This window comes from Rhineura floridana, chromosome 3 (genome assembly GCF_030035675.1).
Source record: "Rhineura floridana isolate rRhiFlo1 chromosome 3, rRhiFlo1.hap2, whole genome shotgun sequence".
NCBI lineage: Eukaryota > Metazoa > Chordata > Lepidosauria > Squamata > Rhineuridae > Rhineura > Rhineura floridana.
The window spans coordinates 208,909,585-209,025,887 of NC_084482.1; the positions used below are offsets into that span (position 1 = coordinate 208,909,585).

Below are 116,303 nucleotides of genomic sequence, written 5' to 3' on the forward strand. Positions count from 1 at the left end.
GGGTCCCACTCCTGTCAACAATCTGGCTGCAGCATTCTGCACTAGCTGAAGTTTCTGCGTCAAGTGCAAGGGAAGCCCCACATAGAGTGCATTGCAGTAATCTAGTCCTGAACTACTATGGCCAAGCTGTCCTGGTCCAGGAATGGGAGTAGTCTCACCAGGTGCAGCTAATACAAGTTATTTCTCGCTACTGAGAGTGCCTGGGCCTCCAGTGACAGAACTGGATCCAGGAACACCCCCAGACTGTGTACCTGCTCCTTCAGGTGGACTGCAGCCCCATCCATGGCAGGCAATGGACCAATTTCTCAGACATGGGAACCACTCACCAACAGTGCCTCCGTCTTGCCAGCATTCAAGCTCAGCTTATTTACCTTCATCCATCCCACCATTGCATCCTGACAGCGGTCCAAGGCTCATACAGCCTCTCCTGATTTAGATATTGTAGAGAAGTAGAGCTGAGTGCCATCAGCATAATGATGACACCTTGCCCCCAAACCCCTAATGACCATTCCCAGCAGCTTCATATAGATATTAAATAGCGTTGGGGATAAAAAGGTAACCTGCAGCACCATATAGTAGGCCGAAAAGCAATCACCCAATGCTACTCTCTGGACTCTGTCCCGTAGGTAAGACTTGAACCACCATAACATAGTGCCCTCATTTCCCATTCTCCTGGTCCAAGATGGCACCATGGCAAATGGTATCAAAAGCCACCGAGAGATTAAGAAGCAGGAGCAAGGTGGCACTCCCCTTCTCCCACCACCACATCCTGGAGGCCATGAGGTCCTGTGTCTCTGCATTGATGTTGAAGTCACCTAGAAGTATCATCCTGGGATTCTCCAACAGCAAACCAGAGACCAGCCAGCTTGGCCAGAAATGCCACTGGGCAATAGGGTGGTCAGTAGACCAGTAGCATGCCAAGACTGTCTCTCTGTCCCAACATCAGGTTCAGACCCTCTAAGCCCATCCCAAGATCAAGGGTGAAGGAGATGGTGTGTCTATGGACAACATTAACACCCCCTCAACCCCCTAGCCTGGTGTTGTCTCGAGTACCCCAGATGGTCACCAGCTGAGTCAGGTCAGGCCCACCCAGCTCACCTATCTAAGTCTCAATAACAGATGCCAAGTCAGCCTCTGAGCATGGTCTTATTGTGGACTGACCTGGCATTCAATAACAGCATCACCAGACCAGAGGACTCAGTGGATAAGCTACCAGTAACGTCTGGAAGAGTGAGAGGGCTGAGGCGGGGGACAAGGACCAAACAACTAGGTCTCCACCCCAGATGGTGGTCAGCTCCTCCACTCCGACTACACCTTCCCCAACCCACTGCCACTGAGATTATCATTATCACTGAGAGATTTATAAACCACTTCTCAACCAAAAGCTACAAAAGCAGTGTACAGTACCAAAAAAAATATTACAAACTCAGCAAACTAAAGGCAATAAAACCATTTCTGCAACTGTACAATTTTTATTCCATGAAATGACACGGCCACACTTCATGGAAAGACTTTTGAACAAAAAAAGCCAAAGTCTCAGCTGCCGAAATATCTGAGAACTGGCTAGTTGGCCATATTGTTCTTCTTGTTTACACATTTATAAACTGTTTCACAACCAAAAGTGATGAGAGATTATATATAATTATATATATATAATAAAACAATAACAAATTCAGCAAACTAAAGGCAATAAAACTGTTCCATTATTATTCCATCAAATGACTAAGTCACAGGCCCTAGTCTGATTCCAGAGGGCTGGAGGTGCAACACTAAACACGTATTGTAAGGAGAAGAGTGAGAAGGGGCCCAGGAGTGCATTTCAGTAACACATTTCTTGCAGCTACATCTCTACGTTTGGCTTTGTTTCTTTTTTTATTCTGTTTCACTGGCTTCTCACTTGATGTTCTCATGGGTAGATCCTTAAGCCGCTCAATTATTTATTGTTTTGTATTATTATATAATTATTGGTGTCCTTTGCTCTGGCCTTGTAAGTATAAATAAATAAATAATGCACTTCTTATTTTATCAGCTGGGGGGGGGAGGTTTTTCCCCACCGGAATAGCTCAATTTCAGGAAAAGCTTTATTTGCCATAAATCCTGCCCCAGTAGAGTGTTTCATTAAAATGTATGTGGAAAATGATTTTAATTTTGTTATGTTGTTTGTTAGGATATTGAAAGAAATAGACGCCCACATCACCCTGGGAGAAATTCCTTGAAGTAGCCCTTGTAGGGAATCCTGTAGCATCAGGGAAGATGTGTGACAAAGTTCATGTAGTAAAGGTCAATGTTTAACTTACTTGAGTAGTGTATCTATGTAAAGGAATGGCGCCTATACTCCCAGCAACGCCCTAACCTGAAGAAGAAAAACAAGACCATATAAGGAAAATAGAAACTGAACAGGGGTCTACCATGAGGGGAGAACGAAACCACACGTAAGGGATTTCCTGTAAATGGGCTGATTTCGGGGAAATGGGCATGTGCTTATGCTATACTTTCTATACGTAACCTTCCTGTAAATAAAAAGGCTGGCTGCGTCCAGCTAAGGCAGAATCAGTTTGGCTGCTTCTCCACTTGCAAGTGTACTAATAAACTTTGGCATAGTTTTACTTACTTGTTTCGTCATCTCCAGGTTTATTGGGACCTTGTGATCTGGGAGCGAGCCTTAGCCTTTCAATATTCAAATATTGAGGCGTTATTGTTAATATGTATGACAACCATTTTTTAAAAGTAGCAACCCACAATTAAAGTCTGTTTGTGTCACTAATTTATAATGAATATTTGATAAAATTTTATGTAATCCACTGAGAGTTCATAGCAAAATTAAAAACAATTTATGGGGGAGAAGGAAACTGAGCAGATGGGGGCAGATGTATAATTAAATAACCATATTGCTAATAAACAAAAGGCCAGAAACACAAAATAATACCGAGAAAGATGGAGAGATCCAGGAGTTTTAGCCAGGCTCTCTCTCTCCTTCCCCCAGAAATCCCCCCTGGAGGAATAATGACTGCTCTGTTCCAAACACAGGGAGTGATTGGTAGTGGGGAGAAAGAGAAGTGTTCCAAGATAGCAAAGCTGGGGCCTTCTGCAAGCAAGACGGATGCCCTGCCACTGAGCTACACCCTCTGTCTTCAGGGAATCTTTTCCCATGACACTGTTCCATGACAATGCTTCTATCGAAGAAGTCCAGCATCTCACAAAGAATTAATTCGCACGGGGCACTAACCAAGCGTGCCAGGCCTCAGCATCACTCTGCATGATTGGAGAGCTTGCTGAACAATCCTCTGTGGCCATCACATCAGTGCTGGGAGAAAGCAATTGTCATCAGGGCACTTTGGTACCTGGTGGAAGGAGGCACAGTGAGTTCTCACTTAGATCTCACTCAACAACAGCTGAATCTGCTCTGAAGTGGTGACGGGGAATTTTGAGGTTAGCTGGACCAGGGGTCCTTGAGGAAATTGAAGACACAAGCTTGCAGCAAAGTTAGGCCTTTATTGGTTACGTGCGCACGGTCAGTCTCTCTTGAGTGATGGAGAGCTGCAACATGGCACTGTTTGCCTGCGGTTTTTATACATTCCAGGTCAAGGACTTTAGCATTTCCCCAATCAGGGGGCTACACATCAGCATTACATAGGCATTGCATGAGCATTACAGTGTCTACATTATGTTCTGGTCAATTTGGCAATGTTCAGCACTTCACAGACCAGTACATTTTCACTATGAGCTAAGCATTTTAGTTAACACAATCCTTTCTACATCTTGGAGAGTACAGGGATGTTCAGTGTTTGTTCAGTGTTATCTTATAGAGTTCAAGCTGTACCATACATACCAGCATACTCAGGGAAGTCAGCTCTAAAGAGAAAAGGATTCTGGCTGGCTACTAAACTATTAAAATATTATAAACCTTTATAGCTTTACAAAAGAATATATTTATTGTTTACATATATACAATTCCCCATTAGTAGGGGAGTTTAACACAACCCAGACTTTGCTGTTATACCCTTCTCATTCCATCTTATGATTTCCTTATAGCTTATCAGCTCCTAGCTCATATCTATTAATAAAATTGGCTAAATAACATTTCACATCCTAAAAAGGGTCATACCCTATTAATCTATCTCTGTTCCAAAAAAGTAAACCAAATGGCTAACTGGTTAAATGATAACTCTGTCCCCAGAGTCATCATGACTTCCTTTTTTCTTGTGTCTTTACCCCACCATAGGGGCTGGCGCATATTGTGTGACCACAAAATGTTCTAGCAGTCACTTCTTACATCTGGGCAGAGCCACCAAGGTTAGCACACTGGTGTACCAAGGTGTAAACTGGGCTCCACAATGCTGGAGAGGCCGCTCAGGGGCAATCATGTCAAGGGCCTGATGTGCCTTGCTGTTCCACAGCGTGAGAAGGGCTTCAACAGGGTTACCTGCTCTATCTACTGGGAGCTTCCCCAGGGCATTCAGGAATCCAGTGGATTCCATTAGTCTCCAAGAGCAGACCATCTTAATCTGTCCACCAACCCTGCAGGGGAGGATTGGAGCCCCACGGTCATCGTGGAGGACATGAAGTCCTGAGCCGGAACACTAGAGGCAGCCTCAGCGTGGACATTGAAATCACCCCGGACTATTGTTCTGGGCTCCTGTGTGGGAAGACATCTCAATGGAATGAGGAGGTTTGGGATGATGTGCTCAATTCCCCTGTCCCATCTCACGCCCCTGCACTCCAGCCAGGTGGGCCTCTTGCGTCCTTTCACACCCTGCCTATGCGGTATACAACAGTACAGAAGCCTGGGAGGCTTTGTTTATGTAACACAGATGAGGTAAGGAGAGGGTTTTAATTGGCCAATATAGACAGTGGATGCCAATACGGTTGCTAAGGGCTGGGAACCTGGCCTTCAAGGCAGGCGCAATGCATCATGCTGCTCCAAAGCTCAAGGACACTGACCAACAGGACTGAGAAACAAAGACAGAAGCGTGAGACCCAAATTGGAAACATCCCAAAAGGTATAGCTAATTAATATACAGTGTATATGCAAGCTTCATCAGCAGGTTGTCCCACTGCATACTCAGTCACCATCAGTACGGCCATGAGTTCAGCAAAAATATTGGAGACGTAAAAATACATACACCCCATATGATAGTTTATTGTCAAAGCCAGCTGGCCATTGCAGAACATTTCTTTAAAAAAATAACTAGTTTCCTGCGAAATAAAAGCAGTGACACTTAAGTAAGCCCTGCCTAACTGCTTAAAAAAAGGATGGGAGGGGGAAAGATTTACAACACAATCTTTTTCTATGTTCACTCAAAAGTCCCACAGGTTTTCAGCACAATCCTGTCTACTCAAAAGTAAGTCCTACTGAATTCAATGGGGTTAACTCCCAGGTATGTGGAATTAGCATTGCAGCTTTACTCCTAGGATATTCCTTTCCCAGCTCTAGACAATGTGACCTGCTTTTTAGGATTGGTGGCGGCAGCTCACCATACCCTTTCATTTCTTTGGTATCGGGCTGACCCATCCCTTCCCTTTGGCAAAACAGCTCCTTCAATACAACTGCAGAGAGAACCTCTGCCAGCTCAGAGAAGCTGCAGGGTGGATGGTACACCAGCAGCAACCCTAGTTTACTGTCTTGTTGGCCTGACATCAGGTGCAGGCCCTCACAGCCAGCTCCAAGACAGAGTGATTTCCTGGTGACAGAGATGGACATTCTGTAGACCACAGCAACTCCTTCGCCCCGTCCCTGCAGCCTGTGCTGGTGTTGCACCGAGTATCCAGGTAGACAAACCTGGGTCAGATCAACTCCTGCCAGCTCACCCAACCAGGTCTCAGTAACGCACACCAAATTGGCACTTCATCCATGATTAAATCATGGATGAGTCTGGTCTTCCTGTGTATCGAGCTGGCATTAAACAACAGCACACACAGGCCAGTGGACACAGCAGATGAGCAATGAGAAAGCCGTCCATGAGCGGAGTGGGAGCAAGGAACAAAGGGTAGACAGCCTTGCCCTCGTCTTCTATGGTAGCTCACCACCTCCCCATGACTATATCTCCCTCTATCCATGATTACCGAAATTGGGATGGCATCACCCATCTTTCTCCTTACTAAGACTCCACCTAAACAGCTGGTATGGACACACCAGAGCCCACCAAAAAAGCCTATCTGAACCAGTTATCCCAGTAGGCCTCTGAGAGAACTGGAAACAGACAGATCCACTCAATATCTTTCACACAGGGCACATCTACTCCCCCCCCCATCTCACACCCAGAGAGGGCCAGACTTCTGCCAGTTGCAGACTCTCACGCTTAAGGCATCTGGTGATTTTCTCCTATCATTCAGTTCACTGCACAGCCTATCACCCTGGGCAGGAACTACACGTGCAACATATGCCGTCCCAACTACCAATCTCCTCTAGATTGATGTAAAAAGATAAATAAAAGGAGGTAGAGCCCTTGCCATCAGAACTCCCTAAGGGGCTCCCCAAGGGCAGCTGGGCTTTTATGCCCTCTGACCCAGCCAGGAGCTGATGCAAGAGGCCTTCTACACTTGTTTTCAGCCACCCTCTTTCATCAGTCCAAACCACTTTAAACTTTTGTATGGTACAGCTACGTAGGCATTCACTCTAAATATGAAGCTACCTATCCAAGCAGTGATTCAAAGGAGGCAGTTAAATGTAGAGTCCTATGGACAGAAGCACAGAGATGAAGCACAGAGATGAAGTGAAAAGGTTGGAAAAAATAAAATTTTGAAATAGAAACCTCATCTGCGAAGAAGTGAAAATCAAGACTAATGTACATAAACTCTAGCAAAACAAAGTCCATTAATTTGTTTATGAGCGACAGCTCCAGCCCCAAAAGACCGACTTAGAGAAGAACGGCCACAAACATCTTCAAAACTGAAGAAGGGATTAATTCAAAGCAGGAAATCCCTCCTTCTCTGAAATGGAAGGGGAAAAAAGAGAAGCTGGGCTGCAAAGGCCCCAGAACAACCAAACATCTTGTAGAAATACCTGGAGTTGAACCAAAAATAAATTTCAGGGTAAAGGTAATAAGAACTTATTCTGAGAAGCAAGAAAGAACATCACAAGAACTACTATTTCAGAATTGGGGCCCAGGTTTGATCCCTCCCATCAGGGCCGGCTCCAAGCATGCAGGGGCCCTTGGGCATCAGCTTGCCCACGGCCCCCCTCGCCCCCCCTTACCTGTCTGGGTATTAGCATTGCCCTTAATGAAGGTCTGTTTTAGCATTGCCCTTAATGAAGATGGCGGCCGTGGCTTCCCTAAGGGGAATGAAGCTTCCGCCGCCATCTTTGTTGATGGCACACATGCGTGCTACTCGCACACATCTCTGCCATCAACTAAGATGGCGGCAGCGGCTTCAGTAACTTAAGGGAAGCTGCGGCCGCCATCTTCATTAAGGGCAATACTAAAAAGCCGTCTGACAGGTAAGTGGGGGGTCAGGGGGGGCACGGATCGCGGGGGGGGGCAGAGGGCCCCTCAGGGGCTCCTGTAACTCCGGGGCCCTCAGGCCAGTGCCCAACCTGGCCGCCCTTTAGAACCAGCCCTGCCTCCCGTCCCTTTCCCTGTGTCAGTTGTTTTCTTAGTGGACACCTATGGGGAGGGACTCCCTGACTTTAATTGATTTAATGTAAGCCGCCCTGGGAGCCTTTTGGCTGAACAGCGGGGTATAAATGCTATAAAAAATAAACAAGTAACAGTAGTGAGTTATAACACTGCATGGATACTTTTTGGATCCCCATAGAAATCCCAGCTTCATTCAGAATTGGCCTTTTCTTTCACCGCACTTTTTCTTAACAAAGGTTAAATTCTGTATTGGTAAATGACAGGTCATGGGACAAACAGCTGTAGAAAAAGGTTTTCATAATTTTAGGGGCCACCATGCAAGCAATTATAAGGTTTGACCTCTATTGAGTTCTTTGATGTATAGTAAGATGGCATTGCTGACTGAAGCTCTTTCCACACTCCAAGCATTTATAAAGTTTGTCCCCTCTATGAATTCTTCAATGTGAAGTTGGCAAAGCTGACTGAAGATCTTTTCACACTCCAAGCATTTCAAAGGTTTGTCCCATGTGAATTCTTTGGTGTGAAATAAGGTGTTGACTACGATTAAAGCCTTTTCCACACTCCATACATTTATAAGGTTTGTCTCCAGTATGAATTCTTTGATGCACAGTAAGGGAGGTCCTGTGACTGAAGTTCTTTCCACAATCTAAACATTTATAAGGTTTGACCCCTGTATGAATTATTTGATGCGCAGTAAGATTGCCACTCTGACTGAAGCTCTTTCCACACTCCAAGCACTTATAAGGTTTGTATTTTGTATGAGTTAGTTTATGACAACTAAGCTGGAAATGCTTCCTGAAGCTCCTTCCACACTCCAAGCATTTAAAAGGTTTGTCCCCTGTGTGAATTCTTTGGTGTGAAGTAAGGTGGTCACTACGACTAAAGCCTTTTCCACACTCCAAACATTTAAATGGTTTCTCCCCTGTATGAGTTCTTTGATGTGCAGTAAGGTTGCTACTCCAACTGAAGCTCTTACCACACTCCAAGCATTTATAAGGTTTCTCCCTTGTATGAGTTCGTTGATGCCAGGTAAGGTGGTGATGTAGAGTAAACTTCTTTCCACACTCCAAGCATTCATAAGGTTTCTCCCCTGTATGAGTTCTTCGATGCGAAGTAAGGTGGTCAAGCCGACTGAAGCTCCTTCCACACTCCAAGCATTTATGAGGTTTCTCCCCTGTATGAGTTCTTTGATGTTTAGTAAGGGCGCCACTTTGCCTGAAGCTCTTTCCACACTCCAAGCATTTATAAGGTTTCTCCCCTGTATGAGTTCTTTGATGCGAAGTAAGGGCGCCACTTTGCCTGAAGCTCTTTCCACACTCCAAGCATTTATAAGGTTTCTCCCCTGTATGAGTTCTTTGATGCAAAGTAAGGGCGGTATTGCAACTGAAGTTCTTCCCACACTCCATGCATTGATATGGATTGTCCCCTGTATGAATTCTTTGATGTGAAGTAAGGTGCTGACTCTGACTGAAGCTCTTTCCACACTCCAAGCATGTAAAAGGTCTGTCCTCTGTATGAGTTCTTTGAGGCAAAGTACAATGGGAATGATGACTGAAGCTCTTTCCATACTTCAGGCATTTACGTTGTTTGTCTTCGGTGTGCACTCTCTTATATACAGTAAGGTTTAACCTGTTGCTGAAATGTTCTCTGTGGTCTGAGAATGTATATGATTTCTCCCCTGTGGGACTCTTCGGATGTCTTGTCAGTTTACACTCAGGAGACCTCCTCGTTTCCTTTAGGTGAGTAGTTTCCCTTTGAATTTTATATTCACCACCCTCAGAAGCTCTGGATTCATCCCCTTGTTTCTGCATTTCTCTCCCCTCTTGTCTCTTTGCTCCATCTTGCCTCCCCAATTTTTGTTCCTCCTTCTGCTCCTCAGCTCTTTCCGGTGAGTAAGAGGAGAGGCAGCCTGACCGAGGTGTATTATCAACGAGACCTGCTTTAATCACAGAAGATGGAAGACTAGTTAGATGGGAAGGTTCTTAGCAGTCATTTCCAAACTGTGTGCCACAAGGAAATTAACGAATTAGCTGATTCTCCATTTTATTTTTTAAGACACATGGTGCCTTTTAGGATGAATCATCCTGCCAAGATGTATTAGACATAGTTTCAGTCATTTCAGTCTATCATTTTATTATATACAGTGCTTAGAGAGCTTTGTGACTAAGTGGTCTATCTATCACCCTGAATATAAAACATTAAATAAAATCACAAGAGCACACAGGAAACCCCTCCAGCCTTCTGCTCCCATATCAGTTCATTTGGAGAATGGCAAATCTGAGGTGTTTGCTCTTGAAAGGTGTCAATGGGATGATAAGATGCCAAACACCTAAGAGTACCCAAATCCTGTCAGGTCTGCATTTCTCTGACAGTGGGCTGGATCTCACCAGGGGATCTTAATGCCTCAGATCTATAGCTGGTCCAGTGCCTCCTCGCTTGTTTGACAAGCCCGAGTAACTCCTTGCACTCCGAGTAAAAGAGGCCTGGATAAAGAAAAGTTCAGGGATGGGGACAAAGGGAGGAAGGACTCCCTCCTTTGAGCAGAAAAGGCCCAAAGAGGTGTTGAAGGAAATTAGGTGAGATAAAAGGTTCATGTTTACTATAAATCACCAAGAAAAACTAGGCATGGAAAGGAAAGGGAGAGGAGAGAAAAGCTTATATTATGTGTATGTTTCTGTATATGTATGGATTGATTTGTCAATAAGCAACAATGACGACGGTGACTTCAATAAATAACTCAACAAATTAGGAATAGGAAGGAAGGGGAGAAGAGAGGAACCTTGTTATAGGAGCAAGAAGTGAATGTAAAAGGACCAGGGAGGAGAGATGAAGGAATCTGGCTGCGATAGGGGTGGAGGATAAGCTACCAATGGACTGTGTAAAGAGAACGGGAGATGAAATTACAGAAGATGGGTAAAAATACATTGAGAAGCATGTGGGGGTGGGAAGGGGAAAAGGTAAATGAAAAAGCCTCCCCTTATAGCTGCTGGACCAGCAAATGACTGAGTCATTAAGTCTCCAGACAAAAGTCTGTACTTAACATGGCAATCCTGAGCTATGGAACTTCTTGTCACAAGGTAAATCCTGTTGTAAACCATAAAGCAATTTGCAACAATGGACTGGCATCAGTAGAAAATAGTAACTGCCGTCTGATTATGCCATACTTTGCTTCCCTCTGTCACCATTCTGTGACTGCCACTGCACCAGCATCACCATTTGGAGACTGGTGGGCTTCAGTTATTTTCAGGTGTTTCAAGTGAGCACTGGGGTAGCGGGTTTGAGAACCCCTGCACAAGGTGGGGAGTACTTCAGGTTCAATAATCTATATTTGTGCCAATTTAGTCAGAATTCCCAGAGACAGAGGGATTCATCACATGTCTGAGCATCAATCTGCTGATCTCTCCATTTGGATGATGGCTATGTTACCACCAGTATCCGAGGTGGCATGGGGATCACAAGTGCAAAGAGTGCTGTTGCACTCATGTCCTGTTTGTGGACTTCCCAGAGGCATCTGGTTGGCCATTGGGAGAGGACAATCCTTGACTAGATGGGCCTTTGGCCTGATCCAGCAGGCTCTTCTTACACTCATGTCCAGGGTAAGTCCATCAACTCCATTCAAATGATCTAAAGGGGATCCTTACCTAGAGAGGTGACCATCTCATGAACCTCCACCATCACCTCCTCGTAAAGAGCTCTCTGGCCTGGATCCAGCAGGACCCATTCCTCCTCGGTGAAATATATGGCCACCTCCTTGAAGGTCACCGGCCCCTGGAAGATGAAAACAAACACATTCCTTATACATTCTCACAGACAAGGTGTGGCAATCATGTATTCTCCACTCATAATCTGAAGTGGGAACTTTTCAGAAAACACCAGGTTGAGACAGTGTTGACGTGAGGGGAAAGCGCCTTAGAAACTGAAATGTGAACTTGCTGATCTTCAAGCAAATATGTGTATTTTGTCCCTGAGATTGCCTTCCATATCTGATGACTATTAAATGGCCAATATAAAATGATGTTTTATAAAGGGGATCTAAGAAGCATCCAGGAAATTAAGAGGATGTTTAGCTTAATATCCCTTTTGAGAAAACTAGTGGATAATATTATAAAAGACAGAGTTTGCACTTCTTTGCACAGCTTGGGTATTATATAGATGAATACAATCATGTATGGTGCAGAGAAACTGGACAAAGACATATTTTTCTCGCTCTCTGATGCTATAGTCGAGGTCTTCCAATAAAGCTACATGTTGGCAGCTTTTAGACAAAGTGAAGCACTTCTTCACATAGTACAAATTTAAACTCTGGAATTGGCCTTAAAAGAGGATTAGACCAATTACTGGAGGATAAGGCCATCAACTGCTACTAATCTGGGCGCATGCGCACGATCGTTGGCAGTGGCGTCACTAGGGTTGGTGTCACCCGGTGCGGTAACTCATGGTGTCACCCCCATGGACCTCCTCCCGTACCAGACCATACAGAATCCTTAGTAATGTTTTTTGTACTAATGTTACTCATAAATCGTAATTCCCGTATATCACTGAATGTAATGGCAATAATAGTGACATAAAAAACTAGCAAAATTAAAATTACACCTTTAAATTACAATATCATACGCACAGCCTAAATGTATTTACATTTATACATAGTTTCATGTGGTTAAAGTGAAAATTCGGTAAGAAAACAATAGAATTCAAAGTAAAAACGTTTAAGAACTACATCAAAATTATGTTCATTTTAACACAAACACAATTCTTTGTTATGTTTACTCAGAAGTCCCATTAATTTACAGCACAATCCTAACCATGTCTACTCAAAAGTAAGTCCTAATGAATTCAATGAGGTTTACTCCAGGTACATGGGATCAGCATTCCTTTACTCCCAGAAAAGCAAGTATTGGATTAAAGCTTTCATATTGGAAAGGTTTTCAAAGCACTGCCCTCCAACAGCCCAGGGTCTGACTGCATGCTACACAGAAGAGAAAAAAACTTTAACCCATATTCGTATTATGTGGCCCTGGGAAGATCTATTGCCTTGTTAAGCTGAGTTGGGACTCTGAAAAATGCTTGTCAAAGTTGACTTTGAAAACTGGGCAGCACTTGACAGTGAAGAACTTGGAGGTCTGTGTCTCTGTGTGGTCACTTCTGCTCCTTGTTTTTGAAGTATCCTGACAAAAGTGGTGACTTCCTCTTCAGTGCACAGTTAAACTATGGAATTTGCCCACAGATGTAGTGATGGCCATTAACTTTGGTGGCTTTAAAAGAGGATTGGACAAATTCATGTAGGATAAGGCTGTCAACAGCTACTAGTCCTGATGACTGTTTACTACTTCCAGTATCAGGGGCAATATGCCTCTGAACACCAGTTGCTGGGAATCACAAGTAGGGGGAGAGGGCTACTGTACCCAGGTCCTGCTTGTGGGCTTCCACTAGGGTTGCCAGGTCCATGGCCTGAGACTGATCCTGTATCTTTAGGACAGCCTTTCCCACTAGTGGGCCACCAGATGTTGTTGGACCACAACTCCCATCAGCCTCAGCCAGCATTGCCAATGGTCAGGAAAGATGGGAATTGCAGTCGAACAACATCTGGTGGCCCACTAGTTGGGAAAGGCTGCTTTAGGAGAAGAGAAGGTCAGCCAAGTGCAGGTGTTCTTGCAACTCTGTAATGGGAAAAACCACAAGGCGGTCTCCCTCCCCCCTGCACAACTTTTAAAGATACAGAAGACCTCTTGGTTGCCCCAAGAGGTCTTCTGTATCTTTAAAAGTTGTGCAGGGGGGAGGGAGACCGCCTTGTGGTTTTTCCCATTACAGAGTTGCAAGAACACCTGCACTTGGCTAACCTTCTCCTAAAGATACAGGATCAGTCTCAGGCCATGGACCTGGCAACCTTAGCTTCCACAGGCATCTGGTTGGCCGCTATGAGAACAAGATGCTGAATTAGATGGGCCTTTGCCCTGATCCAGCAGGGCTCTTCATATGTTTTTTTGTTGTCCAACCAGCAAGCAAGAAGCAATCATCAGTTTTTCTGGGGGTCAGAGCACCTCAGACAGCCTCAGTCATGAACTTCTTAAGATGTACTGATGTCTGGAGCTAAGCTTGGTGTTCATTTGTTTTTTCATGTTCTTTCCTGCTGTGCTGTCCCATAATGGCCCACTTGCAGCTCTCAGAAGTGCAGCCCTGCAAAGAGGCTATTAAGTTGCAGAAGGCCAAGGCAGTGCCTAGCAACCATCTGCTGTACCCTGCGAGTACTTACCTGTTTTTATCGGCCTACCTGCTTCTCAGTCTGTTTTCAGGCAGAATTGTTTCCACCTGCAGCTCTCAGAGGTGTGGCCTAGCAAGAGGATATGTAGCTGCAGAAGCCCAAGGCAGTGGCTAACGGACAGTGCCTGTTTGGTGCCAATGAGGGACCATGCTTATACAAAGCTGGCAGGTTCTACCTCAGCTGGGGTGAAAGGCTTCTGCTGGTGTAGGTATATCCTAGTTCCCTCAGCCTGGCATAAATACAAGTTGGATTGCACCTTAATTTGTCTGAATGTATGTCCATTTAAAACTGCCTTGAATATTGAGGATAAAGATGAAAAAGAGGACAGACCTCCTGTACCTTTAATTAATATCATTTGTAGACCACTTCCCATCCAGGATCCCAAAGTGGCATACAGAATAAACTCCAACATTAACATGTTAAAAACATATAAAATCAAACAAGTACTGAATTATATATAACATTAAAATATCAACAGCAAAGAACAAACAAATGCCAGGGATATGCACAGTATCTAAAATGGGCCAGTGACCTAGCTGGGGAAAGCCTGAGCAATCCAGTGTGTTTTTCACACTTTTTCAGAAGCACTCTGCTGTGGATGCCTCCCCTATAGGAGTGGGGGAAAGAGCATTCCAAAGCATGAGTGCCACTACAGAGAAGGCTTGTTTCTATGTCATCAACAAGCAACACATCATAAAGTGGGATGACCCTAACAAGGCCTCTTCGATGACCTTTATGTCCTAGAAGGTCTGTATAAGGTGCTCTTTTAGGTATCCAAGTCCCGAGTTCTTTAGGGCTTCATACATCAGCAACAAAACTTTTAAAATGGTTCAATAGCTAATAGGCAGCCAGTGCAGTGCTTTCAGCACAGGCGTAACATGTGCACGACTGGATTGGAACAAACACCTTTTCCATGCCCTCAAGCCTCAAAAACTGAAACAGATCCCATAAAACTAGGTAAGACTCCATTGGACATCCATTGGATACTGTATCAATAGTATCAATTCAAGTTGGCATAGGTTTTATCTTCAAAGTGTTTTAAAATTTGTCACAGCATGACTCAAGTCTGCAAGCATTCAATTTGCTGGGGTATATGAGAATAATCACCGCACCACTCGGAAAAGCAATGCTGGATGGCTACTCAAGGCTGTGATGGAAGCAGCAAAATGAGCTTCTCTGCAGCCTTCACTGCCATGCAGTAGGTGCAATTATGCGCTCTAGCACATGTCCAGTTGGCTTCACTTTGAATCTTACACCACTTGCACTTTAGTTTTCATTGTCCTGGTATATCGCAGAAAACCAGGAAGCAATCTGGGGTCTACAGTGCAGGACAGGACAATTGGGAGCAATCATGTCAAGCGCCCACCCCCATCCGCATTCCATAGTGACACAAAGACCTCAACAGGATCACTACCGGCTTTGGTTTTGGATTCCATAAGTCTCCAAGGGCAGACCATCTTAATAGGTCCTCCAATTCTACTGAAGGTGACTAGTACTATAGGTCCAAGCTTTACCAGAGAGTGGTCTGACAGTAACAATGGGGTGAGTTAAGCCCCCCTCAATGTCCAGATTGCCCTGTTCACACACTGAGGCAAAGACCAAAACAAAGGTATGCCCTTCCTTACACTTTGGCCCAGACAGACAGCCCCATGGTTGCAGGCCATGAAATTCCAATGCAGCTTCAGTGTGGATACTGAAGTCCCTCAAAACAAATGTAATGGGGTTCTCAAGCTTGAGACCATCTCTGCCTGCTCAGATAGGGTGGGCAGTACACCAACAGCATCCCCAGTCTGTCTCATTGCCCCCGTGTCATGTACAGGCCCTCACAGCCAACAGCAAACCTCCCCACCTGTGTCTCTCTTACAGACCTGCCTCTAACAATGGCCCAATATAGAGGGCTGCTGGAAACAGCTGATTCACTTGTAGTCCCCTCCAACAGAAGCCCTCTGACCAGTTCAGTAAGTCTACTCAAGAGGAAGAAGATGCCACAAAGAGGTAGCAAGCAAATAACAAGCACAGTCTCTCAGTTCAGGTGGCTAGTCTTACTTCTTTCCCTCCTGCTGCTCTGGCTTGAAGCTACACCTGCTGAAATTTATTCTTTTACACAACTTTTAAAGGTGACATAACCCTGCCCTTTATTTTGGATCTGGCCACTCTAGTGACAAAATGAAATGTAAAAATCAAACAGATTTATAACTGGTTTTCAAAGCACTGCCCTCTCCAAAGCCCAGGGTCCAACAGCGGTCCACACACCCCACACCTGCTTAGTGACGCCCCTGTTCTTGCTGCCAATAATAACTTGGATATAAAGTGTTTTGATTTTAAAGTTTTATATTCACCTGTAAATAAAGATAATAAGAATAGTTCTGGTTTTAATTGTACTGTTTCTTTTGTGATTTTATTGAGTTCATCTTGAATTGAAATCCAAAATTTGTTGATTTTTGAACAAGTCCACCAAACAGGGGTGTCACTAAGCAGGTGCGGGGGGTGCGGACCGCACCCGGGTGACACCGAGAGGGGGTGACACCCAGAGCCGCCCCTACCTTAATCTCCGGACTCTCAGCTTCAATTAAAAAAAAAACCTAAGTTTCTAGGTCATCTGGTTCCCGAGATATACACCAAAACGTCAGCCCCCCGCGACTGTTTAATCTGTTTTTTAACAGATCTGTATAGCAGCTTTTCGCCAGAGCTTGGAAAAGTTACTTTTTAAAACTACAGCTCCCATCAGCCCCAGCCAGCATGGCCACTGGATTGGGCCGATGGGAGTTATAGTTCAAAAAATAACTTTTCCAGGCTCTGGCCTCTAATCCCACCCTTTCAGGATTCTAGCCAATAAGGGGAGCCAGGCATGTGATTTGTTGACCCAGGCAGTGCTTAGGCTTCATTACAACGTCAAAATGATGGTTTTGAGGTCTTCAGTTTGAGTAAGTAAGAATATGAGTTAAAAAATTTTTTCTCTTCTGTGTAGCATGCAGTCAGACCCTGGGCTGTTGGAGGGCAGTGCTTTGAAAACCTTTCCAATATGAAAGCTTTAATCCAACACTTGCTTTTCTGGGAGTAAAGGAATGCTGATCCCATGTACCTGGAGTAAACCTCATTACATTCATTAGGACTTACTTTTGAGTAGACATGGTTAGGATTGTGCTGTAAATTAATGGGACTTCTGAGTAAACATAACAAAGAATTGTGTTTGTGTTAAAATGAACATAACTTTGATGTAGATCTTAAACGTTTTTACTTTGAATTCTATTGTTTTCTTACCGAATTTTCACTTTAACCACATGAAACTATGTATAAATGTAAATACATCTAGGCTGTGAGTATGATATTGTAATTTAAAGGTGTAATTTTAATTTTGCTAGTTTTTTATGTCACTATTATTGCCATTACATTCAGTGATATACGGGAATTACGATTTATGAGTAACATTAGTACAAAAAACATTACTAAGGATTCTGTATGGTCTGGTACGGGAGGAGGTCCATGGGGGTGACACCATGAGTTACTGCACTGGGTGACACCAACCCTAGTGACACCACTGAGCAAAAATAACGATATTACAATCTTGGAAGCACTTAGATGAGCTGAACATAAAGAACCGGTATAACAAAATTTGGACAATAGCAATCTCGGACAAAATTACTTTACATCTTCGATTTTTAAGAGGTGCTGCAAAACCAGAAACATTCATGTCAATTTGGTGGAGATTCATAGATCATACTTCACAACAAGATCTACACAAGCAACTTTCCTCAGCAGCAAAAGGCATATGGTTTTCATGAATATATAACTGCGTCCTTATAGTTTCACATCTCTAAAACATGATTATATCACAATATATGAAAGCCTTCGAATACTCATTTGTATATTAACACTCACCTATGTATTATTACACCTCAACATATTTGCAATATTAACACCATAAGCACTGGCTCTAGGGAGGGGGGAGGGATTTAGGGTTACTTTTATATTGTTATATTGTCTATGTTACATTTTTTGTATAATAATAACAAAAGACTAATAAAAAGAATTTAAAGAAATCAACTGCTACTAACCATGAGGGACAAGTACTACCTCCACTGTCAGAGGCAGTAAACTACTGAGTACCAATTACTGGGAATCACTGGAAGAGTGCTGTTGCACTCAGGTTCTTCCCAGAAGACTCAGGTTGGCCACTATGTCTGGGCTGGACTAGATGGGTCTTGGGCCTGATCCAGCAGGGCTCTTCTTAGGTAGTGTTCAGTTCAAAGGTTCATGGGAAAAACCAGTGGAATTGACATCCTCCCACAGAAGGAGCCCCAGAAGCACAAGGATAAGAGACAAGGCCCCCTGCAACTAGTTCCTTTGGAACAAGGACGGACCCACTCTGGCTGTCCCCAACTTGTCTCCCCGATGATCTTTCCCCTACCTGAGCTGGCTCCATGGTGGCTGTTTCCTCTCCACGGTAAAGGGGGGAAGATCCAAAATGTCACTCTGATGTTATTTTGCAGCCTGTGAAGAGAGAAAATGTCACCCAATTATTACCTAATTAGTACCTAGCCCTATTTAGCCAATCCCCTCATGTCAAAATTGAACACACAGGCGAAAGGGTGGTGACCCAACAGGGCTTGAGAGGCTAAAATATTTCGGAGAGGTTTATTTTAAATCCTTCGGGAGAACATCAGTGAAAGCATTTCAGCTTCCAAAAGATATAAGCATAATCATATCAGAGAGAAATCAACAGAACGTTGCACATGAATGAATCTTGGTGAAGGGATAAATCAGGAAAAGTATATGTAAACAATGATTATATAGAAACACAGAATAGAATATGAATATGGAACTTAATATTTAAACTCAATTAGGAAGAAGATTCTGCACGATTAAAATTAAAGAAAACTTAACTGAACCAACTACATGCTGATTCGATGGACAAGAAGAGCATCCCTCCTGCATCCTCCTTTCCCTTCCGGAATCAGCAAACCTCCTTTCTCTCCTTCATTGTCCTTTACTTGGTAGCCTGTATCTCCCCACCCCACTCGGGGGGAAAAATCCTCAGTTTCTCGTGGCCTTTCCATCTCACTCCTCAGTTGTATACTCAAAATCGTCCTTCTTTAATTTTTTTTAAAGGATTCACGTCCCCATCTGACTGCCACTTCTCCTCCCTTCAAAATGGAACTTTTGTTTCTGACCCTGCTCCTGCGCTTTTAACACCCACCTGGCACATTGGAAGAGAGAATGGGATATTGTTCTCAACCATTTAGATCAGTTTCAGGCAAAGCTTTGCTTGCTCAGTGTTTTGTCTGCCAGGCTACTTTCAAAAGCAGGAGGGCAGGGCCACCTGTTTGCTTTATTAAATCAAGTGGCGACCTTAATTCTGGGGGAGTTGGAAACTGAGGAGGGCTGGCAGGAGGGGATTTCAAGAATAACCTCAGTATTAAAACATCCAGGCTGAACAAGAGAGGGAAACAAGGAACATGAAGGAGCTGCGTTATACCGAGTCAGACCACTGATGCGTCCAGCTCAGGCCTCTCTTCTTAGATGTATTCTAACTAGTCCACGTGCAGATATCAAAAGCTCAGATATATTCAAATTGCAAGCTAAATACAGCACTTTGAAATAAGCAGGGTCGATTGCTGTTTACATACATCATTTTATTCCGCCCCAGAAATGCAGATGTTCCCGAGGGACCGAGATCTGGCCCCACACACAGCAACCTCAGGGGAGAAGGCAGAGGGGACCCAGCAGCAGGGCAGAGCTGGGATCCATGGGGCATGATTGCATACCCAAACGCTGGCAGTCTGCTGGAGGGAACTCTTAAGGGGGGGGGTTCTTCCAACATCCCCCTCCTCCCTACCCATCACCCCAAGTGTGCAACTTGATCTTGAGGCTCCCTCCATGCAGCCCCTCTGACGCCTCTGCAAACAAAAAGAGACTCACCCACTCACTCTCTTAAGTTCTTCTGAGTTGGCGGGACAAGAAAGGGAAGTCCTCTTTTGCAACCTTCCCTTGTGCTCTTACAAAGGCTGCAAGAGGCAGAAAAATCTTTAAGTGGTTCACCAAGACCATAAGGAAGTTTCGCAGGGTCCATGGGAAGAAAAACGTTTGGGAGTCGCTGATGTGATGGGAGGCATAGAGAGGCGACCATTTGACATGGGGGGATTTATGATTTCTGAGTAAGCATGCACAGGATGCATGTGGGGCGGAGGAAGAGAGGATGGACAACCCCAACTGAGCTCTTCCCTACCTTGAGTCACAGGACGCTGCCTTATGCCAAGTCAGACCATTGGACCATCTAGTTCAGTAATGTCTACACCAACTGGCAGCAGCTCTCCAAGATTTCAGACTTTCCCAGCCTGACCTGGAGAAGCTGGGAATCATACCTGGGACCTTCTGCATGCCAGGCAGGTGCTCTTCCACTGATCTCTCTTCCCTTCCCCAAGCAGTGAGCTCCCATTCAAAATGGCCACTGCTGAAGTGTGTGTGGGGGGGGGCTGGTGGAAGGTGCTGAGTGGCCTTGTTGTCAAAGAAGCGGCAGAGAAAGGTAGGGCCCTGGCCTTGTTGGGGACAGGTGCTGGGGGGAAGGGACAATATTGGCACCGGGCTCAGAGCCCCCCATAGTCTGAGGCCCGCCCTGGCCCAATCCCCCTCATAACGTCAGAGGAGCCTGGATGGTGGGTGTGGCCACCAAGGGCCCGTCCAGATGCTCCATTTGGTGGCCAAGGAGGGGCTCCACTCCTCAAAAAGGACCTGAGGGCCAGAGCCGCCCCCTCCCCGCCTGAGATTCCCAGCAACTGCTTTCTAAAGGCAGTGACTGCTTCGGACGGTTTAGGGAGGCACAGAGCCATCGTGGCTAGCAGCCACTGACAGCCCGATCCTCCAGGAATGCGGATAACCCTCTTTGAGAGCCATCCAAACTGACAGGCATCCCAAAGTGCAGCGCCTGCTCCCACCCAGCCACACACACCCACACACCCCATGCAAGGCGGCTTACTCTGCACCAGGACCGCCCTCTCCCTCTCCGGCTCTGCCATCTGGCGGGTGCAGGAAAGCCGCGCAATGGAGGCAACGGAGTTTGGGCTCTGCCTTGCCCGAGACTGGAGTGGATTGCACGGAGAAGCCCGGAGGCTCTTCGAAAGGGGCCGCCGGGGGGTTATGCCCTCCCCCTCTACGCACCTTTCCTCCTTGGCTCCTTCCAGCTCCTTCGGGAGGAAACTGAGCGGGCCGATGCCTCGTTTTTCAGACAGCGGAATAGGGAAGTGCAATGACCATATAGACTCAGAGAAGGGGGGGAGCCATGTCGCAGGCACTTCCGGTTGTCATGCGACGGCGGTCGTGCGCTGACAAGAGCACTGTGCCAATAAAAGGAATAGGGAAAAGGCTAGGGCCGCTTTCATGGCTGCCATACCTCTTTGGTCCCTATTTGCTACTGGGGTCCTTCGTACTGATATTATGGGTTGGGAACCTGAAGTGTCTCGCTGGGGTGGGTGGAGAGAGTGGTAGGGGCCGTCGGGGCAGAGGGAATGGACGGAGAGATGGCTAAGGGGCGCTTCGCAGAGGGTGCAGGCGGGGCTGAGGAGTGAAGCGAGCAGAGGCGGCAGCCCTAGTTAAAAATGGAATAAAAATCCTATATGTGTTTTTTAAAAAGCCTCTTAGGGAAGACTCCTGTTTTGCCACCTAGATTTCTGTGTGCAGGGAGATTTTCTGTTGACTTGTATGGAGGAACATTCCACTCTGGTAAAGCTCCGTTTGTAGTCTGAAGTGATTCAGGCCAGAAACAGATTTCCCACCCAAGGCCAGGTCTGTAGGGGGGAGGAGAAAGGGAATAGTAGTGATCCCCCCCCCGAGTTATGCTTCCTACCTCCCAAGCTTTGGGGGTGAAATTGTCTTTCTTTTTATTTGTGACATGACAGACAATGACAACCTCCATTTAAAGAACGATAACTTATTTTAAGGACAGAAGCACATTAACAATGGGAGCCTCTTAAAAATGCAGTGAATAAGGAAGGGCGAGTGCACAACAAATGCCTCATCTAGAGGATCCCTCAAATGTCACCTCACTCCAGACGTTCCCTGAGTGAGGGTGGATTTTTCATTATCACGATCACCCTATAATTACTTGTGACCCTAAAAAAAATAGACTGTATAGTAACATGACCTTTGAAGAGTTAAATATTAGAACTTTGTGTGATCAGCTAGAGTTAGACTCCACCCCTTGGACTTTCCTCTGCTTTTCAGTTTCAGGTGTGGAGTCTACTCAGCCAGCAATAAAGAATCATGTTTGTTTGCCTGCAGTAAGAAGTAAGAATTTGTTTATTCTGCAGTTACAGTGAGTACATCAGGATTGAGTGCTTATTGCTAAAGGTGAAATAAAGAGATAAAGTGATCTGAAAAAATATCTACCCTATGTTATTCTTTTTCTAATTTATTTAATAAAATTTATATAACACTTGAATTAAAAACCTCTAAGTGCTTCACCCCCCTCTAGGATGCACACCTTAATGTGGTGAGGGGGTTTGAGAGTGTTTAAGAATGCCATCAGGGGTCTAGACCAAGAGGCTAGATTCCTAGCAGGGCCACCCAAGGCGGAATGATCCAAGCTGAGACACCAGACTAAGATGCATCCAAACTCAGAGGAAGGCAATGGTAAACCACCTCTGAATTCCTCTTACCACAAAAACCCTATGAACAGAGTATTCAAAATGCAACACGAGATAGTGCTGGAAGATGAGACCCCCAGGTCAGAAGGCACTCACCTAGATACTGGGGAAGAACAAAGGATAAGTATGAGTAGCGCTGTGACTAATGACGCAGCTGGGTCAAAGCTGAAAGGAAGCCCAGAGGCTGATGCGCACAGATGCGAAAGGAGAGTCCGGAGTTGTACGATGCACACAATAGGAACATGGAATGTGAGAAGCATGAACCAGGGAAAGTTAGAAATTGTCAAGCAAGAAATGGAATGTATCAACATTATAATACTTTGTGTGAGTGAATTAAAATGGACTGGAATAGGACATTTTCTATCAGGCAGCTACAAAATATTTTACACAGGAAATGAGAAATTAAGAAGAAACTTTAATAGTGATATGTAGCAAAAACAATTAAGAGCTATAATGCAAGGTCTGAGCGAGTTATATCAATGAGATTTAACGGGAAACCTATTAACATAACCATCATCCAAGTCTATGCTCCAACGGCAAATGCAGAAGAGGAGGAATTAGAGAGATTTTACGCAGAAGTACAGGAAGAAATTGATCACACACCAAAACCAGATGTGCTGATAATCATGTAGAAGTGAAACGCAAAAGTAGGGAACAGAGAAGAACTAGGAATTGTGGGGAAATGGGGCTTAGGAGATAGAAATTAAGCAGGAAAAAGACTTATTGAATTCCGAGAACACAATTTGTTTCTCGCAAATGCATATTTTGAGGAACTGAAAAGACGACTGTACACGCAGACATCACCAAATAGTGAATATAGGAATCAAACTGATTATATAATTGGTAGCAGAAGATGGAGAAGTTCCATACTTTCTGCGAAAACAAGAACAGGAGCAGACTGTGGTACAGATCATGAACTGGTCATATTGAAAATCAGAGTAAAGCTAAAGAAGAACAACAGAGCAATCCTAATGCCAAAATACCATTTAACTAACATTCCAGAAGAATAGAAAGATTAAATAAGGAACAGATTCGAGGCTTTAAACTTAGTTGACGGAGAACCAGAAGAACTATGGAGTGAAGTCAGAGACATTATCAGGGAAGAATGCAAAAAGACCTCTAGTTAAAAAGAGAAAAAGACCTCAATGGATGACTGAAGAAATTCTTAAAATGGTTAAAGAGAGAAGGAAAGCAAAAGGAGTGGGCTGCTATAAACTCACTGTGACAGCCAACCCAATTTCAGTGAGTAATAACTGACAGAGAGAAAACACGTGGTTTGGTCTACCTTCACAGACAGCAGCTTGGGAACAACAGTTGCAGTCACACTTCCGAGTATGTGATTCTCTTTTACCACTGTTGGGCAAGAAATAAACCATCATTGCAACCAGCAAGGTGCAGCATCAGTGGGTTTAGGGGGTTGAGCTGAGCACATGGAACCATTGTTGTTGCTTCTATGGATGTAAGGGAGTAAAGTCAGGGATAAATGAAATGCAAATAGAAAAAGAAAAAAAACTCAGTGAAGACTCCCCCCCCCCCAATTATGGAATGATATCTCTGATGAGGTGCGCTTGGTGCCAACACTGTTGGCTGATCAGGGAGGAGTTGCTCTTTCCCAGCTTTGTCCACCCGGGTATTTGGTTCAGCACTGTGGTAGATCTGAGGGCCGGGGAGGGGGGGTCGCCGTGGTCTATAGGAGTTCTTTTCCTCTCACCAAGCACCCTGTCCAGACGGCAACTGGTCTGGAATGTCTCCACCTTGTATTGGGCCAGGGAGACAGACTAGGAATACTGTTGGTGTACCGTCCACCTTGCTGCCCAACAGCTTCCTTAGCTGAGCTGACAGAGATAGTCTCGGAGGTGCTGTTGAGATCCCCTAGACTTTTGGTACTGGGGGATTTCAACGTCCATGCCGAGGCTGTCTTATCTGGCCAGCTCAGGACTTCATTGCCTCCATGACAACAATGGGGCTGTCTCAATTTTCTACTGGCCCAACGCATGTGTCGGGACATACTCTTGATTTGATCTTCGCCACTGGACATGGAGATGGTGATCTGGTGGTGGGGTGTTTTTCATCTACCCCATTGTCATGGACAGATCACCGCTTGTTGAGATTTAGACTCACAGCGGCTCTTTCCCTCTGCAAAGGTGGAGGATCTATTAAGTTGATCCGCTCCCGGAGCCGGATGGATCCCGTAGGTTTTCAGAGGGCTCTGGGAGATTTTCTGGCTGATAGGACCGGTGCTCCTGTTGAGGCCCTAGTCGCACTGTGGAATACGGAAATGACCCGGGCTATTGACATGATCGCTCCCGCGCCCCCCCTCCGGTGTAGAGCTCATACCGCTCCGTGGTGTACTCCGGAGCTGAGAGCGATGAAACAAGAGAGGAGGAGGCTGGAGTGCAGATGGAGGAAAACTCCCAGTGGATACAACTATGCTTTGGTAAGTGCCACCAATAAGTTGTATACAAAAGCGGTAAGGACAGCAAAGAAGCTCTATTTTGCTGCCTCTATTAGATCATCTTTATGCCGCCCAGCGGAGCTTTTTAAAGTCGTGCGAGGACTCTTACACTCTGGCCCCCACGATACTATGGAAACATCTGAGACCCGCTGCAACGAAATTGCTGGACACTTTCAAGATAAGATCGCATGTATCCGCAGGGACCTTGACTCTGATGTTGTGACAGATGAATCCATTGAAGTGTCCGGAGCACGGCCTTGTCCTTCTTTATTGGATGAGTTTCAGTTGGTGCAGCTCGAGGAAGTGGACAAGGTGCTTGGAATGGTTCGGGATCGGTCTTGTCCCCCATGCTTTTCAACATCTACATGCAGCCGCTGGGTGCGGTCATCAGGAGTTTTGGAGTGCGTTGCCATCAGTACGCTGATGACACGCAGCTCTATTTCTCCTTTTCATCTTCCTCAGGTGAGTCTGTTGATGTGCTGAACCGTTGCCTGACCGCAATAATGGACTGGATGAGAGCTAATAAACTGAGACTCAATCCAGACAAGACTGAGACATTGTTGGTGAACGCCTTCCCTGCTCAGATGGTGGATGCTTACCCTGTTCTGGATGGGGTTACACTCCCCCTGAAAGAACAGGTACGTAGTTTGGGGGTTCTTCTCAACTCTTCCTTGTCTCTCGAGGCCCAAGTGGCCTCGGTGGCACGGAATGCGTTTTACCATCTTCGTCTGGTAGCCCAACTACGCCCCTATCTGGACAGGGACGACCTCGCCTCCGTTGTCCACGCTCTGGTAACTTCAAGATTGGATTACTGTAATGCGCTCTACGTAGGGCTGCCCTTGAAGACAGTTCGGAAGCTTCAGCTGGTGCAGAACGCAGCTGCCAGATTGACGAGGACCAGTCGGTCTTCGCATATAACACCTGTCCTGGCGCGTCTGCACTGGCCTCCTATTTGCTTCCGGGCAAGATTCAAGGTGCTGGTTTTGACCTATAAAGCCTTACACGGCGTGGGACCTCAATACCTTGTGGAACGCCTCTCTCGCTATGAACCTACCCGTTCACTTCATTCAGAATCTAAGGCCCTCCTCCGGGTACCAACCCATCGGGAAGCCCGGAGGGTGGTTATGAGATCTAGGGCCTTTTCTGTGGTGGCCCCTGAGTTGTGGAACAGCCTCCCCGAAGAGGTACGCCTGGCGCCTACACTTCCATCTTTTCGGCGCCAGGTAAAGACCTTTTTATGCTCCCAGGCATTTTAATCTTCTTAACTTTTTTAATCTTTTAATCTGTATTTTAATTTTTGTAGTATTTATTTTGTTTTTGCTGTGCTTTTCGTTGTTTGTTTGTATATGTTTTTGTATTTTTATTATGATATATTGTATTTTATTTTGTTTGTTCACCGCCCTGAGAGCTATTTCGCTAAGGGCGGTATATAAATTGAAATAATAAATAAAAATAAATAAATTATCTTTTCGGCGCCAGGTTAAGACTTTCCTCTTCTCCCAGGCATTTTGTTTTGTTGTTACGTTCCTCCAAGTCGACTAGGACTTATGGTGACCCTATGAATCAGCGACCTCCAAGAGCATCTGTCATGAACCCTGTTCAGATCCTGTAAGTTCAGGTCTGTGGCTTCCTTTATGGAATCAATCCATCTCTTGTTTGGCCTTCCTCTTTTTCAACTCCCTTCTGTTTTTCCCAGTATTGTTATCTTTTCTAATGAATCACGTCTTCTCATTATGTGTCCAAAGTATGATAACCTCGGTTTCATCATTTTAGCTTCTAGTGATAGTTCTTGTTTAATCTATTCTAACAGCCAATTATTCCTCATTGTCAACTTTAAAGTTATTAAACTTTGTCATTACTTTAGTCTTTTTGACGTTCAGCTGTAGTCCTGCTTTTGTGCTTTCCTCTTTAACTTTCATCAGCATTCGTTTCAAATCATTACTGGTTTCTACTAGTAGTATGGTATTGTCTGCATATCTTAAATTATTGATATTTCCCCCTCCAATTTTCACACCTCCTTCATTTAGGTCCAATCCTGCTTTCTGCATGATATGTTCTGCATATAGACTAAACAAATAGGGTGATAGAATACACCCCTGTTTCACACCCTTTCCGATGGGGAACCAATCGGTTTCTCCATATTCTGTCCCTACAGTAGCCTCTTGTGCAAAGTATAGGTTGCATATCAGGACAATCAGATGCTGTGGCACCCCCCATTTCTTTTAACACATTCCATAGTTTTTCATGATCTACACAGTCAAAGGCTTTGCTGTAATCTATAAAGCATAGGGTGATTTTCTTCATACTCAAAGAGCGATTATCAACAGTTTCTTCTCAAACTGGGGGAGGTAACAAGCAAGGTATAGCAGGGCTCGGTCCTGGGCCCAGTGCTCTTCAACATTTTTATTAATGACTTGGATGAGGAGGTGGAGGGAATGCTTATCAAATTTGTAGATGATACAAAATTGGGAGGAATAGCTAATACCCTTGAGGACAGAAACAAAATTCAAAATGAACTTGATGGCTGGAATATTGGGCTGAAAACAACAGAATGAAATTTAACAGGAATAAGGGCAAAGTTCTACGCCTAGGAAAAAGAAACCAAATGCACAGTTATAAGATGGGGGGTAACTGGCTCAGCAATAGTACATGTGAAAAGGGTCTTGGAATTGTTGATCACAAGCTGAATATAAGCCAAAAGTGCAATGTGGCTGCAAAAAAGGCAAATGCTATTTTAGGCTGCATTAACAGAAGTATAGTTTCCAAATCATGAGTGCTGCATCCAGTTCTGGACACCGCACTTCAAGAAGGATGCAGACAAATTGGAACTGGTTCAGATGAGGGCAACGAGGATGTTCAGGGGAGTGGAAACAAAGCTCTATGAGGAGAGACTGAACGAACTGGACATGTTTAGCCTTGTGAAGAAAATGAGGGGAGATATGATAGCACTCTTCAAGTATTTGAAAGCCTGTCACCCATAGGAGGGATAGGATCTCTATTCAATCGTCCCAGAGTGCAGAGCGTGGATAATGGGCTCAAATTACCAGAAACCAGATTGCAGCTGAACATCAGGAAAAACTTCCTGCTTTCTCTTACATAGGCTTCTAAAGCTTCCCTACTAACAGCTGAGTTTCCCCACAGTTGTTCCTCCTTTCTCTTGTCTCCCGGCCCTTCTTCCTCAGCCAGTTCAGTTGACCGGGGGATCTGATTCTGAATCCACATGGGGCTGAAGCCAAGGGGGCAGTGAGGCAGTCCCTGGTGGTCCTTCACAAACACCAAACTTTAAAAAGGATCGGGGGGGACCTGGAAAAAATAACAAACCATTTAGAACACTGATTCCCAACCTGGGGTTCGCGGCCCATAAGGGGGTCGCAAAACAATCAAAAGGGGGTTGTGAAGAAGACAGATTTTTTTTTTAAAAAAGGAACCTCAAATAATGGTAAGCCACAGATGGACTGTTGCCTCTACCCCTTCCAATGCATGGGATGAGTTCACCCTTCCCGCCTAAATCCACAAAGGGGGCGGCTGGAGCTCCGCTGTTGCTGTGTCTTTTTCTGGCCTGGCCAGCCCAGCCCAGCTACTTGATCACCTTTCCCTCCTCCCTTCTATATGTTCTGCATATAGATTAAACAAATAGGGTGTTTTTCCCCGTCTCACACTCTTTCCGATGGGAAACCAATTGGTTTCTCCATATTAGGTCCTTAACTTTGTTTTTAACTATTTTTTATTGATAATTTTTCTTGTAAACCGGTTAGAGGTTTTCTTTCAACCAAGCGGTATACTAATCTTGTTAAAATAAAATAGGGAGGGACGCTGCATCTTATCAGCGGTTCGGAGCCACGATGGCTACGTTCCCCCCCTGTGGAAGGGACTATCCCTCTGAGGGCCCGTTGCTGGGCATCACAAGGGGGCGGGTGATGTTGCACTTGGGTCCTTCCTCTCGGGGCATCTGCCACAGGAGGCTGGCCTAGGGGGGCCTTTCGCCTGATCCAGCAGGGCTCTGCTTATGTTCCTAACCCAAATTCCAAAGCTACTCCCCCCGATGGCTACTGGGATCCGCTTGGCCACCGGGAGAATGTTCCTGCATTCAGCTGCAATTAGAAAACCAGCCTAGCTCTCCAGCAGGGCCTTCCCATGCCTCCTCCTCTCTCCTGTTTATCTGCTCCATCGCCTGCAGCTCTTGCACGTATTCCATCACTGCAGGGACAGTCAGAGTGGTAGTAGGAGTGTGGAAGGTGCAAGGGTGGTAGTCGTAATTGGCAAAAATTAGGTAGAGGCATGCGCTGAATTGTTGTAGGCAAACTCTGCGAGGGGTAACAAAGACATCCAGTTGTCTTCCTGGCTTTTTTTTTTTCATCTTCCGGTTTGGCGGCCGCCATGGCAAGATGTGATTCCGCTCTTCTCCTTTCTTTCTTATCTGTCCACTAATTGCATGGCCACTGACCTATGCTTTTATGCAACACGTAACAGTCTTTGGCCGTTTCAACTCTGCTATCTCTGCTAAGGAGATAAGAAGCTGCTGTTCTGCTGCTCTGCCAGTTCTGTATTTGCCTGGAACTTCTACTTCTTTGGGCTACACTCCTTTGTGATATTTCTCCTCCCCTGAACTCTGTATCTGCCTGGAACTTCTACTTGTTTGGGCTACACTCCTTGGTGACATTTCTCCTCCCCTGAACTCTGTCTCTGCCTGGGGTCTGGAAACACGTTTATCAGGCAGCCTTGAAAGTGACCTCTGACTCTCAGCGTTACGTTCTCATTACTCAGAGGCCGGAGGTGCACAGCACCAATGATATACACAAGGCAGAAATGCAGAGAGTTGGATATATCCCCGGGGGCAGAGCGGCTGCCAAATGGTCAACAACCTAAAATCACTCCATATTTCCCCCCTAAGCCTGGAAGCTCTGACACGGCCCTTTTACCTCCAGATGCTCAGAAGGCTCCAAACTACAATGAATACTCACGTGAATGGTCCTTGGATTTGTAACTACCCATGCAAATAGCAAGGGAGATTTCTCACTCCAAAAGCTTGGCTGAGGAACTGTTTGATGCTGGCTATACCTGCTCTCTCAGCCTCCTTGATGGCAGTATTCCTAATGAACTGCTCACTTTAGACTCACTGCATGAGTCGCAGGAGCCCTCAGACCCCCCATTGTCCAACCACTCCAAGCATGAGCAGTTCCCCTATTCGGACCCCTTGAACCTTAAGCCCCCTTCGCTGAGCAGTGGAGAACCTGTGATGGAAGAACTGTGCCTGATAAAAGCATACCTTGCCGAAACAAACAACCTACTAACCACCTTGGTCCAGGCTATGGGTTCGATCCTTGAAAATAAATCTAGTAACACAGGCTCGTCTCCTAGCTCACCTAATAACTCTTGCCGCCCAAAGACGGTTTCGAGGAGGAAATCTAAGAGACCTTCTCCTCATGAACGCCCATTACTAGGGGCCAAAAAGTCAAAGAACATCAAAAATGCAAAATCAGCTGGAGATAGGAAAATGAACTTTAAACCGTTATTTAGATTATTGGACTCCCCATCAACCCCTCCTCCAGCCACCCAGCCTCATGCTGTTGTCAGGCGTAAGAAAGCCGCATTGTGCAAAGATCTTCAAGAGGACGTCGGCAAGTCTGGCCCCCAGGTCCTGAGAACATTGTCTATCCCCGCAGAGAAAGATCCAGACACATATCATTCTCCCATAAAGCTGCCCCCCAAGTTTGAGGGGTTTAAGTCGGGCCTTTTTCAATATGACAGGAACTTTCATCTATCTCCTGAACAAAGCAATGCTGCCCCGCGGATAAACCTTTCTCTCCTCCCGACACGCTGGGAAACCTCTGCTCCTTGATCTACAGCAGCAAGTATCTCCGAATCCACTTGTTGGAATCTAAAATTAGAACCTGAAAAGCTCGCGATCACATGCTATCTGAGGCCCTCAGGCAGATGGCCCTCTTTCCCGAACATTCCGTTTCTGGACTCCTGCTTTAGTCGGACTCTCTCTGCAATGCATCGCATGAGCTATACTAAGCAAATGGTGAATTTGTCATCGAATACATCCCGCTGGTGACTGATTGTCTCCTTCCATTCCGTGAACATTGCCTCCCAGATTTATAACGCGAAGGAGAAGTTGAAGAATTCTGGCATATGGGTTCAATGTTATTTCATCAATGTTTCTGCCCCTTCGCCACTTCTCAATTCAGCCTCCTCCATCAATCACAGATCTAATACTGTTTCACGGATGGAAAGGAAGAAGAACCGGGCGGATCCAGAGGATCGGACTCCAGTTGAACTTTCACTTGTTACTGATGCATCTGCTTCAACTAACCTTGCAGAGAGCCGGACAGCCAGAAACCGTGATGTCAGTCCTCCTCTTAGTAACTTTGAAAACCAGTATAATGAGGAAGAGAAAATGATTATCAACTCCTTCGACACGCTATCCCCCCAGGACCAGATTGATGTCCTGCTTAGTCTTGATCAGCTTAAGGTCCATCTGTTAAATATTTTCAAACAGGGGAGTGCACAGATGGTCTGTAGTACAGAAGAGGCTGATCCAGTCTCAAAGTCTCCACTGGACAGTGGCAGCCTCGTCCTTGGAGAGAGCGTTGAACAGACTGGGAAATGCTCCCTCACCCCTTCTAACAGGGTAAACACCGTAAGGTCTGTAGAGGCTATCTCGACCGGGAAGGCTCTACCTCGCTCTGATATCCAAGATAATCTGATTAACCCTTCTTTTCCCAGCTGTTCATCTGCTGCGCTTTCACCTCCAGTCCACTCCTTCATCAATGTTCCCATCTGACTTTCCCCTGGCCCCTTCCCTGAATCACCCACGAATTTGCCTTTTACTCATCCTCCCCCATCTGGGGCCAGTCATGTTGACTTTAGGGATCAAATGACCTTTTTATCATGGAACATTGCTGGGTGGGCTGTAAAGCAGAAATCCCCAGATCTGGTCTCCTATCTCTCCAATCCTTTTACAGGAAACCTGGTTTACGAACTCAATTTATCTCAATGGTTTTTTAACCATTGATTTACCAGCTGTACCCCCCTTGAGTAAGGGCAGACCTAAGGCTGGACTGGCCATTCTTCTTTCAGCCTCCCTGTCTGTTAAATCAACAAAACTTCCATCATGCGGTTCACTGGCTCTGGCTGTTTTACTGGAATTTAGTGCTGTGTTTCTCCTATTGATTAATGTTTATATCCCTCCTTTTTCGGTTAGGGCGGATATTAAACAAGCATGGGAAGCTTTGGAGAGCTATATTCTAGACTTAGAATCCCTTTACCCCCGAGTCCCCCTGATTATTATGGGGGATTTTAATGCTAGGACTGGCCCTAATAACTCCGCTCTCTTTTCTTCCAATCTTTGGGACGCTACAGACCTTAACAATTTCATTTTCACTTACGAAAGATCATCTAAAGATCAGAAGGTGAATTTTGGAGGGATCTGCCTGGCCCTTTTGGCGGGCTGCTATAATCTGACGATTCTGAATGGCTGCCATCTGATTGATAACCGAGCGGAATATACCTATCTTTCGGGTCGGGGCAGCAGTGTGGTAGATTATGTTCTGACTTCTCCCCAATTACTTAGGTGGATTTCTAATTTTACAGTGGGAAACAGATTGGATAGTGACCATCTCCCTCTAACCTTTACACTTTCAGTGTTTGAGAGTGGTCACTTGATGCCAACAAACATCTACCCATATAACTCGCTCTCCCCCCGATACAAGAAAATTAAATGGTCATCGGACATCTCGGATAAGATAGCCTCCTTTTTAGCTTCCCCATCGGGTCAAGCCCTTAAAGGACGCATCCTAGATGTCCAAACCTGCTTTGAGGGCTATTCCACTCTGACTCTTGCTTTGGAGTCTTTCCTCAAACCTAATCCTCCCCACCATAAGACCCGTACGCTTCACCATCATGCCCGCTGGTTTGATAATACCTGCGTGAAAGCGAAGAGAAATCTGAGAAGGATTTACCGCAATTATAGGACCAATAATCTCAACCAACTACCGCCGGAATATTATTCCGCAAAATGCTCCTATAAACTTCTCTTAGCCTCCAAAAAAAGGCAGGCCATACAAGAAGGTTGGAAGGCGCTAATTAACGCATCCAAACTAAATGATTCCAAAATGTTCTGGGCTCTTGTCACTGATGTCCTGTCGTCCGCAAACCCCATTGCCTGTAATATCCCTTCCCATGTTTGGGAACATCATTTTTCGGCCCTCTTCAAGGAATCTCCTTCCCTTTCTTCAGTTTGGCCAGATATAATCAATTCTGTGGATCTTCCAACATGGCCGCCAGTCTCTCAAAGCGAGATTATATTCCTCATCAAACGTTTGAAGGCCGGCAAAGCCCCCGGCCCAGATGCTATCCCCCCTGACTTGCTAAGATCCCAGCAGGACTGGTGGGCCCCTCTATTAGCTAACCTTTTTACCATGATTGATAACTCTGGATGTATTCCTGCCTCTTGGCTTGATGCCATAGTGATCCCTATTTACAAAAAGGGGGCTCGAGATGATCCCCAAAATTTTAGACCTATTAGCTTGCTCTCTACAGTTGGGAAATTATACGCAGGTCATCTTAATGATAGACTATCCACTTGGATTGAGGAGGAAAATATTTTGGGCCCGGAGCAGGCAGGCTTTAGAAAATATAGATCCACACTTGACCATTGCTTCCTGCTAAACCACCTGGCAGAAAAATACTCTGGCTCTCTTGGAAATGACCTGTACGTGGCCTTTATCGATCTGAAATCTGCTTTCGATTCCATCCCCAGAGACAGACTCTGGACAAAGCTTTTTCACTCTAGCATTAACAAAAGGCTTCTTTTCCTCATCTACCAACTCTACCAACCCTCTACCTTTAGGGTCAGATGTGGCATAGATGGCTCTTTAAGCAATCCTATTTCTGTTGCCAGGGGAGTGAGACAAGGGTGTATATCAGCTCCCACCCTATTTAATCTCTATCTTAATGATTTGAGTCAAATCTGTCACTCCCCTGTCTTCCATCCTCCCAAAATAGCTGATCATGCCTGCCCTCTTTTGCTGTACGCCGATCATACGGTCCTACTGTCTCTATCGAGAATAGGCCTGAAGAGATTATTCCATGCATACATAGCTTATTGTGCAGATAACATGCTATGCATTAATTTCACTAAGACCAAAATACTAGCCTTCTCTTCTCGCTCTCCCACGTCCGATTGGGTAATTAGTGGCCATCGGATCTCCCAAGTTAAACAATATAAGTATTTGGGGATCATATTACACTCCTCTCTATCATGGTCATTCCATATCCGTACAGCTGTGGCTTCCGCTAAGACCATGTCTAAGGCTCTCTTCCATTTTTTTTTTCCAAAGGCGGGCAATACATTCCTGCTGCCACCAGAGTCTTTCTTGCCAAAATTGCTGCACAACTTCTCTATGGTGCCCCAATTTGGATAAAGGACTTTGGCCCCAAAACTGAAGCTGTTCTCTCCAGCTTTCTTCGCCTAATTTTTTGAGTCCCCCGTTGTGTCACAAATGCAGTACTACGGCTGGAAGCTGGTCTTCCATCCTTAGACTGCCTTTCTTGGACTCGAACTTTATGTTTTTGGTTCAAGGTGGCTCAAAAGCAACCCCCTCCTTTGGCTATCTCAATGCCATTCAGAAAGACTGTTTCGTCAGTTCATGGGCTAAAGCCATTCAGCATAAATTATCCTCTCTCGGTCTTTCTTCGGACTTCTTAGCCTTATTTGACTACTGTTCAGCCAAAAGGATCATTGTTAATCGCATAAAGGACATTGACCTCCAACGAGATGTAGCAAATGCCGCCAAAATATGTTTTCCACTTCACTTAGGCCTAAAGTTTCATTCCCCCTTCCCAGCTCACTACTTGGAGTTCTTAGATTTCCCATCCTATAGATTGGTTTTTACTAGGGCCAGATTTAATTGCCTTGCATCTGCCCTTCTTGACGGCCGCTATCGCGGGGTACCCTACGATAACCGATTCTGCTCCTGCCGTCAGAAGGACATTGAATCTGTTTCATGTTTTTTTTTATTTGCCCATTTTATTCTAATGAACGTACCAGGTTCTTAAACCCTATGGTTGAGAAACTGCCGGGAAGTTCAACAGCCGAGAAGCTGAAACTTCTCCTTTCAGGCACAGACAAGCTTTTAACTATTGGGGTGGCCAAATTCCTCCACGCAGCCCAACTTATACGTAAAAACCAAGCCCCATAAGTTCAGGTTGGCGCCCCCATTTTTATTTTTATTCTTATTTTTATTTCTGTATCTTGATTGACATTGTTTATTTTAATTTTGTATTGTATACCGGGTCTGTGACTGTACAATAATAAATGAATGAATGAATGAGTCTTCCTGATAACTGACGAAGAAGCAAAGGTACTGTTCCAGGGTTGCATTAACCTTCTCTATCTGTCCATCCATCTGAGGATGGTGTGCAGGAGACAGTTTTACCTCAGTCTGTATCAGCTGCAACAGTCTGCCAAAAATGGGCAGTGAACTGGGGAGGGGGCGGCCCAAGACCAGACTATTTGAGATACCATGCGCCTGGAAAATCTGTTTGATGAACGGTTGAGCAGACTCTTTTGCAGATATTAACCCGGCACACGGGATGAGATGGGGTTTTACTGAAGGCATCAGCTACCGCCAGAGTGATAGTATTTCCTTGGGAGGAGGCTAAACCCATGATAAAGTCCAGTGTCACCATTCTACAAGGCCCTTCGCGTGTGGATAGAGGATCCCACAGCCGAGCTGGTCGCCCAGGAGCATGCTTGCCCTCATGCACATTGGACAAGATTGTACATATTTTACATTGTCATGCTTTACTCTGGGCCTGCCCAAATTCTTGTGGGACCACCTGAAGTCTTAAACACCCCAAAGTGCCCCGCAGTTGAAGTGTAGCACTACCGCAGGACCTTGGCCCAAAACTCTCCAGGGAGCACATACAATGCCTCGTAGTGATAGAGCAACCCCCCCTTTGGGAGAAGCCCAGAGCTTGGTCCTGGGAGGGCTCTTGTAGATCCCACACTCATTCTTGAACAAACGGATCTTGTTCCTGAGTGGTGCGCAGCTCTTTGGTCCAGGGGTCTAGGCAGGCACCCGCCATAATCTTGTCTAAGGGGAAGATGTGACGTAGAGGTGGGTCTGGCTGAGGTTCATTGTACTCTGGCACCAGTTCCAGTTCTAGGCCCTATCATTTGGACTGGCCTCAGCCCCATGGGTATTCACCAAGATGTTGATTGCTCCCTTGGCCTTCCTCAGGACCAAGGGGGTTATGGTATACCTGTATTTGGAGGATCGGATTATATGGGCTCAGACCTTTGACAGCTGTCTCTGTTTCACAGAACTGACCATCAGTGCCCTACAGGAGCATGGGTTGACAGACAACTTCAGGGTTGTGCCACTTGAGAGTGGTCCTTCACACAGGAGAGAGCAAAGTGACTATCTGTGGAACATCAGGTCACAGTGAGGAATTTGTCAGGGAAGCTCGCATCTCAACACAAGTCTTGTCTCCAACAACAGGCCAGCGTCCTCAGCTTGATGATATCCTGCATAGACTCAGTCCCTTGGGCCAGACTCCACTCCAGACCTCTCCTGAGGTTTTAGTTTGAAATCACAAACAAAATCGACCTGGAGATCCCAGTTACCTCAGAGTAAGAGAGACTCTCACTTGGTGGAGAGACCCAAGGAACCTGAATGGGGGGGGCTGTATAGGGCCCCAGTCAGATCAGCATCACAATGAATGCCAGCCTCAGTGGCTTGGGGGCCATAGAGCCAACTCCCACCTCTAAACAGGGACAGTGGTCCCCAGAGGAGAAGTCCATCAACTACTTTGAGCTCAGAGCCATCCAACTGGCACTTCTGGCATTTGCACCCTCCATCCAGTTGTCATATCCTGATTCAGACCAACAATTCCACTACCAAATCATTAATCAATCGTCAGAGAAGCACTCATTTGGACTCACTCCTAGGAGAGGCCCTTGCACTGTTCAAGTGGGTGGAAGTCCACCTACTGTCCATCAAAGCAGAACATATGAAGTGGCCCTGAACTGTCAGGCAGACTGGCTGAGCATAGAGAGCTGATGACTGGCCATGCAGACAGGAGCTGATGGGAGTTGGGAGACCAACAACATCTGAAGCCAACATGGATTTATGAAGAACAAATCCTGCCAAACTAATCTTATCTCATTTTTTGATCAGGTAACCTCCCTTGTAGACTATGGGAATGCTGTGGGCATAATATATCTCAACTTCAGCAAAGCTTTTAACAAAGTGTCCCATGATATTCTGATTAGCAAGCTAGCTAAATGTGGGCTGGATGGAATAACAATCTCGTACTCAAAGAGTGCTTATCAATGGTTCCTTCTCAAACTGGGTGGAAGTAACAAGTGCGGTACCACAGGGCTCGGTCGTGGGCTCAGTGCTCTTCAACGTTTTTATTAACAACTTGGATGAGGAGGTACAGAGCACGCTTATCAAATTTTTGGATGATACCAACCTGGGGGGCACAACTAAAGACAGAAACAAAATTCAGAGAGACCTTGATAGGCTGGAGCATTGGGCTGAAAACAACAGAATGAAATTCAACAGGGATAAATGCAAAGTTCTACACTTAGGAAAAAGAAACCAAATGCACAGTTATAAGATGGGGGATACTTGGCTCAGTAATATGACATGTGAGAAGGATCTTGGAATTGTTGTTGATCACAAGCTGAATATGAGCCTACATTGTGATGTGGCTGCAAAAAAGGCAAGTGCTATTTTAGGTTGCATTAACAGAACCTATGTCCTCACTGTGGGAGGCTGTGTGGATCCAGAATTGGCCTCCACAGTCACTTACGGACCCACTGTTAAAGACCTTACCCTGAAAGACAATCTTACTCAGCCATGAGTGATAGCCAATGAATGAATGAGTTTCCAAATCGCGTGAAATATTAGTTGCCCTCTATTCAGCACTGGTTAGGCCTCATCTTGAGTACTGTGTCCAGTTCTGTTCTCTGCACTTCAAGAAGGATGCAGACAAACTGGAAAAGGTTCAGAGAAGGGCAACAAGGATGATCAGGGGACTGGAAACAAAGCCCTATGAGGAGAGACTGAAAGAACTGGGCACGTTTAGCCTGGAGAAGCTTGAGAGGAGATATGATAGCACTCTTCAAGTACATGAAAGGTTGTCACACAGTGGACAGCCGGGATCTCTTCTCAATCGTCCCAGAGCGCAGGACACAGAATAATGGGCTTAAGTTGCAGAAAGCCAGATTTCAACTGGACATCAGGAAAAATTTCCTGTTAGAGCCATATGACAATGGAACCAATTACCTAGAGAGGTAGTGGGCTCTCCAATATAGGCCCCTTCCAACTCTACTATTCTATGAAGGGACACAAGTTCCAAATTAGGTGGGGAAGAAAGCCATAAAGCTGTGGCACTTACATTGACTAGGCCAGCCTTTCCCAACTAGTGGGCCACCAGATGTTGTTGGACCACAACTCCCATCAGCCTCAGCCAGCATTGCCAATGGTCAGGAAAGATAGGAATTGTGGTCCAACAACATCTGGTGGCCCACTAGTTGGGAAAGGCTGGACTAGGCCCTGCTCCTCACTTCCCAGCTCTGACAGTTGCAGGATCACCTTCCATGTTTTTGTGTGGAGACAGGTTATCCCAACAGCTCCTATCCTCTGGGAGTCCTTTCATCAGTGAAGAGGGGCAATCTGAAAGGCTATACTCATTTGATTTAGAAAGATTTATTTTAAATACATTAGCAGAATCCCAGCAAATGCATTTCAATCTATAAAAGAGAGGAGCATGGCAATATCAAAGAGAAAACCACAGCAAATGATTGAATCCTGGTGAAGGGAGAAATAAGAATGAGTATATGCACATAATTATTAGCGGAAAACCAAAAGCAGAAGTGGTCCCTGAACTGTCAGACAGACTGGCTGAGCAGAGAGAGCTTGGATCTGGGAGGATTAAGGTGACAAAACTCAGTTTTCCAGGAGATAACCACTTTGACGCCCTGATAGTGGACCTGTTTGCCTCTTTCTCAAATTGCAAACTTCCCTGCTTCAGAGCGAGATATGAGAGGGGGAAGACCAAGCTAGTGGACTCGCTGATTTTGGACTGGCCGAAGGGCCTGCTCTATGCCTTTCCACCCATTCCACTTCTTCTGAGAGTGCTCAGGAAGATCAGGGGACAGAGGGCAGAGATCACCCAAGTGGCTCCAAAATGGCCCAGGCACCCTTGGTTTGCAGACCTGGTATCCCTCTCAGCAGACGACTCCCTGTCCCTTCCACCTTGTGCAGACCTCCTTCACCAGGGGCCCATTCTGCACCCAAACCCAGATTTCCTGAACCTAGTTGCCTGAAGGTTGAGCGGAGCCTCCTGACCAGCCAGGGCTGCTCAGATGGGATGGTAGATACCTTACTGGCCTCCAGGAGGTAGTCTTACCAACAGAACTGTGTGGCACGCATTCCTAATATAGTGCCAGCGCATCCAGAGGAACCCAGAGAATGCAGGAGCCACAGTAATGCTAGACTTTCTCCAGGAGGGTCAAGGGTTGGGCTTGAGACCCAATATAGTTACCTCTCCTCAAGGGGCACCCTCACATCCAAAGGTTTCTCAGAGCTGTCTCCTAAACTAATCCTCCCCCAGCTCACAGGGTTCCTACCTGGGACCTGAATTTAATTCTGAGGGCGCTGGCCTATTCTTTTTCCACCAGTTGTTGCTGAAGGAATGTTTACAGTAATTTTGGAAAAATGTTTTTGCAGACAACTGCTCAGAGCTTGGAAAAGTTACTTTTTTTGAACTACAACTCCCATCAACCCAGTCCAGTGGCCATGCTGGCTGGGGCTGATGGGAGCTGTAGTTCAAAAAAGTAACTTTTCCAAGCTCTGCGAACTGCTCCTATGCAAAACAGCTGCATGAAAAATAAAATTTGCGCTTTCCAGGTACAGGAAGCAGGAAAGGAAAAGGGAAGGAAGTAGCAGCTTTTCGTGTGAGTGACCTCATAACTTAGCTTTAAAATTTTGAATGCTCTTTTGTGCCAATCTGGTACATCAAAAAGTGCATGGAGGGTGGGAAAAGTACAAACTGAGGGCAGGGGACAACAACACACAACACAAATTCATCTCATAAAGCACAACTCACTTGTGTGAATGGAAAACATTGAGACAGATTTAGGAGACATAAAATTGAAAGCACTCGTATGTGGATGAAGGAACACAAACACACATGCAGAAACAGTGACCCACCTACACATTAACACCCCAGTGAGGATATCAAAAAGTGAATGGAGGGTAGGAGAAGTACAAATTGAGGTCAGGGGACAGTCTGGAACATTTATGCACCTTCAAAAACTCTCAAGGTTTCTGTTTTTGACTAGGTTCTCAGGTTTATTATGTATGTTTTTAAACAGCAAAAAAAGCAGAAAGCAGTTAAAACATAATCAGCCCAGACTCGATGACAAACAGAAACAAATACCAAGATGTTTCCTTTCCCAAAACATTAAAAGAGCAATGAAATATCCAGAATACTTTCTTTACATGTTGGAAACCAAAAATGTTTCCACGTGTTAATTAAGCATGTACATATCCATCAATTCTAACAGGGATTGGGATCCTCTGGCCCTCCAGATGTTGCAGGAATATCCCTGCCATAATCCCTGATGACTGGCCATGCAGACGGGGCTGATGGGAGTGGAGAGACCAACAACATCTGAAGGGACACAAGTTCCAAACTGAGATGGGGAAGAAAGTCTTAAAGCTGTGGCACTGACACCGACTAGGCCCTGCTCCTATCTTCTCCGCTCTGGCAGCAGCAGGATCACATGCCGTGATTTTGTCTGGAGACAGGCTATCCCAACAGCTCCTTCCTCTGGGAGTCTTTTCATCAGTGCAGAGGGGCGATCTGAAAGGCTACACTCCCTTTGTTTTGAAAGATTTACTTTAAATACATCAGCAGAATCCCAACAAATGCATTTCAGTCTTTGAAAGAGAGGAGCATGGTAATATCAAAGAAAAGCCACTGCACATTACTGAATCCTGGAGAAGGGAGAAATAAGGATCACTAGATGCAAATAACTATTAATGGACAACCAAAGATAGAATATGGCTAAGTAAACTGTACTAAGAACATTGTGCAGTGTAATTATTACAAAAATAATAATGGCATGCAAAGCTAGCAATAATTTTAACTATTATGCAACTCTACATTCCTTTACCCCCTTCCACTAGTCCAAAAGAGTTAAAGCTTTGCTATGTTACAACTATATAGACATTTATCCTAAATATTAAGACAAAAGAAAGAATATGATAGCTACCTACTCAAACAGGGATTCTAAGGAACCAAATGAACGTAGGGTCCTACGGATAGGATTCAGAAGAACAGGGATGAACAGAAAAGGTTGGGAAAGGAAAATTGTTAAATCAAAACCTCACCTTGGAATAAGCAAAAATAATACAACAGGAAACTGATATATATAAACACCAGAAAAGCAAGATCGGTTGAGCTGTTTATGAGCCAAACCTCCAGCCCCAAAGGACTGAATTAGAGGAGAATGGCTACAAACACCCACAAAACTAAAGGGATGGGTTCAAAGCAAGAAATCCTCTCTGCTCTGAAAGAGAAGGTAAAAAAGCAAACTAGGCCGCAAAGGCCCCAGACCGGCCACAAACACCCTCAAAACTGTGGAACAGTCCTGTTCAATGCAAGAAATCCCCTCTCTTCTGAAAGAGAAGGAAAAAGCCAAGATGGGTTACAAAGGCCCTGAACAAGCAAAAATCTAGCAGAAAAACCAGGAGTCAAGCAAAAATAAAATTAAAGAAAAGAGTAGTTAAGAACCTTTTCATCAGAAAGTAGGGAGAACATTGTCAAAGACTTGTCCTCCAGGGGTCCCTTGTCCTTAGTTGTCCAAGGGAGGTGTCTTTGCTTCTGAGAACAGTCCCACCCCTCTGGGCCGCTGCTTCCCAGGCAAACTCTCCCTCTTTCAGGAGTAATTACTTCCGTAGTAATTGCCACCACCCTTCATCCCGGTTCCTTTCTCTGAGGGAAGGGACCTCAGAGTCCAATGTGAATTCCAAGGGATTAACCCTCATTAACTAACAGTAACAGTAGCATTCAGCAGTCAAGAAGACATTTCTTCCAACAGCTAGAGTCATTGCTGAAGTAGCAACACATTGGAATCAGTCTGATTTTTCATCAAACTGCAGGTCCAAATTCCACTGTTAATGCACCCAAAATAGAAATAGAACATAACCTCCAATTTGAAACACAAAAGGGTGTCTTCACCATCATATGACACTGACCAATAAAAAGGCTTTGAAATTAATAAAGATAAATTTGACACCGATTTCTGGGATGAATAATGAGGGAAATAAAATTTTCTAGTGTAGATTCTCTGTAGAAACGTTAATAACACAGGAAAGAAGCAAAGTAAGAAGAACCCCAGCAAACATACAAAAATATAATTCTCTGTCTTTGGAGATTGTAAGTGTTGCCACCACTCACCATAAGAACACCAAATTCTTCCAAGCTACACAGGAAGTGGATTGGACTGTGAAAGACCAACCCAAATGGTGTTTGCATTTTGACCAATTTGTAGAGCAGTACAATATGTCAGAGAGGATATCAGGTCTCCTGCTCCCCTGGTGCATTCACTATAGCTGCCCAATTTCCCTGCTTTTTAAAGTTTGATAGAATAGCTGTGGGCTATAGGTATGTTCTTAAACCGCAAGGTTTTTTGCCTAATAGTGAATTTCCCTGCTTTTTAATCCGGGAGGTAAGAAATGGGATCCTGTCCAAGTTTGCTGAGAATGGATGGATCATTTGCATGCTTATTGAGTTCAATGGGATTTACTCCCCTGCAATCATGCTTAGGATAGGTGAAACTGACCACAGAGGATAGGGAGGGGACGAGGAGGGAGGGGAGGAAATGCAGAGGGGAGGACTGGGAGAGGAGGAGGTAGGATGGAGAGGGGAGGAGAAGGACAGGTTTGATCATTTGCATGTTTATTAAATTCAGTGCGATTTACTCCCGTGCAATCATGCTTAGGATAGGTAAAACTGACCGGGGGAGGGAGGGAGGGAGGGCTGGAGTGGGCAGGGGAGGAGGAAGGGAGAGGAGAGGGGAAAAGCAGGTCTAATCATTTGCATGCTTATTTTCAATGGGATTTACTCCTATGCAATCTTGGTTAGGATAGAAAACACTGACCATGGGGGAGGAGGAGTGGGAGTGGGAAGGAGCGTATTGGAGGGGGGCAAAGGAAGATGGAGGGGAGAGCAGGTTTGATCATTTGCATGCTTATAGAGTTCAATGGTATTTACTTCCATGCAATCATGTTTAAGATAGGTAAAACTGACCATGGGGAGGAGGAAGGGGAGGAGGGGGAAGGGGAAAGAGGGGATTGGAAGAGGATGGGGAGTGAGGGGCAAAGGAAGGGGGAGGGAAGGGGCAAGAGGAGGGGATAGGAGGAAAGAGAAGGGAGGGTGGGTTTGATCATTTGCATATTTTTTGAGTTCAGTGGGATTTATTTCTATGCAATCATGTTTGAAAATGAAAATGGACTGCCTTCAAGTCAATCCCCACCTATTGTGACCCTTTGAGTAGGGTTTTCATGGTAAACGGTATTCAGAGGTGATTTCATCATTGTCTGAGGCTGAGAGGCAGTGACTGGCCCAAGGTCACCCAGTGAGCTTCATGGCTGTGTGGGGATTCAAACCCTGGTCTCCCAGGTCGTAGTCCAACACTGACCCAGGGAAGGGGCAGGGAGTGGGAGGGGAGGAGATTGGGTGGGTGGGCACTGGGCAGAAGGGAAGCCCCTTTCCTTTCCAAAAGGAAAACATTGTAAACAGAATCACTCTTTTTCAGGCTTTCCCCCACCTTTTTATTCTACAGCAGACACATGTAGCCTCCCACCCAAATTTAAACCAAAGCTTTCCCTGGCCACATCCACACCAGGCCTTTATTTCACTTTGGACAGTCATGGCTTCTCTCAAAGAATCCTGGGAAGTGTAGTTAGTGAAGGGTGCTGAGAGTTGCTTAGGAGACGCCCTGTTCCCCTCACAGACCTTCAATCGGAGTGGCTGAATGTTAAACCATTCTCTCAGGGGAATAGGAGTCTCTTAGCACCCTTCACAAACTACACTTCCCAGGATTCTTTGAGGTAAGCCATGACTGTCTCACATGAAATCAAAGTCTGGTGTGGGTGCGGCCCTCTGTTTAGGCAAGCCCAGCAGCTGTGAGGCTTTTAGAACTGACAGTTGCTTCTTACTGACCATGCTCCGCGCTATCATTGGATCCCAGCCAAAATTTATTTAATTAATTAAAAATCAGCCAGGCATTTTTAAAACTTTTAAACTGCAGCAGATGAAGGTCAGAGTATGGGGCAACGTCAGTATTAGGATTACAGGTACTCTGTGAACATGGGTGATTTTTAATGAATTTCAACAGATTATGAGAACTCGCAGAAAAAAGTACAAAAGGGCTCTGAGTTTTTTTTTCTCTCTTTTTAGATTTTGAACTCTTGATTCTCTCTGACTGTTTTGTGTATCGCCATGAAAATTGACAGGGTTGTTAAGCAAGCGTTTCTGAGTTCAGGACTATAAGTTATGTAAGGTTTTGTTTTGAAATGAGCTTATGGGAAGCATCAGAATGGCATGAGGAGGGATTTTCAATTTAACATTGTGGAATGTGAAAAATCCCTGCTGGCTATAGTATACAGCCACTCTCATGGCTGTATAATTTAGAATCCTTAGTTCCAATCCAACACACACCGTTCATGAAATGATAGTATATTTAAAGGTAAACAGCATAGTATGTACAAAGAGAACAATGATTTGATTCCTTAAAGCTATCACTCCCAGATGGGTTACACAGGTACATTGGCATGACAAAAGGGGAGAGGTTCAATACAGACAAAGAGGTAAAATGAAGAACTTACTAGCTAGGTCCTATACTTACATAGATCAGCCTGGCTTTCTCTGTCATATCTCCGGCAAGTCGAATAGATGGAAAAAAATGGGAACTGGAAGTTTATCCTTCCTTTTTTATGGGGTTTAATGGTCAACAAGGAGGGGGGAAAGCAAACAGTCATATCCCGCCCCTGCAGGGGTCTACTCCTTTGAAGCCTTTGAAGATAAGGGAGCTAGTCAGCCTCCCCCAGGGGTTCTGATCCACACACACCTTCCTGACTTCTAATCCCAGGAAGCTGATAAGGGATAACAGCTAGGGATCAGTTACATCCCCCTGCCCAGGTTGCAAATTGCCTGTCTGACACTGAGCTTCGATCTCCCCCGGTAGGGAGTCCTAGGTAATAATGGGCTCCCAGAATCCTCTCTGGTGGCCTTGACCAGTTAGCTGTTCTTGACAAACATCACAAGTCGTACTATATAAGAATTGGTACCTGAGTTTGCTTTTTCCCTCTTCCCTCCCTATCCCTTCTCCCTTGTATGCCATAATTCTCTTCAGACTGTAACCCTGCGTGCAGGCACTCTCACACTTTAAATGATTGTATGTAGGCTACTTTGGGAGCTCTTTTGGCTGAACTTCAGGGCACAAATACTATCAATCAATAAATATAGTGAGTTCTAGTGTAGCTGAGGATTTTTTTGATCACAAAACAAACCCCAACTTTTCTGCATTCCATTCTCTCCTTTTCTCACGCCTCAGTTTTTATTATTAAAGATTCAGTCCTTTATTGGTAAATGAGAAGTCACGGGACAAACACCTGCAGAAACAGTTTCCCATCGTTTTAGAGGCTGACATGATCCTAATCCTTATCAGGGTACAGGGAGACTCACAAAGTTCACCCGACAGTTAGTCACATGGAGTAACAAATCTTCAAAATTAGTTTGGCTAAAGCTTGGTCAGCATCTCTGCTTCTCACACTCTAGAAAGCAAAACATTTCTGCCTGCAAGCCAGACATTCAGGTCTACATCTGTCTAAAGCAAGAATTTCTTGACGAAACTTTTTCTTCCATTCAACTCCGTAGCTCCTTTATTCCACTTCACCTTCACCATGCTTACGACTCTGCTCCCAAAACTGAGCTCATTAACAATCTTCACTGAAACTTTCCTAACAGTTCAAACATTTCCAACAATTCCTTCCACTGGTATGTGCTACATGCACCTATTACATAGCAGAGTTGTACTGAGAAGTGAATGGTAAATGTTTCTAACAAGTCTGAGCGTAACTATTATATGTCTCATACTGAATTTTCATGAGTATCTAACGTAGTGTCTATGACAGAAGCTCTTTCCGTTCTCTCAGCTTTTTATGATTTCTCTATATTAAGGATCCTTTTATGTGAATGAAGAATGGCAAGCTGATTAAAGCTGTTTCCTCCTGTGAATTCTTTGATGTAAAGTAAGGGTACTACTCCAACAAAGATATTTAAACACTCCAAAAATTTATAAGGCTTATCTGACGAATAAGTTCTGTGACGCCAAGTAAGGGTTCTACTGTGGATGAAGCTTTTTCCACATTCCAGACATTTGTAAGATTTCTCCCCTGTATGCATCCTTTGATGCACATATAGCCTAGAACTATGCTAAAAGCTCCTTCCACATTCCAAGTTTTTGTAAGGCTGGTCCCCTGTATGAGTACTTTGATGTAATGTAAGATGGCAATGCTGAGTGAACTTCTTTCCACACTCTAAACATTAGCAGATTTTGTCACCTGTATGAATTCTTTGATGTCTAGTAAGGTTGCTAGTCCCACTGAAGCTCTTTCCACACTCCAAGCATTTATAAGGTTTAACCCCTGTATGGGTTCTTCTATGTCTGGTAAGGTTGCTTCTCTCACTGAAGGTCTTTCCACACTCCAAGCATTTATAAGGTTTGTCCCCTGTATGAGTTCTTTGATGTTTAGTAAGGGTGCAACTCTGACTGAAGCTCTTTCCACACTCCAAGCATTTATAAGGTTTAACCCCTGTATGAGTTCTTCGATGTCTAGCAAGGTTGCTACTCTCACTGAAGGTCTTTCCACACTCTAAGCATTTATATGGTTTGACCCCTATATGAGTTCTTTGATGTTCAGTAAGGGTGCAACTCTGACTGAAGCTCTTTCCACACTCCAAGCATTTATAAGGTTTAACCCCTGTATGAGCTCTTCCATGTCTAGTAAGGTTGCTACTCTCACTGAAGCTCTTTCCACACTCCAAGCATTTATAAGGTTTGTCCCCTGTATGTGTTCTTTGATGTTTAGTAAGGGTGCCATTCTCACTGAAGCTCTTTCCACACTTCAAGCATTTAAAAGGTTTAACCCCTGTATGAGTACTTTGATGTGAAGTAAGGGAGCTATTGTGACCGAAGCTCTTCCCACATTCCAAGCATTTATATGGCTTCTCCCCTGTATGAGTCCTTTGATGAGAAGTAAGGGAGCTACTGTGACTGAAGGCCTTCCCACACTCCAAGCATCGATAAGGTTTGTCCCCCGTATGAGTTCTTCGATGGGAAGTAAGGGAGCTACTGCAATTGAAGCTCTTCCCACATTCCAAGCATTTATAAGGTTTGTCTCCTGTATGAGTTCTTTGATGCGAAATAAGGGAGCTACTGTGACTGAAGCTCTTCCCACATTCCAAGCATTTGTTGACCGTATGAGTTTTTTGATGTTTACTAAGGGTGCTACTTTGGCTGAAGCTCTCCCCACACTCCAAGCATTTATAAGGTTTAATCCCCATATGACTTCTTCGATGTCTACTAAGGTTGCTGCTCTCCGTGAAGGTCTTTCCACACTCCAAGCATTTATACGGTTTGACCCCTATATGAGTTCTCCGATGTTTAGTAAGGGTGAAACTCTGACTGAAGCTCTTTCCACACTCCAAGCATTCATAAGGTTTAAGCCCTGTATGAGTTTTTTGATGCCTAGTAAGGGTGCAACTATGACTGAAGCTCTTTCCACACTCCAAGCATTTATAAGGTTTAACTCCTGTATGAGTTCTTTTATGAGAAGTAAGGTGGCAATGCTGGCTGAAGCTCTTTCCACACTCCAAGCATTTATAAGGTTTGTCCCCTGTATGAGTTCTTCGATGCAATCTCAAAGAGGTACTCCAACTGAAGCTCTTTCCACACTCCAAGCATTCATAAGGTTTGTCCCCTGTATGCATTCTTTGATGTAATCTCAAAGAGATACTGTGACTGAAGCTCTTTCCACATTCCAAGCATTTATAAAGTTGTTCCCCTGTATGAGTTCTTTGATGTTTAGTAAGGGTGCAACTCTGATTGAAACTCTTTCCACACTCCAAGCATTTATAAGGTTTGTCTCCTGTATGAGTTCTCTGATGTGAAGTAAGGGAGCTACTGTGACTGAAGCTCTTCCCACATTCCAAGCATTTATAAAGGTTGTCCCCTGTATGAGTTCTTTGATGTTTAGTAAGGGTGCAACGCTGACTGAAACTCTTTCCACACTCCAAGCATTTATAAGGTTTGTCCCCTGTATGAGTTCTTCTATGTCTAGTAAGGTTGCTACTCTCACTGAAGCTCTTTCCACATTCCAAGCATTTATAAGGTTTAATCCCTGTATGAGTTCTTTGATGTTTAGTAAGGGTGCAACTCTGACTGAAGCTCTTTCCACACTCCAAACATTTATAAGGTTTGTCCCCCGTATGAGTTCTTTGATGTTTCGTAAGGTGGCTATTCTCATTGAAGCTCTTTCCACACTCCAAACATTTATAAGGTTTGTCCCCCGTATGAGTTCTTTGATGTTTTGTAAGGTGGCTGCTCTCATTGAAGCTCTTTCCACACTCCAAGCATTTATAGGGTTTAACCCCTGTATGAGTTCTTCCATGTCTAGTAAGGTTGCTACTCTCACTGAAGCTCTTTCCACACTCCAAGCATTTGTAAGGTTTGTCCCCTGTATGAGTACTTTGATGTGAAGTAAGGGAGCTATTGTGACTGAAGCTCTTTCCACACTTCAAGCATTTAAAAGGTTTAACCCCTGTATGAGTACTTTGATGTGAAGTAAGGGAGCTATTGTGACTGAAGCTCTTCCCACATTCCAAGCATTTATATGGCTTCTCCCCTGTATGAGTCCTTTGATGAGACGTAAGGGAGCTACTGTGACTGAAGGTCTTTCCACACTCCAAGCATTGATAAGGTTTCTCCCCCGTATGAGTTCTTCGATGCGAAGTAAGGGAGCTACTGCAATTGAAGCTCTTCCCACATTCCAAGCATTGATAAGGTTTGTCTCCTGTATGCGTTCTTTGATGTGAAGTAAGGGAGCTACTGCAACTGAAGCTCTTCCCACATTCCAAGCATTTATAAAGTTTCTTGACTGTATGAGTTTTTTGACGTTTACTAAGGGTGCAACTTTGGCTGAAGCTCTCTCCACACTCCAAGCATTTATAAGGTTTAAACTCCATATGACTTTTTCGATGTCTACTAAGGTTGCTACTCTCAGTGAAGCTCTTTCCACACTCCAGGCATTTATATGGTTTGTCCCTTGAATGAGTTATTTGATGCAATCTTAAAGAGGTAGCGAGACTGAAGCTATCATCACACTCCAAGCTTTTATAAGGTTTGAGCCCAGTAGGAGTTCTTTGATGCAATTTAAAGGAGCTACTCCGAATGAAGCTGTGCTGAGAAATAAGATGGCAATGCTGACCGAAAAAATGGTGATGGATGAAGCAAGTTCTTTGATGTTTAGTAAGGGTGCTACCCTTATGGATGCTCTTTCCATACTCCAGGAATTTATAAGGTTTGCATGACATCTTTGATGCAAAATAAGGTGGTGATGATGACTGAAACTCTTTGAACATGCCAGGTATTCATATGCTTTCTCTCCTGTGTGAACTCTCTTACATACGGTACAATTTGACCTGTTGCCGACTGAAGATTTTACTGCATTCAGGAGACATTCTCATTTCCTTTAGGTGATAAGCTTTCTGGTGAATTTTTTATTCACCCCCTGAGACACTGGATTCAACCTCCAACTTTGGTGTTTTCTTCCCTCTTGTCTCTCTGCTCCATCTTGACTCCTCAATTTCTGTTTCTTTTCCTGCTCCTCAACTTTGGCAGATGATACTTCTGATGGTCCACCCTCAGCTGTCAATACCCAGGCATCTACAGATGGAATAGAAAGGGATAGCTGGTAAAGCTCTGTGGAGAAATTCTGTGTATATATCTGTCTATTTATGATTTGTACTTTGAAAAATTATTTCTCAGACCTCAACGTTCGAGGCCCTGTACTCTTACTATGTGACAGATCTGTTTTAGCAGTAATTGCTTGGTGTCAGGTTCTGAAAAGAGGGAGAGGTATAGCTTTTTAGATTTATAGGTGGTGCCTGGATGAGGTAAATTCACTTTGATCAATCTGGGAAACAACAGGCTGTGATTGGCTAGAGGTTCTAGAGAGTGAAGAATGGGTAGCTGTCAGTAGGGAAAGGCAGTTGACAAGGGAGGTATGAGGCAGAGGCCAGAGAGGTAAGAATGGAGAGCAGAGGCCTGAATATTAAGCTATTTGTTCACAATGTGTTAACAATAGTTGGCTGATGAAGAGAAGACAAAGGGATCCAGTGGCTGCATTAGGCTGACAGGTTGCTCTGTGTAGCGATCTTACCAGAGGAAGGCTACACACATGGATTTTTAACATGAGCCAAACTGTCCAAGAAGGTAGAGGATCAAGTAGAGGAGATTTGATGTCGAAGGAAGATTGACACTGGTAGCTGGACCAGCTTGTGGGTGAATTTGGCTGGGGTGGAGATTTAGGGAATTTGGCTTTGTGGTAAAGCCACTTAGAAATAGGGGGCAGCAACAGTATCTCCTCTGTCTTTAGAAACTGACATCAAGCCCATTTAAAACCCCAAGGTTTTATGCACATAAAATCCCTTTAGAAACAACCTTCATTTACACTATTTGCAGTGCTGGTGTCCATCTCATACCTAAGCCTATTCTACTGAGCTACCAGGGGGCTTTATAGGCATTCTATCAGAATGTTTCCAGCAGAAGAGGGTCACACTGGAACTCCCAGTTACTGTGGGAGGAAGTTCCATAGACCCTGAAATAAATTAAAGAAGCACCAATACCTTATCTAGTACATATACAAAGTGAAGCTGAGTATTTCTGTGGTGGGATCAGATTCCTACAGTGCCAACAAAGAATAAAACAGAATTTGTTGTTGAAGAGAAGACCAGTACTTTTAAAATAAAAATGAGGACAATTTGTTTTGTATAAATGCACCTTTGAAATAGTGAGAAGAGACAGCCTGAGTGCATGTGTATGTATATGCATGTATGTATGTATGTGTATATATAGATAGATATAGATGTATATATACAGGCATACCCCACTTTAACATACGCATTGGGACCAGAGCATGTATGTAAAGTGAAAATGTACTTAAAGTGAAGCAATTATCTATGCATGTACTGCACTGCAATCGCCACTAGATGGCAGCGGCGTCATGCCATTAAGTGTCATAGAATCATAGAATCGTAGAGTTGGAAGGGGCCTTGTAGGCCATTGAGTCCAACCCCCTGCTCACAGCAGGAAATCCACAGCTAGAGCATCTCCCGCAGATAGCTGTCCAGCCTCTGCTTGAAGACATCCAGTGAAGGGGATCCCACCACCTCCCTAGGCAGTCGGTTCCATTGCCGAACCGCCCTTACTGTCAAGAAGTTCCTTCTAATGTCCAATCTGAATCTACGCTCCTGCAACTTAAAACCATTAGACCTAGTCCTACCCTCTGGGGCAGCAGAGAACAAATCTGTACCCTCCTCTATGTGACAGCCCTTCAGGTACTTAAAGAGTGCAATCATGTCACCCCTCAGCTTTCTCTTCACCAGACTGAACATGCCAAGTTCCTTCAACCTTTCCTCATAAGACTTGTTCTCCATACCGGCTATCATCCTCGTCGCCCTCTTCTGGACCCACTCTAACTTGTCTATATCTTTCTTAAAATGAGGCACCCAGAACTGAACGCAGTATTCCAGATGAGGCCTGACCAATGCAGAATATAGTGGGACTATTACTTCCCTCGACCTGGAAACTATAGCTCTGTTTATGCAGCCCAAAACCACGATTGCCTTTTTTGCCGCAGCATCACACTGCTGGGTCATGTTCAACTTGCGATCCACTACAATTCCAAGGTCCTTCTCACACGCACTACTGCTAAGCCAGGTATTTCCCATCCTGTACCCGTGCATTTTATTTTTGTGGCCTAAATGCAGAATCCTGCATTTGTCTTTATTGAATGTCATTTTATTAATTTCAGCCCAATTTTCTAGTCTATCCAGGTCCCTTTGGATTTTATTCCTGTCTTCCATTGTGTTAGCTATCCCTCCCAGTTTCGTATCATCCGCAAACTTCATAAGGCTTCCCTCCACCCCGTCGTCTAAATCATTGATAAAAATGTTGAAGAGTATCGGCCCCAGGACAGAACCCTGTGGCACTCCATTCGAGACCTCCTTCCAGTCCGAAGCAGAGCCACCGACGACCACTCTTTGAGTACGGTTTTCCAACCAGTTGTGAATCCACCTGACAGTATTTTCATGTAGTCCGCATTTGACTAGTTTGCTAATCAAAAGGTCGTGGGGGACTTTGTCAAACGCTTTGCTGAAATCTAGATAGATGACATCTACAGCATTTCCACCATCTACTAAGCTAGTGACCCGATCAAAAAAAGAGATGAGATTAGTTTGACAGAATTTTTTCTTGACAAACCCATGCTGGCTCCTTCTAATCACAGCATTGTCATCTAGATAGTTGCCAATGGACTCTTTTATTATCCGTTCTATTTATTTATTTATTTATTTATTTATTTTTAAAACTTATATACCGCCCGACTAGCAATAGCTCTCTGGGCGGTGAACATAGATATCTAATATCTTTCTCGGTATTGAAGTCAGACTGACCGGCCTGTAATTCCCTGGATCTTCTTTTTTACCCTTTTTAAAGAGCAGGACGACGTTTGCCCGTCTCCAATCCTCCAGCACCTCTCCCGTTCTCCAGAATTTCTCAAAGATGATGGCAAGAGGTTCCGAGAGTACATCCGCAAGTTCCTTCAATACTCTGGGATGCAGTTCATCAGGCCCTGGAGATTTGAACTCGTTTAGGTTAACTAGGTATTTCCTGACTATCTCCTTATCAATCTCGAACTGCAATCCCGACCCCTTCCTGAGATTGCTACTGATGCAAGGTTGCACACTGTTCACTTTTTGGGAGAAAACGGAGGCAAAATATACGTTGAGCAGTTCTGCCTTTTCCTCGTTATCTGTTAACATTTTGCCATCCTCACTGAGCAGCAGTCCCACCGTTTCCTTGGTCTTTCTCTTGCTTCGAACATATCTGAAAAACCCCTTTTTGTTGTTCCTCGCTTCCCTCGCCAGCCTCAGCTCATTCTGGGTTTTAGCTTTCCTTACGCTAATCCTGGAAGCCCGAGCCGCTCATCGGTACTCTTCCTTGGCGATGCGTCCTTCCTTCCATTCTTTATACATGCTCTTTTTTACTTTTACCGTTATTGCGAAGTGCGTACGTTAAAGTGGAGTATGGTGGAGTATGGAGCATGTACTATAGCGAGGTGACTTTAAGTGAAGCGACTTTAAGCGGGGTATGCCTGTATAGATATATATACACACAGACAGCCATTAATCAAATGAAGAATAGCAAAGCTAGTGGACCTGATGGGATTCCTGCTGAAGTCTTTAAAGAAGGTGGGCTTGAATTTACACAACAACGTCATAAGCTCATCAAAAAAATCTGGATGATGGAGGAGATCCCGGAAGACTTTAGAGATGCCATAATTATCACTCTTTTCCAGAAGGGTGATAGAACAGATTGTGGGAACTACCGAGGCATCTCTCTTCTAGCTACCGTAGGTAAAATCCTTGCAAGGTTCCTTGCAAATTGCCTCCTACCTATCTCAGAAGACAGGGGCGTTACTACCGGGGTGCGGAGGGTGCGGCCCGCACCCGGGTGTCACCATGAGGGGGGGTGACACCCAAAGCCGCCCTGCCCCATGCCATTGCCCGGCAAGGCTTCTCCAACTCCTCCTTGGAGGCGGGCGAGACCATGAGCAGCATCGGCGGGGCGAGGGAGGTGCGCCGGCGTTCCCACGCCTTCTCCGGCTGGGTGCTCCTCCGGCGTGCGCCCTCCCAGGGGCATGGATGGGGGTGGCTGGCCTGGAGCGTGCACACATGTAAGCCCAGCCACCTCATCCATGCCCCTGGGAGGGCGCGCACCAGAGGTCCGCACCCCCCCACACTCCCGCTAGTGACGCCGCTGTCAGAAGACATCCTCCCTGAATCCCAAAATGCTTTCTGCCCTTCCAGGGGTACAGTGGACATGATCATCACTGCACGACAGAGCAAAACCGACCTCTGTATATGGCATTTATTGATCTAAGGCCTTTGATACTGTAAATCAAACTGCTCTCTGGATCATCCTTCTGAATATTGGATGCTCTGATAAATTTGTGAATATTTTGCGACTCCTCCATGACAACGTGACGGCAACAATTTTGGATAACAATGGCTCTCAGAGTGATCCATTCAAAGTGGGATCAGACGTCAAACAGGGATGCGTCATTGCTCCGACCTTATTTGCTATTTTCATTGCCATGATTCTACACCTTGTTGAGGGGAAACTTCCCACTGGCGTGGAAATCACATATCGAACAGATGGAAAGCTTTTTAATCTCAGTAGGCTAAAAGCAAAAACTAAGGTAATTACAACCACTGTCGCAGAACTTCAATATGCCGGTGATAATGTAGTCTCTGCACATTCACAGGAAGATCTTCAAACTATCCTAAATGTCTTTGCAGAAGCATATGAAAAGCTTGGCCTCTCGCTTAACATCAAAAAAAACAAAAGTGCTCCATCAGCAAGTGCAAACCAATCCCTCTGTAGCACTATTGATCCAGCTTAATGGTGCGACGCTGGAGAATGTCGATCACTTTTCTTATCTTGACAGCCATCTCTCTGTAAAAGCTGAAATCGATGCTGAAATTCAGCATCGTCTGAGCTCTGTGAGTGCCGCATTCTCCCAAATGAAGCATAGAATGTTTGAGGATCGGGATATTCACAGGGAGACCAAAATGCTTATTTACAAAGCCATTGTACTACCGACCTTACTGTACACTTGTGAAACATGGACCATCTATAAAAGCCACTCCCAACTTCTTGAAAGGTTCCACCAACGCTGCCTCCTGAAAATTCTGCAAATTACTTGGGAAGATAGATGGACTAATGTTAGCGTTTTGGAAGAAACAAAGACCACCAGCGTTGAAACAATGATCCTTCAACATCAACTTTGCTGGACCGGCCATGTTGTTCGAATGCCTGATCACCATGTTCCAAAGCAGCTACTTTACTCCCAACTTAAGGATGGAAAACGGAATATCGGTGGACAGCAAAAGAGGTTTAAAGATGTGTTCAAAGCTAATCTAAAAAAATGTAACATGAGCACAGAGAACTGGGAAGCCTTGGCCCATGAGCATCCCAATTGGAGGTCGGCCATTATCAAAGGTGCTATGGACTTTGAAGAAGCACAAGTAATTTTCCCTGATCGCTTGGTGATAGGAGATAATGGATGGAAATCTACCACAATCTATCGTTTTTTATGTACATCACTTAGAGAGCTTTGAGATTAAGAGGTCTATAAATCTCTCCTAATATCAATAATTTTCTAAACATCCCAAGCAGCACACAGGAGACCCCTTCTGCCTTTTCTTCCATACCAGCTCATTTGGGGAATGGGAAATGAGGTATTTTCTCCAGCAAGGCATCAATGGGATGAGAAGATGCCAGACAGCCAAGAGTACCTGAACCCTGCTAGGTCAGCATTTCCCCACCCCCACTCTCTCCCCCGCCTGCCCTCCCTGCTCACTCACTGGCTCAATCACCCTGCCCTCCCACCCCTGGTCTCTCCTCCTGCCTGCCCTCCCTGCTCGCTCACTCACTCACTCGCCCTGCCCCACCCCGCTCTCTCCCCCCACCTTTCCTCCCCACTTGCTCACTTGCTCAATCACCCTGCCCCCCCACCCCTGTTCTCTCATCCCGCCTGCCCTCCCCACTTGCTCACTCACTCACCCTGCCCCCCCACCCCGATCTCTCCCCCACCTGCCCTCCCCGCTCGCTCAGTAGCTCAATCGCCCTACCGCACCTACAAATAGTGGTATTCGTTTGATCCCAACTCCTTCCATTCCACCCTCCCCTTTCCCTTCCCTCAGCTTGGTAAGCGCGTATGAATGGATGGATGGATGCAGAGCCTTGTACAGGAAACACCAAGAGGAAAAAGGAAGGGAATTCTCCAAAAAGCCCAAGCAAACAAACAGCACTGTAAGTGGCTCTGTGCTCTGCCGGGCTCTCTTTACATGAGACTTGGGAGGTATTTTGCCCAACTGCCTGCAAAAAGAGCTGTGTAAAGCCAAGGGGTTGAGGGACTAAAGGAAGGCACAGAATTGTTGAGCTTCCCAGAAAAGGTTGAGCTCCACTCCTCCCCCCGCCTCCCCTCCCCTCCCGTCTTCTACACACACACACACACACACCTTAATGAGGACACATAAAGAAAAGCAACAGCCCTGGTACTCTCTTCTCCTGCACAAGCCATTGCTCTGCAACGCACGGTGGCAGAGAGCAGTGATTTTGAGTGAGATATATTTATGTATAACGGGGAGATGCCTTTTGAGACAGCTCAGCCGGGCCCTCAGTTCCGCTCAGCAGGGATTTAAATGCGCCTGCTTCCACTGAAAGTAAATGCATGGCGGCGGGTTTCTGGTGTGTGTGTGTGAGCTTGCCCTCAACTTAAAAAAACCTCCCCGTCAGCACAATCTCCCCTTCCTTGTTTTTTCTTTACAAAGTCTTCTCTATATTATCTGGTTGTTTTACAACATGGACATTGTGAGAATCTACAACTGTAGACCACACAAACACACACACACACAAATTGTTCTCTGTGCTTTTGCATTTTATTCCCTCACAACCTGAGCCCATTTTTTAAAGCTTCTCGTGCAGATAAAAATACATACAATCTAGGAAGGAAGATTGTCTACCCAGTGGACTAATAATGTGGACATCACCACAAGGCAGCTATTTTCTGGACCTCAGTAGCAATTCTAGCCTCCCATACAGAAGAAAGATTATGAAATTGATGGAGTGCTACCTGCCATCACTGGCAATGCCAACTCCAGATTTAGGGGATCTCTGGACTAAGTATTCTCAGAAGGCCCTCCTCTTTGAGTGTGCACTCACCTCTTCCTTGCCACTGATAAAAGAAGCATCATTGCTTCTTCCACCCAGAACTCACGAGGAAAGACAAGGCAAAGGACACACTGTAACATTGTGCTGACCGTAGCGCAACAGGGCATGTTGTCACACAATCCAGCAGTCAGATATTTTGATAACATTCCTGCCTTCTAGTTGTAAAGCTTCCCACGTGCCAGAACATAAGCACCTACTGGACCAGGCCAGTGGCCCATCTAATCCAGCATCCTGTTCTCACAGTGGCCAACCAGATGCCCATGGGAAGCCTGTAAGGGGGACCTGAGTGCAAGAGCGCTCTCCCCTCCAGTTTCCAGCAACTGGTATTCAGAAGCATAGTGCCTTCGACTATGGAAGCAGAGCAGAGCCATCATGGCTAGTAGTAGCCACTGATAGCTTTATCCTCCATGAATTTGTCTAGTCCTCTTTTAAAGCTATCCAAGTTGGATGCTTCTTATGGGAGCCAATTCCATAGTTTAGCTATGTGTTGTGTGAAGAAGTACTTTCTTTTGTCTGTCCCAAATCTTGCAGCATTCAGCTTCATTGGATGTCCTCATTTGGAGGAAATCTCCACTTTTGAATTTCTTGGTAATTCCTTGTTTAATATTATAATCATCCCCCTCGCTGGATCATCACCTTGTAGTGGTAAGCGGGCTTGCGTGTTCCAATGAACCCTGTGAGCGATGCCGTTGGGAGTCATGTACTCCCAGCAGGGTCACCCATCCTGGTAAGGTCAAGGGAGAGGAACCAGACAAAGAACGACCCAAGAAAGTGCTCAACGGCAGAACAGGCGGAGGATAACAATGTGTATGTTACAACGGCTGTGAAGGCGGATGAAGGCTGCAGCAGATAAAAGACTTCCAATCGTCGTGGTATCCATGCCATTGGATCAAAGCCTTTTTCTGTCAAGATTGTGTGTTGATCGTGGTGCGCCAATCTCCCCACTTAAAACAAATTCACGCACAGGCGTCTTCCATAACAAAAGTCCCATGGCGATCGGTGACGGGGGCAGGACTGTGAAATCCAGAAGCCCCTAGTCATGAACTGGTACATCGGCGGTGGATACAGATTCAGATGGATCCTTTGTTAAAGACTTTATTTTGGAAGACAATCTTACTTGGTCACGAGTGATCACCAAGAAGAAGAAAAGATTATAATCATCAGTGAAATACAAAATCAGTGACAAAAGGAGGCTTTTTAAAAAATGCTGTTGAGTCTTAAATATGTATTGTGATCTGATTCTCCCCACCCCAAAGAATTTTGTAAGGAACTTGCATGATCTATGCAATCTAGGTATTATCCACAGAACACTATTAAAAAGTCAGACCTCCAGTCTTAAAGCACTCTCTGTATGCAACCACTTCAATATTAATAGTCACATTCTACAAAAGTGATGCTGGCAAGAGGGGAAAGGCATCCAGGGTGAAGGGAAATTAGTTTCATTACACAGCAATTACAGGAAAAAATTGTGACAGCTGACTTTAGTCCCCCTCTCATGTTCTTCCAGTGCTGCTTGGTTAAAAAGATCTTGATCTATGCTGTTTGGCTAATGAGCAACAGTTTTAGAAATGACATCTCCTAGGAGCATGTTCTTTGCATTATGTGGGCCCTCCTTTCCTCTGATACAGTTGCTGGATCTTTCAGATTGTTGAGCACTAACAAATACAGGTAGTGTGCATTTTCTTCATTGTGGGGTATCTGGTGCTGAAAACATTTTAACGCTTGTTTAGTATTGCCTGAAGCTGAATATTCAAGATACACTGACCACCTCAGAAAACAACAAAATAACAGCAACCAGGGAGCAAAATGTACTTTCACTGAGTTGAAAAGGGGCCATTAGAAAGGCATATTTTGAGATGAAAGGCTTGTTAAAGCAGTTTTCCAGAAAGTAAGGCCAGAGGCAAATGCAAAGGATGAAAACAGAATTTTGATCATAAGAATTTGGGTGGGAAACTTAGAAATGGATTTGTTCACGTAGCTCAGCCTTCACCACCCTGTTGCCCTCCAGATACTTTGGTGAAGGTTGAGAGAAAAACTTCCTCACCTTTGGGACCTTTGGTGCATGGCTGCACGTTGCTCTCCTAGCATCAGCAACCCCATTTGAACCATCATACTGCATATACAAAATGTCAGGGTAGAAGTTGCACCCTCTGTTTCCCCCCAATGTGCTAAAGTTCAATTCTTACAGGGAGATCCACTCCATGAAGGCTCATCCAAACATCTGGGCCCCTCTGCTGTGCCAGCCTAGAGCTGGCACAGCAAAAAAGGTAAAACTAACTGCCCCTCACCTTTCACTCTGGACAGGGCTTTGGATGTGGCGGTCAATGCGCCCCCTGCTGCTCCCAGCCAGGACTTTGGATTTCTCCCTTAAGCCCTCTTGTCTGAAGGAGAAAAAATGAATACAAAACATTTGGACCCACCTGTGAAGTCATATGGCTCCTCAGTTATTTTTTTTACTGAGATTTTCCAATAATTGTGTGCATAGGTTAATAATGGAAGCAGCAGCAACAAAGTAAGTACAGAGCCATTCATTACACACTTGTAGCAAATGTTTCGTGCAAATTATATCCTATAACAGAACAACACTAAGTGGCAAAACCTTCCTGAGATTTCCAGTGATTTGGGTAACTTCCATTTGAGCTGCCATCATGAACTAGCTCTTTATGAAATGGCCCTGCTTTGCGAGATGGGAGAGAGAGAGAGAGAGAGATGGGGTGGTACGATGTCTGACAACATTCTAAACCCCTTTGTCAGACAAAATGTTTGTGCCTTTGGACAGGTCCATCAAAAAAAATTATTCTACTACCCTCTGTGTGTGTTTATTTTTACTGTTGTTTCAGGCTACTTAGATGTGCAGCAGCCAAGGCCACCTTATAGGCATTTTTAAAAAAAAGTAACTGAAATGTAACTGCAGTGATTCCTTCTGAGATAAAGTAATCAGTTACTTTCAGAGCAGTTGTGATTGTAACGGTAATTACTACTTTTTTGGGTCCATGTAATTGTAACTGCAATTTATTACTTTTTAAACGTAATCTTCCAAGCTCTGGCCAAAAGGACCCGAATCCTGCTAGGTCAGCATTTCTCAAACTGTGGGCCAGGTCTTGGGCCATATTCAGGTGGGCCCCAAATCCATAGCAGGTCCAGAGTTCTTCTCCTCCATCTCCTTCCGGCCAGATGTGGATGAGTTTTGAACTGAGATGTACTTTTTGAAACATAAAAATGCACGCATGAATCTGCCTTAAACAGAGTCAACGCATTGGCCTATCCAGGAGTGGGTGGCTCAGGCGGGGGGCCGCAGTACACACCTGGACACCTAAGCGATGTTGACACTGCTGCCTACCTTGAAGGACAGAGGGAGGATCAAGGTGATGGGGAGGTTGGCAATGGGTGGGCAAACTTCCAGAGCCATTAAGGTGCCCCACACAGCCCCAACCTAGCATTGCTCATCGGTTGCTCCCGGGTCTATCCAGCCTAGTCCTGTGTACTTTGAATTAATGAGAAGTCCTCCTCCCCCCATAAGAGATCTGTCCAGCCAGAAAAGAGACCTGAGATGAATAATTCATAGCAGATGTGCCCATTGGCTAGGATGGCTATATTACCACTAGCATCTGAGGCAGTAGAGGGACCCCATACAAAGAGAGTGCTGTGACTCTCATGTCCTGATCGTGGTCTTCCAGAGGTGTCTGGCTAGCCATTGCCAGAACAGAATCCTCAACTAGATGGGCATTTGGCCTGATACACAAGGGCGCTTCTTATATTCTTACTTCTAGGCTAGGTCCATCAACATCCTTCCAGTGATCTAATGGGGATCCTTACCCAGAGAGGTGATCATCTCATGAATCTCCACCATGGCATCCTTGTAAAGAGCTCTCTGGCCTGGATCCAGGAGGACCCATTCCTCCTTGGTGAAATACAAGGACACCTCCTCAAATACACCAGCCCCTGGAATAAGAAAACAAACACCTTCTTCATAAACACATTCAGGCAAGGCGTGGAAATCATCTACCCTTCACTCACAATCCAAAGGGAGTCATGGCAAACGGGGATTTATCCTTCAGTGTTCACAAAATACCAAGCAGAGATGGCATTTCCCAAACGAAAAACTTCTTAAAGAACTCAAATGTGAAAATACTGATGTTCTGGAAAAAATTGTACCTTGCCCCTGAGGTCGCCTTCCATATCTGAGAACTGCTAAGCGACCAACATAATACAAATTATTAAAATTGAATCCAATGGGTATTGGGGAAATTAAGAGTCCGGTAAGCTTAATACCTTGGAGAAGGACAACCAAAATGATGAAAGGGTTACAGTAACTCCCCTGTGAGGAAAGGATACATCATTTAGAAAAATGATGACTAACAAAGAACTTGATAGAGATGTATATAATTATGCCTGGTGTGGAGAAATTGCACAGAGACCAGTTTCTCTCTCTCTCGGCCATCCAATAAAGAAAAATGTTGGCAGCTTCTGGATAAACCACTTCTGCCCACAGTGCAGAATTAAATTCTGGGATTCAGTACCACAACATGAAGTGATGGCCACCAACTTGGATGTCTTTAAAAGAGGATGACACAAATACATGGAGGATAAGGTTATCAACAGCACCTGGCCATGAGGGCTATAGACTACCTCCACTATCAGAGGCAGTATACTGGGAATCACTGGAAGAGTGCTGTGGCACTCATATTATTCCCAGAGGCATCTGGTCTGCCACCTTGATGCCGGACTAGACGGGTCTTGGACCTGATCCAACACGGCCCTTCTGATGTAGTGTTCAAAATTTCATGGGAAAAACTCAACAGCGCCAACAGCCTCCCTCAGAGGGAGCTCTAGAAGGACAAGAGTAAGAGACAAGGTCTCCTGCAACTTGTCTCTCTCAAAGAAGGAAGGACCCACTCCGGTTGTCCTCGTCTTGCCTCCCCAATGATCTTTTCCCTATCTGAGCTGGCTGCATGGCGGCTGTTTCCCCTCTGGAGTAAACCAGGAGAGGATCCAGAATGTTGCTCCGATGCCATTTCAGAGCCTAAAAAGGGTGAACAGATGGCCCAATGATCTCCTAATAAGTACACAGGGCAGTCGAACCGCCTCATGTCAAAATGGAAAATGAGGTTCTTAAATTGTTCCAGTGGGAGAGGGTAGTGGCCCAAACAGGGCTCAAGAAGCTAAAATGTGTTTGAAGTGATTTATTTTAAATCCGTCAGGAGAAACCAGCGAATGATTTCAGCATACAAAAGATATCATCATAATCATATCAACAAGAAATCAACAGCTTATTGCACAGGAATGATTCTTGGGGAAGGAAGAAAAAGAACAGGATATGTAAATAATGATTACATGGAAAAACAAAGTGGAATATGATTATGCAACTTCACTTTTAAACTTAACTCTGCTCAAAAGAATATGCAAGGTTAAAATCAAGTACAACTTAACTGTTGCTGAATCCTACATTGGCCCACCTAACGTTCACCAGCTTCTAGTTCAAGCTGACCACATTATCTCAGCTGACCTAACTACAGCAGCAGAGCAAGTTCGACAGCAGGGCGAGGAGGCCAGGGCATCCCACTCTCCCCATCTTTTCCTTGAGCTAACCAAAACCATACTTTAGAAACAAACAAAAAACCTCAATAAACTACACAAACAATTATGCAAGCAGGAAGCCAGCAAGGATGTGGGGGTTTTCCAATGTTTTGTGTTATCTGTAACATGAACAACGTCCTATCAGTTGGACAGAAATCGTGGGTGTGCCCTCGATGCAGTGAGCTCCTGGCTCTACTTCATTTCCTTGAGGCCAAAGTGGGTGACCTGGAGAAGCTGAGATAGGCAGAGAGGTTTGTGGATGGTGCCTTATGAGCACTGTAGCTGTGTCCCACTCCCAAATTGATAGCTCTCCTTCTATCATGGAGAATGAGGACTTAGTAAGATAGCCTAGTAGATTGCGCTGAGGAGTCAGTGTTTGTGATGCATGTTGGCACCGATGACAAACGGAAATGCAGCTGTGAGTTCCTGGAACCAAAATGTTGGTTGCTAGGCAGGATGCTGAAAGTAGCTTTCTCTGAAATGCTCCCAGTTCCACGCTCAGGACCAACTAGGCAAGCACAGCTTTTGCAGGAAGGGAATTCGAGGAACTGAGGCAGATTGGGGTGAATGAGATGTGACATTCTGAGCTTAGCATGGCTAATAAAAGCTAGCAGGAATGGAACAGCCGGTTGGGCCAAGGAGGTGATTAATGCCTCTTTACGAGAGGGAGTGGTCCCACTCTGCCTGAAACAGGCAGTGGTGAGACCGCTCCTAAAAAAGCCCTCCTTGGACCCTTATAATTTTAACAACTATAGACCGGTAGCAAATGTTCCATTCCTGGGCAAGGTTCTAGAGCGCGTGGTCGCTCACCAACTCCAGGCTCTCTTGGATGAAACTGATTATCTGGACCCATTTCAATCGGGCTTTCGGCCGGGGTTTGGTACAGAAACGGCCTTGGTCGCCCTGTACGATGACCTCTGTCGGGAGAAAGACAGAGGGAGTGTAACTCTGTTGGTTCTCCTTGATCTCTCGGCGGCTTTTGATACCATCGACCATGGTATCCTTCTGGGGCGACTCACGGACTTGGGAATTGGAGGCACTGCTTGGCAGCGGCTGCACTCCTATCTTGGGAATCGCCTCCAGAAGGTGATGCTTGGGGAGCATTACTCGAGTCCCTGGGTACTCCAATATGGGGTCCCGCGGGGTTCAGTTCTGTCCCCCATGCTCTTTAATATCTATATGAAGCCGCTGGGTGAGGTCATCAGGAGTTTTGGAGTGCGTTCTCAGCAATATGCTGATGACACGCAGCTCTACTTCTCCTTTTCATCTTCTTCAGGTGAGGCTGTCAATGTACTGAACCGCTGCCTGGCCGCGATAATGGACTGGATGAGAGCTAATAAACTGAAACTCAATCCTGACAAGACTGAGATGCTGTTGGTGGGGGGGTACTCTGCCCAGGTGGTTGATGTCAGACCTGCTCTGGATGGGGTTACACTCCCCCTAAAGGAGCAGGTCCGTAGTTTGGGGGTCTTATTAGATCCGCTCCTGTCACTTGAGGCTCAGGTAGCCTCGGTGGCACGGAATGCGTTCTACCAGCTTCGGCTGGTAGCCCAACTATGACCCTATCTGGACAGGGAGAACCTCGCCTCAGTTATTGACGCTCTGGTAACCTCTAGATTGGATTACTGTAATGCACTCTACGTAGGGTTACCTTTGAAGACGATTCGGAAACTTCAGCTAGTGCAGAATGCTGCGGCCAGAGTTCTTACTGGGACGAAGAAATTCGACCATATAACACCTATTCTGGCCCAACTGCACTGGCTACCAATATGTTTCCGGGCCAGATTCAAAGTGTTGGTTCTTACCTATAAAGCCCTTAACGGCATCGGACCGCAATATCTGATGGAACGCCTCTCTCGCTATATACCTACCCGTTCACTGCGCTCGACATCTAAGGCCCTTCTCTGGGTCCCAACCCATAGGGAGGCCCGGAGAACAACAATTAGATCTAGGGCCTTTTCAGTGGTGGCCCCCGAATTATGGAATGCCCTCCCAGATGAGATACGCCTGGCGCCTTCTTTGTTATCTTTTCGGCGCCAGGTAAAAACCTACCTCTTCGCCCAGGCATTTTAAACTTAAATTTAATTTTATTTTAAACTTAACTGTAACTGTATTTTTATTTTATTCATATTTTAATTTTGTTTTTAAATATGTTTTATATTGTATGTTTTAATCCACACTTGTTTGTTTTTAAATGTGGTTTTATTTTGCTGTACACCGCCCTGAGAGCTTGTTGCTATAGGGCGGTTTAAAAGCGTAATTAAATAAATAAAATAAAATAAATAGCAGACAATATTAAAAAATGACAAATCTCCAGGTCCAGATGGCATCCACCCAAGAGGTCTCAAAGAACTCAAATGTCAGGTAGCTGAACTTCTAACAAAAAATATGTCATTTGTCCCTCAGATCCACCTCCATACGTAAGAAGTGGAAAGTGGCCAATATAACACCAATCTTTATAAAGGATCCAGGGGGATCACGGAAATAAAAACCAAACATTTAGAACAACAAGACTTCCTGAACCTATTGCAATTACTTGAGAGTGTCAACAAAGCATATAAATAGAGGTGATCCAGTTGACATAGTGTATGTAGACTTTTAAAAAGCTTTTGCCAGGGTACCTCACCAAAGACTCCTGAGTAAGTTTGGCAGTCACGGAATAAGAGGAGAGGTCCTCTTGTGGATCAGGAACTAGTTAAGCAGCAAGCAGGAATAAATGAACAGTTCTCCCAATGGTGGGCTGTAAATAGTGGCGTCCCCCAAGGGGCAGTACTGGGATCGGTGCTTTTTAACTTGCTCATAAACAATCTAGAGTTAGGGGTGAGCACTGAGGTAGCGAAGTTCACTGATGATACTAAATTGATCAGAGTTGCTAAAGCAAAAAGAGATTGTGAAGAGCTCCAAAAGGACCTTTTCAAACTGAGGAAATTGGCAGTGGCAAATGCAATTTAATTCTCATGAAGACCCGCAAAACAGTCACACTGGTTGACTTGGGGGTATGTTTGGACCCCAATGAGATTTCCAAGGGAAGGATGGAGTCCCTTTGCACTCCAAAGACCTTTTCTTGTCATTTTTTTGGTCAATCTATACCTTGTGGAGATGGGAGGGGCACTGAGGAAACCGCTTTGTCACTTCCTCTCTCTAGCCATACCTCGCTGCTCTACTTCCTCCTCCTCCTCCTCCTCCTCGATGGCAGCCAAGAGACATTTATCCTTCACACATACAAACACTGGGGCAAAACCTTATACACATACTTACCTGGGAGGAAGTCCCATTTCACTCAGTGTGGCTTACTCCAAGTAGACCCATTAATATTAGATGCCATCCCCAGCTTTTTTTTATGCTGGTATTTTTTTTTAATTTCAGCAAACCTACCCAGGCATCTGATTTTTAACATACAACTTTTAACAGATTATATTGTGTTTAATTGTTTGAAAATTGCTGGTGTTATAGGCAACCAGCAACTTAAACGCTATGTACACACAGAGGGAGACTTGTTTTTAATGTCTGCTTTAAAAGCAGTATTATACCCACTTTCACAGTTGAGGCTTCCTACTGAAGACTCCTGGGAACTGTAGTTTGTCAAGGGTGCTGGGAAGATGGATTGGCTGTTAAACCGCTCTGGGAATTGTAGCTCTGGGAGGGGAAAAGGAGTATCCTGGCAACTCTCTTCACAAACTACAGTTCTCTGGAGTCTTGGGGGAGCGATGTTTGCTCAAAGGGACCTGATACTGCTTGAAATGTTTAGTGCAGATGGGGCCTCAGCTCTTTTCAGTCTCCTGAGCAGCCAAAAAGTAAACAGTGCCCCCCCTCCACCATTTGAAGTTACCGTGGCACATAAAACGAGAAACTGTATTGATTCCATACGAGTCAGGGCATTGCGTTTTGGGCAAGTTAGGGAGGCAGGCAACCACCAAGGGGGTTTCCTGGGCGGGCAAGGAATGAATCCCCCTCCACAACCCCCTGAGCCCTGCCCTACCTTGAAACAGAGGAACCTGCTTTGGCCCACCTAGGTCATCGTTGTCTGCCCTGACTGGCAGCGGCTCGCTAAGATTCCAGACAGGGAGGTCTCTCTCGGCACCGCCCGGGGCGGGGTCGACCCTCAGAGCCGAAAATGGAGCCGCTCTGCCCACCCAGCCTCGCGAGGCTGCTTAGTTTGCACCGGGACAGCCTGAAGAGTCCGGGGTTGCGGTAAAGCCATGCAAGAGAGTGGAGTTGGGGCTCTGCTTTGCCTAAGACTGGATTGGATTGGGTTGCATGGAGAAGCCCTAAAGGTCTTCAGAACGGGCGCTTGGGGGTTATCCCCCCCTTTCTTTTCCCACCTTTGCTCCTTTGTTCTCCGTCCGAAGGAAACTGACCAGGCCAGAACAGGGAGGGGCAATGAGCGTGGATTCAGAAAAGGGAGAAACAACACGCATCGCGCACTTCCGGCCCTCATTCGAAGGTTGCCGTGAGCGGGCAGGAGCATCGTGCAAAACCAAAGAAACAAAAGGCTGGAGCCTCTTTCGTTGCTGCCAGACCTCTTGGAGCCTCCCCTCTCCACCCTCTATTTCTTTGCGCCCTTTCGTATTGCCGCTCTGGGTTGGGGACCGGAAGTGTCGCGGAGCCGAAGAACCACCACCCGCTTGGCCCATTAACGCTTAGAGTTCCATTGACCTTACCCCCCCCCAAGGCCGAGCTACAGAAATAGTTTCTCACATTTATCGCTCAATTTAAGAGCAGATCCAGCTGGGGGGAAGATGGTGAGCGGAGCGGGGTGAGACCCTGCTTCCTGGGGCAGAGAAAGGGATGCATAGGGGGTTGTATTCAATGCTAGTCCTACTCAGAGTAGACCCATTGAAGCTCATAGACGAAACTCCCTTAGGTTCATTCATTACATTGGATTTACTCTGAGCGGAACTTAGTTGGATGCAACCCAGCAAGAGCAGACTCACTGAAATGAATGCACGCAGCTGGTGTTGCTCCCTCTCTTGCGGGGGGGGGGGAGGCTCTGAATCCTCCCCCCCCCCGCAAATGAAAGCAGAAGGAAGCTGTCAGTGAAGGCTCCAATCCGTTTTTCCCACTTTCTTCTGTGATCTCCAGTCCTGTGAACTTTCTGATCTGCATCCTCCAGCAGGGAACTCTGAGCTGCCGGAGGAGTGGAACCTCCATGTGTAGGGGCAGTATACGTAAGCTCCAATGCTGCAGAGAAACTCGTCCATTTCTTTTATGTTAAATGATTGATCATGATCTCTTTTGGAGCTGTTTTCTTCAGCAAGGTAGAGTTTACCTACACGGGGAATCAACAGATGAATGCATCATTGACAAGTTGCAGCGCAAGCCTAACCATGTCTACTTGGACACAAGTCCTACTGAATCCAATGGGGCTTCTGCTCTCAGGGAAGTGGGTTTAGGACTGCCTTAAATAAAATCTCAACATTCGTAGTTCCCAGTTCCTTATTTGCTTGAAAGTTCAAAACACTAAAAAAAGAAAAGTTGATAGCTACAGCAACTTCAAGCCAAACTTAACATAACTCTGAACCCCAAAATATATGTTGGGGTACCCTGTGTGATATATCACTGTGATTGGGGGACTCTCCCCGTCAAGAATAACAATACATTTATACAATCAAAATCATCAGGCTTCTGATATTATCATAAACACATAATGATGTCATAAAATCATAAAAAATAAGTAACTGGGGGTGCCCACCCCAAACTCTGCTCTGGGCCAGGGCAAATCATATATCCTGGGAAAGGGGAGGGTGTCCTCTACAAGATGCCACTGCGACCCGCCTGGCCCAGAGCTCCTGCTGGGCGCAGGGCACCCAGGGGAGCATCTATGCAACATCAAAATAGACAAAAACAGGAAGAAAAGAAGTAACTGGGGGTGTCCATCCCAAAATATGCTCTGCACTAGGACAAATCATACACCCCAGGAAAGGTGAGGGTGTCCTCTATGAGATGCCACAGTGTCCTGCCTGGCCCAGAGCTTCTGTTGGGCACAGGGCACATAGGAGGGCATCTATGCAAATCCAAAGCAGAGAAAAACATACAGGAAAAAATAAGTAACTGGGGGTCCCCACCCCAAACTCTGCTCTGGGCCAGGACAAATCATACAGCCCAGGAAAGGAGAGGATGTCCTCTAAGAGATGCCAGTGTGTCCTACCTGGCCCAGAGCTTCTGTTGGGAGCAGGGCACGGAGGAGGGCATCTATCCAAAACCAAAGCAGACAAAAACATACAGGAAAATAAGTAACTGGGGGTCCCCACCCTAAACTCTGCTCTGGGCCAGGACAAATCATACAGCCCAGGAAAGGGGAGTTTGTCTTCTACGAGATGCCACTCTGCCCCGTCTGGCCCAGAAAATCTACTGGGCGCAGGGCATGGAGGAGGGCATCTACGCAAAACCAAAATAGAGAAAAACAGGAAGGGAAAAATAAGTAACTGGGGGTGCGCACTCCAACAAATCATATACCCCAGGAAAGGGGAGGGTGTCCTCTATGAGATGCCACTGCATCCCATCCGGCCCGGATCAAAGTGGTAGGGATCACTTTCAACACTGGAAATCACTTTGTTTCTTTCCACAATCTGGGAAATGCAAGTGATTGGAACTTCTACGATGGAATTAGGGAACTTCAAAACACAGGATGTGGTGATGTTTGTGCAACAGATGAGTGGTTCCAAGACTTCACAATGAAAAATAGTACTGCAAGTCATATTGTAGCAGTGAGGCTATAAAGGACCAAATAATGATGATGTGCAATGTGCAGTTTAGAAGGTGCTCTTCTAAATCTCCTACTATTTCAGAGATGTTTGAAAACCAGGAGATTATTTCGAATGGGTGAAATTGTTTAATTCCAGCCCATGTGAAATGGTGTTGATTTTGTAAACTGCAAAAATGTTTTTATATATTTCTAGAAAAATTTTTTTTACTGCTTTACCAGTTCTGATATTAACTTCCTTATTTCTTTTTTCTTTTTTAAATTAAGTCTGCATTTTTTTATCTGTTCATTTGTATACTTGGTTGTTACCGGTTGGAGAAATATAATATATATATGTAGTAAGTTACTTAGAGATATAATAAATCAAATGTGCAACAATTACCATATCAGTGCAATAAACATTAGAATCTGAGCCAATAATAATAATAAAATCTATCTACACATCTAATAACATAGCAATCCAGTAAACATTAAAATCTACACCAATAATAATAATAAAATCTAATCCTCCCCAAAGGCCGGCCTGAAGAGCCAGGTCTTCACGGCCCGGCGGAAACTCATTGTAGAGGGGGCAAGGCGGAGATCATTAGGGAGGGAGTTCCAAAGGGTGGGGGCCACAATTGAAAAAGCCCTCTCTCTAGTCCTCACCAATCTGGCTGTTTTCACTGATGGGATAGAGAGAAGGCTTCTGAGGCTGATCTTGTTGGGCGGCATAACTGATGATGCTGGAGGCACTCCTTCGGATAGACTGGGCCAAAACCGTGTAGGGATTTAAAGGTCAAAACCAACACCTTGGATTGGGCCCAGCAAGCCACTGGTAGCCAGTGTAGTTCTTTTAACGCTGGAGTTATGTGATCCTGCCAGCGGCTGCCTTTGATCAGGCGCGCCGCCACATTCTGTACCAGTTGCAATTCCAGACCGTTTTCAAGGGTAGCCCCACGTAGAGCGCATTACAGTAGTCTAAGCGAGAGGAGACCAAGGCATGTAACCCTGATGGGAGCAGATGATTGGGGAGGTAGGGGCACAGCCTTCATATCAGATGAAGTTGATACCATGCTGCCTGGCTCACAGCCGAGACCTGAGCTTCCATGGACAGTTGGGAGTCAAGAATGAGGCTCTGAACTATGCATGGACGGCATCTAATGGAAGACAGTGTCCCTGATGTGTGGAACTATGATTTGTGACGCCCCAAATCATATCTTGGGATGGGCATCCAAGTTCCTTATAATCTTTCCTATATATTTTGGCTATTCTTCTGATACATAAATTAATGTTGTTGGTGTTGTTTAGATTTATTCCCTGCCGTTAACTAAAACATTCCCAGGTGGATCACAAAAGTTTAAGAATGCATAATTAAATACAGTTAAAAGCACTCTAAAATCAGAAATGATAAATGACCTTGTCTGTGCCATGACTGAACAAAACACTCTGACCTGGGTTGGAACCAATGCCATCTTGCAGAGGACCCTGTCCTGTATGAATATGTATATGATTTATGGTACTTCGAATAAAGTTTTGGGGTGGGCAACACCAGATCCTTTCCCCCCCTACCTTATTTAATATTTTGATGTGTATAGTTGCTCAGATCCACTCCTTCTGCCCACAAGAAACTTTGGGCCTGTCAGGAAGCTATGGATTCTCATAGATGATGTTTTTGTCAATTTTTGTTGTGCGTAGATGCCCTCATCCATGCCCTGCGCCCTGCAGAAGCTCTGGGCCAGGCAGGACGCACTGGTATGTTATAGAGGACACCCTCCCCTTTCCTGGGGTGCATGATTTGTCCTGGCCCAGAGCAGATTTTGGGATGGACACCCCAGTTCCTTATTTTTTCCTGTATGTTTTTGTCTGCTTTGGTTTTGCATAGATGCCCTCCTCCGTGCCATGCACCCAGCGGAAGCTCTGGGCAAGGCAGGACGCAGTGGCATCTCGTGGAGAACACCCTCCCCTTTCCTGGGGTATATGATTTGTCCTGGCCCAGAGCAGATTTTGGGGTGGGCACTCCCAGTTACTTATTTTTTCCTGTCTGTGTTTGTCTATTTGATGTTGCATAGATGCACCCCTGGGTGCCCTGTGCCCAGCAGCAGCTCTGGGCCAGGCGGGATGCAGTGGCATCTCATAGAGGATGCCTTCCCCTTTCCTGGGGTGTATGATTTGTCCTGGCCCAGAGGAGATTTTGGGGTGGGCACCCCCAGTTACTTATTTTTTATGATTTTATGACATCATTATGTATTTATGATAATATCAGAAGCCTGATGATTTTGATTTCATAAACATATTGTCTTGATGGGGAGAGTCCCCCGATCACAGTGATATATCATACAGGGTACAGGTTTTATTTCAATCCAGCGGTATATAAATCTTGTTAAAATAAATTAAAGAGGGACTCTGCATCTTATCAGCGGTTTGGAGCCAGGATGGCTACGTTCTGTTGGCAGCGTTTGTTAGAGGTGTATGCCCTGTGTGTGTGCGAGTGAGAGAGTGCGTATCATAAGGCTCCCAAGGAAGAGACACTCGAAGCAATTAATCTTTTACTGGCTTAACCCTATACAGAAGCAATACAGACATAGAGACAACACATCTCCTATGTTAGCTTCGTTCGCCCCCCCACACTCACGCATTCTTTTACAACAGGTTTTATAGCTTGCTAGCTTCTTATCTCTGAGCTAATGACATACAGCTGTGGTTGCTTTCTGTTAGCTCCTTTTTGGTTTAAACCGTACATCACATCTTCTACAGGAAAAAAAAAATGCTACTGTTAGGTCCAACACGTTCCCCCCCTGTGGAAGGGACTATCCCTCTGAGGGCCCGTTGCTGGGCATTACAAGGGGGGCGGGTAATGTTGCACTTGGGTCCTTCCTCTCGGGGCATCCGCTTGGCCACCGGGAGAGGAGGAACAGCGGGCTCTCTTCGGATGTTCCTGCACTCAGCTGCAATTAGGAAACCAGCCTAGCTCTCCAGCAGGGCCTTCCCAAGCCTCCTCCTCTCTCCTGTTCTCTCCCACAGGACAGCTGGTGGTGGATGGTGGCAGAAACATCCTGGTGACGGAAGGGACGCTTCAGCGGCGGAGGATCAGGGGCCTAGTGCTGTGTCCTCCAGCCTGCCTCTCTCCATCATCATGTTGTGGTCCCTATTTGAATATTATTATTATTGTTACTACTATTATAATATTTATTTCATGCCTTTCCTCCCAAAGGAGGCAGCAAACAATTGATAAAGCACTAAACATATCCTTAAAAACAAAACACTTTGGAGTTTTCCCCAGCCCTACCTGGAGGTGCCTTTGGGGACTGAACCTGGAACCTTCTGCATGCAAAGCACATGTTCTGCCAGTGAGCTATGGCCTTTCTCAGCATCATATACAAAATGGGGAGTTGGGCTAGTGTGGAAAGCTATACTCTATCCCCCACCTGTATTTCAGGGCCAGTTGGGCAATGCCGGCTGGCAACCTGATTGTAGGCAGCCTTGGTCCTGGCTAGTTGCTCTTGCCGCATCTGCTCCATCGCCTGCAGGTCTTGCACGTATTCCACCACTGCAGGGACAGTCAGAGTGGTAGTAGGAGTGTGAAAGGTGTGAGGGTGGTAGCCACGACTGGCAAAAATTAGGTAGAGGCATAGCGCTGAATTGTTGTAGGCAAACTCTGCGAGGAGTAACAAAGACATCCAGTTGTCTTCCTGATAACTGACGAAGAAGCGAAGGTACTGTTCCAGGGTTGCATTAACCGTCTCTATCTGTCCATCCATCTGAGGATGGTGTGCAGGAGACAGTTTTACCTCAGTCTGTACCAGCTGCAACAGTGTGTGCCAAAAATGGGCAGCAAACTGGGCCCGCCGGCCCAAGACCAGACTATTTGGGAGACCATGCTCCCGGAAAATCTGTTTGATGCACAGTTGAGCAGTCTCTTTTGCAGATGTTAACCCAGCACACGGGACAAGATGGGCTTGTACTGAAGGCATCAACTACCGCCAGAATGATAGTATTTCCTTGGGAGGAGGCTAAACCCGTGATAAAGCAACAACAGGGAGTGGCTAGCATCCAAACCAAGAAGAAAAGGGGGGGCAAAAGCCAAGATGCTAGAAAAATAGGAAATTATTGTGTGTATAAACCCAACACGTTTCAGCCTGTTGATTTTCAGGCCTTCATCAGGGGCTATAAATAAAACGACAAATTTACTGACATAAACATGTAAAATCATACATACATGTAAAATCATACACCTCTAAACAGGGACAGTGGTCCCTAGAGGAGACGTCCATCAACTTCTTGGAGCTCAGAGCCATCCAACTGGCACTTCTGGCATTTGCACTGTCCATCCAGTCATCATATCCTGATTCAGACCAACAATTTAACTAGCAAAGCATTCATCAATCGTCAGAGAAGCACTCATGTGGACTCACTCCTAGGAGAGGCCCTTGCACTGTTCAAGTAGGTGGAAGTCCACCTACTGTCCATCAAAGCGGAACATATGAAGTGGTCCCTGAACTGTCAGGCAGATCAGCTGAGCAGAGAGCTGATAACTGGCCATGCAGACAGGGGCTGATGGGAGTTGGGAAACCAACAACATCTGAAGGGACACAAGTTCCCAATTAGGTGGGGAAGAAAGCCATAAAGCTGTGGCACCGACACTGACTAGGCCCTGTTTCTCACTTCCCAGCTCTGACAGTTGCAGGATCACCCTCCCTGTTTTGTGTGGAGAAAGACTATCGCAACAGCTCCTATCCTCTGGGAGTCCTTTCATCAGTGAAGAGGGACCATCTGAAAGGCTACACTCCTATTGTTTGGAAATATTTGTTTTAAATACATTAGCAGAATCCCAACAAATGCATTTCAATCTATAAAAGAGAGGAGCGTGGCAATATCAAAGAGAAAACCACAGCAAATGATTGAATCCTGGTGAAGGGAGAAATAAGAATGAGTATATGCACATAATTATTAGCGGAAAACTAAAAGCAGAAGTGGTCCCTGAACTGTCAGACAGACTGGCTGAGCAGAGAGAGCTTGGCTCTGGGAGGATTAAGCTGACAAAACTCAGTTTTCCAGGAGATAACCACTTTGACGCCCCGATAGTGGACCTGTTTGCCTCGTTGTCAAATTGCAAACTTCCCTGCTTCAGAGCGAGATATGAGAGGGGGAAGACCAAGCTAGTGGACTCGCTGATTTTAGACTGGCCGAAGGGCCTACTCTATGCCTTTCCACCCATTCCACTTCTTCCGAGAGTGCTCAGGAAGATCAGGGGACAGAGGGCAGAGATCACCCAAGTGGCTCCAAAATGGCCCAGGCACCCTTGGTTTGCAGACCTGGTATCCCTCTCAGCAGATGAGTCCCTGTCCCTTCCACCTTGTGCAGACCTCCTTCACCAGGGGCCCATTCTGCACCCAAACCCAGATTTCCTGAACCTAGTTGCCTGAAGGTTGAGCGGATACATTAAAATACATTAAAACAAAACAACATTAAAAACATTTTTAAAAACATCTTTTAAAAAGGGTTGAAAACATATTGTTAAATATATATATTTAAAAGCATTTCTAACACTTCTAGCTGCCCGGAGGTTGAGCGGAGCCTCCGGATCAGTCAGGGCTGCTCAGAGGGAGGAGTAGATATCTTATTTGCCTCCAGGACATAGTCTACCAACAGACCTTATGACCAGATGTGACACACATTCCTAAGATGGTGGCAGCTTACCCAGAGGAACCCAGAGAATGAAGGAGTCACAGTAATGCTAGACTTCCCCCAGATGGGTTGAGGGTTAGGCTTGAGACCCAATAGAGTTAGACTCCCTGTCCCTTCCACCTTGTGCAGACCTCCTTCACCAGGGGCCCATTCTGCACCCAAACCCAGATTTCCTGAACCTAGTTGCCTGAAGGTTGAGCGGAGCCTCCTGACCAGCCAGGGCTGCTCAGATGGGATGGTAGATACCTTACTGGCCTCCAGGAGGTAGTCTTACCAACAGAACTGTGTGGCATGCATTCCTAATATAGTGCCAGCGCACCCAGAGGAACCCAGAGAATGCAGGAGCCACAGTAATGCTAGACTTTCTCCAGGAGGGTCGAGAGTTGGGCTTGAGACCCAGTAGAGGCACCTCTCCTCAAGGGGCACCCTCACATCCAAAGGTTTCTCAGAGCTGTCTAATCCTCCCCCAGCTCACAGGGTTCCCACCTGGGACCTGAATTTAATTCTGAGGGCGCTGGCCTATCCTTTTCCCCACCAGTTGTTGCTGAAGGAATGTTTACAGTAATTTTGGAAAAATGTTTTGCAGACAACTGCTCCTATGCAAAACAGCTGCATGAAAAATAAAATTTGCGCTTTCCAGGTACAGGAAGCAGGAAAGGAAAAGGGAAGAAAGTAGCAGCCTTTCGTGTGAGAGACCTCATAACTTAGCTTTAAAATTTGGAATGCTCTTTTGTGCCAATCTGGTACATCAAAAAGTGCATGGAGGGTGGGAAAAGTACAAACTGAGGGCAGGGGACAACACCACACATCACAAATTCATCCCATCAAGCACAACTCACTTGTGTGAATGGAAAACATTGAGACAGGTTTGGGAGACATGAAAGCACTCATATGTAGATGAAGGAACACAAACACACATACAGAAACAGTGACCCACCTATACATTAACACCCCAGTGAGGACACAGTCTGGAAAATTTATGCACCTTCTACACTGTCAGTAGGTTGTGAGGTTTATTATGTATGTTTTTAAACAGCAAAAATAGCAGAAAGCAGTTAAAACATAATCAGCCCAGACTGGATGACAAACAGAACCAAAATGTTTCCTTTCCCCAAAAAACATTAAAAGAACTATTAAATATCCAGAATACTTTTTCTTACACATTGGAAACCAAAAATGTTTTTACGTCAATTAAGCATGTACATATCCATCAATTATAACAGGGATTGGGACCCTCTAGCCCTCCAGATGTTGCTGGAATATCCCTGCCATAATCCCTGATGAATGGCAAATGTTGCTAACAAGTCTGAGAGTAACTATTATCTCTCTCATAATGAATTTTGATGAGTATCTAACATAGCATCTATGACAGAAGTTCTTTCCATTCTCTTAGCTTTTTCAGATTTCTCCGTATTAGGATCCTTTTATGTGAATGAAGAATGGCAAGCTGATTAAAGCTGTTTCCTCCTGTGAATTCTTTGATGTAAAGTAAGGGCACTACTCCAATAAAAGCTAAACACTCCAATGATTTATCCCACGAATAAGTTCTGTGAGGCCAAGTCAGGATTCTACTTTGAATGAAACTTTTTCCACATTCCAGACATTTCTAAGACCTCTCCCCGTATGCATCTTCATGTACAGATAGCCTAGAACTATGCTCAAAGCTCCTTCCACATTCCAAGTTTTTGTAAGACTAGTCCCCTGTATGAGTTCTTTGATACAACGTAAGATGGCAATGCTGAGTGAACTTCTTTCCACACTCTAAAGATTTGTAGATTTTGTCACCTGTATGAATTATTTGATATGAAATAAGGTTGCAGCTCTGACTGAAGCTCTTTCCACACTCCAAGCAATGATAAGGTTTGACCCCTATATGCAGGGGCGTCACTACCAGGGTGCAAAGGGTGCAGCCCGCACCCGGGTGTCACCATGAGGGGGGTGACACCCAGAGCCACCCCGCCCAGCGCCGTTGCCCGGCAAGGCTGCTCCAACTCCTCCTCGGAGGCGGGCAGGCAGGCAGACAAGACCAGGAGCAGCGTCGGCGGGGCGAGGGAGGCACGCCGGTGTTCCCAGGCCTTCTCTGGCTGGGTGCCCCTCCGGCACGCGCCCTCCCAGGGACATGGACGGGGTGGCTGGCCTCGAGTGCGCATGCACGCAAGCCCAGCCACCTCGTCCATGCCCCTGGGAGGGCGCACACCGGAGGTCCACACCCCCCCGCACTCCTGCTAGTGACGCCGCTGCCTATATGAGTTACTTGATGTTTAGTAACGGTGCAACTCTCACTGAAGCTCTTTCCAAGCATTTATAAGGTTTAACCCCTGTATAAGCCAGTGTGGTGTAGTGGTTAAGGTGTTGGACTACGACCTGGGAGACCAGGATTCAAATCCCCACATAGCCATGAAGCTCACTGGGTGACCTTGGGCCAGTCACTGCCTCTCAGCCTCATGAAAACATAGGGTCACCATAAGTCGGAATCGACTTGGACAGTACATTTACATTTTTATTAACCCCTGTATCAGTTCTTTGCTATCTAGTAAGGTTGCTCCTCTCCCTGAAGGTCTTTCCACACTCCAAGCATTGATAAGGTTTGTCTCCTGTATTTCTTTGATGCGAAATAAGGGAGCTACTGTGACTGAAGCTCTTCCCACATTGCAAGCATTTATAAAGTTTGTCGACTGTATGAGTTCTTTGATGTTTACTAAGGGTGCCACTTTGGCTGAAGCTCTTTCCACACTCCAAGCATTTATAAGGTTTAACCCCTGTATGGGTTCTTTGATGTTTAGTAAGGCTGCTACTCTCACTGAAGGTCTTTCCACACTCGAAGCATTTATACGGTTTGACCCCTATATGGGTTCTCTGATGTTTAGTAAGGTCGCTACTCTGACTGAATCTCTTTACACACTCCAAGCATTCATAAGGTTTAAGCCCTGTATGAGTCTTTTGATGTCTAGTAAGGGAGGAACTGTGACTGAAGTTCTTTCCACACCCAAAGCATTTATAAGGTTTAACCCCTGTATGGGTTCTTTGATGCTTAGTAAGAGTGCCATTCTCACTGAAGCTCTTTCCACATTCCAAGCATTGATAAGGTTTGTCACCTGTATGAGTTCTTTGATGCTTAGTAAGAGTGCCATTCTCACTGAAGCTCTTTCCACATTCCAAGCATTGATAAGGTTTGACCCCCGTATGAGTTCTTTGATGTGAAGTAAGGTGGCAATGCTGTCTGAAGCTCTTTCCACACTCCAAGCATTTATAAGGTTTCTCCCCTGTATGAGTCCTTTGATGTCTCATAAGGGGGCTACTGTCATTGAAGCTCTTTCCACACTCCAAGCATTGATAAGGTTTGTCCCCTGTATGAGTTCTTTGATGTTTCGTAAGGTAGCTGCTCTCAATGAAGCTCTTTCCACACTCCAAGCATTGATAAGGTTTGTCCCCTGTATGAGTTCTTTGATGTCTAGTAAGGTTGCTTCTCTCACTGAAGCTCTTTCCACACTCCCAGCATTTATAAGGTTTGATCCCTATATGAGTTCTTTGATGTCTAGTAAGGGTGCTACTCTCACTGAAGCTCTTTCCATACTCCAAGCATTCATAAAGTTTGTCGACTGTATGAGTTCTTTGATGTTTACTAAGGGTACCACTCTGGCTGAAGCTCTTTCCACACTCCAAGCATTTATAAGGTTTAACCCCTGTATGAGTTCTTCGATGTTTAGTAAGGCCGCTACTCTCACTGAAACTCTTCCCACACTCCAAACATTTATACGGTTTGACCCCTATATGAGTTCTCTGATGTTTAATAAGGTCGCTACTCTCACTGAAGCTCTTTCCACAGTCCAAGCATTTATAAGGTTTAAGCCCTGTATGAGTTTTTTGATGTCTAGTAAGAGAGGAACTGTGACTGAAGTTCTTTCCACACTCAAAGCATTTATAAGGTTTAACCCCCGTATGGGTTCTTTGATGCTTAGTAGGAGTGCCATTCTCACTGAAGCTCTTTCCACACTCCAAACAACTTTGATGCAAAGTAAGATGGTGATGATGACTGAAACTCTTTGAACACGCCAGGCATTCATATGCTTTCTCTCCTGTGTGAACTCTCTTACATACGGTACAATTTGACCTGTTGCCGACTCTGAAGATTTTACTGCATTCAGGAGACATTCTCATTTCCTTTAGGTGACAAGTTTTCTGGTGAAGTTTTTATTCACCCCCTGAGAAACTCTGAATTCATTTCCCAGCTTTGGTGTTTTCTTCCCTCTTGTCTCTCACCACCATCTTGACTCCTCAATTTCTGTTTCTTTTCCTGCTCCTCAACTTTGGCAGATGATACTTCTGATGGTCCACCCTCAGCTGTCAGTACCCAGGCATCTACAGATGGAATAGAAAGGGATAGCTGGTAAAGCTCCGTGGAGAAATGTTGTGTATATATCTGTCTATGATCTGTACTTTGAAATATTTCTCAGACCTCTCTTGATGTCACCGTTCGAGGCCTTGTACTCTTATTATGTTACAGACCTGTTTTAGCTGTAATTGCTTGGTGACAGGTTCTGAAAAGAGAGAGGTATAGCTTTTCAGATTTATAGGCACGGCCTGGATGAGGTAAATTCACTTTGATTCATCTGGGAAACAACAGGCTGTGATTGGCTAGAGGTTCTAGAGAGTGAAGAATGCATAGTTAACTATCAGTAGGGAAAGGCAGTTGACAAGGGAGGTATGAGTCAGAGGCCAGAATGGAGAGCAGAGGCCTGAATATTAAGCTATTCATTCACAATGTGTTAACAATACTTGGCTGCTGAAGAGAAGACAATGGGAGCCAATGGCTGCATTAGGCTGACAGGTTGCCCTGTGTAGTGATCTTACCAGAGGAAGGCTATACACATGGATTTTTAACATGAGCCAAACTGTCCAAGAAGGTAGAGGATCAAGTAGAGGAGATTTGATGTCGAAGGAAGATTGATACTGGTAGCTGGACCAGCTTGTGGGTGAATTTGGCTGGGGTGGAGATTTAGGGAACTTGGCTTTGTGGTAAAGCCATTCAGAAGCAGGGGGCAGCAACAGTATCTCCTCTGTCTGTAGAAACTGACATCAAGCCCATTTAAAACCCCAAGGTTTTATGGACATAAAATCCCTTTAGAAACAACCTTCATTCACACTATTTGCAGTGCTGGTGTCCATCTCATACCTAAGCCTATACTACTGAGCTACCAGGGGGCTTTATAGGCATTCTATGGGAATGTTTCCAGCAGAAGAGGGTCACACTGGAACTCCCAGTTACTGTGGGAGGAAGTTCCATAGACCTTGAAATAAATTAAAGAAGCACCAATACCTTATCTAGTACATATACAAAGTGAAGCTGAGTATTTCTGTGGTGGGATCAGATTCCTACAGTGCCAACAAAGAATAAAACAGAATTTGTTGTTGAAGAGAATACCAATACTTTTAAAATAAAACCAAGGACAATTTGTTTTGTTTTAATGCACCTTTGAAATAGTGAGAAGAGACAGCCTGAGTGCATGTATATGTATGTATGTGTAGATATATAGATGTATATAGATATATACACAGAGAGAGAGACAGTTTTAGAAGCAACTAACAGAACTTCATCCATGCCTGTTCTGGATCCCTATAAGGATTCAGTTAATCACCTAAGAATATATGCACGTAATTGTGATTAACAAAACAGAGGTTTTTATTGTTCTACCCAAACGTTTCGGCCTCCGCCTTCATCAGCTGCTCACATAACGGGGATTTTTCCTTCAATGTTCACAAAATACCAAGTCGAGATGGCATTTCCCAAAGGAAAAACTCAAATGTGAAAATACTGATGTTTTGAACAAATTGTAACTTGCCCCTGCGGTTGCCTTCCACATCTGAGAACTGCTAAGCGACCAACATAATACAAATTATGAAAAAGGGAATCCAATGGGTATTGGGGAAATTAAGAGTCTGGTTAGCTCAATACCTCGGAGAAGGACAACCAAAATGATCAAAGGGTTAGAGTAACTCCCCTGTGAGGAAAGGATACATCATTTAGAAAAAAGATGACTAACAAAGAACTTGATAGAGATGTATATAATTATGCCTGGTGTGGAGAAATTGCACAGAGACCAGTTTCTCTCTCTCTCAGCCATCCAATAAAGAAAAATGTTGGCAGCTTCTGGATAAACCACTTCTGCCCACAGTGCAGAATTAAATTCTGGGATTCAGTACCACAACATGAAGTGATGGCCACCAACTTGGATGTCTTTAAAAGAGGATGAGGCAAATACATGGATAAAGCTATCAACAGCTCCTAGCCATGAGGGCTATAGACTACCTCCACTATCGGAGGCAGTATGCTACTGAATACCATTTCCTGGGAATCACTGGAAGAGGGCTGTGGCACTCACATTCCCAGAGGCATCTGGTCTGCCACTTTGATGCTGGACTAGATGGGTCTTGGACCTGATCCAACAGGGCCCTTCTGATGTAGTGTTCAAAATTTCATGGGAAAAACTCAACAGCACCAACAGCCTCCCTCAGAGGGAGCCCCAGAAGGACAAGGATAAGAGACAAGGTCCCCTGCAATTTGTCTCTCTCAAAGAAGGAAGGACCCACTCCGGTTGTCCTCATCTTGCCTCCCCATGATCTTTTCCCTATCTGAGCTGGCTGCATGACAGCTGTTTCCCCTCTGGAGTAAAGTGGGGGAGGATCCAGAATGTTGCTCCAATGCCATTTCAGAGCCTGAAAAGGGTGAACAGATGGCCCAATGATTTCCTAATAAGTACACAGGGCAGTCAAACCGCCTCATGTCAAAATGAGGTTTTTAAATTGTTCCAGTGGGAGAGGGTAGTGGCCCAAACAGGGCTCAAGAAGCTAAAATGTGTTTGAAGTGATTTATTTTAAATCCGTCAGGAGACAACCAGCGAATCTTACTTAATTTCAGCTTACAAAAGATATCAGCATAACCATATCAACAAGAAACCAACAGCTTATTGCACAGGAATGATTCTTGGGGAAGAGAGAAATAAGGAACAGGATATGTAAATAATGATTACACGGAAAAACAAAGTGGAATATGATTATGCAACTTCACTTCTAAACTTAACTCTGCTCAGAAGAATATGCTAGGTTAAAATCAAGTACAGTTTAACTGTTGCTGAATCCTACATTGGCCCACCTAATGTTCACCAGCCTCTAGTTCAAGCTGACTACATGATCTCAGCTGACCTAACTACAGCAGCAGAGCAAGTTCGACACAGACAGTAGGGTGTGTGATGGTGTGCAGATGGCAGGGTGACTTGCCTGCCTGGTGTAAAGGTTGTGGATATTGCCTGTCATCTAGATAGCTTAGTAGATTGTGCTGAGGAGTCGTCAGTGGTTGTGATACACGTTGGCACCAATGACAATGTGGAAATGCAGTTGTGAGTTCCTGAAAGCAAAATGTTGGTTGCTAGGCAGGATGCTGAAAGTAGCTTTCTCTGAAATGCTCCCAGTTCCACGCTCAGGACCAACTAGGCAGGCACAGTTTTTGCAGGAAGGGAATTCGAGGAACTGAGGCAGATTGGGGTGAATGAGATGTGACATTCTGAGCTTAGCAGACAATATTAAAAAATGACAAATCTCCAGGTCCAGATGGCATCCACCCAAGAGGTCTCAAAGAACTCAAATGTCAGGTAGCTAATCTTCTAACAAAAATATGTCATTTGTCACTCAGATCCACCTCCATACGTAAGAAGTGGAAAGAGGCCAATGTAACACCTATCTTTAAAAAGGATCCAGGGGGGATCATGGAAATAAAAACCAAACATTTAGAACAAGAAGACTTCCTGAACCTATTGCAATTACTTGAGAGTGTCAACAAAGCATATAAATAAAGGTGATCCAATTGACATAGTGTACTTAGACTTTTAAAAAGCTTTTGCCAAGGTAACTCACCAAAGACTCCTGAGTAAGTTTGGCAGTCACGGAATAAGAGGAGAGGTCCTCTTGTGGATCAGGAACTAGTTAAGCGGCGAGTAAGAATAAATGGACAGTTCTCCCAATGGAGGACTGTAAATAGTGGCGTCCCCCAAGGGGTAATACTGGGATCGGTGCTTCTTAACTTGCTCATAAACAATCTAAAGTTGGGGGTGAGCAGTGAGGTAGCCAAGTTCACTGATGATACTAAATTGATCAGAGCTGTTAAAGCAAAAAGAGATTGTGAAGAGCTCCAAAAGGACCTTTTCAAACTGAGGAAATTGGCAGTGGCAAATGCAATTTAATTCTCATGAAGACCCGCAAAACAGTCACACTGGTTGACTTGGGGGTATGTTTGGACCCCAATGAGATTTCCAAGGGAAGGATGGAGTCCCTTTGCACTCCAAAGGCCTTTTCTTGTCATTTTTTGGGTCACAAGTGTGCTTGATTTGTACCAAAGCACCTTGAGCCCAAAAAACATGCAGAGGAGGTAGAATTTGTCTGAACAATACATGTTGGTCCCTTCTCCAGGCATACTGAGTAAACATGGGGTGTGTGTTTTTGTTTCCAGAAGGAGAACAGAAAGTGGTAACTGGCTAAAATATGGGGGCATTGTACATGTGACAGTTTGGGACAATGTCTTCAAGTACAACCCTGTAGGTGTGTAAATTACACAATAAAAGGCAGAAATGTGCCCCCAGGGCTTTTCGCGGGGTATTTCTTGGCTCCCAGCGGTTTTTTGGTTCCACAACAAAAACATTTAGCTGTAACTGGCTGAAATTTGGGGATGCTGTACAGATTAAAATGTTCTAGGACAGGCTTTCTCAACTAGTGGGCCACCAGATGTTGTTGGACCACAATTCCCATCTTTACTGACCATTGGCAATGCTGGCTGAGGCTGATGGGAGTTGTGGTCCAACAACATCTGGTGGCCCACTAGTTGGGAAAGGCTGTTCTAGGAGGACATCCCTATAGGTCTACTTATGTGTAAATTGCACAATGAAAAGTGCACCTGGGGTCAAAAATACTCCACAACTCTGTATGAAGGTTAATGTGGGCAAGTGTAAATCAATGCACGTTGGGGTAAAACATCTTCATTTCCCATATACACTCACGGGAACTTGCGGTGACTGATCAGGAAGGAGACCTTTGGGTTGTCGTGGATAGCTCGATGAAGATGTTGACCCAGCATGCGGCTGCTGCAAAGAAGGCAAGTTCCATGCTAGGGATTATTAGGAAAGGTACTGAAAATAAAACTGCCAATATCATAATGCCGTTATGTAAATCTATGATGCTGCTACATTTGGAATACTGGGTACAGTTCTGCTCTCCTCACCTCAAAAAGGATATTGTAGAGTTGGAAAACATTCAGAAAAGGGCAACCCTGACGATCAAAGGATGAAGCAACTCCGCTATCTGTGTATACCTGGCTGGGACTTGTGTCTCACTGTCTTCCCAATTAACAAAAAATTAAACTACTCTGGGTTGTTGAAGATAACTCTGTTGCTTCTGGGTTCCTTAGTGGCTTCAGGTGGCATCTTAGCTACGCCATCATTGCCAAGTCCCAAAGTTTGGTGTACCAGTTGTGGATACTCAGGCCCGAAGCGGTTTGCCAGTGCTGTGCAATACTCAAACATGCTCCAACAAGCATAAAGCCAATCAAGTCCTTTGAAGGTGCTCGCACATTGCAGGAATATAGGAAGCTGCCTTGCACTGAATCAGATCTTTCGTCCATCTATCACAGTATTGGCTGCACTGACCGGCAGCGGTTCTCCAGGATTTCAGACAACAGCCTCTCCCAGCTCTACCTGGAGATGTCAGGGATTGAACGTGGGCCTTTTTGCAAGCAGATCAGACGCTGGAGCCACTGAGCTACAGTCCGTTGGTCACCCAGAACCTGAACTCAGAGGGTAAATCTATACCTTGTGGAGATGGGAGGGGCACTGGGGAAACCAGTCTCTCTCCTGTCTCTCTCTGTCTGTCTGTCTTACTTCTTCCAGTAAACACTTTTTCGTAAACCAATGGCTAAGCCACTTGTCTGATCTGTCGCTACATGTGGAGAGAATTCAGGCTCCAGATCTGCCCTTACCTTGATAGCTGCTTTTTCTCCTCCATCCCAAAGAGGGGATGATCAGGAATGCGCCAGTGATGCCTTCCCACTGCCTGAGAGGGAGACAAAGGAGGTGGGCAGACATTTATCCTTCACACCCACACACAGTGGGGCCGAACCCTTATACACACTTACCTGGGAGGAAGTACCATTTCACTCAGTGTGGCTTACTCCAAGTAGACCCATTAATATTAGAGGCCTTCCCCAGCTTTTTTTTTATGCTGGCATTTTTTTTAATTTCACCAAGCCTACCCAGGCATCTGATTTTTAACATACAACTTTTAAGAGATAATTATATTGTTTGTTTGAAAATTGCTGGTATTATAGGCAACCAGCAATTTAAAAACTATGTACACACAGAGACAGACTTGTTTTTAATGTCTGCTTTTAAAGCAGTATTATACCCACTTTCACAGTTGTGGCTTCCCACTGAAGACTCCTGGGAACTGTAGTTTGTCAAGGGTGCTGGGAAGATGGATTGGCTGTTAAACCGCTCTGGGAATTGTAGCTCTGGGAGGGGAGAAGGAGTATCCTGGCAACTCTCTTCACAAACTACAGTTCTCTGGAGTCTTGGGGGAGCGATGTTTGCTCAAAGGGACCTGATACTGCTTGAAATGTTTAGTGCAGATGGGGCCTCAGCTCTTTTCAGTCTCCTGAGCAGCCAAAAAGTAAACAGTGCCCCCCCCTCCACCATTTGAAGTTACCGTGGCACATAAAACGAGAAACTGTATTGATTCCATACGAGTCAGGGCATTGCGTTTTGGGCAAGTTAGGGAGGCAGGCAACCAGGCAGCTACCAAGGAGATTTCCTGGTCAGGCGGGGGGCGGGGGTAAGGAGCGAATCCTCTCCACAAGCCCAGCTGAGCTCTGCCCTACCTTGAAAAGTAGGAACCTGCTTTTTACCGAGTCAGGCCCTTGGCCCACCTAGGTCAGCGTTGTCTGCCCTGACTGGCAGCGGCTCTCTAAGATTTCAGGCAGCGAGGTCTCTCTCAGCACCCCCCGGGGCGGGGTCGACCCTCAGAGCCGAAAGTGCCGCCGCTCTGCCCACCCAGCCCCGCGAGGATGCTTCTTTTGCACCGAGACAGCCGGAAGGTTCAGGGGTTGCGGGAAAGCCATGCAAGAGAGAGAGTGGAGTTCGGGCTCTGCTTTGCCTAAGACTGGATTGGGTTGGGTTGCAAGGAGAAGCCTTGAAGCTCTTCAGAAAGGGCGCCCCTTATTCCTCCCCTTCTTTTCCCTCCTTTGATCTCCTTCTGAAGGAAACTGACCAGGCCAGAACAGGGAGGGGCAATGAGCGCGGATTCAGAAAAGGGAGAAATAAAATGCATCGCGCACTTCCGGCCCTCATTCGAAGGTTGCCGTGAGCGGGCAGGAGCATCGTGCAAAACTAAAGAAACAAAAGGCAGGAGCCTCTTTCGTTGCTGCCGGACCTCTTGGAGCCTCCCCTCTCCACCCTCTATTTCTTTGCTCCCTTTCGTATTGCCGCTCTGGGTTGGGGACCGGAAGTGTCGCGGAGCCTAAGAACCATCACCCGCTTGGCCCATTAACCCTTAGAGTTCCATTGACGTGATCCCTCACCGCAGAAGCCGAGCTACAGAAATAGTTTCTCACATTCATCGCTCAACTTAAGAGCAGATGGGGATGGGGGGGCGGGAGCGAGGGGAGGGGAGGGGAGGGGAGGCGGAGCGGGGTGAGGCCCTGCTTCCTGGGGCAGAGAAAGGGATGCATAGGGGTTGTATCCAATGCTAGTCCTACTCAGAGTAGACCCACTGAAGCTCATAGACGAAACTCCCTTAGGTTCATTCATTACATTGGATTTACTCTGAGTGGAACTTAGTTGGATGCAACCCAGCAAGAGCAGACTCACTGAAACGAATGCACGCAGCTGGTGTTGCACCGTCTCTTGGGGGGGGCTCTGAATCCCCCCCCCATGAAAGCAGAAGGAAGCTGTCAGTGAAGGCTCCAATCCGTTTTTCCCACTTTCTTCTGTGATCTCCAGTCCTGTGAACTTTCTGATCTGCATCCTCCAGCAGGGAACTCCGAGCTGCTGGAGGAGTGGAACCTCCATGTGCAGGGGCAGTATACCTAAATTCAAATGGTGCAGAGAAACTTGTCCATTTCTTTTATGTTAAATGATTGACCATGATCTCTTTTCTTAAGCAAGGTACGGTTTACGTACACGGGGAATCAAGGGATGAATGCATCATTGACAAGTTGCAGCGCCAGCCTAACCCTGTCTACTTGGACGGAAGTCCTACTGAATCCAATGCAGCTTCTGCTCTCAGGAAAGTGGGTTTAGGACTGCCTTAAATAAAATCTCAAAATTATTTATAGTGTAAAACTGAGGCTTAAGAAGAACAATCCACACCATACACCATGCACACATTTAAAGCATGTGACTTCCCCCAAAGCATCCTGGGAACTGTAGTTCCCAGGGCTGAGAATTTGTACTCTGTGAGAAGAAGCAAGAGTTCCCAGTACTCTTTGAGGGGAAGTCATGTGATTTAAACGTGCATTGGGTGTGCTTTAAATACAGTGCCTTGCCAAAGTAATCAGACCCCTGACCAATGCTCTCATATTACTGAGTTACAAATGGTAATTTTGTTCTGTGTTATGTTGAGAAATGTTTGCAAGAAACAAAAAACTGAAGCATGTTGCTTGCATAAGTATGCAACCCCTGCGCTGTGGAAGCACCCAGTTTACACAGATGAAAGGAATTGCCCTATTGGAGACACAATTACCTTACCATTTGCCTCCACCTGTGAACCATTAAAGTTGCTGTCACAGTGTCAGGATAAAAAACCCCATGTTGAAGGATCACTGGTCAGGCTGTGAAGGAAAATGAAGACTGAAGAGACATCCTACAAAAGTGACAGATAGTGCAATATAAATACAAATACGAAAATTACAATGTACCATTTGTAATTCAGTAATATGGGAGCATTGGTCAGGGGTCTGATTGCTTTTGCAAGGCACTGTATATGGTATGGATCTGAAGGGTGCAGAAGGTGGTCTCAAGCGGAGAACATTTCCCTTGAGGGGGGCTCTGATGGGGGGCAGAGGGTGACCTCCCTCCTAATTGACATCAAACAGGCGCCCTTGCTGTACTCTTTGGCGCCTGCTTAAGACATTTGTTTAAGCAAGCCTATTCACACACACAGAGGTTGACAGGTTTTAATCTTTTTCGTCTGTTACTTTTCATAATCTTTTAAATGTTTTTAATTACTTGTTTGCAACTGTTTTTTATTGATGTTTCTTGTAAACCGGTTTCAATCAAGCGGTATATAAATCTTGTTAAAATAAAAAAGGAAGGGACGCTGCATCTTATCAGTGGTTCAGAGCCACGATGGCTACGTTCCCCCCCCCCCGTGGGACTATCCCCCCCCCCGAGGGCCGGTTGCTGGGCATTACAAGGGGGCGGGTGATGTTGCACTTGGGTCCTTCCTCTCGGGGCATCTGCTGGGCCACGGAGAGGAGGCTGGCCTACGGACAGGAGACTGGCCTAGGGGGGTCTTTGGCCTGATCCAGCAGGGCTCTGCTTATGTTCCTAATCCAAATTCCAAAGCTACTACCCCCGATGGCTATGCGCTCCCTCCACCGGCTATGCCTCTGAATGCCAGTTCCTAGGGACCGCAAGTGGCGAGAGTGTTGCTGTTGAGCTCGGGCCCTGCTTGCTGGGTTCCCAGAGGGATCCGTTTGGCCACCGGGAGAGGAGGAACAGCCAGCCGCTCTTCGGATTTTCCTGCACTCAGCTGCAATTAGGAAACCAGCCTAGCTGTCCAGCAGGGCCTTCCCATGCCTCCTCCTCTCTCCTGTTCACTCCTACTGGGCAGCTGGTGGTGGATGGTGGCAGAAACATCCTGGTGATGGAAGGGAAGCTTCAGTGGCACAGGATCAGGGGCCTAATGCTGTTTCCTCCAGCCTGCCTCTCTCTCCATCATCATGTTGTGGTCCCTATTCAATTATTATTATTACCATTACTACTGTTAATATTATCAATATTGTTATATTTTGGACACTCTGTTCATAGGGTTTTCTTGGTAACAGATCTTCAGAGGTAGTTTACCATTGCCTTCCTCTGAGTTTGGATGCATCTTAGTCTGGTGTCTCAACTTTGACCATTCCGCCTTGAGTGACCTGCTCTAACATGGAGACAATAGTCAAGAAATCAGAAGAAGGCTAGGACTGGGGAGGGCAGTTGTGAGAGAACTAGAAAAGGTCCTCAAATGCAAAGAGGTATCACTGAACACTAAAGTCAGGATAATTCAGACCATGGTATTCCCGGTCTCTATGTATGGATGAAATTGGACAGTGAAAAACAGCAGATAAATCAACTCATTTGAAATGTGGTGTTGGAGGGGAGCTTTGCAGGTAGCATGAGGTTATCATACCTTGGACACATAATGAGAAGACAGGATTCACTAGAAAGGACAATAATGCTGGGAAAAATGGAAGGGAGTAGAAAAAGAGGAAGACCAAACAAGAGATGGATTGATTCCACAAAGGGAGCCACAAACCTGAACTAACAAGATCTCAGCAGGGTGGTTTATAATGGAGATCGCTGATTCATAGGGTCTCCATATGTACAAATCAACTTGAAGGCACATAACAACAACAACGAGGAGCCTACTCTATCCTTCCCCCCATTCCGCTTCTTCCAAGTGTGCTCAGGAAGATCAGGGAGCAGAGGGCAGAGATGACCCTGCCAGCCCCAAGATAGCCCAGGCACCCTTGGTTTGCAGACCTAGTATCCCTCTCAGCAGGGGACTCTGTCCCTTCCACCTTGTCCAAACCTCCTTCACTAGGGGCCCATTTTGCAGCCAAACCCAGATTTCCTGAAGCAAGTTTCATTTCATTTTTTTTATTATTTCATTTATATCCCGCCCTTCCTCCCAGCAGGAGCCCAGGGCGGCAGACAAAAATGCTACAAACACTTTAAAGCATCGTAAAAACAGGCCTCAAAATACATTAAAACAAAACGACGTTAAAAATATTTTTAAAAACATCTTTTCAAAAGGGTTGAAAACCTATTGTTAAATATATATATTTAAAAGCATTTCTAACACTTCTAGCTGCCTGGAGGTTGAGCGAAACCTCTGGATCAGTCAGGGCTGCTCGGGGGGGGGGGTAGATATCTTATTGGACTCCAGGACGTAGTCTACCAACAGAACTTATGACCAGATGTGGCACGCATTCCTAAGATGGTGGCAGCTTACCCAGAGGAACCCAGAGAATGAAGGAGTCACAGTAATGCTAGACTTCCTCCAGGTGGGTTGAGGGTTAGGCTTGAGACCCAACAGAGGCACCTCTCCTCAAGGGGCACCCTCACATCCAAAGGTTTCTCAGAGCTGTCTCCTAAACCAGTCCTCCCCCAGCTCACAGGGTTCCCACTTGGGACCTGAATTTAATTCTGAGGGCGCTGGCCTAACCTTTTTCCACCAGTTGTTGCTGAAGGAATGTTTACAGTAATTTTTTAAAAAATGTTTTGCAGACAACTGCTCCTACACAAACAGTTGTATGAAAAATAAAACTTGCGCTTTCCAAGTACAGGAAGCAAGAAAGGAAAAGGGAAGGAAGTAGCAGCCTTTCGTGCATGTGATCCTGAATCTTTGCCTTGGAGCAATACGTATAGTTTTTAAAATTTTGAACGCTCTTTTGTGCAAATCTGGCACATCAAAAAGTACATGGAGGGTGGGGAAAGTACAAATTGAGGGCAGGGGACAACAACGCACATCACAAATTCATCCCATCAAGCACGACTCACTTGCGTGAATGGAAAACATTGAGACAGATTTGGGAGGCTGACATTGAAAGCGCTCATAGGTGGATGAAGGAACACAAACACACACACAGAAACAATGACCCACCTACACATTAAGACCTCAGTGAGGACACAGTCTGGAAAATTTATGCACCTTCTACACTGTCATGGTTTCTGTCTTTGATTAGGTTGTGAGATTTATTATACATGTTTTTAAACAGTAAAAAAAGCAAAAAGCAGTTTAAACATAATCAGCCCAGACTCAATGACAAACAGAAACAAATACCAAGATGTTTCCTCTCCCCCCTCAAAAATTAAAAGAGCTATCAAACATCCAGAACACTTTTTTTTACAAGTTGGAAAACAAAAACATTTTTACATGTTAATTAAGCCTGTACATATCCATCCATTCTAACAGGGATTGGGACCCTCTGGCCCTCCAGATGTTGCAGGAATATCCCTGCCATAATCCCTGATGACTGGCCATGCGGACAGGGGCTGATGGGAGTGGGGAGACCAACAACATCTGAATGGACACAAGTTCCAAACTGAGATGGGGAAGAAAGTCTTAAAGCTGTGGGACTGACACCGACTAGGCCCTGCTCCTATCTTCTCCGCTCTTGGCAGCAGCAGGATCACATGCCGTGATTTTTTGTGGAGACAGGCTATCCCAACAGCTCCTTCCTCTGGGAGTCTTTTCATCAGTGCAGAGGGGCGATCTGAAAAGCTACACTCCTTTTGTTTGGAAATATTTTCTTTAAATACATCAGCAGAATCCCAACAAATGCATTTCAGTCTATGAAAGAGAGGAGCATGTTATTTCAAAGAAAAGCCACCGCACATTACTGAATCCTGGTGAAGGGAGAAAAAAGGATCACTAGATGCAAATGGAGACAATAGTCAAGAAATCAGAAGAAGGCTAGGACTGGGAGGGGGGGGCAGCTGTGAGAGAACTAGAAAAGGTCCTCAAATGCAAAGAGGTATCACTGAAGAACCGAAGTCAGTATCATTCAGACCATGGTATTCCCAATCTCTATGTGTGGATGTGAAAGTTGGACAGTGAAAAAAGCGGATAAGAGAAAAATCAACTCCTTTGAAATGTGGTGTTGGAGGAGAGCTTTGCGGATACCATGGACTGCGAAAAAGACAACTAATTGGGTGTTAGAACAAATTAAACCAGAACTGTCACTAGAAGCTAAAAGGATGAAACTGAGGTTATCATACTTTGGACACATCATGAGAAGACATGATTCACTAGAAAAGACAATAATGCTGGGAAAAACAGAAGGGAGTAGAAAAAGAGGAAGGCCAAACAAGAGATGGATTGATTCCATAAAGGAAGCCACAGACCTGAACTTACAAGATCTGAACAGGGCGGTTCATGACAGATGCTCTTGGAGGTCACTGATTCATAAGGTCGCCATAAGTCGTAATCGACTTGAAGGCACATAACAACAACAACAGAGGCAAATAAATATTACTGGAAAACGAAAGAGATAATATGGCTAAGTAAACTCTATTAAGAAGAATGTGCAGTTTAACTATTATGAAAATAATGGCATGCAAAGTTCGCAATAATTTTAACTATTATGCAACTCTACTTTCCTTTACCTCCTTCTACTAGTCCAAAAGAGAGAAAGCTTTGGTATGTTACAACTATATAGGCATTTATCCTAAACACTAAGACAAAAGAAAGAATATGATAGCTACCCATCCAAACAGGGATTCCAAGGAATCAATTGAATGTAGGATTCTACGGATAGGATTCAGAAGAACAGAGATGAAGGGAAAAGGTTGGGGGGGGGGAATTGTGAAATAGAAACCTCACCTTGGGATAAGCAAAAATATTAAAACAGGAAATTTATATATATACACACCAGGAAAGCAAAATCGGTTCAATTGTTTATGACCCAAACCTCCAGCCTCAAAGGACTGATTTAGAGAATGGCCACAAACACCCCCAAAACTGAAGAAGGGATAGGTTCAAAGCAAGAAATCCCCTCTGTTCTGAAAGAGAAAGAAAAACCCAAGACGGGTTTCAAAGGCTCCTGAACAAGCAAAAATCTAGTAGAAAAACCAGGAGTTAAGCAAAAATAAAATTAAGGAAAACAGTAGTAAAAACGTTTTTGTGTGAAAGTAGAGAGAACATCACAAGTCGTACTATATAAGAATTGGTACCTGAGTTTGCTTTTTCCCTCTTCCCTCCCTATCCCTTCTCCCTTGTATGCCATAATTCTCTTCAGACTGTAACCCTGCGTGCAGGCACTCTCACACTTTAAATGATTTTATGTAGGCTACTTTGGGAGCTCTTTTGGCTGAACTTCAGGGCACAAATACTATCAATAAATAAATATAGTGAGTTCTAGCACTTGGTGTAGCTGAGGATTTTTTTGACCACTATACAAACCCCAACGTTTCTGCATTCCATTCTCTCCTTTTCTCACGCCTCATTTTTTCTTATTAAAGATTCAGTTCTTTATTGTTAAATGATAAATCACAGGACAAACACCTGCAGAAGCAGTTTCCTATCCTTTTAGAGGCTGACATGATCCTAATCCTTATCAGGGTACAGGGAGACTCACAAAGGTCACCCAGCAGTTAGTCGCATGGAGTGACAAATCTTCAAAATTAGTTTGGCTAAAGCTTGCTCAGCATTTCTGCTTCTAAAACTCTAGAAAGCAAAACATTTCTGCCTGCAAGCTTCAGGCCTACATCTGTCATCAGCAAGAATTTCTTGACGAAACCTTTTCTTCCATTCCACTCCATAGCCCCGTTACTTCACTTCACCGTCACCATGCTCACATCTCTGCTCCCAAACTGGAGCTCATTAACAATCTTCACTGAAGCTTTCCTAACAGTTCAAAAATTTCTAATGATTCCTTCCATTGCTATGTGCTATATCATAGAATCATAGAATAGTAGAGTTGGAAGGGGCCTATAAGGCCATCAAGTCCAAGCCCCTGCTCAATTCAGGAATCCAAATCAAAACATTCCCGACAGATGGCTGTTCAGCTGCCTCTTGAATGCCTCCAGTGTCGGAGAGCCCACTACCTCCCTAGGTAACTGGTTCCATTATCTTTTGGTCTAACAATTAGCTGTGGTGTACACAGGAGTCAATGGCAAATGGTTCTAACAAGTGTAAGCATACCTATTATACCTCTCTCTCATACTGAGTTTTGATGAGAATCTAAGGTAGTGTCTACGACAGAAACCCCTTCCATTCTGTCAGCTTTCTATGACTTCTCCCCATTAAGGATCCTTTTATGAATGAAGAATGGCAACCAAGCTGTTTCCTCCTGTGAATTCTTTGATGTAAAGTAAGGCTACAAATCCAACAAGAGCTATTTAAACAGTCCAAAAACATATAAGGTTTATCCCACAAATACCATCTGTGATGCCAAGTAAGGGTTCTACTGCGAATGAAGCTCATTCCACATTCTAGACATTTCTAAGGCTTCTTGCTTGTATACATTCTTTGATGCACAGATAGCCTAGAATTGTGCTGAACCCTCCTTCCACATTCCAGGTTTTTATAAGGCTGGTACCCTGTATGAGTACTTTGATGCAACGTAACATGGCAATGCTGACTGAAGTCCTTTCCACATTTCAGGCATTTATAAGGTTTGTCCCCTGAATGAGTTCTTTGGTGTGAGGTAAGGGAACTACTGCAACGGTAGCAATTTCCACATTGCAAGCATTCATAAGGTTTAACCCCTGTATGAGTTCTCCCATGTTTAGTAAGGTTGCTACTCTGACTGAAGCTCTTTCCACATTCCAAGCACTTATAAGGTTTGTCCCCCGTATGAGTTCTTTGATGCGAATTAAGGTGGCAACGCTGACTGAAGCTCTTTCCACACTCCAGGCATTTATAAGGTTTGTCCCCTGTATGAGTTCTTTGATGTTTAGTAAGGTAGCTACTTTCACTAAAGGTCTTTCCACACTCCAAGCATTGATAAGGTTTGACCCCTGTATGAGTTCTTTGATGTTTAGTAAGGTTGCTACTCTGAGTGAAGCTCTTTTCACACTCCAAACATTTATATGGTTTGTCCCCTGTATGGGTCCTTTGATGCATTCTAAAGGAGCTACTGTGACTGAAGCTCTTTCCACACACCAAGCATTGATAAGGTTTGACCCCTGTATGAGTTCTTTGATGTGAAGTAAGGTGGCAATGCTGTCTGAAGCTCTTGCCACACTCCGAGCATTGATAAGGTTTGTCCCCTGTATGAGTCATTTGATGCAATCTAAAGGAGCTACTGTGACTGAAGGTCTTTCCACACTCCAAGCACTGATAAGGTTCGACCCCTGTATGAGTTCTTTGATGCGAAGTAAGTTGGCAACGTTGACTGAAGCTCTTTCTACAGTCCAAACATTTATAAGGTTTTTCCCCTGTATGAGTTCTTTGGTGTGAGGTAAGGGAATTACTGCAACTGTAGCTCTTTCCACATTCCCAGCATTTATAAGGTTTGACACCTGTATGAGTTCTTTGATGCTTATTAAGAGTGCCATTCTCACTGAAGCTCTTTCCACACTCCAAGCATTTATAAGGTTTGACCCCTGTATGAGTTCTTTGATGTTTAGTAAGGTTGCTACTCTGAGAGAAGCTCTTTCCGCACTCCAAACATTTAAATGGTTTGTCCTCTGTATGAGTCCTTTGATGCAATCTAAAGGAGCTACTGTGACTGAAGGTCTTTCCACACTCCAAGCATTGATAAGGTTTGTCCCCAGTATGAGTTCTTTGATGTGAAGTAAGGTGGCAATGCTGTGTGAAGCTCTTTCCACACTCCAAGCATTTATAAGGTTTGTCCCCAGTATGAGTTCTTTGATGTTTTGTAAGGTGGCTACTCTCACTGAAGCTCTTTCCACACTCCAAGCATTTATAAGGTTTGTCCCCAGTATGAGTTCTTTGATGCGAAGTCAGGCTGCTACTCTGACTGAAGCTCTTTCCACACTCCAAGCATTTATAAGGTTTGTCCCCTGTATGAGTTCTTTGATGCGAAGTAAGTTGGCAACGTTGACTGAAGCTCTTTCTACAGTCCAAACATTTATAAGGTTTGACCCCCATATGAGTTCTTTGGTGCAATCTAAAGGAGCTACTGGAACTGAAGCTCTTTCCACACTCCGAACATTTACAACATTTGACGCCTGTATGAGTTCTTTGATGAGAAGTAAGATGGGAATACTGACCGAAACAATGCTGATCAATGAACCGAGTTCTTTGATGTTTAGTAAGGGTGGTACCCTCACAGGTGCTCTTTCCATATTCCAAGCATTGATAAGGTTTGACCCCTGTATGACATCTTTGATGCGAAGTAAGGTGGTGATGATGACTGAAGCTCTTTGAACATGCCAGACATTCATAAGCTTTCTCTCCTGTGTGAACTCTCTTATGTACAGTAAGATTTGACTTGTTGCCAACTCTGAAGATTTCACTGCACTCAGGAGACACTCTCATTTCCTTTGGGTGACAAGTTTTCTGCTGAATTTTAAATTCACCACCGTGAGAAACTCTGGATTCATCACCCACCTTCGGTGTTTGTCTCCCCTCTTGTCTCTCACCACCATCTTGACTCCTCAATTTCTGTTTCTTTTCCTGCTCCTCAACTTTGGCAGATGATACTTCTGATGGTCCACCCTCAGCTGTCAATACCCAGGCATCTACAGATGGAATAGAAAGGGATAGCTGGTAAAGCTCTGTGGAGAAATTCTGTGTATATATCTGTCTATTTATGATTTGTACTTTGAAAAGTTATTTCTCAGATGTCTCTTGATGTCAACGTTCGAGGCCTTGTACTCTTACTATGTTACAGACCTGTTTTAGCAGTAATTGCTTGGTGACAGGTTCTGAAAAGGGAGAGAGGTATAGCTTTTTAGATTTGTAGGTGGGGCCTGGATGAGGTAAATTCACTTTGATCAATCTGGGAAACAACAGGCTGTGATTGGCTAGAGGTTCTAGAGAGTGAAGAATGGGTAGCTGTCAGTAGGGAAAGGCAGTTGACAAGGGAGGTATGAGGCAGAGGCCAGAGAAAGCTGAGGTAAGAGTGGAGAGCAGAGGCCTGAATATTACGCTATTCATTCGCAATGTGTTAACAATACTTGGCTGATGAAGAGAAGACAAAGGGAGCCAGTGGCTGCATTAGGCTGACAAGCTGCCCTGTGTAATGATCTTTCCAGGGGAAGGCTACACACATGGTTTTTTGAAGATGAGCTAAATGGTCCAAGAAGGCAGAAGATCAAATAGAAGAGATTTGGTGTTGAAGCAAGATTTATACTGGTAGCTGGACCAGCTTGTGGGTAAATTTGGCTGGGGTGGAGATTTAGGGAATTTGGCTTTGTGGTAAAGCCGCTTAGAAGCAGGTGTCAGCAACAGTATCTCCTGTGTCTTTAGAAACTGACATTAAGCCCATTTAAAACCCCAGTGTCAATGTCAGTATTACTTTATGCACATAAAATCCCTTTCAGAAACAATCTTCATTCATCCTATTTCCAGTGCTGGTGTCCATCTCTACCTAAGCCCATTCTACTGAGCTACCAGGAGGCTTTAAAGGCATTCCATGGGAATGATTACAGCTACCTCTCTAGGTAATTGGTTCAATTGTCATATGGCTCTAAGAGTTAGGAAGCTTTTCCTGATGTTCAGTTGAAATCTGGCTTCCTGAAACTTGAGCCCATTATTCTGTGTCCTGCACTGTGGGATGATCGAGAAGAGATCCTGACCCTCCTCTGTGTGACAACCTTTCATGTACTTGAAGAGTGCTATCATATCTCCCCTCAGTCTTCTCTTCTCCAGGCTAAACATGCCCAGTTCTTTCAGTCTCTCCTCATATGGCATTGTTTCCAGTCCCCTGATCATCCTTGTTGCCCTCCTCTGAACCCGTTCCAGTTTGTCTACATCCTTCTTGAAGTGCGGAGACCAGAACTGGACACAGTACTCAATATAACCTGAGATGAATAATTCATAGCAGATACAGTGCCTTGCCAAAGTAATCAGACCCCTGACCAATCCTCTCATATTACTGAATTACAAATGGTACTTTGTAATTTCATTCCGTATATTTTATTGTGAAATACTGAAACTCAAAATCAATTATTGTAAGGCAACATTGGTTTTATGTTTGGAAATGTTTGTAAGAAACATAAAAAACTGAAACATGTTGCTTGCATGAGTATTCAACCCCCCACACGTTAATATTTGCTAGAGCCACATTTCGCTGCAATAACAGCTTTAAGTCTTTTGGGGTAGGTATGTACCACCTTTGCACACAGTGTCGGATGACTTTTGGCCCATTCTTCTTGGCACCTTACAATAATTGATTTTGAGTTTCAGTGTTTCAAGATAAAATATCATACAGAACAAAATTACAATGTACCATTTGCAATTCAGTAACATGAGAGGATTGGCCAGGGGTCTGATTACTTTGGCAAGGCACTGTATGCCCGTTTGCTATAATGGCTATATTATCACAAGTATCTGAGGCAGTGTGCGGATCCCGCATGGGGAGAGTGCTGTTGTTCTCATGTCCTGATCATGGACTTCCCAGAGGCATCTGGCCAGCCATTATCACAACAGATCCTCAACAAGATGGGCATTTGGCCTGCTGAACAAGGGCTCTTCTTATATTCTTACTTCTAGACTAAGTCCATCAACACCCTTCCAGTGACCTAACTGGGATCCTTACCCAGAAAGGATATCATCTCATGAATCTCCACCATGATCTCCTCGTAAAGAGCTCTCTGGCCTGGATCTAGCAGGACCCATTCTTCCTCGGTGAAATGCAAGGCCACCTCCTCAAAGGTCACCAGCCGCTGGAATAAGAAAGCAAACACCTTCCTCATAAACACATTCAGGCAAGGTGTGGAAATCATCTACCCTCCACTCACAATCTTAAGGGAGACATAACATATAGGGATTTTTCCTTCAGCGCTCACAAAATACCAGGTTGATATGGCATTTACCTAAGGGAAAAGTTCTTAAAGAACTCAGATGTGAAAATACTGATGTTCTCACAAAAAGCTTGTCCATGAGACAGGCGCCATTTCTGTTATCTTTTTGGCACCTACTGACCTTCCTTTTTCAACAAGCCTTTTAAGTAGAGACCTTATCCCAGTCTGCATCTGTGTTGGAATTGCTTTTAATATGTTTTTAAACAAGGGGATCGAATGGGTTGTAATGTTCCTCCCCGTGGCACCACCTGTCAGGCTCCCACCCGTGGCTCCTACCAGGGAGAAATGTAGTTTTTATTTTTTCTTTAGCTCACCCTAGCACAGATCTCACAAGATCCCACTGCTAGACAGCAGCACCAGTCACTCCCTGTAAACAATACTGCTAGAGACTTCGCCTTAGTCTCCCTTCTGGCTTATTGTTACTTTGTGTCTGGGTGCACTTGCAGGCCACAACCCCCTGTATCTTTGTGTCTATAAAGCATACAGCCCTGGGTTGCCCTGGATACTTGATGATACACTATCTCTTCACCGCTGCCACCATTTGATACTGTTTCTCCGCCTTGGTAAATACCCTGCCTACCCTTCTGGTCTGTGAAAGCCCCAGCCAAGGATCAGGCTTTTGGTAAACCAATAAAATATTTATTTATAAACACCAGGAAATAACAAGATTACTTTAGGAATGTTCAACAAGCATATGGTTTCATATAGTGTCACTCTTTATGTTTCTGATCATATATATACAGTACGGCCCCGCTTTATGGCATTCCGCTTTAAGGCGTTCCGCTGATGCGGCGGCTTTCATTTTCAATTTTAAAGGTTTTTTTGCTCTTTTGCGCTGTTTTGCGCCGTTTTCGCTTCATCTTCGCGCAATGCGGCCCATTACAGTGAATGGGGTTCTGCTTTATGGCGATTTCTGCTTTACGGCGGGGGTCCGGAACAGAACCCGCCGTATAAGCGGGACCCGCCTGTATTGCCTAAATATCAGCCAAATACAATCCAAGGCTCCCTCAGAACTCTGCCAACCAACTCCTCCAAAATCCTTCTCATCAACCAACTGCCTCCTCCAACAACTCCCCGACTCAACTGTCATCCTCATTTATACTTTCAGTCATCCAAACACTCAGCCAATCATCATACAGCATTCTCCAGCATTCTAGCCCATGTACTCCCCCCTCTCACTCAGTCACTTACCATATATCGCTTAATAAACCTGCACTTACCATATTTACAGATATTAAAATACAGGGACATCACATGGGTATCCAGGAAATTAAGATCCGGTGAGTTTAATACCTCAGAGAAGGGCAACCAAAACGATCAAAGCGTTAGAGCAACTCCCCTATCAGGAAAGGTTACAACATTAGGAGCTTCATAGTTTAAAAAAAGGATGAGTAATGAAGGACATGATAGAGATGTATATAATTATGCCTGGTGTGGACAAACTGCACAGAGACAAGTTTCTCTCTCTCTCTCTCTGTTAATATCGCCAAAGGCTATCCAGTAAAGAAAAGTGTTGGCAGCTTCTGGATAAACCACTTCTGCTCACAGCGCAGAATTAAATTCTGGGATTCACTACCACAACGTGAAGTGATGGCCACCAACTTGGATGTCTTTAAAAGAGGATGACTCAAATACATGGAGGATAAGGCTATCAACAACTCCTAGCCATGAGGGCCATAGACTACCTCCACTATTGGAGGCAGTATGCTGGGAATCACTGGAAAAGGGCTGTGGCACTCACGTTCTTCCCAGAGGCATCTGGTCTGCCCCTGTGATGCTGGTCCTGATCCAGGAGGGCTCTTCTTATGCCAACAGCCTCCCTCAGAGGGAGCTCCAGAAGGACAAGAGTAAGAGACAAGGCCCCCTGCAACTAGTACCTCTGTAACAAGGAAGGACCCACTCTGGCTGTCCCCAACTTGTCTTCCCGATGATCTTTTCCCTACCTGAGCTGGCTGCATGGCTCCGTTTCCTCTCTGGAGTAAAGGGGGGAGGATCCTGAGTGTTGCTCCAACTCCATTTCAGAGCCTGCAAAGGGTGAAAAGATGGCCCAATGATTTCCTAATTAGTACACAGCCCTATTTAGTCAAACTCCTCATGTCAAAATGGAAATCGAGGTTCTTAAATTGCTCCAGTTGGAGAGGGTGAAGCCCAAACGCGTCAAAAGGCAAAAATGTGTTTGAAGTGATTTATTTTATTTTTCAGCTTTCAAAAGACATGAGCATAATATCAAAAGGAAATCAACAGCTTACTGCACACGAATGATTCTTGGGGAAAGGAGAAATAACAGGATATGTAAATAATGGTTATATGGAAAAAGAAAATGGAATATGACTATGCAACTTCACTTCTAATCTTAATGCTGCTCAGAAGACTATGCAAGGTTAAAATCAAGCACAACTTGTTATTGAATCCTACATTGGCCCACCTAAAGTTCACCAGCCCTCTAGTTCAAGCTTAATACATTATCTCTGATGACCTAACTACAGCAGCAGAGCAAGTTCAACAGCAGGGCGAGGAGGCCAGAGCATCCCATTCTCCCCATCTGTTGCTTGAGCTAAAGAAAACCATACTTTAGAAACAAACAAAAATGCTCAATAAACTACAAAAACGATTATGCAGGTAGGAAGCCAGCACCGGTGTGGGGTGCGGTGGGGTGTCCAGTGTTTTGCACTGTCTGTAACATGTACAACTTCCGATCTGATGGACAGAAGTTGTGGGTGTGTCCTTGGTGCAATGAGCTCCAGGCTCTCCAGGAACAAGTTCATTTCCTTGAGGCCAAAGTGGCTGACCTGGACAAGCTGAGAGAGGCAGAGACATTTGTGAATGATGCCTTCATGGGCATTGTAGCTGCAGTGGTCCCCTCTGGCCTTTGGTAATGAAGTTGCCTCCTACGGTGGTGCTCAGCTTTCAGTGGGGTGGGCAGGACTTGTCCTTGTAAATAGATTTCTGCGGTGAGCATTTCATGTACAGTATTTTTCACCGTTCATTGTTTTAAACTGCTTTTAATCTGTCGTATTTTATCTTGTTACGTTCCTTTGGGGCTTTTTCTTTTGTATAAAGTGACTGACACGTGTAATGCACCACCCCCACCAGCAATACCATCAAGCATTTCCCTTACAGGACTCAAGGCTTCACGGAGGGCTGGCACTGATCCAGCTTTAAAAAGTGAACCAAACAAGCAGTCCAGCCTTCACAGCATCCCTTAATCACAGGAGCGCGGAACCTCCGGCCCGAGAAGCCTAATCCACCCTGACAGGACTCCCTACTTGGCCCAGGAGGCCAATTTAACCAACCCATGCCTACCAGCCCTACACCTGACATCACAGCACCATCAGAAGCTGCCTTATACCGACTCTGACCCTTAGTCCATCTAGCTCAGTATTGTTTAGACTGACTAGCAGCGGCTCTCTAGGGTTTCAGACCGAGAGTCTCTCCCAGCCCTACCTGGAGATGACAGGTGTGATGCCAGACCTGGGCCCTTTTGCATGCAGATCAGATGCTGGAGCCACTGAGCTACAGTCGTTCTTTTCATAGAATCATAGAATAGTAGAGTTGGAAGGGGCCTATAAGGCCATCAAGTCCAATCCCCTGCTCAATGCAGGAATCCAAATCAAAGCATTCTCAACAGATGGCTGTCCAGCTGCCTCTTGAAGGCCTCCAGTGTCAGAGAGCCCACTACCTCTCTAGGTAATTAGTTCCATTGTCATATGGCTCTAACAGTTAGGAAGCTTTTCCTGATGCCCAGTCGAAATCTGGCTTCCTGCAATTTAAGCCCATTATTCCGTGCCCTGCACTCTGGGATGATCGAGAAGAGATCCTGGCCCTCCTCTATGTGACAACCTTTTATGTACTTGAAGAGTGCTATCATATCTCCCCTCAGTCTTCTCTTCTCCAGGTTAAACATGCCCAGTTCTTTCAGTCTCTCCTCACAGGGCTTTGTTTCCAGTCCCCTGATCATCCTTGTTGCCCTGCCTCTGAACCTGTTCCAGTTTGTCTGCATCCTTCTTGAAGTGCAGAGACCAGAACTGGACGCAGCACTCAAGATGAGGCCTAACCAGTGCTGAATAGAGAGGAACTAATACTTCACGTGATTTGGAAACTATACTTCTGTTAATGCAGCCTAATATAGCATTTGCCTTTTTTGCAGCCACATCACACTGTTGGCTCATATTCAGCTTGTGATCAACGACAATTCCAAGATCCTTCTCACATGTTGTATTGCTGAGCCATGTATCCCCCATTTTATAACTGTGCATTTGGTTTCTTTTTCCTAAGTGTAGAACTTTGCAGTCACCCAGAACCTGAACTCAGAGGGTCAGTCTACACTTGCTGAGATAGGAGGGGCATTGGGGAAACAGCTTTGTCGCTCTCTGTCTCTCTAGCCATACCTCGCTGCTCCACTTCCTTCTCCTACCACCCTCCCGTCGATGGCAGCCGTGCTCACTGCACAGCGCTCCTTGCGCTACAATGTAAATCTGCTCTTTTTCTAGTAAACACTTTTTTGTAAACCAGTGACTGAGCCTCTTGTCTGATCTGTCGCTACATGTGGGAGCTGATTCAGGCTCCAGATCTGTCCTTACCTTGATAGTGGCTTTTTCTCCTCTATCCCAAAGAGGGGATTGATCAGGAATGCGCCAGCGATGCCTTCCCGCTGCCTGTGAGGGAGACAAAGGAGGTGGGCAGACATTTATCCTTTACAAGCACACACAGTGGGGCCGAACCCCTATACACACTTTGTTGCTGTTGTTGTTATGTGCCTTCAAGTCGATTACGACTTATGGTGACCCTATGAATCAGTGACCTCCAAGAGCATCTGTCATGAACCACCCTGCTCAGATCTTGTAAGTTCAGGTCTGTGGCTTCCTTTATGGAATCAATCCATCTCTTGTTTGGTCTTCCACTTTTTCTACTCCCTTCTGTTTTCCCCAGCATTATTGTATTTTCTAGTGAGTTGTGTCTTCTCATGATGTGTCCAAAGTATGATAACCTTAGTTTCATCATTTTAGCTTCTAGTGATAGTTCTGGTTTAATTTGTTTATACACATTTACCTGGGAGTAAGTACCATTCCACTCAGTGCAGCTTACTCCAAGTACACCCGTTAATATTAGGTGACTTCCCCAGCTTGCTTTTGACGCCTGCTATTTTAATTTCAGCAAGCCTACCCAGGCACACAAAACTATAACATTTATTGATTCCATATGAGTGGGGTCATTTGGGGCAAGTTGGGAAGGCAGGCAGGCAGGCAGGCAGCACAGAGGTTTGCTGAGCTGAGGAACATGGGCAGCCACCTCCAAGCGAGTCCGACCACTGGTGGTGAACCTCTCTCCGCATCATTTACACCAAAGTCCCCAAACTGTAGACCACGGAGCACCAGTGGTCCGTGACCTTCATTCAGGTGCTGGTATCCTTATTGTTTCTTTAATTTCTTTTATTGTGTTACCATTTCAAATCTACGGGATTCAGATTGCGGTAGTCCACAATACAAATATATAAGGGATAAAAACAGCAATTAAAACCCCATTTAAAAATCGTGCATTGTCTAATACACAGCGCATGACAACAGCTGCAAGAGGCAGAAAGATCACGAAGTGGTCCGCCGAGACCACCAACTAGTTTTACTGGAACCTGCTTTATACCGAGTCAGGCCTTTGGCCCACCTAGGTCAGCATTGTCTGCCCTGACTGGCAGCGGCTCTCCAAGATTTTAGGCACGGAGGTCTGTCTCAGCATCCCCGGGGCGGGCTGGGACCGCGCGGGGTCGACCTTCAGAGCCGAAAATGCAGCCGCTCTGCCCACCCAGCCACGCAAGGTTGCTTATTTTGCACCGGGACAGCCTGACGTTTTAGGGGTTGCAGGAAAAAACATGCATTGAAGGCCATAGAATGTGGGTCCAATTTTGCATTAAATTGGATTGGAGTGCACGGAGAAGCCCTGACGCTCTTCAAAAGGCGTAGCCGGGGGGGGTGTTATTCCCTCCCCGCTTTTCCCACCTTTCCTTCTTTGCTCCTTTCAGCTCCTTCCGAAGGAAACTGACCAGGCCGGAACAGGGAGGTGCAACGACCATAAAGTTAGAAAAAAAAGTGAGAGACATGCATCGCACACTTCCGGCCCTCATTTGAAGGCTGTCAGGATCAGCCAGGGGCATCGTGCAAAACTCGGGCGCCCTTCCGTACTGCAGGTCTGGATTGGGCACCGGAAGTGTCACGGAGCCTAAGGACCACCACCAGCTTGGCCACTTAACTCTTTACCCCCACCGGAGGGGCCAAAGCAGGAAATATTTTCTTTCTAACATTTATCGCTCAACTTAAGAGCAGATCCAGCTGGGGGGAAGATGGGGTGAGGTCCTGGTTCCCAGGGCAGAGAAAGGGATGCATAGGGGGCTATATCCAATGGTAATACTACTCAGAGTAGACCCATTAAAGCTCATAGACAAAACTCCCTTAGGTTCATTCACTTCAGTGGATTTTTAGTTGGATGCAACCCAGCAAGAGCAAACCCACTGAAATGAATGCATGCACCTGGTGTTGCACCCTTTCTTGGGGGGGCTCTCAATCCTCCCCCCCCCATGTAAGCAGAAGGAAGCTGTCAGTGAAGGCTCCAATCCGTTTTTCCCACTTTCTTCTGTGATCTCCAGTCCTGTGAACTTTCTGATCTGCATCCTCCAGCAGGGAACTCTGAGCTGCCAGAGGAGTGGAACCTCCATGTGTAGGGGCAGTATACTTAAATACAAATGGTGTAGAGAAACTCATCCATTTCTTTTATGTTAAATGATTGATCATGATCTTTTTTGGAGCTCTGTTTTCTTCAGCAAGGTAGGGTTTACGTACACAGGAAATCAAGGGATGAATACATAGTTGACAAGTTGCAGCGCAAGCCTAACCATGTCTACTCGGACGTAAGTCCTACTGAATCCAATGGGGCTTCTGCTCTCGGAAGTGGGTTTAGGATTGCCTTAATTTAAATAAAATCTCAAAATTACTTATAGTGTAAAACTGAGGCTTAAGGAGAACAATCCACACCATACACCATGCACACATTTAAAACATGTGACTTCCCCCAAAGCATCCTGGGAACTGTAGTTTGTTAAGAGGGCTGCGAATTTGTAGTTCTGTGAGAAGCCACAGTTCCCAGGACTCTTTGGGGAAAGTCATGCGCTTTAAACATACATTCAATGCGCTTTAAACATACATTCAATGTGCTTTAAATATATGGTGTAGATCTGAAAGGGGCAGAAGGTGGTCTCAGGGGGAAATCATTTCCCTTGATGGGGGCTCTGATGGAGGGCAGAAGGTGACCTCCTTCCTAATTGACATCAAACAGGCGTCCTTGCTGTACTCTTTGGTGCCTGCTTAAGACACATTTGTTTAAGCAAGCCTATTGAGACACGTAGAGGTTGACAGGTTTTAATCTCTTTTTCATCTACTGTTACTTTCATGATCTTTTAAATGTTTTAATTGCTTGTTTGCAACTGTTTTTTATTGATAACGTTTCTTGTAAACCAGTTCCAGGTTTTTTTTCAATCAAACAGTATATAAATTTTATTAAATAAAATAGGGAGGGACGCAGCATCTTATCAGCGGTTCGGAGCCACGATGGCTACGTTCCCCCCCTGTGGAAGGGACTATCCCTCCGAGGGCCGGTTGCTGGGCATCACAAGGGGGCGGGTAATGTTGCATTTGGGTCCTTCCTCTCGGGGCATCTGCTGGGCCACAGACAGGAGGCTGGCCTAGGGGGGCCTTTGGCCTGATCCAGCAGGGCTCTGCTTATGTTCCTAACCCAAACTCCAAAGCTACTACCCCCGATGGCTATGTGCTCCCTCCACCGGTGGAGACAGTATGCCTCTGAACGCCAGTTGCTAGGGAGCGCAAGTGGCGAGAGTGTTGCTGTTGAGCTTGGCTCCTGCTTGCTGGGTTCCCAGAGGGATCCGCTTGGCCACTGGGAGAGGACGAACAGCGGGCTCTCTTCGGATGTTCCTGCACTCAGCTGCAATTAGGAAACCAGCCTAGCTTTCCAGCAGGGCCTTCCCATGCCTCCTCCTCTCTCCTGTTCACTCCCACAGGACAGTTGGTGGTGGATGGTGGCAGAAACATCCTGGTGACGGAAGGGATGCTTCAGCGGCACAGGATCAGGGGCCTAGGGCTATCTCCTCCAGCCTGCCTCTCTCTCCATCATCATGTTGTGGTCCCTATTTGAATATTATTATTATTGTTACTACTATGATAATATTTATTTCATGCCTTTCCTCCCAAAGGAGGCAGCAAATAATTGATAAAGCACTGAAGATATCCTTAACAACAAAACATATTTTTAAAAAGTGTTAGAAACATATTTAAAAATTCCATAAGCAATGATAATAACACATTTACAAATCACCTCACATTTTCCAAGCGCTGTGCAGTCATTAAAGAACAAGGCAGCCCCTCACTGCAGGACCACAGTCTAATTTTATTTCTTTTACTAAATGTATATCCTGTCCTTTCTCCCAAAGGAAACCAGGGCAGCAAACACATCTGTGATAAAACAATACATTGATATATATATATATTTAAAAAACATATTTAAAACATTTAAAAGTAATGAAAAGCACTTAAAAACAATAAACACAGTAAAGCATTGAACAATTTTTTATACAGATGCAACCAAATCAAGTAATTGCACAGCCCGTTGAAAGAGCATAAGTGTTCAGCAGGCATCTAAACCAGCATCATGAAGGTGTCTACCTAATGTCAATAGGCATGACTCAAAAGGAAAAACAAATGGAGAGGGAAGAGGAAAACAAGCCAAGCCAGGTACCAATTCCTGAGTTATGTATTCTCTGCAGGATAATCAGATTTGCACAGGTAGGCCTCCCTGCCTTAGGTTCACATAGGGAGGTGCCTTATATCGAGACAAACCATTGGTCCATGTAGCTCAATCAGAGCTTGGAAAAGTTATTTTTTGAACTACAACTCCCATCAGCCCCAGCCAGCATGGCCACTGGATTGGGCTGATGGGAGTTGGAGTTCAAAAAAGTAACTTTTCCAAGCTCTGAGCTCAATATGGTCCACACTGATTGATGGTGGCTTCCCAGGGATTCAGACAGGGGACGTTCCCAGCCCTACCTAGAGATGCTGGGGATTGAACCTGGGTCCTTCTGCAGGCAAAGCAGATACTCTAGCACTGGGCTACCGTCTTTCCGCAAAATCCAGTGGTATAGTGGAAGGGGAGCACAGCTCAAGACCTTTTTATTTAAGAGTAGAAGTGATGACGTTATCGCCGGAGTGCCAGGGTAATTGAGGAGCCCTTCTCGCTTTGGTAAGGGAACGAGGTGATAAGGAAGCTTTCAAGGTTATGATAGCTCAGCACAGAGGAAATCAGAGGAGGAGGGAAATAATCAAGCAGTAGCTGGATGCATTTTTCCTTTGCTGGGGCTCCTATGTCATACTACCTAGTTTCCATGCTCAGCCTTCTTTGCAAGACCCTTTGCAATTTCAGCCCACAGGTTGCGTTTCAGCTGGACAAAGTCTAGCTCAGCATGTTTGACAAGTTCACCCTAAGTAGTCTCAAGTAAGCACCGCTGAATTCAGTGGAGAATACTTCAAGGTAACTATGCTTTGGGTTGCAGTCATGCAGTGCTGCTCTTTCGGGGGTGGCAAGGGATGCAGCTAGATATAAAATGAATCAATAAAGCTGCCTGCATTTTGGACTCACGGGGGGGGGGAGGAATGAGTCGCTCTGGAGGCTGTCGTGATGAGCTCCTGAATTATAAAAATATTCCGCTCCACCACTGCATACACGCTAGAAGCCTTTAGTTCTCTGCTGCCTATGTGGGGCCAGAGCACTGAACAAAGGAAGCTGCCTTGGTCCAAGTCAGACCATTGTTCCACGTAGCCCAGTATTGTCTACACAGACTGGCAGCTGTGCTCTGTGGTTTCAGGTGGGTTTTCCCCAGCCCTATCTTGAGGTGCTATTGGGGACTGAACCTGCGACATTCTGCATGCAGATGCTCTGCCACTGACCTATGGCCTTTCCTAGCCTCATACACAAAATGGGGGGTTAGTCTGCCTCTGTGCCGCTTTGGTCCCCTGCTCTGTTTCTGGGCATTTCATGCCCTGGACAGCCATCAGTCAGGGATAGGGTTGCCAGGTCTTTGGTTTTTGCCTTGAGACTCCAGATTTCTGGGGTCTTCTCTGGGTCTCCAGGTGAGTCACCTTAATCTCCAGACCCTGTTTTCATTTTTAAAAAACTTATGTTTCTAGGTGGTCTGGTTCATCAGATATACACCAAAATGTCAACCACAGCCGCCACCCCCCACAACTTCTGTGAAATGATCTCTTAGCTGGCTGCTCTAACCCCGCCCTTTCAGGTTTGTAGCCAATAAGTGAAGTCAGGGTTGTGATTGACAAGGGATTTCTTGGCCTCCAGGCAGTACCTAGACCGATTGGAAAGGTAGAAATTATTGTTTTTCTCCTGTTTATCTGAAAATCTCATAATTTGAGTAAGTATATAGCTTTAAGCAGTACCAAAAGTAGTTTTTTTTTCTTGTGTGCAGGAATCAAACAAATTTAAATTTTGCTGGGCTGTTGAAGAGGGCAGTGTTTTGAAAACTTTCCCAATATGAAGCTTTAATCCAATACTTAGCAAAAGCGATTAGGAGCTAGGAGCTATAACCTAAGGTCTGAGCAAGTGATATTAATGAGACTTAACAGGAAACCTATCAACATAACCAGATCACCCATGTCTATCCTCCAACAGCAAACACAAAAGAAGAGGAAATAGAGAGATTTTATGAGAAGTACAAGAAGAACTTAATCACACACCAAAACAAGATGTGGTGATAATCATGCGGGACTGGAATGAAAAAGTAGGGAACAGAGAAGAACTAGAAATTGTGGGGAAATGGGGCTTAGGAGATAGAAATGAAGCAGGAGAAAGACTTGTTGAATTCTGTGGTTTCTTGCAAACACTTTTTTGAGCAACCGAAAAGACGACTGTACACGTGGACATCACAAAATGGTCACTATAGGAATCAAATTGATTATATAATTGGTAGCAGAAGACAGAGAAGTTCCATCCTTTCTGCAAAAACAAGACCAGAAGCAGACTGCAGTACAGATTATGAACTGGTCATATTGAAAATCAGAGTACGTAAAGCTAAAGAACAACAACAAAGCAATCATAATGCCAAAATACAATTTAAGTAACATCCCAGAAGAAAATATAGATTTGAGGCTTTAACCTTAGTGGATAGAGAACCAGAAGATCTATGGAGTGAAGTCAGAGACATTATCAGGGCAGAATGCAAAATGACAATACCTCTGGTTAAAAAGAAAGACCTCAATGGATGACTGAAGAAACTCTTAAAATGGTTAAATAGAGAAGGAAAGCAAAAGGAGACAGAAACACAGTTAGAATCCTAAATGCAATAATACAGCAACTAGAACGTAGAGACAAAGAGAACTATTACAATAGTTATAGTATAGAAATAGAAGAGGACAACAAAAAGGGAACAAGAGCCCTATTCCAAAAGATTAGAGGAATTAAAGGGAAATTTAAACCAAGAGTAAGGATGTTGAATAATCAACAGGGGAACACACTAACTGACAAAGATAAAATGAAAGGAAGATAGAAACAATACACTGAAGAACTCTATAAAAGAGATGCAAAGATGTTTCATTCACAGAGGAACCGTATGATGAAGAATCAGAAATGTTAGAATGTGAGGTGACAGCTGCTCTTAAAATACTTGGAACAAACAAATAACCAGGAGCTGATGGCATACCAATAGAGTTGCTACAAGCCACTGAGACTGAATCTGTCCACATTTTGAAAAAAAATTGTCAAGAAATATGGAAAACTAAACGATGGCTCACAGACTGGAAGTGTTCAATATACATCCTAATTCCAACGAAAGGGGATCCCAGGGAATGCAGTAATTATCAGACTACTGCCTTAATATCCCGTGCAAGTAAAGTAATGCTCAAGATTCTACAGCAAAGGCTCTTACCGTATATGGAGTGAGAAGTGCCAGATGTCCAAGCTGGACTTAGAAAGGGAAGAGGCACCAGAGATCATATTGCAAACGTACATTGGATAATGGAACAGACCAAGGAATTTCAGAGGAAAATCACCCTGTACTTTATAGATTACAGCAAAGTCTTTGACTGTGTAGATCATGAAAAACTATGGAATGCTTTAAAGGAAATGGGGGTGCCACAGCATCTGATTGTCCTGGTGCGCAACGGCAACCTATACTCTGGACAAGAGGCTACTGTAAGGACAGAATATGGAGAAACCAATTGGTTCCCCATCAGAAAGTGTGTAAGACAAGGGTGTATTTTCTCACCGTATTTGTTTAATCTATATGCAGAACATATCATATGGAAAGCAGGATTGGACCAAGATGGTATGAAAGTTGGAGAGAGAAATATCAATAATTTAAGATACACAGACGATACCATACTACTAGCAGAAACCAGTAATGATTTGATACGTATGCTGATGAAAATTGAAGAGGAAAGCACAAAAGCAGGACTACAGCTGAACATCAAAAAGACTAAAGTAATGACAATAGAAGATTTATGTAACTTTAAAGTTAACAATGAGGACATTGAACTTGTCAGGGATTATCAATACCAACTGATTTTGACAATAAACTATAATATGGGGTCTATGTATTTTTACATCTCCAGTGTGTGTATGTACATGGAGTCTTCTCAACAACCCTGTGAGGTAGGGTTGGTGACTGGAAACCAAGGCAGCTTACAAGAAGAAACAAATCCTTTTAAAATCCAATAACCATAAAAACAAGTATAAACAGTTGCAAAACAGCTAAAAGTCGCATGATTCTGAATTTTGGGTTGGGTGAGTGAAGTTCCTTATCATTTGAGACTGAAGGTCTCTGCTTTCCTGTTTGAGTAAGCACCATTGAATACTTCTGAGTAAACAGTCACTACAAATATCTTTACAGGTTGTGTAAATAATAAACATTTTTGACAGTCATGCTTACATAAATATTTCTTCATACTATGTCCTGATAGGTATGATTTCACACTATGGCTGTACATCATTATTTCCTCTACATTTTAATTGTGCCCTTCTTCCTTGGGGTGTTCATGGTTCCCTTCTGTTGCTTTCATCCTGAGGGGAAGAGTAGACGAAGAGATGGTGCATAGCCCATGGTCACCCAGTAAACTTCATAGCTCATTTCCATTTTAAAAAAATGATTAAAATGATTTACATGCGGGCAAAGTTTATTAAGTAGATCCACACAATACATTTAAAGCACATCCACCTCACATTTAAAGAGCATAACTTCTCCTAAAGAATCCTGGGAAGTGTAGTTTCCCCCTCACAGTTATTGTTCTCACCACCCTTAACAAACTACAGTTCCCATGATTCTGTAGTGGTGCTTCAAATGTGTGTTTAATGTGCCTTAAATGAATGGTGTGGATCCACCCTAGATATGATGTGCACTCATTAGTGAATAGAAAATAACAATTTAAAAGATACTTTTTTATACAGGGGAGGGGTTGTATACGCTAACAGCTATAAGGAAAACAACAGTGAAAGTTGGTCTCTATATGTTGTTGAAGAGTGAATTTCTCCCCTGATGAAGGCTTGAATCCACAAGCTGAAACGAGTTGGGCTCTTGCATTTCCAAAAGGAACTTTTTTTATAAAGGAATTTTTTTACTATAGTGCCTTGGTGCACAGAATAAAGTTTCATCCCTTGAGCATTCTGGTTTTTTGACCTCTTACTTTTCTGAGTCAGAATAAGGTAGATTCCTTTGTTCCTAAAAGTGGAAAGAGATCAAAAGGCCACAGTGACCCCCCCAAATTTATGTATGTATTTTATTTACAACATTTATATACCACTTTATTGTAAAAAACCTCAAAGCGGTTTACAAAAGGAATTAAAACAATAAAATTATTGGCAAAAACAGTTAAAGACAGGTATTTAAAAACATTCAAAATAATAAAACCAACAATTATTTAAAACAGATAAAAAAACACAATAGTTTCTACGTCCCTGGATAGGCTTGCCTAAACAAAAATGTTTTTAGCAGGTGCTAAAAGCAGTACAATGAAGGTGTCTTCCTAAAGTCAATAGGCAGGGAGTTCCAAAGTGTAGGTGCTGCCAACTAAAGGACTGATTTCTTAGAAGAGCAGAACAAGTACTATATGGCACCTGTAACATGGAAAGCACTTTGAACTTGTCCTTGTAGCAAATCAGCAAACACTGCAGATTTTGGAGCAGAGGTATTATGTGCTGATAGGGTCTCATTGTGACCGTGGCTGACTGGCTGCCAGGATGTTTTTAGTTTTGGTTAGGAATCCTGACTGGTTGTGGGATGCTGAGTTTTCTGCCTTACTCATAGGAATCTGGTTGTGGTTGGTATGGTATTGCATTTAGGAAATCATCACTGTCTTTTGTTTTTCTTTTTCTGTCTGCATTTCATTTACCTTTAACTTCACTCCCTTACAGCCATAGAAGCAACAACAGTGGTTCCATGCACTCAACTCAACCCTTAAACCCACTGATGATGCATCTTGTTGGTTGCATGATGGTTTGTTTCTTGCCCAATAGTGGTAAAAGACAATTCACATGCTGGGAAGTATGGCTGCACCTGTTGTTGTTCCCTAGCTGCTATCTGTGAAGGTAGACCAAACCATGTGTGTTTTCTTTCTGTCAATTATTACTCACTGGAATTGGATTGGCTGTCAAACTGAGTTTGTAGCAGCCCACAGGGTAGACAGAAAAGGGTAGAGCATCTTCTTACTCTTACTCATTTCTCAAACCTCTTTCTGAAGTAAAGGGTCCAATCTGTAAAGACGTTTGGAGCAGCCATGTTAGCAGGTAGGGGCAAGGTGTTGCCAACCCTGCTTGGATATGGATATCTTTGCAGAGGATCCCTAGTCAAGCTTTACCAACAGCACAAACCAAACCGTACCTATTCAGAAGTAAGTCCTATTGAGTTCAATTAGCTTCATAAGTGTGTTTAGAATTGCACCCTTCAAGAGCATCCATCTTTACTCCTGAGTGTTCCCATCTGACATCTCCACAACACGAGACTCCTTTCTTGCTGCAATGGCCTTCTGGTGACTGACCTGGCCCGAGGGCACTTAAACCCTTCTTGCCAGAAGCGAGTTGGCTAGATTAAATGTTCCCTACCCAGGCTCCATCTTTTAGCTAAAATTTCTATCATAATTCCAATCAGAGAAATGTTTTTGTTTGAATTGTATGCTCCAAGCAACTGTGGTTGATGCTTAATGTAACATGCTTAATCCGCCAGTCCAACCTAGTTAAAGCTTTGCTATGTTACAGGGACAAAGGCAAATACGCAAGCTGAGCTAAAAAGTCCCCAGAACAAACAAAACTCTAGCAGAAAAACCAGGAGTTAAGCAAAAATAAAATTAAGGAAAAGAAAAAAACAAAAAAGATGGCGTCTCTTGAGCCGGGTGTGTTTGCTGTTGTCTCCTGTGTGCAGCCTTTTTTACTATTCCATTGAAGTTTGCAATTAACTTATCTACGGTGTGGTTTGCAGTCAAGGTCAGGATAAACTCTTCCTCACTTTTGGATGCCTCTCGGGCTTGTTTTATCTATATTTTCTTTTTGGCGTTTTTAGTCTGCCTGCCATGTCCTTGGAACGTTCTGAGGGAGCTGCTCTGTTTTTGGCTTGCAGCCTTGGAGTGTGGTGTTTAACTATTGTTTTACTATTTTAAGTATTGGAGCCAAAATTAGAGGATTAAGAGGACTAAGACACTCAATATATGTTTTCACTATTTTGTGAAACTATCTTTCAAGCCTGAGCATACTTTCCTCTCCTCTCCTTGGATATTAATCTCTACTATCCTCGGTTGCCTTGAGAGAGCTTGCTCCCTTTTTATTAAGCCTTACAAGGCTCACAAGGCTTTTATTATGGTTCTCACACGCCAAGCTTGCAGGACAAATGGGGAACCCTTATTCCCTCCCCTTGCCTCCCCGAAGAAACTGATAAAGAGTAATAAGAAGCAAGCTAAAATCTCCTCATATTTTCCATCTAAAGAGATACCTTTGGGAGTGTGTCAGCAATTGGGAGTGCTTGAGGGTGAGGATGGCTCTCCCTGGTCAGTGAGAGATAATAGCATCTTAACAATTTCGCAGGAACCTTTACCCCTGGATTGGTCGGTGGACTTTCTTAAAGGGACGTCCTTCCTTGCAGAAAAGCCCTCCGGGGGACCTTCCCTGGCTGAAGAAATTGCGGCAATGTCGTATACAGGGGCTTGCCAGTTGAGATCCGTAGAAATGCCATCAAAACCCTCCTCTTCTTCCCCTCTCGCAATGTCTCCTGCATCTGACCCTGCCTTGACAAAATCTGAAGTGGAGTCAAGACCTGTTACTTTTGACGCTGCCATTGTGGAGGCTTCCTTACTCCACCTAAACAATGAGCTTGCTTCAGTTAAGACTTTTCTATCAAAATGCTATGACTTACTCGTTGTGATAGCAGACTCCCATAAATTTTTATTGGAACCAAAACACATGGATCATCTGAAGGGGCTTAAGGCAACTATTGAATCAAACAACTCTGGCGACTTGGCGGCTCGTTTACCCAGACCTACCAAGAACCCTTCCAAGCGTATTTCCCGCAGAGTCAAGCATAACCCCCCCCTTCAACCCAAACCTAAGAATATCAAATCGCGGACGGCTAAGCCCAAGAGTGCCAAACAATTCAATAAAATGAATTTTAAAAAGCTCTTCAACTTACTTGACGCCCCCCAGAAATCTGGTCCTTTAAAAAGGGTGAAGAAGAATGTCACTCCCCAGCCTCATACACCTTTGTCCTCTTTGCCGCCTACTGAAATTCTGCACCTGGTACCTTTGGATCTGCTGATCGGCCTCTGGAGACCCACCTCCATCATTTGTCTCCGCCCAACGTTGCCACGGTGACAGGTCCCTTTCCCGATGGTGTACAAGACCCTTGGGATCATATTTTCTCGACGACCTGCCTCACACAAGAGACCCTGTCTTTCTCGCCGCTTCCCTTATCTAGCCAAAAATGGCATTTGTCCTTGAGTAACCGGAAATTAGTTTTTTTAAATTTCCCTAAACCTTATGGGCAGCTTTCCCTTTATCAACGAAAAGCCCATTTTCTAAATTTAATAACTAATATAGTCCCTCAGTGTTGTCACCCCGATGATATTATTGATATTATTTACCTATATTATGATTCTATAAATGCACGTGCTGTGGTCACGTTCAAAACACCTGATGCAGCCCTTTCTTTTCTTCACCTGAAAGATCTATTTTTCAATGCTGATATTCCGTTATCCAGATTATTTGTTAATCAAACCCCCTTCCCTCTTTTTTCTAAGGTACTTCGCTGTCCTAAACCGGTGATTACGTGCAATTCCCTTATTCAACTATGCAACTCAGAAACCCCCGTTTGCTGGTACACATGAACTTCAACACCATAGTTTCCTTTATAACCATTTTTTGTCCCCTGCTGACCTTGTGCCTGAAGAAACAGAGCTATTTAAGTCCTTTCAGTGCTTAC

The 116,303-nt window shown here is 44.9% G+C and overlaps 4 protein-coding genes across 18 annotated transcripts; all 4 read right to left on the minus strand.

Moving 5' to 3' along the window:
* Positions 1–7,399: 7,399 nt before the first annotated feature.
* LOC133381388 (zinc finger protein OZF-like) lies at positions 7,400–21,087 on the minus strand. 6 transcript variants are annotated; one of them, XM_061620466.1, is made up of 5 exons: positions 20,992–21,087; positions 19,764–19,841; positions 18,245–18,327; positions 11,219–11,345; positions 7,400–9,516 (listed from the first exon to the last, which is right to left on the minus strand). In XM_061620466.1, the coding sequence occupies exons 3-5, from the start codon at positions 18,257–18,259 to the stop codon at positions 8,051–8,053; spliced, it is 1,608 nt and encodes a 535-aa protein (XP_061476450.1). In that variant the 5' UTR covers positions 18,260–18,327; positions 19,764–19,841; positions 20,992–21,087; the 3' UTR covers positions 7,400–8,050. The 6 variants fall into 6 exon arrangements, with proteins under 6 accessions (XP_061476450.1, XP_061476451.1, XP_061476446.1 ...); XM_061620467.1 differs by having other exon boundaries at positions 7,400–9,513; positions 19,756–19,841; XM_061620462.1 differs by having other exon boundaries at positions 19,756–19,841.
* A 19,208-nt stretch (positions 21,088–40,295) lies between these two features.
* On the minus strand, positions 40,296–67,068 carry LOC133381351 (zinc finger protein 91-like). 7 transcript variants are annotated; one of them, XR_009761666.1, is made up of 5 exons: positions 66,660–67,061; positions 60,920–61,045; positions 59,392–59,484; positions 44,870–49,969; positions 40,296–40,952 (listed from the first exon to the last, which is right to left on the minus strand). XR_009761666.1 is itself a non-coding variant. In XM_061620369.1 (4 exons), exon 4 carries the CDS (start codon positions 49,663–49,665, stop codon positions 46,570–46,572), a length of 3,096 nt encoding a protein of 1,031 aa, XP_061476353.1. In that variant the 5' UTR covers positions 49,666–49,969; positions 59,392–59,484; positions 60,920–61,045; positions 67,003–67,068; the 3' UTR covers positions 40,296–46,569. The 7 variants fall into 7 exon arrangements, 4 of the variants coding, with proteins under 4 accessions (XP_061476353.1, XP_061476352.1, XP_061476350.1 ...); XR_009761665.1 differs by having other exon boundaries at positions 41,231–49,969; XM_061620369.1 differs by having other exon boundaries at positions 40,296–49,969; positions 67,003–67,068.
* An 8,902-nt stretch (positions 67,069–75,970) lies between these two features.
* Positions 75,971–86,648, minus strand: LOC133381387 (zinc finger protein 420-like). Of its 4 annotated transcripts, none has more exons than XM_061620458.1 (4): positions 85,993–86,648; positions 85,069–85,142; positions 84,095–84,178; positions 75,971–79,409 (listed from the first exon to the last, which is right to left on the minus strand). In XM_061620458.1, the coding sequence occupies exon 4, from the start codon at positions 79,206–79,208 to the stop codon at positions 77,577–77,579; it is 1,632 nt and encodes a 543-aa protein (XP_061476442.1). In that variant the 5' UTR covers positions 79,209–79,409; positions 84,095–84,178; positions 85,069–85,142; positions 85,993–86,648; the 3' UTR covers positions 75,971–77,576. The 4 variants fall into 4 exon arrangements, with proteins under 4 accessions (XP_061476442.1, XP_061476443.1, XP_061476440.1 ...); XM_061620459.1 differs by having other exon boundaries at positions 84,095–84,175; positions 85,966–86,648; XM_061620456.1 differs by having other exon boundaries at positions 85,966–86,648.
* Positions 86,649–89,995: 3,347 nt separating this feature from the next.
* Positions 89,996–104,841, minus strand: LOC133381364 (zinc finger protein 14-like). Its single transcript, XM_061620396.1, has 6 exons — positions 104,779–104,841; positions 103,369–103,443; positions 100,732–100,813; positions 100,009–100,127; positions 98,524–98,650; positions 89,996–96,502 (listed from the first exon to the last, which is right to left on the minus strand). Exons 4-6 carry the CDS (start codon positions 100,009–100,011, stop codon positions 94,296–94,298), a joined length of 2,337 nt encoding a protein of 778 aa, XP_061476380.1. The 5' UTR covers positions 100,012–100,127; positions 100,732–100,813; positions 103,369–103,443; positions 104,779–104,841; the 3' UTR covers positions 89,996–94,295.
* Between the last annotated feature and the right edge of the window lie 11,462 nt (positions 104,842–116,303).

What these genes read in the sequence shown, in the direction of transcription:
- LOC133381388 (XM_061620465.1), bottom strand. An exon ending in TGAGATGGTCACCTCTCTAG is followed by an intron (nt 9,517 to 11,218) that starts GTAAGGATCCCC and finishes CTGTGATTAAAG; the next exon opens with CAGGTCTCGTTGATAATACA.
- LOC133381351 (XM_061620369.1), bottom strand. Translation starts at nt 49,665, where the DNA reads ATGTTCAAAGAGTTTCAGTCATCATCACCACCTTATTTTGCATCAAAG.
- LOC133381387 (XM_061620458.1), bottom strand. Translation starts at nt 79,208, where the DNA reads ATGAGAATGTCTCCTGAATGCAGTAAAATCTTCAGAGTCGGCAACAGG.
- LOC133381364 (XM_061620396.1), bottom strand. An exon ending in TGAGATGATATCCTTTCTGG is followed by an intron (nt 96,503 to 98,523) that starts GTAAGGATCCCA and finishes TTCCATCTGTAG; the next exon opens with ATGCCTGGGTATTGACAGCT.